The sequence below is a fragment of the Rattus norvegicus genome, chromosome 3 (genome assembly GCF_036323735.1).
Source record: "Rattus norvegicus strain BN/NHsdMcwi chromosome 3, GRCr8, whole genome shotgun sequence".
Taxonomy (NCBI): Eukaryota; Metazoa; Chordata; class Mammalia; order Rodentia; family Muridae; genus Rattus; species Rattus norvegicus.
This window is the reverse complement of record NC_086021.1, coordinates 182,399,996-182,542,225: the sequence shown is the minus strand read 5'-3', so window position 1 is coordinate 182,542,225 and position 142,230 is coordinate 182,399,996. Positions and strand designations below refer to the sequence as shown.

The following is a 142,230-nucleotide window of genomic DNA, read 5'->3' as shown; positions in this document are numbered from 1 at the left end:
TCTCCTCCTTTTCTGTCCCCTCCCCCAACCCACCCCCAGTCTCTTCTCTCTCCTCCCTTCCTCTCTCTCCTTTTCCCCTCTCTCTCCTCTCTCTACCCTCCCTCCTCTTTCCTCTTTCTCCTCTCTCCTCCCTCTCTCCTCTCTCTCTCCTTTTCTCTCTCTCTTTTTCTCTCTCTCCCTCTCCCTTCCTCCCTCTCTCCCCTTTCTCCCTCTCTCTCCTCTCTCTACCCTCCCTCTCTCCTTTTTCCTCTTTCTCTCTCCTCTCTCCTCTCTCTCTCTCTCTCTCTTCCTCTCTCTCTCTCCCTCTCCCCTTCTCCGTCTCTCCCCCCACTTCCCAGTTCTGTTCAAGTCTGTCTCTTTCCCTGAACTCACAGTTCTAGGGCCATGGGATGCTCCTAGTCACCTTGCCCTAGGCCAGGATACAGAAGGAGATACGACACCTTACCTAGATATGACACTTCTGAACCACACAACCTTAAAGGGTGCCATGGTGGCACGCATATCTTGGTGGTAACCAACATCTTTCTAATTGGACTTAAGTCACTAATCGGACCCATTCAACAAAAAGCAAATCATGCCTGGTTACTGGAAACCTAGTCAACTCTCCAGGGCTGGGGAAGTCTTGGATCCCAGAGAACCTGCAGGCACCGTTTTTACCAGCAGAATCCCCAACTATACTTTATATAACTGCCCTTATACCCACAGATAAGTGATGCCCTCGCCCTCATCAAGAAGGCTTCTCTTTGAAACAGATGGGCACCACTACAGAAAACCATGACTGGTCAAGAGGCAGAGCTGTGGAGCCCAGTCACAGTAAAGACGTCAACTGCACGGCTCCTGTACTCAAGGCTCTGGGAACACTGCAGAAGAGAGTAGAAAGATTTAAGAGCCAAAGGAACAGAAAGTTGGCTGCTTCGAGATTCTGTCTCCTAGAAATGCCAGAGTCTACACCTACAGTCCCACCGCCATGACTGCCTAACCTGAGCTGAAAAAGAACAGTAACAATAAACCTATAACATGGACCAGACCGTGAGGATAAGGAGTCAGGAGACATCAACCCTAGACAAAGAACCTCAGACAGCCAAGGAGTACAGAGAGCAGGGGAAATAGACTTCCCCAGGGAGAAGCACAGCGATTGGTAATTCAATGCCAACGGGTCAACCCTGAACACACACATACAAGGACATTATAGAAACCGGGCGGGTTGTAACTGTGTATTTGTATTCAGGTATGTAATGACATTTAAATAAACTAACGACGGTTAAAGAAAAAGATGCCATGAATTTGAGAGAGAGCTTTGGGGGGGTACATCGGAGGTTTGGAGGGAGTAAAGAAAAAGGAGAAATGATCTAACTATATTATAACCTCAAATCACTTTTAAAAATACATTTAATCTGGGCAGTAGAGCTCGTGCTTGTAGCCCCAGTGCTGGAGGGTGTTCTTGTTGGGTTTTTGTCACCTTGACACAAGCTTAAGTCCTCAGGGACGACGGAGCCTCAATTGAGAAAATGTCTCCATAAGACACAGCTGTAAGGCATTTTCTTAATCATTGATCAATGGGTAGGGCCCAGCCTTTTGTGGATGGTTCCCTCCTGGGCTGGTGTGGTCTTGGGTTCCCAAGCTGAGTAAGCCAGGGGGAGCAAGCCAGTTAGCACCATCCCTCCATGGCATCTGCACCAGCTCCTATCTCCAGCTTCTTTTTCCTGTCCTGACTTCCTTTTATTATGAACAGAAGTGCCAACCGAATAAACCCTTTCCTCCCTAACCTGCTTTCTGGTCATAGCGTTTTGTCCCAGCAACAGAAACCCTAAAACGGGCAGGAAGGCGGGTCCCTGAATTTCACTGACCAGCAAGCTTACTCAAAAAAGACAAGCCCCAGGTCCCAGTGAGAGACTGTTCCTCAAAAAATAAAGCAGGTAGCACCTGATGGGGTTGCCCTGTAGCTCCCTCTACACGGTAAAAGGCGATGGCCTTCTAAAATAATCTGACACTTCTCTAATGCCCCCACCCACCTCAGCAGCCAACCCGAGGCGCAGAGAGGCGAGGAACTGGCTACAGGGCACACAGCTTAAAAACAGTCAGGGATGGGTGAAGCTGCAGTCTCCTTCACTGACCCATAAGTGACAGCCGAACCTTCTCCACTTCCAGTCGAGAGAGAAATAAAACAAGACAGTCGGTGAGATGCCAGCCAGGACCCGTCCCTTGCTCCCTCTCCACTCCCAGCCCGCCGATTCTGAAAGCTAATTAGGAGTTTAATGGTCCCAGTTGCGCAGTCACGCGTTCTGACAGCGGTGCGGCTGGAAGAAGATGAAGCCCCCGTCCCAAGCAACCTTGTTTTTATTGACTTGTAAGCAGCTAAATTGTCTGGGAAAAGGCAGCGCACCAGCCAGTGCCTCTGGGGCTCCCTGCGACGTGGTGATATGCCCACAACTGGGACCTCTGCGGCGTCTGCTCAAGAACGCAAAGTAAATGAATCCCCCGAGCTGGGAGCCGCGCCAGGGGCTGCTGTGCCGGCTGCAGCCTGGAAATCCAGTTCTATCTGAATGCTCGCCCTGTCTAGACAAGGCGCCCGGCGGCCCAACATACTAAACTGCCGCGCTCTGTTCTACCGAGGCTGGTTAGAATTCTGTCTTCTATTCTTCAAGGCTTAGAGTGCAATTGTCCTTGTCAGGGAGGCACTGTGGCTTGTCTCTCATGTCTGCTAAAGTGTCCTGGGCTCTAAGGGTAGAGGGTTACATCGGTAGCTCTCCCCTGACAATTCTATGGGCCTCAGTTTCCCTATCCAGGAAATGGTTATGATATACTGAGCTCACAAGGTCCAAGAAAGAAAGAGAGGGGATAGAGGGGAGTGGTAGAGAAGAAGAGAGGTAGAGATGTAGAGATGTAGAGAGGGAGAGAGGGAGAGAGGGAGAGAGGGAGAGAGGGAAAGAGGAGGGAGAGAGGGAGAGAGGGAGGCAGTGACCAAACAGATACTGTGTCAGACCATATCGTGTCCTCAAACCAAAGCGTTTTAAGTGTTACTTTAGGTGAGGCTGCCTTACAAGGTGGCTGACCTAGGGTCATGCAGTACAGCAGGTGTCCTTAAGGAGGAGCCAGTGCTCAGGGAAGCTGGGGGGAAGAGACATACATCATGGGGATGTCATGTAAAGGCAGAGACAGGAGGCAAGGGCCTTGAGTCTGGACCTGCCCAGTCACCTGCAGGCCCTCAAGGACACTCCTTTAGAACCTCCAGAGGGCAGTGCCCTCCCAACATCTGGCTTCAGACGTCTGGCCTCTGGAGTTAGTTAAGTCATAAATTGTAGAGTCTTATTCCGTGACCCTGGGAGATTCAACAATCCCAGTAAAACAATGAAGTTCCTATGACCCTTTGCACCTAACAAAAACAGTTCTGCAGGATCTGGGAGGCGGCCTGGCCACCTGAGCAGGAGACTCAGCCGGCAGTAGCCCAGGCATTGTGCGGCCATGGTTGAAGAAGCACCGTCCACTCTAGCTGAGACACTCAGTTCTATCACAGCCTGACCTGCCCTTCCTCCCAGAGGCCTGAGTCTGCTCACTTCCACCCGATGTCCTGCTTCAGTCAAGTTCTGTCTTTCTGAGTTTTGTTGTCCGTCACAACCCTTCATCCAGGCCTCTTCCTCACACACTAATGGAGTGCCTACTGCGTGCCTAGTCCTACAAGCCAGGAGTGGACAAGACACCAGAGACGCCTTCTGGAAGCAGCAGCCTGTGATGAGGGAAGATGTAGAAGGGCCTGGGAACTGAGGTCTGGATGACTCGGCTAGGACCAAAAGACTGGGACTGAATTGGAAGCTAGCTCTGCAGAAGAACCAGAGGCATTTGCAAAGGCTGGGGGAGGGGCAAAAGAGCACCTCCTGGGGTGACAGCACACCCTCCTCCCTCCTCCCCAACATCCAGGAAGTCAGGTGGAAGAATGCATTGGCTTCACTGGGAGGTGGGTGGATGGCAGCCACTTCCTGGGCCCTCTGATCACACCCTGCCCAGCGCAGCGCGTAGCAGGAGGCTTGTCTGCATTCAAGTGTTCTTGCAGACTATGTGAGAGCCTGGGTAGGTCTGTCTCCTTTGTCCGCTGTCCCAACAGAGCCCTGACCCTGTCTGGCAGTGTCACTGCCCCAGTAGTCATGACACAGCGCGGCAATGAACCATAATAAGTTACACACATTTTGAGATTTTTGCTCTGAGACAGATCTCACTGTGTAAGCCTGGTTACCCTGGAATTTCCTGTGTGAATCAAGCTGGGCCTCAGAACCACAGAGAACCGTCTGTTTCTGCCTCCCGAGATTAAAAGCTGGACACCCCACCCAGCCTGCGTTACACGTGTTTTAATAGATAGGTATGTGTTTCTCATGTAGATCTGGGACATGTTAAGAACCAGACAGCAGAGACGCTCATGGCTTCCCAGAACCCTGAAGCTCCCTGGGGACCCTGATTTCAGTCTGCCGACACCAGCCATAATAGCTGACCATGACAGCACCCTCTTGGGGAGTGAGCCTAACCAATGCCAGGCACCCCGATGGGCCCAGCCCCCGCGACTGATTCCACAGGGGTTCAGCCCAGAGCCAAGGCAGGCCCATGGGAGCCAGCAAGTTTCCATCCCAGCCGAGGTCTCAAGGACCTGTAAGAGCACACTTTCCTCCTGCTGATTTGAGCTGTGGTGGTAACAAGCAGTTAGAGGTGTCACTCTGTGACAGGGCACCTGCTGAAGTAGAGGTCAACACTGGATGTGGATGGGAGGGGGAAGATCCCACCCAACCCTGCCACAGGTCTTGAATTTCCCAGGTACAGCAGGTCTCCATGAAGTCTTACTAACAAAGCCTCTTGGAGGAGTTGCAGGAGTGAGTCAGCTGAAGCTAACAAACAGAAGCCCAGAACCGCAGCACAACCTTCCTGATAAAATGGATAAGGAAGATTTCTACCTCCAAGTATCCCACAGGCCTCTCTCCATCAATCAGACATCTACCCCAAAGGTCTGAGGATCTGAGCTGTCTTAATGGGGCTGAGTGAATCCTGGGGTCAGTCTGCACTTGGGAAGCCTGGATGTGCACTTGAGAGACCCCTGAAGTCCACTCTGGCTTCCTTGTCCGTTACAATGCTGTTTCTCCCAGGCAAGCGCTCAACCTCACCTGCCTATCAGCCACAGCCCAGGCCGCAGCGGTGGCTGGGCAGGAGGAAACAGTCCAGAGGTCTGAGCCTGAGGTGGGGCGCAATTCCAGGGTGTCAGGAATTCCTGGGGAGTTCAACCACAGGGCAGAGAGCATAATGGCCTCCCTGGCCCCAGCTACAAGTTGGCTAGAGGGGAGGCTTGTCTTCCAGTGATGTGTTCATAAATCCAACCACAGCAACAGCCTTCCAGGCTTCTCTGGGGTCGTTTGCCTCTCTGATGTCACGCTTTTGGCTGGGTCTCAGGTCTGAACTGGCTTCCAGGCACAAAGGAGAAAAACAACTCTTTCTGAGCATCCTGACAGAGCCTGCTGCATGAATAAAAAGCCATTCCTGGGGTAGGAAACACCGCTGAGGATACCTCAGGAAAACTTGATACTTAGAGCTGTGACAGAGTCCTGTGCTTTTGATGTGATATCTCTGGGCCCTCTCCTGGCTCCTAAGGGCCAACACACAGAGAACTCTGTCTGGGCCGCTTACTCTCCTACTTTAACATTGTCCAAGTAAATCACTCAAACCGAGTGGTGCTGCACACCCGTAATCCCAGCATTAGGGAGGCAGAGGGGGCAGGGGCATGAGTTCAAGGTCATCCTCAGCTATATAGCAAGTTTGAAGCCAGCCTGGGCTACATGAAACCTTGTCCCAAAACAACAACAGTGGAATTCTGTCTCTCTGTCTCTCTGTCCCTCTGTCTCTGTCTCTCTCTGTGTCTCTGTCTCTCTGTGTCTCTGTCTCTCTATGGTTCTGTCTCTCTGTGATTCTGTCTCTCTGTGATTCTGTCTCTCTCTGTCTCTCTGTCTCTGTCTCTCTCTGTCTCTCTGTCTCTCTCTGTGTCTCTGTCTCTGTCTCTCTCTGTCTCTCTGTCTCTGTCTCTGTCTGTCTTGCATTTAGTTATGTGAGCTCTCAGATGCCTTTGCTTCACCACCACGGACCCTGACCCTCTGAAACCACAAGCCCAGCTAAAGTCATGTTTTAAATTGAAATCACTGTGCTTAAGAGATCTAGAAAACAAAAATAGCTCTGGCCTCTAAGCCCCATTGCCCAAAGCCAAGTGACTTCCTGAAATTCTGGAATGCTCTTGCTCACGTAAAACGCGTGTTTTCACTTCTGTAAACGAGGGTGGCTGCCCCAACAGCCCAGGAGATACTTGATCACCCAGAAGTGGGAGGTATGTAGGCAGGAAGTGCACCAGGATGTATGCTTGCCACAGATTGGGCGAAGGTAGGAAATGTGTAGTCTTGAGGGGTTTTGCCTTTAAAAACCCAGAATTCACAGCTATTTTTGGGAATCCTGGGTATGGACCTGGCCCACCATCCTGGGCAGTATGTTCTGAAGGAAAATTCTGAAGTGTGTGGTCTCTGGTTCGTTCAGCTCGTTCAATTGCTCTTTGTCCAAGGTAGGTGTGTAGTTGTCAAACTTCCTAGACTCTGGGCTGAGGGCTTTTGGTTAAGGGACAGTAGATTGGGAACTTTGGAGTGAGAAGTATTCATGCATGGGGTGAGTAGAGAGCCTGTGGTCCCTGCTCAGCCTGAAGCCCTGTTTCAGTCTCATCTGGATGTGTCAACACCACTTCTGTTGTATACCCACACATGCACATACATACAGCCTACACACACAAACATATACACAGAGCCTGCACATACACACCACACACACACACACACACCACACACACACAACCTGCACACACACATACACACACAGAGACACAGGCTCTACACACACACACGGCCTGCACACACACACACACACCACACACACACACAGGTTGTACACAGACGCAGCCTACACACACACACACACACACAGCCTGCACATACACACATATGCACACAGGCTGTACATACACACACAACCTGCACACACACACACATACACACACAGAGACACAGGCTCTACACACACACACGGCCTGCACACACACACACACCACACACACACACAGCCTGCACATACACACATATGCACACAGGCTGTACATACACACACAACCTGCACACACACACACATACACACACAGAGACACAGGCTCTACACACACACACGGCCTGCACACACACACACACCACACACACACACAGCCTGCACATACACACATATGCACACAGGCTGTACATACACACACAACCTGCACACACACACACATACACACACAGAGACACAGGCTCTACACACACACACACACACAGCCTGCACACACACACACACACACACAGCCTGCACCCTGACTGTGATGGAGACTGTCACATCTTTCCAAAGTTAGAAGCACGGAAAGTGTTATTTAGCGATGAATTGAGACTGGAGACCCACTTGTGCAGAGACTGAGGCACTTTCCCAAGCTGCCTGCTGGACAGAACAATAAAAAAATTGTTCCTGAATCTCAGTCCCGACGACTTCACTCAGCCTCCGGTTTCCTTCCTCTGTGGCTCAGCTCCTGCCTCCTTACCGCACCGGAGGCTCTGCAGCCAGACAGCCTGCTTGTCTTCCTGCCAGCTGGCAGAGGTGTCTGGACCAAGGTCACTCCACTCACGGGACTGCTCTCTGGCCGCCAGGAGAAAGAGGCCAGCAGGGCAGCCAGCTCCCTTCTCTTTCCACTTCCCCGCTGCCATGAGCAGGTGGGGTGAGAAGGAAGGCAGAGGCCAGCAAAGCCAGTGTCCTGAGGGCTGGGGAGAGCTGCTGGGATATCCTTTTGTAAGTGATAGCTTGCAGCTGCCCTTCTCATCCTGGTCAGAACGCCTCTAGCCCCTGTGGTGGCCCCATGACATCCACTGTCCCAGCACCCGTGGGTGCGGCCGTGACCTGGCTGTCAGTCAGCCTCCTGAAAAGGCAAATGCTGTGAGGGGAAGCAGGCTAGGGACACATCACCACGCTCCTCCCTGCATCCCTTGACCAGCTGCACAGGGTCCAGGAGGCCTGCCTCTACCATCCCTTTTCCTTCCCCACGGGAATGGGGGTGGGGAGTACAGTCAGGCCCTTTGCAGGAGACACCTACCTCTCCCACCCCACCCCCACTGTTATTATCCGAAGGATTTGAATACAGAGCTCAGAGCATGCTAGATTCCTTTGCATTGCTTCCCAGGGTGAGCTCTGTGTGCTCTCAGGTAGGACAAGCTCCAGGTAAGAAACCCTCCTGGGGTTTCCCAGATAGCAGCTGCAGGGCCTCAGACATGCTCCCATGGAAATGTGGCCTTGAATTCCACATGCATTAAAAGCAGGAGGCTTTTTCTCAGCACCTCGCAACCTACTTCCCACCCATTGCAAAGGGGCATCTCCGGATGTGGGACCATGGAGCCCCAAAGCTAAATAGCACACAGTAGCGTCTGCGCCCGCCTCCGCCTTTATCTCCAGCCTCCGCCTCACTGGACCAGGGTTCTGAGAAGTTCATTGGAACATAAAGGACAGGGCATGCCCTAGAAAGACAGCCGACAGCTGTTCCTATCACCGTGGGGCTGACAGACACACTCTGGAGAACGCGCACCTCCCATATGGCTGTGGAAATCGGAAAGCTTCTTCAGAAATGAAGAGTGCGCTGGGGGGGGGGGAGTGTGTAGAGGCTCCTTCGTGAGGTTCTGGCCCAGAAAAGAACTTTCCCGGAGTAGGGAAGTTGCTGTGTTTGTTGTCCTCCCTCGGGAGAGCATTTCCAGCCGGGTGTGAATCTTCCTGCAGTCGCCCCGAGGTGGCAGACACCCCCTGCGCTGCTCCAGCTGCCTATGCAGCAATTCATTTGTTTACCAAATGTCTGAACCGTCTAGACAGGTTTTGGGGGTCAGACGCTGAAGTCCCCCGGCGGCGGCTTCTGCAGGAACTGAGTAGAAAGCTAGGCGCTGCTGTCTGGAGCTCTTGGCTTACCCTCCCGTTAATTCCCTGCCCTTTTTATCAGCTGACAGCTTCCGGCAGATAAAGCGGATTTCATTTAAGCTTTTGCTCACCGGGCAAGATGAATATCCCAAATTCCAGTCTTCTCCCCAGGGGTAGGAAAAGAAAGGGATGTTTTGGAAACGTTGTGGATTCTCAGAAGACATCAGAGCCTTGGGTGCCAAATGAGGCAGGCACCCCTGAAGGAAATGGAGGGTGTAGGAGAAAGTGGTCCTGTCCAGGTGAGGGTCAAATGTGTGTGCAACAGCCGAGGCTTTGAAGGGGAGGCCTGGCTGGCGTCTGAAGTCAAAACCAGAGGGAATGGGCTAGCGACAGACCCTGTCTGTGGATTAATCATGAAATTGCCACCTTTTAACCGAGCGCATGGAAGCAGGTCTCCTCCTTTCTCTGTACCCCAGTGTCATCAACAAGAATCCAAGAGCAGGGGCAAACATCTCTGGGAAGTCCCCTGCTGTTCCTGCTGTCACAGGGGAAGTGTCTGTGTGCTGTCCTTTCTAGGGTCTGGGAGACCAGAAGCAATTGGAAAGACATTGAGCTGAGGCAGGGGAATAAGTCGGGGTTGGAGACACACAGTGGGGCTACAGATCTTCCAGAGCCTCTGTGTAGGGGTAAGAGCTAAGCTCAAATGCGGTGGGACAGAATGGAATCTGTCTGTGAGGCAAATGCTTACCCAATAGCCATGGCCACCAGCACCAGATCAGGGCTCCTCAGGTCACAATCTTGCACCTGGCCACCGGCGTCACACCAGGGCCCTTTAGTGGATTACAGTGCATGGGACCCCTCAGGTCACCCTCTGGCCACAGCTCCAAGCTTGTGTCTTGTTTATTTCTCAGTTAGGGCGTGGGTCTCAGACACGCAGCACAAACCTGTGAGCCTGTGCTGGGCTAGGGGTCTCTGGGGCAGGATTCTGAGCCATCTGTACCCCCACCTACTCTGAATCCCAGTGGCCTGTGCTCCCAACTCTACCCCAGGTCCGGGCAGGCAATGGACAGACATGATGGAGAATGGCCACGCACATGGTCCAGGGGTCAGTGTGCTGCGTAGCACTTCTGTAGCTCAGCACAAGTTAGATTATCTGAGAAGACAGAATCAGTATTAGGGATATGCCTCCATAAGACTGTCCCCTAGGTCAGCCTGTGGTACATTTTCTTAGTCAGAGATTGATGTGGGAGGGCCCAGCCAACTATGGCTAATGCCACCCTGGGTGGGACTGGTGGTCCTGGGTTATATAAGAAAGGGGGCTGAGCATGACATGAGGAGCAAGTCAGTGAGCGTCATTCCTCAAAGATTTCTGCTCCCAGCTCCTCCCTTGAGCTCCTGCCTGACTTCCCTCAGTAGTGACCTGAGAGCTGGAAGCTGAACTAAACCTTTCCTCCCCTATCTGCTTTTGGCCATGTGTTTACCACAGCGATAGAAATCCAGCTAAGGTAATCCACCTGACTGGTAGGAGCCGCTGTGTGGCTTTACCACCTGTAGAGGACTTGGCTCCCGGGGGGGGGGGGGGGGGTCCCAGCTCCTCAGTGTCTCAGCTGGGGTGGTAGGGAAAGAAGCCTGCACAGATGGTCATGTGACTAGAAGCCACACCCACAATTAGTCCAAGGCCTCCTAAGGAAGCCAAGGAATATATGAAGGTGCTGTTGATACCCTGTCTTAACTGTCACACCAAAGTGCAGCTGTGTGGAAAGTTTCCACTGGAGACACGAGGCTCGGGACTCACAGTTCACACCATTCTTGTTTATTGTTTTTGGTATAGAGATTTAACACAGGCAGGGTTTGCCTGTGCTAAAACACACACATGCACAATGAAACTATAGAAAATAGAAGTTTTCATCTTTTGCCGTTTATTAACGTATTCTAAAATTACAATCGAGCAAGCGTCTTCATTCACGAGCACTGCTGGGAGAACCGAGGCAACCAGGTGCAGACTAGTCTGTGTCTCTGTCTCTCTGTCTGTCTCTCTATCTCTGTCACTGTGTCTCTGTGTCTGTCTCTATCTCTCTGTGTGTGCCTCTCTCTCTCTCTCTCTCTCTCTCTCTCTCTCTTTCTGTGGTGTTACTTTGTGGGCGGGGATGGGAGGCAGGGAGACCACAGGAGGGTCACCTGGGGGCAGACTCATATGCTTTCACAGGACACCTGGCCCATGCTGAGAGATGCTTTGAAACAAGATACACACACACACACACACACACACACACTCACACACATACACACATATACATACATACACACAGATGCACATAGACACACATATACACATACACATGCACATACACACATATACACACACATGCACACACACATACATATGCACATACACACATATACACACATGCACATACACACATACATACATATGCACATACACACACATATACACACACATACACACATGCACATACACACATATACACATACACATGCACATACATATACACACACATGCACATACACACATACATACATATGCACATACACACACATATACACACACATGCACATACACACACATATACACACACATACACACACATGCACATACACATATACATATGCACATACACACACACACACACACACACACACACACACACGGGACTACTCTGCATACTAGCCAATGTCATGGCTCCAAGTCACAGGGAGCCACCAATTCATAAGACCTCGGGCTGCATGTTCTAGACCCCAAAATTTAACGACAGGAGTAAGTTCAGACATAGCCAGGAATAGTTCACCCCCAGGAGCAAGCATAATAAGGATGTGGGGCAGGGCCATAGTCTGGGGCGGGGGACTCTGAAGACCCTGTCCTGGGTCCCATGACAAGTCCAAAGCATCTTAGTTAGGCAGCAACATGGTGTGGCGAGGGCACCTCTGGCTCCATGCCTCTTCCAGATCTGAGGCTGACATTCTAACGGGCTTTTCTGAAGTGCCTGGGGTTGGACACTATCAGACCCACTCACACCAAGATGCAGCAACAGGAAACAGGAATGTTCTGGCAGCTACCGGCCTACCACCAGGAGAGAGAGCCGCAGCTGACAGAGAGCCGCAGGGGCCCTGAGGGAAGCTGAGCCGCAGCCATGCCTCCTGCCGACCTCAGTGGAGCCATGCCTGTTTACAAATTACCCGAGCCACTTGCTTGTCCCTGAGAGGAGCTGCAGGAAAATCTAATGGTTTTCTTGTTGTGGAGATGATGGGGAGGGTTCCAAAAACTTTTCAGGAGACAGCTTTTGAAGATTTTCCACCTCCCAGAGCAGAACACACGGTGTGTGTGGTAGGTCACCCAGTATGGATGGTGGTGTTATCTGGGCCCTCAAGGGGTGTTTCCTAGATAGGAGCTGACCCAGGCATCAAAGCAGAGGACAAGACAGCCCCCCTGCACGGTCTGTGACAGCACAACTGCTTTTGGTTGCTTCAAAAAGTCAGCCTCCTGTATAATGGCCCAGGTCTGTGGTCCCAGCACCTGAGAGGCTGAGGTAGGAGGTTGTCAAGTTTGAGGACAGACTGGCTCTCATGTAAGATCCTGTCTCACCATTATCCAAAGTCAATGTCCTGGGTAGGAAGGGACATCACAGATTTCAAGAAGCTCAGCGGCCTGAGGGTAAGTGCAGTGTAAAGAGGCTGTTAGATTCTAGGCTCAAAAACAAAATAAACAGGTCAGGGGCGTGGCTCGGCTGGTGAACTGCTCGCCTCGATTGCATGACACCCTTGGTTGTGCCCAGTGCTGCCTAAACCAGGCATGAGGGTGCAGAGCTATGATCCGAGTACTAGGGATGTGGGGGCAGGAAGATCAGAAGTTCAAAGTCATCCTCAGTCACACAGTGAATTCAGGGTAGCCAAGATGATAGATAGATAGATAGATACATACATACATGCATACATACATACATACATACATACATAATAGATAAATATAGAAGGATGGAAAGATAGATAGATAGATAGATAGATAGATAGATAGATAGATAGATACATAGATACATCATACATAGATACATAGATACATAGATACATACATACATACATACATACATACATACATACATACATACATAATAGATAAATATAGAAGGATGGAAAGATAGATAGATACATAGATACTTAGATACATAGATACATAGATACATAGATGGATGATAGATAAATATAGAAAGATGGATAAATAGATGAATAGATAGATAGATGATAGATAGATAGATAGATAGATACATACATACATACATACATACATACATACATAATAGATAAATATAGAAGGATGGAAAGATAGATAGATACATAGATACTTAGATACATAGATACATAGATGGATGATAGATAAATATAGAAAGATGGATAGATAGATGAATAGATAGATAGATGATAGATAGATAGATAGATACATAGATACATAGATACATACATACATACATACATACATACATACATACATAATAGATAAATATAGAAGGATGGAAAGATAGATAGATACATAGATACTTAGATACATAGATACATAGATACATAGATGGATGATAGATAAATATAGAAAGATGGATAGATAGATGAATAGATAGATAGATGATAGATAGATAGATAGATACATAGATACATAGATACATACATACATACATACATACATACATACATACATACATACATAATAGATAAATATAGAAGGATGGAAAGATAGATAGATACATAGATACTTAGATACATAGATACATAGATACATAGATGGATGATAGATAAATATAGAAAGATGGATAGATAGATGAATAGATAGATAGATGATAGATAGATAGATAGATAGATAGATAGATAGATAGATAGATAGATAGATAGATACATAGATAGATAGATACATAGATAGATACATAGATAGATACATAGATAGATAGATAGATAGGCAGGCGGGCAGGCAGGCAGACAGAAAATTTCTTAAAGGAGCACAGGCTGGTCTCGAACTCACAGAGTAGGCCTCTGCCTACTGAGTGGTGGGATTAATAAGTCATGTGCCACAATGGCCAACATAATTAAATTTTTTAAGTGGGGTCAACATCCTAGCCTGTCCTTAACCCAGGAGTGGCCTGGAGAAAAATGATTGGCTGGTTTAGCCTGCTACTTCCTCGAGCACTGAAGGGGGAAGGGAAGCTGAGCTCTCAGAGCTCAGGGGCTCTCCCTTGGGAGTCCGGCCTGCAGCTCAGCTTCAGGGTTTGGGCTGAGGGGAAATACCATCAGAAGACAAGAGCTGCAGTGTCCCCACTCCTCCGTCATGGCGGAGTGAAGCACTCATGAGCCCAGAAACACAGAGCCTGTTACCTACATACATCGAATGGAATGGGTGAGGTAAGTGTGGTAACACGTAACCTCATACCACAATCAAAGATTAGATTTTTAAAGTGGGTCTTCAATTCATACGAGCACTGGTGTAGCCTTTTATTTGCTTGTCTTTGAAGTCTCAGGGTCCCCTCAGCATTTATCATATTTGGTGGGGGAGGGGGGCGGGTTGAAAACCTGAAATTCCTTCACTCACGGTTTCAGAATATTCAATTAATGATTGTTACCCGTTGGACTAGTTATTTTTAGGGTCTCACTGTGTAGCTCTGGCTGTCCTGGAACTCACTATGTAGACCAGGCTAGCCTCCAACTCACAGGGATCCCCCTGCTTCTGCCTCTTGAGAACTGGGTTAGTTCATTTTTTTAACCTCATCCAGTACCCTGTGACAAAAAAATCAACCTGCGGGAGTAAGGGCTTATTTTGAAGAAACTACAACCCTGACATGACACCAAAAGGAAAAGCTCCTGGACGGTAGGTGTGCTGGTGGAGTGATTCCACACAGATCTAACTGGATAAGCCAAGAGAGAAACAGCTAAGCTGCACCCACAGAGTTTCTCACCACGCACCCTCTGAAGCAAACCTAGTGGCTGCCACTGTCCCACTAGGCCTGTGCAAACCCCTGGAGCTGCTCTGAGGGAACTCATTGAAAGTGACCCTGCAGATGAGCAGCTCCCAACTGACTTTGAAGTCACTTTGGCCTTTGCTTTCCTTCAGAGCCACTGACCTGAATGCTAATGTCTGTGGTGGTGGGGGGGGGGGGTTCATTTGTATTCAAATGGGAGGAGGAGGAGGCACTCTAAGGATTGTTTAATTAGGTCTAGCAGTCTTGTAACACAGGGGAAAATAGAAGGTTTCCTTATGCCAAATCTCCAGGAACTCCAACTCCAGAGGATATGTTGACTTGGCTTCTCCACAGAACCAATAGCTGTTGGCTCCTGATGCAGCCAGAACCAGGAAGGAGAAAACAAAGACAGGTACAGGATCGTCATGGTGGTGCAGACCTGTAATCACAGCAGTTGGGAGGCTGACGCAGGAGGACTGCAAGTTGGAGTCATCCTGGGCTACTCGGCCTAGGGTGTGTGTTTTCTTCTAGTAGTTTCTTTATGTTGGGTCTCTGAGCCATTCTGAGTTGGTAACTTTCACTCTTCTGCACGTAGACATCCATTATTCCCAATATCATTGACTGGAGAAACTGTCCTTTCCTCTCGGCCTCAGCCTGGAAGGTGACAGGCATGGGTCCACTTCTGGGTCCAAGGAGAGGCAAGCCTGGTCAACAACCAGGGTAGAATGCTCACAGCACCTCCAGTTCCCAGGGAAATACAGGTTAGAGCCAACATGATAGCCAGCCTCCTACCTGTCAAGATGGCTGTCTTAGTTAGGGATTTACAGCTGTGAACAGACACCATGACCAAGGCAACTCTTATAAGGACAACAGTTAATGGGGCTGGCTTACAGGTTCAGAGGTTCAGTCCATTATCATCAAGGCAGGAGCAGGGCAGCATCCAGGCAGGCATGGTGCCGGAGGAGCTCAGAGTTCCACATCTTCATCTGAAGCCAGTAGAAGACTGGCTCCCATGTGGTAAGGAGGAGAGTCTCATTGCCAACTCCCACTGTTGGCATTCAGTCTAGGCTCTGCCCCACAGTTTCTTGGGGCAACAGCCAGGTGGTCCTAACTCAATTTAAAAGGGGCTGCTTGTCCCCCTCCTCTCTCTCTCTCTCTTTTTCTTCTCTTCTTATTTCCCTTCCCCCTCTCTCCACAAACTCATGGCCAGCCTATACTCCTCTCCTCTTCTCTCTCTCTCTCTCTCTCTCTCTCTCTCTCTCTCTCTCTCTCTCTCTCCCCTCCCCTACCCCCTCAACTTCCCTCCCCATGCCCTAAATAGACGATTCTATACTGCATGGCTGGTACCTCAAGGGGAAGGGATGCCTCAGCATGGGCCCATGGAGGCACCCCCTTCCCCCACATCATACCATGTCTCCACCAAACATATCCCTGGCTTCTTCTTCTTTTTTATAAAACTCGACACCCACAGTGGCACACCTACGGCAGCAAGCCCACACCTCCTAATAGCGCCACTCCTTGGGCCAAGCATATTCAAACCACCACAATGGCCTTTATCCAAAGGAGAAATGATAAATGTATTGATAGGGAGGGATGGGAAGCCAGGAAGGCCCTCGCATGTTCTCGGGAAACATGAATGTGTGCAGACATGTGGGGAGTATGGCGGCCTCTGGGGGAAATTCCAAGTGCACTACCTCATAACCCATCCATTCTCCCGTGCCCAGCCAGGCCCAGGGGCCCTCTCTGAGAAGAGAGGAGCCAGTCTTCCAGGAAGACCAAACAGGAAGTGTAAAGGCCCTGGGGTGGGAGCATGCTGAGTATACATGAAAGAAGAAAAGAGGACACGTGTCAGAAGGTTGTCTATGGTGGGGAATAACCCAAGATGGGGTCATAGACCAGGAAAGACAACGGTGCGGCCTGACAGTGTCCCCAGGCACCTGGAAGTTGTCCCTCTTCTCCACAAAAGCTAGAACCAAAGAGAACAAGGAGTCTCCTGCACCCCTGATCATTTAACTCTGTACACACACACACACACACACACACACACACACACACATACACACACATTACACACACACGTACACACTCTCTCACACACACACTCTCTCACACACACACATACACTACACACATACTACACACACACACGCACACACACACTACACACACATGCACATACACACTCTCACACACACAATCTCTCTCTCTCACACACACACACACACACTCTCACACACACACACTCTCACACACACATACACTACACACATACTACACACACACACGCACACACACACTACACACACATGCACATACACACTCTCACACACACAATCTCTCTCTCTCACACACACACACACACACTCTCACACACACACACACTCTCTCACACACACACTCTCACACACACACATACATACACACACGTACACGCAGGCGCACGCACATGCACATACACGCACACATACACGCCCTACTCTGCCACATTTCGATTCATCTCCCAAAGGTCCTAAGCTATCCCGTACGTTCCTGGTAAGATCAGCTGGATGCCTGAGGACAGGGTTCAGAGTCAGGGTCCCACTTGTGTGACATCTACTACATTGAAGACATGAAGAGCACTCCAGCAGTCAAGGTCTGGATCCTCATCTCCCCTCTTACGTAGATACAGACCCAGCAAAGGCAACTGGGCAAATGTTCAGTCCTCTCTGGGAATCAGAGGAAGGAAGGCAGTCCAAGCTCCCAGGCCCTGGGTGGAGCCGTCAAGGCCAGGCAAGACGGGGCAGGAGTTTATGCAAGAATGGGCCAGCATGGCAGCAAGCAGCAAGGAAGCATCTTCACTGAAAGCTAGTGGGAATGAACCACAACTTCAAGCTGAACTACCTGCCACCCGCCTGACACATGCCTGCCATCCGTCTTTGTCCAGCCCATGTGCCTAGACTGGAGTCCACATTTCTGAATGGTTGGGAGCAACTCTAGTGACCCCTGACGTCCAGCTGTGTGGAAATCACTTGGAGCTCGGATTTCACAGTCTAGACATCAAGTTTTGTGGCTCACTGCCATACCCAATTGGTACCACACACTAATGTCTGCTCTCAGGCTCTGTCCTAGTAGAACTGTGACTGGAGCCCAGGCTCTCCCCACACAGAGCCCATACACAAACCACTCTGAGATCCTGCAGGGTGTGTGTGGGTTCATCCTGTTCTCCCTGCCTTTTGAGTCTTCTGGAGACCGGGAAGGAGGGAAGGAGCAGGTGACACTGATTAACCCCTGCTACCTTCCAGGGCATTGTAAAGTCTCCATTAGTTCTCAGGCACACCGCACTCCCCCTCAACCCCAACACACAGCCCCCTCCAGACGTGCTGGCTGCAGTCCCATTTTACTGACAAGGAAATTGTGCCCTAAAGGTAAAATGGTTTCCCCTAAGGAGCCAGGCGGGATTCTCACACAGAGCCCTCTGGTCCCAGAGCCTTTTTGCAGACAGTTGACCTTAAACCCTGGAGCCTGAGGAGCCACCACTCCCATCCAGAAACTCTCGGCCCAGAGATGACTCACTTTTGAACCACAAGAACAAACCCAGGGTCAGAAGCCTGTCTAGCCCGGCAGCTCTCACATGAGGGTAGGGAGAGGCGTGTCCAAGGGACCCGAATCAAAGCGCCTAGTCACTGACATCTGTGGCCCTGGGGGGGGGGGGGACAGCAGGTGCTCCTGACCCACCCTAACCCAGCCTCAGCACCTTGACTGCCTGGAGCTGGCTGCCTCCTGGGAACAGCTACACAACCTCAGGGCCTGCCGGGCTGTCTCCACTGCATCTTTAGCCAGGTGAGTGAGGTCTCACACATTTTACCAGCTCCAATCCAGCCGCCTGGGGAAATTGGAATCTCAATAAACAAGCAGTCATCTTTCAGTTACCCATGAGCTCAGTGCATCCCAGGCAAAACTGACATGTGACTTCAAAGCAGTGTCTGGTGCTTACCCAAAAGTCAGACCCCACAGGAAGCCTGGATTTGGCTTCAGATCCCACCAGCCACCTTCTACTTCAATCTTCTCAGCTATCCCTCCCAACTGTGTTCCGGCCCCCATGACTTTTCCTTACCTTCTAGAACGTACCATCCTTCTTCCACTGCAGAGCTGTGCACCGGCTCCATAGATCTCCTCTAGTCCCTTCATGACCACCCCAGCAGGTCTCACCATCATCCCTCACCTCCCAGGAACATTACTCTCCTGTTCTAACACACATACGCACACACAAATGTGCACACATATACATGCACACACGCATATACACACACAAACATGTACACACATACACACATATGCATATACACAAGCATGCACACATGTAAACACACACACATATATACATACACACAAACATACACACACATATATATACACACTCAAACATACATACACACAAACATAGATACACAAACACACACACACATATATATACACACAAACATACACACACATACATATATACACACAAACATACACACATATACATATACATACATACAAACATACACACACATACATATACATACAGACAAACATACATACACAAACACACATACATAGGCACATGTATTCACAGACATATACAAACCTACATACACACATGTATACATACATACACACAAGTATACACACAGACATATTCACATGTATACACACAGACATACACACAAGTATACACACAGACATATACACATGTATACACACAGACATAAACACATGTATACACACATGTATACACACAGACATACACACATACACACATACACACACACACACACACACACACATATACACACATGCACACACCCCTCCACTTCTACCCTCAGGTGTGAAGTGATCAGGAGCTCAAGTCCAGCTCACAGACCACAGTTCTACTTTTTTTTTGGTTTTTTAAGACAAGATCTCATGCAGCCTAGAGTAATCTAGGGTTCCTGATCCACCAGCCTCCACCTCCTTAAATTGAAAACTATTGGTCAAATAGGAATGGTTACAGCCAATTACTAGAGGGATTTGAGGTTTGGGGTGGGGAGGGTTGAGTTACCTGGTTGGGGTTGCAGAGGAGGGGGAGAGAAAAAAGGACACAGAGAGAGGAGGAAGCTGCCATGAGGGGAGATGGACCATGAGCACGTGGTCAGAAGAGACAGCCAGCGTTTGGGGTACACCACTGGGGAAGTAGCCAGGCCAGCAGTTAGAAAAATAGATTAGGGGTGACCCCCGGTAATTGTCAAAACCAAATACAATAACCATAGTCTGAGTCTTATTTATTTGTAAGCTAATGGGGATAAGCTTAAATTGGATCAACTACAATGTCCCAAGTGTTGGGGGTCACAGGGGCACACCAGCACCCACACCCAGTATCTCCTATCTGCTGTGATGGAGTCTGAATATCCCCAAGTTGGCCTTGAACTCTCTACAGCTGTAGCGGAGGCTGATCTTGAACGTCTGGTTCCCCTGTGCCTGCTACCGGTGTGCCGGAATAACAGATATGAGCCCCTGTTTCTCATGTCCGCTCACTCTTTAAGAGCAGGACCCAGTCTGTCCTGCTTGCCGTTGTGTTTCCATCCCCTACACACTGTCAACCTCAGCTATAAGTGCCTGCCAAGCAGACCTGCCTCTCCTTCCCTCCCTCCAAGAAAAGATGGGACACCACCCACACCTGGAACCAAGACCTCGGCACCATTCTCAGCTGTCACCTTGATTCTCCTTGCGATATTGGAGCTGAGGAAGCAGCTGGACCTGGAGGGAACTCTAGGTGCTACTGAGGAACAGAGAGTCAAAGAGCCAGGTGTCCCTCTTCCTTCTTTCCTGCCTGCCTCTTTTTCTTTCTTTCTCTCACTCATTCTGTAGGGGAGTGGGGTGTGCCAGTGACACACAAAGAAGTCAGAGGACAGTGTACTGGTTCCTCCCTTCTACAGGGATTGAACTCGGGTCATTGGGCTTGGCTGCAAGCACACGGACCTCCTCGGTGACTTCCTCCGCCACAGAACTACCAGCCTCCTTTTATTTGAAGTTTTTTTTTTTTTTTTTTTTTTTGGTTCTTTTTTTCGGAGCTGGGGACCGAACCCAGGGCCTTGCGCTTCCTAGGTAAGCGCTCTACCACTGAGCTAAATCCCCAGCCCCTGAAGTTTTTATTCCGAGTCTGAGTCTTACTAAGTCACCAGGCTGGCCTTGAACTCACTCTGTGAATCCTCCTGCTTTTGAGGTTTGGTCTGCTGCTGTGTATTGTACTAGGTCTAGACTTCTCAGGTTTACAAGGTTTTGTTGTGTACCGTGAGGATGCCAAGCACCAAGGACGATGTGGAGGGGCTGGGGTATGTCTCACGGTGGAGGTGAGATTTGCGCTAGTGCTGGGGAAATGGCTAAGCAGAATGTGCCTTCTGTGGCTCCTGCCTCCACACACGGGACTTCTGGAGACACCATAGGCTATGACGAGGACGGCAAACTGCAGGTGGCAAAGAACAACAGCAAACAAAACAAAACCACCACCACCACCACCACCACCACCATCACCACCATCACCACCACCACCAACATCACCACCACCACCATCACCACCACCACCACCATCACCACCACCACCAACATCACCACCACCACCATCACCACCACCACCACCACCACCACCACCACCACCATCACACCACCACCATCACCACCACCACCACCACCACCACCACCACCACCACCACCACCATCACCACCACCATCACCACCACCACCATCACCACCACCACTACCACCATCACCACCACCACCATCACCACCACCACCACCACCACCACCATCACCACCACCACCACCACCACCACCACCATCACCACCACCACCACCACCACCACCACCACCACCACCACCACCATCACCAAAGCAGCTCTTCACGCAGCTCTGCTGGTGTAGATGGGCATCTTGGAAGGGCATCCTGGTCGTGGAGGATGGCCAGCGCCCTGCTCTGAAGCTGTAGCCAGAACACCGCCATAGTCACAGAAGAGAAGCTGTCTCAGGGCCAGAATCACCCCAGGGGAGAGCCAGGGCTGTGAGTCAATAAGAGAAAGAGAGGAGGAAGAAGAGAAAGATGAGGCAAGAAGAAAGATGAGAGGGCAGGAGGGAGAGAGGGAGAGAGAGGGAGAAAAGGAGAGAGGGAGGAAGGAAGAGAAAGAGGACGGAATCTCACATCAGTACTCTAAGCTGTAGGGGCTAAGAACCTAGATGTACTGCCAGCAGGAGACTCTGGAGCAGAAGCCTCCCTGGCCACGATGTCAGTGGAACTGTGCTTCTCCTGGGTGGGCATTGCACTACCTGGAAGGGTACACACCAAGTCTGCAAGATGGTTACCCAGGTATGCATGAACACACACATGCATGCATGTGCACACACATGCATGCACGTGTGAACACCACACACACACACACACACAGGACCACACCAACACAGTTGTTGGTTTTGCTCTAGCTCTGTAAGATCTACATCAGAGCATGCCAGAGAGAAGATACCGCTGCCCACACACCTGAGGCTCCTCTACTCCCAAGGAGCCTCTGGTAAAGGTGAGTCGTGTCAGTCACTGACAGCTGCCTTCCCCCAAACCCCTCTTCTCCCTCCACGGCCGAGACAGCCACATACTGCCTCTAGCTTAGTCCTGTTCTGTGCTCGTCACCGAAGGAAGGCCTGATCAACCTCCGTTCTCCCCTCAGCTGAGCCACATAATTTGGAGGTAGCTCTACCGTGAGGAGAGTGGGATTGCTGGAAGCTTCTGTGCAGGCCTCCTCAGGAGAGTCTGCAGGTTAACCCAGCCCAGGAGCCAGACACCAGTGAAGAGCCTTCCAGAAGACGGAGGGCTGGGTGAACCATATCAGACCCTGCAGGAACCCCAGGTTCTACTAGGGTCTCTATCTGGGATGCCCCCAAATGCTAATTGGTGGCCAGCTGTCAGGACTTGAGGATACGATTAGACCAGAAGGGTTCTAGTTTATCCATGGCTAGATTTGCTGGTGGATCTGTAATCTGACAGCATTGTTGGGCAATGCTGAAGCCTTGTTACAGGGAAGGAGGCCTGGGGCTGGATCTTTGTTGGTATCAACAGCCTCTTCCTGGTGAGTGCTTTCTCTCTGTGTTTCTTTGTATCTCTCTCTGTCTCTGTTTCTGTTTCTCTATCTCTGTGTCTCTCTATGTCTCTGTCTCTGCTGTCTCTGTCTCTTGGTCTCTCTGTCTCTGTGTCTCTCTGTGACCCTGTCTCTGTGTGTCTCTGTGTGTCTCTCCCTCTCTCTCTCTCTCTCTCTCTCTCTCTCTCTCTCTCTCTCTCTCTCTGATGTGAACAGGCTGGCTTTATAGCATCCTCCAATCAAGACATTTAGCCCCAGTCCAGAGCAGGTTACAGGAGGACACTCCTGAACCCTGAGACAAAATAAACAAAGTAAGTCCCTTTCCCTCAAGCTGTTTCTCTTTCTGTCGTGGTTGTATCTGGTCTCAGTAACTTTTCTGTCACCCTGACGAAACACCTACAAAATGCAGCTCAAGTGGAACGATGTTTGTGGGGTGGGGAAGACGCTGGAGACGCTCCACCTGAGGGTCTGGGACCCTGTGGGGCAGTCACGGTGATGCATCTGAACACCAGAGAACTGGAATGTGAACCAGCAAGCAGCATTGCCTTTAAGGCCTGCCTGTGGTGAGCTGCTCTAGCTAGGCTGCGGACCCAGAGGTTCCTCAACCTTCCACCAGCCACTAGCTAGAGACCAAGTGTTCAAAGGCAGGAGCCTTTGGGGGCACACACACACACACACACACACACACACATACACACACACACACACACACACACACACACACACACACACACACACACCAGGGTCAGTATAGACAGACAGCAAGCCTGAGAGAAGACCCTCGGTCATGAGATCAGAAGAGAAACTCTAAACAGAACCCTCAGGCAAGCCAGAAGTAAGTGTGTGTGTGTGTGTGTGTGTGTGTGTGTGTGTCCGTGTCCGTGTCCGTGTCCGTGTCCGTGTCTGTGTCTGTGTCTGTGTCTGTGTCTGTGTCTGTGTCGGGGCGGAGGAAAACCTCAGGCATTGTTCACCTTGGATGGCCTTTTAAAATATAATTTTTGAGGTTATAACAGAATTAATTATTTCACTTCTCCTGTCCCTTTTCTCCCTCCAATTCCTCCTACAGGTCCTCCCCCTTCATCCTTGCTCTCTCTCAAATTCAAAGCGTTTTTATCTCTAATTGTTGCTACGTGTGTGTATGTGTGTATGTATGAGTGTGCATTGTATGTTTGAGCGTGTGTATGTATGTATGTTAATGTGTACGTGTGTACATTTGAGTATGTGTGTGAACATGTGTCTATATGTGTGTTTGTGTATATGTGTAGGAATGTGTATGTATGTATGTTAGTATTGTGTATATATATATGCATGTGTATCATAGTATGTCTTAGTGTGTGTGTACCCATTTGAGTATGTATGTGTGTATGCATGTGTGGGTGATAGTGTGAGTGTGTGTGTACGTGTGTGTGTGTTTTCTAAATGCATACATACAACCTGCTCAGTCCATATACTGTTACCTGTATGCATGTTTTCAGAGCTGACTATTTGGTAATTGGGAGCCCGTTGGTGTGCCCCTCCGTGGGGGAAGCCTGTTTCTCCCCTCGAATCATTCCTTAGTCGTCTGTTGTCCTTTGTGAGTAGCTGAGGGCCCCTGGGCTTTCCCCAACTCACATGAACATGTCTAGTGGTGCTGTCCTTATTCAGGTCATGCTAAGACAGTCGTGTTGGTGAAACCTCAAGGATTTAGCATCCAGCACTCCCAGGAGACAGGCTCTCATGCTGGTGCTAACAAACTCCCTGTTACTCGGGCTCTTGCGATCTTCCCACCCTCTTTACTGCAGTTCTCCCTGACGCTTCCATGAGGGAATTCTGTTGTAGATGTATCAGTTGGGACTGCGCTCCACAGCTCTGCATTTTGATTGGCTGTCGGCTTCTGGAATGGTGTCTGTATGTTGCAAAGAGAAGTGTCCTTGCTGAGGGGCGAGAGCTAAGCTTATAGAGTAGAATAAAGGTCACCTTGTCTCTCGCTGGCCTGGAGCTTGCCAGGAAGGGTGGGCTAGCTACCTTGCAAGACCTCAGGATCCTCTCGCCCCTGGCTCCTGAGTGCTGGGCTTACAGGCGTGCGCCAGAAGACCCAGCCTAGAGTTCTTTTGAAAATAAATGGTAAAGACTGGTGAGCATGAAGACGTTGGTTCACTGTTCCACACAGGCAAGCGTCTAAAGCAGACCAGCCATTTTAGAAGCAGCTGGAGAGTCCTGGAAATGTAATGTCCTGGAATGCGATGGTTTCTCGGAATGTAACCATGGATGTAACCAAGTGGAGCCGCTGAATGCTATTGAACCGTGAACTTGAAATTCTTCCTTTACTATGCTAGTTGCACTCTAAGACTGAATGGCTATCCTGAGAAATGAAAGGGAGGTTATCAACTCTGTGAGGATACAGACCTGCCTAGGCTCATCTCTATAGCCTGTGGGGCGGCTGGGACGGGCACGCTGGGCCCTATCGTTAGGTGGGACTTAACAGGAAGTGACGTCACTCAGGGGCCTAGCTTTTGGGACTTTGGCTGCTCACACTCCTACTTCTGAGGTGCGCCGTGACATCCCAGAGACAAACCAATGAAACCGAGCACCCAAGACTGGGTTCTCTGAAACTACAGACCGCACAAACCTTTCCTGCTTTTAAAGTGCTTATCTCAAGTGTTTCGTCACAGCAACGTAGCGCTGACCATCACACCTGTTTCCTCCACGATTTATTGCTGGGTACTAATATCCAACAGCGATTTCATTCCGTAACAGTTCTACGGGTCAGAAACCCGACACCGGGCAAGAATCTTCCGGAAAGTTATTCAATCGCATACCTGGCTCCTGGGCCGGGTCACATGGACAGGACCCAGCTGGGTCTGGGTGCCCAAATGCCTGCCCAGATACAACTCCAGCTCCTGTTTCTTTTGGCATGGTGACCCCAGAGTGTCCAAGTGTCCAGGCAGAAGCTCTATGGCCACAAAAGCCCACAATGCAGCTGGCTGGCCTCACTCTGCCAGGCCCATCCTTCCACACACTAAGTCCTTGCCTCTCGGTTTCCTCTTTTCTCCGTAGTGGGCATCCGTGACTTTTATTATCACAATGAATTTAGATTAATTAATATTTCCTGTCTTGTGCACTTTGTATGAACTTAAAGATGGAAGGTATTACTTTATACATAAGAAAGAAAGGAGCTCAGAGACGTCATGCCCCTTGCCTAAGGTCACACAGCTGGAATGAATGGAGCTAGGATTTTTAACCTACTGGTCTGGTTCCTCTGTCAGGTCCTGGTCCTCTTACTAGCTGCCTTTCTTTCCAGATAACCACTCACTCTGGGACCCCCAGGCTCTCAACCCCCCCCCCCACCTTCTTCCTCTTGCTCCCTGCCCCCTCCTTCCTTCTCTCCTCTCCCGTCCTCTCCTCCCGACAGCTCCTATTCTGGCCTTGAGGAAGGTCAGCTTCCTTTGAGCAGACACAAGGTTTATTTCACTGGCTCTGGTTTCTGGAGGAAGCCCTGCTCCCAGAGCCTTTAAAATTTATTTATCTAATTAAAAAAAAAATCTTTCAGCAGCCAACATGCTTAGAGAGTTCATATTTAACCAATAACCCATCAGGCGGGCTGCGGAGTCCAGGAGCATCCCGCGTGGGCCTTGAGGAGTGGGGCGACCAGAGCCTGCGTCCACCCGCTGAGCTGGCTCTCGGAGTGGGCACCCCGGGCAGCGGCAGCCTCCGCAGCCAGCTGCGTTTCCGGCCAATGAACCTGCCGCTCAACGTCTCTTTTTTAATTAAGTCTATCTCAGGCGGCCGGAGCACGTGGGCAAACTTCTGTCTACTTCACTGCAAAGCCCCATTCCCTTTCTAAGAATAGAATCAGGAGATGGAGGGGAGGGAGGAGGCTGGAATCTAAAAATGAATTTGAAGCCCAGAGCAAAACAACCAGCCCCGAGAAGGGAGAATAAGCTGCATGCAAAAATGTACACACACACACACACACACACACACACACACACGCACGCACACACACACGCACACACACACACACACGGGGGCGGGGGGCTGTCTGCTGCCATCCGGGCGGGACTGGCAGTCAGGTCTGGCAGCCTGCCCAAGTGTCTGGCAGGGATGGGGTGGCGGGTGGCACTGTTCATGCCAGGGGCAGCAGCTGGGGATCCCGGGGGTGTCGGGACTGTCTCCTGGGCTGATTGGTTTCCCCAGACAAAAGAGGTGAGTCATGGGGTTGTGGGCGGGGCTCAGGGGTGCCTGACAGCCCCAGATGTAGCTCAAAGTTCCCAGAACTCAGAAGCCTAAAGGCTTCTAAAAATGGGTTGGAGCTCGGACACCAGGAGATCCCACCCCACTAGGGTGCAGAGGGAAAAGAAAGAGCGAGCACGGTTCAGGGACGCTAGGAGTAATTGAAAGTACTCTTCCCTGCTGATAACATTACAGAACTGGGGGTATGAAGTGCTTGTCCAGTCTCAGGAAGCCCTGTTTTTCTTTTTTGGTTTTATTTATTTATTTATTTATTTATTTATTTATTTATTTATTTTCCCCTCAGCACCACACTGTGCAGGCGCAGTAGGCAAGCCTGTAACGCGGGAGGCGGAGGGAAGAGATTAGAGGCCCAAGGTTAGAGGCTCAGCTACATAGCTAAGTTCGAGGCCAGCCTGGGTTACTTATGGCCAGCTTTGAGGCCAGCTTTTAGACTGTATGAGACCCTGTCTCCAGAACCAAAATTGGGTCAAATATCAGTCTCGTGGAGAGTTGGGAGAGGTGACACATGCCTGTAACCCCAGCACTCTGGAGGTTGAGGGAGGAGGATCAGAATTTTAAGGTAATCCTCTGCTACACATCAAGTTTGAGGCCAGTCTGGGTTACAAGAAGCCCTCTTCAAACGTGCACACATATGTGTACACACGCATGCAGCACTTCGAAAGCAATACTAATCTTGAGGCTACGTTTTTCCACAAGTTCACCCTGCCAAGCACTGTGTGTGGTACTTTCCTGTGAATATTTTGTCTCAGTCTCAAAGTGTGCCCTGTGTTCTTACTCTACTGTGAAGAAACTGAGGCTCAAGTTCCTACTCGGGCTGAGGTACAGCCGCTTCTGGACCACCAATAGGCTGGCCTCTAAGCCTGTGATGGGTAATCTTGGTTGTCAACTTGACCACATCTGGAATGTGGTGTCGTCGTCCGCCCCAAGATGTTAAGCATCCCTGTGGTGGGGGGATTTTTTTTTTTTTTTTTTTTTTTTTTTTTTTTTTTTTGGAGCTGGGGACCGAACCCAGGGCCTTGCGCTTGCTAGGCAAGCACTCTACCACTGAGCTAAATCTCCAACCCCTGGTGGGGGGATTTTAAAAATCAGATCATTTGAAGCAGGAAGACAAATCCCAATCTGGATTACACCTTCCTGTGGCAGCCCACAGAAGAGGACACAGAAGACAGAAACTTCGCTTTTTGGCCCACGACTCTTTGCTAGCAAGTCCATCGATCCTGTCGCCGCAGCCAATACTAAATTCAGTTTCTTCGGGATTCCGACTGAAGTCAAGCAGCTCTTCAAGAATCCTCCTGACTCCTCAACCAGGCTGGAATGGCTGAGACGCCGAACCTCGTGGGCCAGACGGTTACAGGAGCCTCAGTGTTTCTATCGTGAGATAGCCGTGTTGAACGCACACACGGCCCGGATCTCAATCAAAATATCCTCTGTTATCCATTCTATACAAAGCCCCACTCCTCAGCTCCTTTGCCCACACATTGGCAGGCTGGCGTGAGCCCGTGGGACACACTAAACCATTGCACACCCCACAGACAAAAAGTTCCTCCTCTTGCTCTCCCCTACTGCCCAGAGAGCAGCTCTGGGTGTCAGCTTTCTTATCACTCCCAGAATCCTCCCGGAGTCCTGAGTCTGAGCCTGGCCAGCACCGCCCCACGCCGTTCTCTGTGTCTCATTTTCCCGTGGGCAGCTTCACGTAGTGATGCAGAGTTCGAATTTTGCATCACAGAAATACCTGTGGATAGAGCCATGCTACGTCCGGGATTTGCTTTGGAATGATCACGAGCGGGTTGGGGGAGATGGGCAAGGTGCAGAGGAAGTGATGTCAACCACAGAAAGGAAACCTTGAAGAGTTAATATATTCGAGAAATAAGCAGAGATCTCCCTTCCACACGACATATCTGCATCATTACATTCCTCACGTGTGTCGCTTTCGAGCATGTTTTGTAATGACTCTGGGGTTTTGTGGGTGGAACCCAGGCCCTTGTGTGTGTCTCCTAGGCAAGCACTCTATAACTGGCTCGAAGCCCAGCACTCCTAAAACGTCTTCTAGTGCTACACAAAAATGTTTTAGAACTGTCGTAAAGCAAAGATTTGTGAGGAATACGTCAGAGGACAGTGGCTGTGACAGTGTGCGTTAAATGCAGCTGACAGGTTGGGGTATGACCTAGGTGGGCAGAGGAATCAGGTCGGGACCCTACCTGGTCCCACCCAGCATGCCGTGTGACCCTGGTCTGTCTGCTGCGATCCCTGTGGGGCTTCAAGAGCAGGGTGGGAAGGGAAGCACACGCCCTTCTGTCTTCTTTTGGTGAGTTCATCAAAGAGCGGTCCGGCCCACATGCTTCCCACCTCACATTCCAAACACATGAGGAAAAGCAGGCCTCGAGCCCACATCCTTCACAGACCAGCCTGCTGGTGGGGGGAACTCGGGCCTCCTTGTCCACCCAGAGCCTAGCCCCCAGGAGGATGACCTCACTCGGAGAACCTCACTGAGCGAATTGACTGGATCGGCTGGTCTTCCAGCAGCGCTGGAGTCATGGGCACCCTCAGCCACACCCAGCTTCTTACATAAGTGCCGCATGTTCGAACTCTTAGCCGCTGAACCGTCTCCCAGGCCCTGTAAAATATTGACTGCATGTTGAAACATAGACTAAGTTAAATATAACCCTTGGGTTTGTTTTTTAATTTCGTTTTGTTTGTATTGCTTTGTTTTAATAGAGACAACATCCCAGTAAATAAATCAGGCTGGCCTCGAAATTGCTAACTTCCTGCCTCTGCTTCCCTAGTGCTGGGATTGTAGAATTGTAGATGTGTGCTACCTCACCCAGTTCCGAAGCATAACTTTATTTATTTTTTTTTTATTTACTGCTTGTAGAGATTCTCTTCTGTGAGACACAGTCTCACAGCAGACTTCCCGGTTCTCTGACTCTTGCAATATCTCTTTCCCTGAGCCTTAAGTACGGGCGCTGTGCTGCAGTCGGATCCATTGGGGCCAGTTCTATAACAATCAACTGAGCTATGCATTTCGACCAGACATGGCCCTCTGGAATGGTCTCTGTTGCAGAGGAGTTTCTTTGATCAGGGTTGAGAGTTACGCATATGTGTAAGCTTTAGAATGTGGTTAGGGAAGTATGCTGGTTTAGTAGCATGTCGGTGGCAGGCTCTCTAAGATCCACGCCCTCACTAACCCACAGGCAGCTGCCTTAGGCTCCAGTACCGTGCGTGAGCCCCCCCCCCCCCCCCGTCCGATGAGTTTTTAGTAAGATACGAATGCCATCGCTCCATCTTTCTTCTTTTCCTGGGCGTTACTGTGTAGGCCTGGTTGTCATAGCTGGTTAGGACTATTAGCGGCTTCCTCTCTTGGAAGCTTGCATAGCACCTCTGGTACTATACAAGCTAATCCTCAGGGAGGGGTCTTTCGGGTCACATCAGCTTGTATCTTCCTCTGAGTGCTGGATCTGAAATGCATGGTGTCTTCAACAACAGGGGCTTACCTTCTACCACAGGGAGGCTGCCAGGGGCAACAAAGGTAGCCTATACGATTGGGGGGCGGGGGTTCTTGGGCTACTCTGACCTACAACTCAGAAGTAAGTTCCTTAAGCCTAGTACTACTTTTGTCTGTTGTTTATTTTGCTTTTATCTATTAAAGCATAATTTAAAAAGAAAACATTATTTTTAATCAGTTCCACCCGCGTTACTTTTTTAAACACGGCCACTGAAAATGTTTGAATGCAAATGTGTCTCGGGCCATTTTATAAACAAGGACACTGAGGGCACAGAGCGTGGATCAGGACAGGAGGCAGCTCCAGGGGGTACCACAGTGATACTTTGCACCGTTTCTAGGCCTGTGCAGAGAGATAGTTGGTCATCAGCATCCCGGGAGGAGTCTGCAGGGCTGGAGTTCAGACCCCGCCCACTTCCCACAGCCCCTCCCCTTCCTCACAGCTCCTCCCCTCCCCACTGCAGCCTTCTACCTAGGGTTCTATCTCTGAGAAGGGGACTCTGCAGGGAGCATGCGCACTTTTCCTGGCCTCGCAATCGGCCCAAACTGCTCTTTGTATGTTCTAGAACACTCCATCCACCTTCTAATCGATTCTGCTTTCTTTTCTTGGACAAAGCAGTCCAATTAGGAAGAGTCTGCGATGGGTGGGAATGTTAAGGCACTTAGAGGTTCTTAACACCTTCCATGAGCACGCTGTTGTCTGTCGCGCCTAATCACCTTACCGCCATTAGAGTTGCGCTAGCAGCCAGCCCGAGATTTTGCACTGTGAAATATCAGTATGTTGAGAAAACTCATTAGAATACAGAACTGAGAGTCTCAGCAAACAGGGGCAGTTCTACTCCTCCTCCTCCTGCAGACAGATTCTAGTGTCCACCATTACCTCATACTGGCATTTAACATCCCTACAACCTGGTGGTGGACCTTCAAGTTGTTTTCTGAGTCTGAGTTCCAGAACACTGACCCTGGTGTCTGGACTTGTGCCAGGTAGATGTGGTCCTCCCACTTGCATGCTGGGTAATGGTAGGGCAGCAATGTCGCCGTGGGTTGTGGATGGTGGTGTGAAGGTAGATGTCCCAGCACAGAAGATGAGGGGTCAGGAAGAAATCCCATCTGCTTGGACAAGAGCAGAGGCCATTCCAGAAATGTGGTCTTCTCAAGGTCCCCTCAAGATGTGGTATGTAGTAAGGAAACAAGCCATAGAGTTAGTGTTAACTGTCAGCTTCTCAGAACCTAGAATCCCTTGGGAGACATCTGCACCTGCTGGAGATTATTGTGTTTAATTGAACTGGGAAGACCTGCCCACTGTGGGCGGTGCCATTCCCTAACTGGGATCCTGAACTGTTAATTAAAGAAAGGGAATTGGGCATCAGCATGTGTCCATTGCTCTCTGCTTCATGACTCTGGATGTGTTGTCGCTTCAGGCTCCAACTGCCTCAACTTCCCCACCATGATGGGCTGTACCCTGGAACTGTGAGCTGGATTAAACCTGCATTTCCTTGGGATGTTCTTGTCAGTGTCTTTTGTCACAGCAATAGCAAAGTAACCAACTCAGAGCCCATGCTTCATGGTAGAATAAGGAGGGATCCAAGTTGTCTCCAGTACCCTGCCTTAATTAATTACAACCATCTGGCTGCATTCCCACAGGGGTGGAGGAACAGAGAGGCCCCACTGAACTCCCAAAATCATAGACTAGGGCTGCATCTGGCCCACAGAACTGGCTCTCCACACTTGATATTTTAACTTACTTTAAACTGGTTGCCAAAATTGAAATATCAGGACATTTCACATATAAATCAGGATTCTGTCTCCTTTTACATATCCAGAAAACTGAGAAGTGTGGCTCACATCCCCGTGAAGGACGCAGACAACCACAAAGGCCTACACTGGAAGCCCTGCTCCGTGCTACCCAGGCCCATGAACCTGGACAGAGCACTGTGCCTCAGCTCCTCCTGAGGTGACATGAGGATGCCAAGATGGTGTATTTCCTCCATCTGTGGCTGCTTCACCAAGGTCTCACCCCCTGCATGGCCTTTGTCCATGACAGAGTATATGCCTCCCTCTAGTCAACTCCGTAAAAGACGCCTTCTGTAGGAGGCTTTGGTCTCAGCTGAGAGCCTTGGCCTCAGGGAGATCCTCCCAGACAGGCCAACAAAAAGCGAGGCCCCTCCCCTCTGCTCTGCAAGACTGTCCCGACAAGACCATGATCCATGGCCGCATCGCTTTCTCCTTGTTTATTTATTGTTTGTTCCATCTCCCTGAACGCTCACTTGACTCCTTCACCACAGCCTTTGAAGAAGAGGAGTCAGGATTTGACCCTACATCACTCTGGCTCCACAGGTCTTTTCTCCCACTGTGGTGGAGACCAAACTGAACAGCCTCGATGCTGGGCGTAGCTCACAGTTCCCTCGACGCCAGAGGTAACTCTGGGTTACCTGCCCCTCATCTGAACACAGGCCTTGAGGCCTAGGCTCATGCAAGAAGCGTATGAATACCAGCTCCGAAAAAAAGAACCAAAAAAAAAAAAAGAAGAAGAAGAAGAAGCGTATGAATAAGAATCAAGTAGCCATACCAAGTCCCAAACAAGTCCCTGATGAGTGTTGACACGTTGGCCCCCATTACGCTTCTGTGACGATCCATCTCTTGGCAGGTACCAAAGTCTCCGAAACACCTTCCGAGCAGGAAAGCCTGTTGGGACTCCGATTCTTCGAGAGGTTGACCGGCTTCAGCCTGCGGAATCCTAAAATCATTCCCATTTGTGGACTCATCGGTGCAACTCAATCAACCCACCCATTTAGTTTAGTTTCCCATTTTCATGTGTGTACATGGGATGATGATGATGATGATGATGATGTGTGTGTGTGTGTGTGTGTGTGTGTGTACTCATGTTTGCACGGGACTAGGTAGGTGCATGTGGGGGTGTGGGGCGTGGCATGGTGCGAGCATGTGTGGAAGCCCGAGTTTGATGTTGGGAGCTTTACTTAATCGATCTCCAGCCTTATTCACTGACGCAGTCTCTCCCCAAAGCTTGCTGACGTGGCTAATCTTACTGGCCAGCCTGCTCGGAGGATCCCCTATCTTCACCTTCCAAGGCTGGAATTACACCACACTCACCCTGTATTTACGTAGGTTTTGAGAATCTGAGCTCCGTTCCGTTCCCCCAACCCAACCCAAGCACTGGACAAACTAGAACTGAAGCTCGGAGACCACAGGAGCAACCTGCCTTAGACAAGACGGTTGTTAAGACCCGAGCAGACCCACTCCATGACCTGGGCGCTAGAACCTCAATTAGAATCCTTAGCTTCCCGGTTCACGTGATCTGAGCATGTCCTTCAAAGCAGCAATCCCACCTAGAGGGAGTTGGGCCCTGACTCAGGCAGCCAAGTACCCCAAGGACCCCTGCTGCCAAATGCGCATACCCCAGCCCTGAAAGATGACTATCTACCTGTGTTCGCTGGCGTGGAAAGCTGTGATAGTTAAGTGGGGGAAAAAGCAATCCGCTAACCAGCATTCGTAGTATGGTTCTATTTTCGCTTCAATATATATTTAAACACACAGAGAGAGATACCCGTGTGTGCAAAGCTGCAGAGAAATGAGCCTGGGTTTAAAAAAAAAAAAAATACAGCAAAATGTTAAAAGTAGCATCGCTGGGCAGTGAGATTCTGGATTCTTTCCACTCTCTTTCTCCTTATAATTTTCTGTTTTGTCTATTTTTTGCCATGTGCATGTACTGCTTTTATATTTGGGGGCGGGTGGGGATTTAAAAAAACCCACCAACTTAGATATTTTCATTTTCAGAAATGTGCAATTCACTTTCCGTACTTAGGACAAATCATGGCTCTCTAGAGCCACGGGGTGCGGGCAAGGCCCCTGACCTCTGCTGTTCTGCGCTTAAGCAACTGATGGCCAGAGTTGTGGGGGCAGTGGAGGAGCTGTGAGATGCTCCCCCATCTAAAGAGGGTGACTGGGGGCGAAGAGTGGGCAGAGAGGGAGCAGATGGGCAGGTGGGAGGCGTAGGCCTGACTGTGGGGCCGAATGTGCCAAGCAAGGCCCGAGGAGGAGGCTCAGGCTGGTGGTTCTTGCCCATCCACAGAAGCGCACATTCTCTGTAAGTCCAGCAGGCCATTCTTAGACTGCCGGGACAGGACAGCCACTGTCTTCCGTTAAAGCCATTCTCTTCAAGGATGAACTCTAGGACACAGGTATTACCTCCTCAAACAGCCAGTTCAACCAGCAGTCATTGTTCACATGGCTTCTGTGGTCTGGGTACTCAGGGTGGTGTAGCTAGACGGTGCGAGCTCAGGGCTTCTTCTGGCTTTGGTGGTAGATGGGCTGCAGCTACACGCACACTACACCAAAGTTCAAAGTGCCTTAAAAGACCCGAGGTGTCCTCTTAACTGAGCCCTTGTAAAACGCAAAAGTAGGTTACCTCCTTCTAGTACACGGCGAAATAGAATGAGCATTTCCATGCGCCAGAGAGGAATGGGGGCAGAGCAAGGAGAAAGCAGAACAAAACAAAACCCAGCAGAGCAAGCGCCAAACCCTGCCGCTCTGTGCCAGTGTCCTGAGGATTGCAGAGGCAGCGTCTGGGCACCAGCAAGCTTGCCCAGGACTCTCCCTACCTCGGTGCAGTCACCAGTAGCATACCTAGTCTCCCTCGAGAGCCACCTCTCCTCCATGCTTGCAGCTTTTTCTCCATGGATAGCGCGTGATCCTGGCATCTCTGACATCTAAGGGTCTCCACTGTCACCTGAACTTCACCTTTACCATCTCGCACAGTGACCTCTTAGGACCCCCTGTGGGGACTCCAGCCTTACATATGTGTCCTGCTCCCAGACACTTTCCAGAACCGTGGTGCAGGTTTCCATGACCCTTGGATTTTTGTGCGCCTGTGAAACCAATGCCTGTGAGAGGTGCAAGACTCTGCTTTCTGTCTGAGATGTAGCTTTGTCCCCTTGGATCATAGCTGTGACTATGATACTCTCCGAATATCTTTGCCACCAGAACAAGGAAAACACTTCCCTACATGCCATTCTGGAGCAGAGAGTCTCTATGGTATTATTCTCATTTCTGGCTCTCTCTGTTCAAGGGGAGACCCTCTATGGGGAGAAGTACAATGCCTATCTTCATGTAGAGTACAAAGTTTCCCTTAATGGTATCTGCTTTATTTTTTTTTTTAAACAATTGTCACTACCTCATCTGCACCCTGTTGGTCTGCCCTGTCAAAGATTTTAATATTATTCATACCTACCTCCTTACAAACTGCACATTCTTCGAATGTCTCTGCTTTAAACTGTCACCATAAGCCTTGATAAACACAGTGACCTGCAGCCACGCCTCAGCCCGAATGCAATGCTGTCCTTATGTTCCCTCGGTCATACAATCTAGGTCACTACTTCTGACCTTAGCCTCAACCAGATCTTCAGGATGTATTGGAAGGCAACTGTGCTCTTCACCAGGACAGAAGTGAGTAGCCCTCATCCCGGATTCTGCGTTCATGTCGTCTGCCCTGCCCCAAAACCTCCCAAGTACCTTCTCCTCTGCCCACATTTCTCTTGGCATTCCCATCTTCCAGACTCCCACCAGAACATCCATGATGATATTTAATGGCATCTCTGTCTGACTCTCCAAACTTTTCCACATTCCTCCTATAAGCCAGTCCCAAAGACCCGTAAATCAGTTGATCAGGTTAATTGCCGAAACAGCCCCACTCCTGGTAGCAAGTTTCTGTATTGGTTACTTTTCTCATCAGAGTGTCGGAATATCTGACAGAAACCTGCTTAAGGGAAGGGTTTTATTTTGGTTAATGGGTTTGAGCACACAGTCCTCCACAGTGAGAAAGGTGTGGCAGAATTCACAGCCTCAGAAAGATGAAGCTTGGTGCTCCTCTATCTGAACAGACTGGGAGGCAGAGTGCAGGAAACGCTGGTGTTCCACTCATTTTGACATCTCACTTTGTATTCAGCCCAGAACCCCAGACCCCTGTACAGTGCTACCCACATGCAGGGTGAGAGTCAACCCTCATCAGTGAAGCATCTCTGGAAGCTTCCTTGCAGACACCCCCAGAGCTATGTCTCCTAGGTAGCTCCAAACACAGTCAGGTTAACAATAAACACAGATGTCAAAGGGTCTAAAGCAGAGTGGCCTCCTGAAGCCTAGCATTCCACTGGCAAGACCCTGTGACTCAGAAGTTCCTGACAGTGAAATGGTGGCAGAGAAAGGGTGGAGGAGGAGGCAGGACAGACAGGGCCTGAGTTAGAGAGGGAGCACAGCTAGAAGCCCAAGCTCTGTCAGCAGCTGTACAGGGTGTGCAACTGCTTCAGACTCTGCTTAGAGGAAAAGGAGAACAATGCTTCTGTCCCAAGTGACAAAACTGAGGAGACGGGGCACAGCTCTGGGCAGGACAGACACCAAGGCCCTGTCTCCTTCTGGTCAGACTCCCCTCCACTGTGGTCAAGTGACCTGGGCTTGCTACTCAGCAGCCGAATACGGCAATGTTAGAAATGAGTCTACACTGCATGTCTGTGAGGTCGTCTGACGCACACGTTCCCAGCACATCCGTTCTCTCGGTGGCCTCGGATGAACCAACAGCCACAGAGACAACATCTTACCAAGAACCCAGGAAAGCTGGAGACTGATTCTTTCCTATCCTACAGTTCGGTGTCAGGGAATCCCACAGTCCCGGAACCATCTTGCTCTACCTGGTAGATAGAAGGACCTTCATCATCTTGGCCCCTGACCCTGACCCTGCATTTCAAGAGCTCTAAGACCAGGAGAGCATGTTCTATAAGTTGCAACGTTCATGGTAATTTGTTACACAGCAGGAGATAGCTTATACAAAATTATACTTAAAGATTTGTCTGATTTGGGTAGGGCTAAATCAGAGCCCAGCCAATCAGAACAGGCAATGTCTGGTTAGTTATTGGTTTCAGTGAACAAAGAGCTGTTCTCAATGTAAACATTTCCTATATGATATTTGGCACATAGTTATGCAAGTGCATTACTCATTTCCTAAACTGAAAGTCAAATGTAACTTGGTGTCTGGTATTTAATAACCCCACCACTAGTCCTCTTGATAAAGATGCCCAAGAGATTCGAAAGCTGAATATATGATATCTCTACCCACACGGTCTCGTGAGTACTTCCAGGGACCCTAAAGATAATTGTGTAGGCCACTTTGGGAAAGTGTGCCATGTCTGTACCTTTGTGTGGATGATTCCCTGCACGTTGGATCTTCGTTTCCCAGCAGAGGGCTGAAGCCACTTCCCACCCAACCCTCTTCTGTCCTCTGGGAATAAGCCAGCCACACACAGCCACATAGCTGCTGGAGGCCTGCAGCTCCAGTTCTGGGTGAGTAAGATACAGTTACACATCGCAGGCGTAGAACCCCGCAGAGGACAGGGAGGGAGAGAAGGAAAGAACAGAACAGAAGGCAGGAAGGACAGAAAAAGAAAGGGAAGGAGAAGGAGACTGGCGCATCCTTCCGCTTCTCTCGGGGCATCATGGGAACTGCACACGTCCAGGCTGGGAGATGAGCAAATGCTTCCTGGAGATACTGATGGTTAAACGGATGCCTTCTTATTCAGGGGAAGCGCAGCAATGTACCAGACGGTTCCATTCGTGTGGTTCTTAGAACTTGCTGGATCCCAAGGTTTAGTAGAATGGGTACTACTGGACGATGTCCACTTAAAGAAGACACGGAACATCACCGTTGACTGGCCAGTGATCCAGTGACCATAGATCCCTATGGGCAAGAGCCTTTCAGCAAGACCCCAAAGCCACACAAACACTGAGGACTCAAACCCACAGGCTATGCCTGGACACTTGCTGGGTGGGGTGGTACCAAGGGAATGATAGGTCTCTGCTTCACCTATGCTACAAGGCTTCAGAACCAGAAAATATGCAGAGCGTGGTGGTGCGTGCCTTCAATCCCAACACTCCAGAAGCTCGCAGATCTCTGCAAGTTTCCAGGTCAGCCAGGACACCGTGAGGCCACACGACATGGTGATTCCCTACGCGGAGAGGACAGGAACAGTGCTGGTTGGGAGACACTGTGGAACTTCCAAACAGATTCTGCCAGGCAGAGCTGGGATGGTGGGTCTGAGGTGCAAATGCGGATTTGGGGTGCAGAGCAGTTTAGGGAGTCATCCGTCTACAGACAAAGGCACAGGCACCAGGTCTGCTGTGCCCGTTTTTCTCGGGGACTCCGGCCACCGCCAGTGTGCTCAGTCCTTGAGGTGGGGTGTGTGACTTATGCTCGGCCAATCAGAACACTCCCTCCTCACAGCTAGTGACTGTGTCAGGAGTGGGTGTGTGAGTCAACTCGGGCCAGTGCGTACTGGCCCTGACTCTGGACCATAAAATGGACAGGGTGTTTTCAGAGTCCCTCAGCCCACAAGTGATACAGGCAGACCAGACCCCATGCGCCCTGGGTTTCATTCCTGAGCTGTGTGTGTTTCCGTGGATACTGGGCTACCCTTGTTCCTGACACCCGTCTGGGGTGAGAAGTTGGTTCTCCTTACAGGTGTTTGTTCTGCGTCACCACAGTCTGTGTGTTCACATCTCGCAGCCCAAGTATCATGACTTCTCAGAGCCACATCTTCCTCAGTCTGTCACAGCTCACCCAGCTGACATTTGGTGAGGATGTGAGCGAGTGGGGAGGCTGGACTCTGACATCAGAGGGTGGCAGCTGGGCTCTGCTCCTCCCTGGGTTGAGTGGCCTGGGGTGACCAAGCTGATGAGGTTGGTTCACATCTGGACTGCAGAGCAATTCTAAAACCGTGTGATGTGTGCAGGTGAAGTGACAGGTGCTTTGGAACAGGAGGTGGGGACTGGAAGGGACAGAGGTATGGCAGGGTGCTGTGCCCGTTGGTTCTGTCTTTTAAAATATCTGTATTGCGTGCCTGCGTGCGTTCGTACGTGCGTGCGTGGGTGCATGCGTACGAGCGTGGGTACGTGTGTATGTGGGTGCATGTGTGAGCGCTTACGTGCGTGCGTGGGTGCATGGGTGCATGCGTACGAGCGTGGGTACGTGTGTGCGTGCGTGGGTGCGTGCGTACAAGCGTGGGTACGTATGTGCGTGGGTGCGTGCGTGCGTGTTCTTATGTAAATATACCACACTGTATGACAGTCAAGTCAGAGGATTTCCATCATGAGACCTAACTCAACTCTGCAAACTTAGCAGCCAATACCTTTACCCACTTGTCCCGTCTTGCTGGTCCAATTCTTTTTTTGTAATTGTGTGCGTGTGTTTGTGTGTGTACATGTGTATACACATGGGGAACGCACACCAATGCATGTGCATGCAGAGGTGGAGGACATCAATTATCCTCTTTCCCCGCTCCCCACCTTCTCCCTTGAGACGGGGTCTTCCACGAAAGCTGGCGCTAGGCTGGTGACCAGTGAGCACCAGGGACTGTGTTTCCACCTTCCACCCAACACCGGTGTTACAGGCTCCCGTGGATGGTCCCAGTTCCTAATGTGGGTGCTGCAGATCCTTATCCAGGTCCTTGTGCTTGCACCCAAAGCGCTGTTACCTGTTGAGCCATCTTCCAGTCTCTCGTGATGTCCCTTTCTCTGGGCATTAGCTACCTCAGGTGTTCACGTGAAGGGAACCCACTCACCTGCTTGCGTGTGTGCTGCACACTGTCCCGTAGGAATGTGAGACTCAGATAACTGCATGGCAGCTGGCTGTGGTATAACCTCGCAACCGGAGGCTATTTTGAAATAAAAGCAACTATGTGCACGCCAGCATGAGCAAAGCTTAGAACAATCATGGAGAAGAGAGAAACCCCAAGCCGTGCGTACTGAACAAACCCACTTTGCTGAACTCTAGGGAATAAAGTCAGTTATAGCTACAGTGTCACAAGAGCAAACCAGTGCTTGCTGGGAGAGTCAGGTAACGGGAGAGCAGGGCTGTCAGGACGTGAGGAACCTTCCGGAGGTTACATCTGTGTGTGGGGCATTTTGCGATGTTGAGTCCATGTGGTGTGCCTAGACCAGAACTTACCAAACTACAGCGTAGAGGTGAACAGGGCCCCGGGAATGCTGCTTAAGACAGACGTGGAACCCAGGGTATATAGACGGGCGGCAGAGTGGGAGCAAGGGGAAAAGAAGGAGGTGTCGAGGAGACCCCAGATCTGTGGGCCTAGGGGTAGGGAAAGAGGGGGTGACTTAGTCACTGTCATGATGTTGTGAAGAGACACATAACTATGGCAACTCTCATAAAAGAGAGCACTTAATTGGGGCTGGCTAGGGTCAGAGGTTTAGTCCATTGTCTATCATGGTGGTGAGTGGCACACAGGAAGACATGGTGCTGGAGGAGTAGCTGAGAGTTCCACATCTGCATCCACAGGCAGCAGGAAGGGAGAGACACTGGGCCTGACTTGAGCACTTGAAACTTCATATGCTGCCCCCAAGCAAAGACACTCCCTCCAACCAGGCCACACCTACTCCAACAAGGCCACACCCTCAACAAGGCCACACCTACTCCAACAAGGCCACACCCACTCCAACCAGGCCACACCTACTCCAACAAGGCCACACCCACTCCAACAAGGCCACACCTACTCCCACAGGGCCACATCCACTCCAACAGGGCCACACCCACTCCAACAGGGCCACACCTCCTAATCCTTCCCAAGTGGTGCCACTCCATGATTACTAAGCAGTCACATACATGAACCTCTGGGGGCCATTCTTATTTAAACCACCACAGGGGATGTCTTTAAACACAGCTCTTGTTTACTGCTCTCCTTTCTCTGTTTGGCTGGAGACCTGTCCCCTCACAGAGTCAAGGCCTGGGTGTGTTTTTGAATCACTATTGACCCCCAGGGCCCAGGACCAGGAACTAAGACTGTGCAGGAAATGCAAGTTCTCCACTTGTGTTTCTTTTTCTTTTTCTTTTTTTTTAGATATTCCTCCACCTTTATTGTGACACAATTTTCTGAAGCCTGTGCTTTAGATGTTTTTATCAGATTTTAAGACATAATGATGTTATCATTTTTTTTTCTTTTTTTCGGAGCTGGGGACTGAACTCAGGGTCTTGCGCTTGCTAGGCAAGCGCTCTACCACAGATCTAAATCCCCAACCTGATGTTATCATTTTTTAAAGATTTGCTTATTTTATACATGTGAATACACTGTCAGGAGAGAGCATCAGATCCCCATCACGGATGGTTGTGAGCCGCTATGTGGTTGCTGGGAACTGAACTCAGGACCTCTGGAAGGGCAGTTAGCGCTTTTTTTTTTTTCATCTTTATTAACTTGAGTATTTCTTATTTACATTTCGATTGTTATTCCCTTTCCCGGATTCCAGGCCAACATCCCCGTAACCCCCCTCCCGTTCTATATGATTGTTCCCCTCCCCATCCTCCCCGGATTACCGCCCTCCCCCCAACAATCACGTTCACTGGGGGTTCAGTCTTGGCAGGACCAAGGGCTTCCCCTTCCACTGGTGCCCTTACTAGGCTATTCATTGCTTCCTATGAGGTTGGAGCCCAGGGTCAGTCCATGTATAGTCTTTGGGTAGTGGCTTAGTCCCTGGAAGCTCTGGTTGGTTGGCATTGTTGTTCATATGGGGTCTCAAGCCCCTTCAAGCTCTTCCAGTCCTTTCTCTGATTCCTTCAACAGGGGTCCCGTTCTCAGGTCAGTGGTTTAATGATGGCATTGGCCTCTGTATTTGCTGTATTCTGGCTGTGTCTCTCAGGAGAGATCTATATCCGGTTCCTGTTGGCCTGCACTTCTTTGCTTCATCCATCTTGTCTAATTGGGTGGCTGTATATGTATGGGCCACAAGTGGGGCAGGCTCTGAATGGGTGTTCCTTCTGCCTCTGTTCTAAACTTTGCCTCCCTATTCCCTCCCAAGGGTATTCATGTTCCCCTTTTAAAGAAGGGGTGAAGCATTTGCATTTTGGTCATCCTTCTTGAGTTTCATGTGTTCTGTGCATCTAGGGTAATTCTAGCATTTGGGCTAATATCCACTTATCAATGAGTGCATACCATGTGTGTTTTTCTCTGATGGGTTACCTCACTCAGGATGATATTTTCCAGTTCCATCCATTTGCCTATGAATTTCATAAAGTCATTGTTTTTGATAGCTGAGTAGTATTCCATTGTGTAGATGTACCACATTTTCTGTATCCATTCCTCTGTTGAAGGGCATCTGGGTTCTTTCCAGCTTCTGGCTATTATAAATAAGGCTGCTATGAACATAGTGGAGCACGTGTCTTTGTTATATGATGGGGCATCTTTTGGGTATATGCCCAAGAGAGGTATAGCTGGGTCCTGAGGTAGTTCAATGTCCAATTTCTGAGGAACCTCCAGACCGATTTCCAGAATGGTTGTACCAGTCTGCAATCCCACCAACAATGGAGGAGTGTTCCTCTTTCTCCACATCCTTGCCAGCATTTGCTGTCACCTGAGTTTTTGATCTTAGCCATTCTCACTGGTGTGAGGTGAAATCTCAGGGTTGTTTTGATTTGCATTTCCCTTATGACTAAAGATGTTGAACATTTCTTTAGGTGTTTCTCAGCCATTCAGCATTCCTCAGCTGTGAATTCTTTGTTTAGCTCTGAATCCCATTTTTTAATAGGGTTATTCGTCTCCCTGCAGTCTAACTTCTTGAGTTCTTTGTATATTTTGGATATAAGCCCTCTATCAGTTGTAGGATTGGTAAAGATCTTTTCCCAATCTGTTGGTTGCCGTTTTGTCCTAACCACAGAGTCCTTTGCCTTACAGAAGCTTTGCAGTTTTATGAGATCCCATTTGTTGATTCTTGATCTTAGAGCATAAGTCATTGGTGTTTTGTTCAGGAAGTTTACTCCAGTGCCCATGTGTTCAAGATTCTTCCCCACTTTTTCTTCTATTAGTTTGAGAGTATCTGGTTTGATGTGGAGGTCCTTGATCCATTTGGACTTAAGCTTTGTACAGGGTGATAAGCATGGATCGATCTGCATTCTTCTACATGCTGACCTCCAGTTGAACCAGCACCATTTGCTGAAAATGCTATCTCTTTTCCATTGGATGGTTTTGGCTCCTTTGTCAAAAACCAAGTGACCATAGGTGTGTGGGTTCATTTCTGGGTCTTCAATTCTATTCCATTGGTCTATCTGCCTGTCTCTGTACCAATACCATACAGTTTTTATCACTATTGCTCTGTAATATTTGCTTGAGTTCAGGGATAGTGATTCCCTCGGAAGTCCTTTTATTGTTGAGGATAGTTTTAGGTGTCCTGGGTTTTTTGTTATTCCAGATGAATTTGCAAATTGTTCTGTCTAACTCTCTGAAGAATTGGATTGGTACTTTGATGGGGATTGCATTGAATCTGTAGATGGCTTTTGGTAAAATGGCCATTTTTACTATGTTAATCCTGCCAATCCATGATCATGGGAGATCTTTCCATCTTCTGAGGTCTTCTTCAATTTCTTTCTTCAGTTAGCACTCTTAACCACTGAGCCATCTCTCCAGCCCTCTACTTGTGTTTCTATGGGGCATTGGCCATACTGCCCATTCTGTTGGCTTGTTTGTGTGTGTGTGTGTATGTGTGTGTGTGTGTGTGTGTGTGTGTGTGTGTTTGTGAGTTCAGGTCACCCGAGGCAATCCAGGACATTGGACAGAAGAAAGTGGGAGAGAAAAATGAGGGGGGTACAAAATGCCGCAGCCTGCATCGTGGAGGCCCCTGGAATGTGCATCAGAGAACAGCAGTTGTCATCACTGAGCTCTCTGAATGACATCGTACCACCCGCACTGCCCAGGATTGTACAACACAGGCCCTGAGTGTGCATGCGTTGGACAGGAATGGAAACGGAGGCCTTGTGGTTAAGAATTCAGGCTCCAACCTATCCAGCAGCCACATGCAGCCCTTTGCGCCCAGTTTATACTAGCAAATAAAAATACAGGGTACTCAGTTAAACCTGAACTCCAGACAAACAATTCCTTGCCTTTGTAAGACGGGTGTAGGACATCCTGGCGCTGTTCTAATGACTACTAAAAAGCACCTGAAATGCAGATGTAACGAGGGCTCTTGTGTTTTATCGCACAGCTCTAATCCCAGAGGACCAGGGGTGCAGTAGGAAGACACTTTGGTTGTCAAACTGAGAAGGGATACGAGACACCAGACTTTGACAGTCAGGAGAGTGCTCACCCGAGAGGAGGCTTGTCCCCAGTATCAAGAGCACAAGGTTCACTGTCATCTCACAGGCTGCGGCAGTGAACGTGAATATTCCTAGTCTTGGGAGGTGGAGGCAGGAGGATCAGGAATTCAAGGTCATCTTTGCTTACACAGCAAGTTCCAGGCCATAACACAGTGTCTCAGAAAAATAAAATAAATAAAAAAGAAAGAGAAAAGAGTTGAAGAAGGGAAAGGAGATGAGGCAAGGAGGAAAAACCAGAGGAAGAGATGGAGACCAACGGTCAGGCAACTGGGAGTTGTGGTGTCTCACTTGTTAGTCACAACAGGAGCTCCCAGAGGGGTAAAGTGTATGAAATGTTCAGTGATGTCATGCAGAATACACACGACAGACATATGCCATACACACACACCACACTGATATACCACACATACAAACACCATGAGATAATATACAACACCCAAGCTGTGAAGGAACAGACACCTGGACAACATAGAGATCCCATGCAGGCATACAGTAACACACACAGACCCCAGCAATACACACAACATACGAAGAGCTCACACACAGATAGCTCAGACGGTCAAGGCACGTGCCTCCAAGCCTGACACCCAGAGTTGGATCCCCAGACCCTTCATGATGGAAAGAGAAATGACTCCCATAGGTTGCCCTTTGACCTGTACTCATATGTCATGACAAGCACACATACACAACACATAAACATAATAAAAGTCTAAAAGCTCACACATGCCCAATGCAGAAACATACAAATACAGGCACAACATACCCAGTGCAAAACATATCACACATAAAACATGGAAACAGGGAGACACATTCAGAGGCACAACATACACAGCACATAAATGTAACAGACATGTAACACACATGTACAAAAAGAGCACACAATATAGCCCACACAATCTACTCCACACAACAGGTAGCACACATGGAACAACACACAATACAAAACCACACAAGATAGCATGCACATACATGCACAGTGCCAACAATACACAACACATACATATAACAAATACCTGTATACCACACATATGACATACTACTCAGAGTATGCAAAACTCACATACATACCATACATATACAATGTCAACAATGCGTACACATGCAACACATATACATACAAAAACATATACCTACAAAAATCATGCTAATATATACAGACACACAGTATACAACATGAAAACACACAGCACATTACATAACCACATATAAGCACACAGAGATAAGCACAACATATGCACCGCATATAGTCAGGGACATAACTTATATGTCTGTATCCAAAAGCGCATGCATATAACACTCACATGCATATAAATCACGCATAGCTCACACCACATATGCAGAAACAGGCACACGATTTCAGGTCTGCACATGTGTGTCTGGCGGTAACATTTGTCACAAAAGTGTGTGAAATGACACTCGGGGTCTAAAAACAATGAAATAAATACCAGCAAGGCCAGAATTAGCTGTGGGATGGATGGTTTTAGCATGGAGATTGGGTACAGCTTGCTCTGAGCGTCCAGGTTTCCTTGGAGATATTGGCCACACGTTAGCTGTCTTGGGCCAAAAATAAAAGATTTGTGTGAAGGAAGCCACGGGACGTTGCTGTGGCCACTGCTAAAGCATTTGTCATCTGCAAAGCAAACCAGTCTCTTCTCTGGGCACCAAGTGCAGGTGCAAGGAGCCCTGGGTCATGAATGCATGATCCGGCCTGGGGCTGTCAAAATCCAGGTCGAGGATCCCTGTCTGAGGTGGCCGGTGGCAGGGAGCAGATTACTTAGCCACCTTGAGTCTCAGAAGGTGGCCTTCTGTGCTTAGCAAAAGGGGAAAGTCACCCAGAAAGGACCCTGGAGGTGAGCACAGAGCAAGCCTCCAGGACTGGACACAGGAGCCACTTTAACCATGGTCAGCAAGCAGGCCCATGATCACTGCAGAGTAGCTGCAGGCCTGGGTGGTCAGCACATAGCAGCTGCAGCCCACATGGAGGCAAAGTGTTCATGCTGGCTGTGTGCGTGCTGAGGAGATGTGAGGCCTGAGACACCTGTGCCTGCCCACCTGTGTGCCTGCCCACCTGTGTGTGTCTGTCCACCTGTGAACTTGCCCACCTGTGCACCTGCTCACCTGTGAGTCTGCCCACCTGTGAGCCTGCCCACCTGTGTACCTGCCCATCTGTGAGCCTGCCCACCTGTGAGCCTGCCCACCTGTGAGCCTGCTCACCTGTGCACCTGCCCACCTGCCCACTACACCTGTGTCTGTTCCTCCAGCAACCCCACAGCCCAGGCATCAGTCAGGGTTCAATGTGACACCAGTGCCCTACATGCACTCTTACAGCACCCACGGCAAAGAGCCGTAGCTTCCAGCAGCTTCCGAAGCAGTGTCTAACTCCCCGGATGCCCACTACAGTCTTCTGGAAGCCCTTGACATCATAGGGGCAGGCTGCACCCTTAATCAACCAAGTAAGACTTTCTGCTACCAGCCCCTGGACACCATGTGTGGCGACTCCTGTGAGTAACCACATGTGACTTATGGGTCGAGCCTAAGAACCGGCAAGCTTTCTTTAAAGGGCCAGAGAATAAAACCGTTTTAAGTTCTGTGTGCTGAAGTGTCTTTATCACAGTGTTCCTCTCCACCACCTAGAAGCTAATGTTGGGGTGGGGATGACATGGTCTCCCCACAGACATGGGGCTCCCTAAAGACAGGGACTCCCACAGATACGGGCTCTCCACAGACACGGGGCTCCCCATAGACACGGGCTCTACACAAACATGACACAGGCTCTCCACAGGCCAGTCTCATGGGAGTGTTTTCTTGAGTGAGATTGCCCCTTCTCAAACGACTCTAGTTTGTGTCAAGTTGACATAAAAACTAGCCAGCACACCAGAGACAAAAATCGGGACATGTCTATGAGAGAATTTCCAGATGGGTTAGCTGAGGTGGGAGAATCCCATCCTAAACGGAGACACCAGAACCTCATTGGCTGGGTCAGGGACAATAGAAAAAAAGAAAATGTGAGCTGAGCCCCACATTCTCTCCCCTGACTGTGGGTGCCCCAAGCTCCTGCAACCAGGACTGAGCACCCCCTCCAACCACCAGCCAAGCACAGCCTTCCTCAGGTGAGTTGCTTTTGTTACATATTTGTAACCATCAATCGCTTTGAGGGAGAGACTGTTCAGTGGCTAAGAGTGCTACGGCAAGCTGGCTGTGGGAGCCACATCTTTGATCCCAGCACTTGGGAGGCAGAGGCAGGTGGATCTCTGTGTGTTCCGGGACAGCCAGTGCTACGTGATAATAAGACTCCATCTTGAAAAGAAAAAAAAAAAGGTTCCCAGCACCCATGAACCCATGACAGGGGTTCACAACTCACACACACACACACACACACACACACACACACACACACACACTCAGGCACACCCCTGCGCACACACATGAATATCTTTTTAAAGAGAAGCAGTTCTGGGACAATTGACCACCCTACCCACGTCTGCACCTCATTCTCTACCTGAGTTTCTGTTGCAGGCATTGGCTTTCTGTTGGCATACTGCCTTGGGTAACTTTGAGTAACAGGGGTGGGGATGGGGTGCTGCTGCTGCGACCAGGAAGGACAGGGGCAGCTGACAGGGCAGCTCGTGGGACCGGAAAAGGAGCTGAGAGTTCTACATCTTGAACCTCAGGCAACCAGAGGAGACTGAGTCACACAGGGCGGAGTTTGAGCATATTAGGAGATCTTGAAGCCCGCCCCTACAGTGACTCACTTCCCCCAACAAGGCCACACCTCCCAAGAGTGCCACTCCCTACGGCCAAGCATTGAAACTCAGGAGTCTACAGGGACCCGTGCCCAATCGAATCACCACAGCCACCATCACTGCATGCTGCTGTGCCCTGGTTCCAAATCTACATTCTCTACTAACGGATCGGGGCGTCCACATCCACTGTGTGTACATATTCGTGTATGTATCCCTTTTCCTGGTGCTTATTCCGTGACTCCGCCACTGGAACGTCTCCCCAGCTCCCTCCGTGTTTTCAATCAGCTGCTTGAGTTCAAATCCTGAGTTTACTCCCCAAGGACAGTCATCAGAGCCACTTCACAGGGACCTGGGGAGGTCTAGATGGACGTGCCGGGGAAGGTATTAGGACAGCACACGGTACACAGTAGGTACAGAGGCTGGGTCTCCGATGCCTTTGTATTGCTGCTGACACAGGCAGATGCGTGGTGCACCCGGGTGTCAGTCTACGTGGGAGCCACTGTCTCCTTCCCAAGCTTGTGAACTGAATGGCGTCAGGAGCCTTAGATGTCCTTGGCCATGAACATGGAGAGGTTGCATGGCTGTGTGTGCTGACACAATGTCGCTGCTACACATAGAACTTTCTAGAAAGAGCTCTGCATGCCTCATGCTGCGAAGGGAGGTCTGTCTGCCTGTCCCTGCAATGCTGGGGAAACACTGTCCAGAGTGGACCACGAAAGCCTTGCTGTTGGCTGCCCGGTGACACTGGTGCCTTCCTTTTATAACTTTTGTGGGACCAAGGGAGGAACAGGGCAATGAGTATCCCAGGCAAGTGCTCAGACACCCAGCTACCCACCTCCCCTACCCCACCCCCCGGCCTACCTTTTATTTATTTATTTTTCTTTAAATTTTATTTGAGACAGGATCTCATTAAATGGCCCACATGGGCCTTGAACTTTTGATCCTCCTGCCTCACTGCCATTGCAGCTGCAACCACAGGCCCGTGCTACCAGCCCAGACTTGAGTCCTCTAAAGACAGAGGGTGTTTCCTACCACAGACACACTTGCAGCCATGCCGACCTGGGTCAGACAGCTGTCTCTCATCTCCCCACACAGGCTGCCCTGGTCACTTTTTGAACCTGGGACCTCACCAAAAGGAGCTGAGGCAAATGGTGTTGTAAATGTGGGGTGTGAAGGTCTCCTCTCTGGGAGACGACCGCACATGGAAATGCCCTCTGGGGCGGCTGGCTGCTCTCATTGGAGCGAGCCCCACAGAACCTCCACTGGGCTTTCTCTGCCCTGGGCTGGAGGTTGGGGTTACAAGTGAGCCATACAGGTTCTTGTCTCCATAAGGGGCAAGTCGGGTGAAGGAAAACCCTGAACAAGGGGGAAGAACAACCCTCTTCTTGTACCCTCATGGAAAAAGGAAAACGAGGGGATTCCAAGCTGGTGACCCTAGAAAGGCTACTTGAATGAGAACGCTCCAGGCACTTACTCCAGAACGGAGTGCAGGTCTTGGAGAGGAAGCAGGCCACACCCAAGGCCATGCAGAATTCTCATTACTTAAGAGGGAAGACAAGAGGAGATCAGGTTGTCCAGGTAATGACCGGGTGCTGGCACCTTGAGCCCCAAGCATGGGAAGGGGACATCATTTTAACCTTAAGGGCTCTCTCTGGGTCACCTGGAGGTGTTTTGTTGAAAGAAGGCCCGTCCGCCTCCCAGATGTCAGTAACGCCTGATTTGTTGCTCATCAGGGGAAAGGTGACCTCCTCATTTATGGCCAAGAGGTATGGAATGCTAGCTGCTTGGTCATGTTTAGGGTAAGGAGAAAGAAAGGCAGGGTTTCTGCTGAGTCAGGAGCAGGCAGTTTTAGCTTTGTTTTCTGTTCTGCTCTCAGAAGGATGAAGGTCGTATCTGTGGTTGTGTGTGTACATGAGTGTCTGTGTGTTTGTGTATATGGGTGTTAGTGTGTGTCCACGCACACTGAGAAGTCCCTTCTGATCTGAGGACATAAGCCTCACTATTAGTTCATGGCTGTTCCTCTCCCAAATCAGGGACCCGGAGCCTGGATATTGTAAAACCAAAAATATTCACTGAAGCCCAGCAGAGGCAGCCAGCCGAGGGTGTGAGCAGGAGACGGGAGGATGTTAGGAGAGTCCATCCAAGTAATACCCCTGACAGTGAAGAGGCCACACATACCAGTGCAGCAACAGGACCCTCACTGATGGCGGGTGAACCCAAGAGAACGCACAGGGAACTGAAGTGGGAACTTCAAGTCTCTTAGGAAAGTCAGTGCCAAATGAGGTCTTGCTGGGGACAGGCACATGAAAGAACATTTTCCTGAAGCACACACAGGTGAGAGGATGTTTGGAGATAGCAGACACGTGAGAGGACGCTTGATGGAGGAGTCTAAACATGAGCCCACAGACAGTGGGAGACAAGCGCTGAGCCTTGGTTTGGTTTGCTCCACCTCCCTATTCTTCACTAAAGACACAGGCCGGTTCTCCTTACATAGCGTTGTTGAGCTCAACTTGTGGTGACGCTGCCACTGAGAGACACTTGCCTAAGGACTGCTCGTGAGGCCCCTGAGGCAGCTTGATGCTTCCTTGGCATCACTTCAGGTCAGTTGGCGGGTCTGGTGGTTTCTTCGGGATTGAACTACAGCTGCTGGTTCTTGCCTGATGTCTGTCTGCCTAGAGGACTGGACTGCAGCTGCTGGTTCACATTTGGCGTTTGCTATGGAACTGAACTGCTGCCCAAGAGGATTAAGCTCATCCCCAAAGAACTATCACTGAACAGGTCCACTTCTCCCACATCCTAGTAACTTTTCTCTTCCACAACCTCTGCTCGGGGATGGGCTAGAGGAGCGGTTAAACCCTTATTAAAAGTAGGTTGGGGAAAAAAAATTATGCCTTCAGGAACTCACCCACAGGGAAGAACTCGGAATCCCAACCACTACGGATTCCGGATTCTCAACATCAGGAGTCACCAGAACTTTCTAGAAATCTCAAGAGGACATGTCCTGGATTCAGGTGGCACTGCACCACACACTCTAAAGTCACTGTGTTTGTGGGGAACAACTACAGACATAGATGGCACTAGGGGGTGCTCCTGTGAACCAGGGTTCCTGCCTAACCTACAGTCACAGGAATCAAACATGGTGCTCGGGGGGTCTCTCTGAGCCCAGAGAGACAGCCCTCACCCTAGCCCCATGCAGTCTATTGTTCTTAAAGATGTTGCCCAAGCTTGGGGCAGTGCGGACTCTGCCACACAGGGCTCTGCCCTCAGCAGGACTCTGGTCATTGCTGTCACCGGCTTGAAGTCCTTCCTTGCTTCCTTCCTTTCTAGACAGGGTCTCCTGTCCTCCAGACTGACATCACACTCACTGTGTACTGGGGAACGGCCTTGTACTCCTGATTCTCCTGGGATAAGTGGTGTGAGCCACCATGTCCGGTTTATATTGTTCTGAGGAGGAACCCAGGGCCTTGTGTATGCCAGGTGAGTGCTCTTCCCGTGATGTCTAGAGAGAGCCCAGATTGTTTTTAGTCGACAGAGAGCTCCACACCTGTAATGTCGAGCTAAGCCCTCGGTTTTTAGACTGCTCTGTGGAAGAATGACCCATTCGTGCCTCTGGGAGTTCAAAGTTTGCAGAAGCTATGAAGCAGGCCAAGTTCACTCCACGTTAGGAAAACATTGGTCTTGAGCATCTGCTTCCCTGTTCAAAACCGGCTGCCTCCAGAAGAAAGGCAAGAAGCCGTGGTGGAGTGTCTGCTGTGTGCCTGGCACTGGGACACACACACACACACACACACACACACACACACACACACACACACACACTGTCTCCTCCCAATAAACCAGGAGGACAAAACCGAAAATGCTTACTTAGCAGAGGAGAAATCAAGGTTCAGCAGAGTGTCACCCCAATGCACGGACGCAGGCTTTCTGTAGCCTGTTACGGCTCCTACATGTTCAAGCTGCCTCCCATGTGACAGCAGGGCCAGCAGACATTCTGGGATTGCAGGTCCAGACAGGACAAGGCGACAAAATGAAGGCAGTCCCAGTGTGCCCCTGCAGAGGTGTCTGTACCTCCTGCAGGCTTTTTTCCCCTAGGTATAAGAAGGGACAGACACACACTAAAGCACAGAGGCACTCGAGATGGAGGCGTGGAGATGGGTAGACATAATAGGAAAAGTCGAGCAGTGCCAGCTTATTGGAAAAAGTAGCCCTGGTTAGCCTGGAAATTCAGTATGTAGACCAGGCTGGCCTCAAACTCACAGACATCCATCTGCCCCTGCCTCCTAAACTCTGGGATTAAAGTTGTGCAACCACCATACCCAGCATGGGGGAAAAGTTTTTTTTAAGTCATGCAGGCAACATGCAAAGTACATGTGCAGATTGTCCCCAGCCACCAGCTGGTGACTGCCAACTAACACTCCCCTGGTGAGGACAGATTATGTGTCGGTCATGTGTCCAGCATAGCGTAGCCCAGCACAGTCTGTGGAAGGTCTGAATCTGAGGGAAGCTGCCCAGCGGCAGCTAGTCCGCTCGCATTCCCCTGACCATCACGGCCCAGCAGAAGCTGGCAGTTTCAAGCAGCTGCTTTCTCGTGTGTCGTAGTAGCTCAGGCTGCCTCATTAGGACTTTTCCTGATGCCCTAAAAATGTAGAGCAATGTCGCGGCACAAGCTCGTCATATTGGCACTCAGGAGGGTCACAAGTTTAAGGCTCCTGGAACTACACACAAGAAGGGGCTTGGTGAAGGTCAAAAGCCGTTCCTGGGTCCTTGCTGATAGAAACAGTCTCAGCCAGGCTGAGTCGCCTGGCTGGGATCCTAAGTCTTGCTGGGGGAGATGGCACCCACAGGAAGGAACAAAGCCCCGAACTGCCTTGGGCTGCCTCCGCCATCACTCCTGGCTCTCTTCCTCCATTGGTCCAGACTACCGGCAATTGTGTCCAATCGAACTGGCCTCTCTCAGAATCCGAACTTGGGATTGGTCCGGGCTGCCTGTGATGTCATCAGTGTCTAGCACCCTAGCTTTTTAAAAGCATCTTCACCTTTGTTAAAGGAGCCATGGGAAGAAGAGGCTTGCTTTAGCATAGTTAAGTTTTTGTTTGTGGTGTCCTGGAATTGTCGGTCACCTCCTTCTGCCCTCCCAGGATTAGAATTACAGTTATATACCATGTGCCGATTGTATGCATTACTGAGGGTTGAATCCAGGGCTTTGAGCTGCAAACTCTCTACCACATTTGTTTACTTACTAATATTTATAAAGACAGTTGGTGGTGGTGGGGGGTGGCGGTGGCGATGGCAATGATGATGATGACGATGTTGACAATGATGATGATGATGATGGTGGTGGTGGTGGTGGTGATGACCCTCCTTCTCCACCCCTGCCCCGCCTGGAGCTTGCTATGTAGCCCAGGCTGGAACCCAGGCCTTTGTACATGGTTGGCCAACACTCTCCCACGTATTTATTTGACAGGACGTTACTGTGTAACCCAGGCTTGTTTTTCAGACTAGGCTGGTCCTAACTCACAGAGCTCCTCCTGCCTCTGCCTCTAGCGGACGGACGGAGATTAGCGATGGGGCCTACCCTTAACCACCTTTTACGTTAACGTTCGTTGGAGAAAGCAGAACACAGGCAACATTTGAGAGGCTTAATCCTCAGTCAATTTTTTTTTCTTTCAAAATTTGTTTTGTTTTGCTTGAGACAGGGTCTTGGATAGCCCAGGCTGGCCTGTAACTTGCCGTGTAGTGAAGGCTGACCCTGAACTGTTGAGCCCCCTGCTCCCTCCAGCCATGGAGCACTGGGTGACGGGTGTGCGCCACCAAACCCAGCCAGGACTTTATCTCTGGATTTCCTTACTCAGCTATTCAACTACTGCCAGCCCCACACCCTTCATCTTGACTTTTCTCTTCTACGAGTGAATAGAACCAACATTCTTGTCTTTTGAGGTAGATAGAAAGCTTTTGTCAGGGCCTTGTCTACGTCGCTTTTCTGGAGGAGAGGGGTGGTTCAAAACAGGAATTCACGTGGCGTCCCCCATTGGCCTAGAACTCTCTACCCAAGCTTACGTCAGACCTGTGAAAATTCTCCTGCCTCCTTCTGTGGGGAACTCGGATTGCCGGCGTGTTGGGGCAGGCCTGTCCACAGAGCTTCCTTCTGTTGCTTCACTGAGCCCTGCCTTGTGCTAGGCCCTCCAAGGAGCAGCGTGGGCAGCAGAGGACAGGGCAGAAGCCTCCTGCCTCTATTTCTTTGTGACAGGAGAGCCCGATACTCTTCCCCAAACCCTGCGATGACTGAGGGCAGTGTCCCTTCACAGGAAGCTCCTGCTGCAGCTGCAGTGGCTGGCGTGTTGACCTGGGGAGGAAGGAGTTGTTGGGGTTCTGTGGTGCCAGATTCCTCTGGAATTTGGGAGGCACTGGGAACATCTAAGCTGCTATTCCTGGGACAGACACTAAGGACAGGCAGGGACAGCCAGCTGGGGCTAAAGACACAGAACAAAGCTCATAGCACATACAGGAAGGATGCTTTGAAAGGGAGAGGGAACCTGGGGCTTAGTGTGTCTGGTAGGGAAGGGGCTATGAGCCTCGGAGAGACTTTCCTCCAAAGCGTCTCCTAGGCAGGCCTGGCCGTCCTATGTCAGTCCCCACTGGGTCCTAACGGTGGCCCTGTCAGTAAGTGACACATTTCAGAGCTCATGTTGAAAGAGGAAACTGAGGCCCGAGATCTCCAAATAAGGCCACACTGTTAGTCGTAGTAACAGATCCTTACGTAACCTCACAATTCTGGAAAGTCAGAATCTACGTCTGGGAAAGGAGCCCATGAAAGTGTGAACCTCTCAAAGGGCGAGCTCTGCAGAGGCAGAGACTGAGAGATAACTCCAGTCACTGTACTGTGCCCTGACCCCTAAGCCTGATGCAGAGCCTCACCTCATGACTTGTAGCTGGATGCCTTTGCATACTTGAGCACTTACTGCCAACTTTCTTCAACACCCATCCACGGATGCCCGGCCCCAGCAAGGCCCTGGCGCCCTGCATGCATAGGTGAGACTGAGGCAGGATTAAAACTTTGAAATCAATCTGGGGACCCTGCCTCAAACAAAATAAGGGTGGGAGGCAGCAAGGGGGAGGGAGAGAGGTAAGGGGGAACAAGGAAGGGAGGGAGGTCATTCACATAGGTGAGAACCGCTTTATGATATTAATCAGTAACATGTATTATTCTTGGCAACAGACACCGTAGTTTTTGCAAGTACTTCTGCCCCATGAAGTCAACTTGAAGGTAGTTCTTTGGGGAGAGTTTTAGACGCGGGTTGAACATCTGGACTTTTTGTTAGGTGGTCTGAGGCTCAACCTGAGGTATAACGGTGCAGACACTAGGCTACTGAAAACCAACAGGGAGCCTGAGGGTTTGGGTCTAGAGACAGGAGGGAGCCTGGGCTCAGCTCTGGTTTTCTTTTTTTTTTTTTTTTTTTTTTTTTTGGTTCTTTTTTTCGGAGCTGGGGACCGAACCCAGGGCCTTGCGCTTCCTAGGTAAGCGCTCTACCACTGTGCTAAATCCCCAGCCCCCAGCTCTGGTTTTCAGAAACACCTTGACTAAGCTATGGTGTCCTTCCTGGGCCAAGGTTTACTCACGAGAAGACAGGACTGTCTGAAAGGCTTCCTTCTCCTCCTCTCTCCTTTCTGTCTCCTGCTGCTGCTCCTAAGCCCATCTTCTCATGGAATCATCTCTCCTCTGGAGTGGGGAAGCTGGGAAGGACGGGGACAGACAGATGGCATTGTCTTGGGCATGGCCATCATGGCCGTTGGGTCCAGCCTCTTTGGCTTACTGTTGGGACCTTCAGCCATGGTGACATTCGTCCTACAGCTAAGTCCCCGTGTGTAATACGCAAGCAAGAAAACTCCACACTCTAGACACACAGGGAACACACTGCATGAATCTGCAGATGCACACCTAGAGCGACATGTATTCACAAGCTCACCACACATGCACACATACACACATGAAAGCAACATGTATGCACAAGCTCACCACACATACACAGGTACACACCTGAGAGCAACATGTATTCACAAGCTCACCACACATGCACATACCTGCACATGAGAGCAACATGTATTCATAAGCTTACTACACATGAACATGTACACACATGAGAGCAACATGTATGCACAAACTCTCCACACATGCACAGGTACACACACATGCACATGAGAGCAACATGTGTCCACAATCTCACCACACATGCGCATGTATACTCATGAGAGCAACACATGTCTACAAGCTCACTATACATGCACATACCTGCACATGAGAGTAACATGTGTCTACAAGCTTACCACACATGCACATACCTGCACGTGAGAGCAACATGCATTCACAAGCTTACTATACATGCACACGTACACACATGAGAGCAACATGTATGCACAAGCTTACTATACATGCACACGTACACACACATGCACATAGACACTCTATAGCTCTATCTAATAACCAGGCAAGTACTTGAACAGGCTTCTAGGTAGTGGGTACACAGTAACTAGAACATGGAGATGAGTAAACGAGGGCAAAAAAGAATCATTAGCAAGGACTGAAGTTGTCTCCAGTGTGGTCCACATGCTTGTGTGACCAGCTGTCCTCAGACTCCTCCTCAGAGTACCACAGAGCCTCTACTGGTCCACAGAGCTCCGTCAAGGCCAAGGGGACCCAGAGGGAGGAAGCTAGATGAGCCTGTCTTCCTGGGATGGCCAGCAGTCAGGACCTCACAAGCACGCATAGGCTGCTTCTGCAGGGTTACTCTTCTTCACCCTCCTTGTGAAATTCTGTCCCACCACCACCCAGGTTGGGCTAGGTGCGGTCACTGGGCCAGGTCACTCACAGGGCATCCAGAAGTGTCTGTCTCTCCCCTTACCAGATGCTCTGGCCTTTCTGTAGACACAGCCACTACAGCTCCTAGATAAGCTTGTGTAAAAGGGGAACCATGAAGAAAACCAAATGGAGACCTTGGGGTCCAAGGGAGTGGCTGGCCTGAGATGTCCAACACCACCGAGGTTGAAGGGTCGGGTCAGGGCGGGGATGCAGAAGAGGCCATCATTACTGAGTCCACCCTGCCCCACTGTGGTTTCAGACCCACGCGTCCTGCCTTTACATCTCTTCCTAAACTCACTCATACATACCTCAAACCCCAGTATCCCTCCGCTGTCAAAGCAGAACAAGAATAGTGTAGAGTCCAGGTTTTGTGGGGCACAGTGCCGTAAGAACTAGCTCCTGGTGGGACCCCAGGCATATTCATGGGATTACGAGGAAAAATGTGAGGGGGGAGGCAGGCAAGCCCCAATAAACCTTAAGTAAAACAGCCCTGGATTAAGTCCAGAGAGACTAAGCAGGGCTTAAGGCATGCTGGGAATGACCTGGGGGAAATGCCTCAGTTGGAAGGACTTTCAAAGGTTATAAGCCAGAAGAACTGGGATGGTGAGTCACCCAACTACCTAGGGCTGCCTGGGACTGCTTCTCCAAAGGCAGCTTGGTCCCCATGAAGGGGGTGGGCCAGAGGTGAAGGGGGAGGACTGGCCCCAGTGAGTCCTCTCACAGCAAGCCTTTTGTTGACCAACGCATGACTTTACAGAGAGCCCAGCCTCTGGCAGCCAGTGGGCACCGTGAAGACATTGCCAGCTTCCATCAGCCCCAGCCAAAACCCATGCTGACTCCTGCTCACCCTCATCTGGCAGCCAGTGTGGGCCTGGCATCTGCACAAGGCTGGCCGCAGGATTTCTGAGGGCCCTTGCTCAAAAATTATTAACGACCACAAGAGTTTGAGACAACATGGCGGGAGGAGCAGGGAGCTGATCCCAGACCTTTGGGGTGAACCTGGGGTCCTGTGAGTGTGTAGAGCTCAGAGCTCGGAGAAGGAGCCTCCCCTGAAGCTGGTTTCACGCTGGCTGAGAAGAAAGCAAAGCCCCTCATGGCCGGCTGGGACAAGCCCTTTTCTCTCTGCATGTTCCTCTGGAGCAGATCCAGCTCAGGGGTAGGGCACAGGGCCATGCTGTCTGGAGTCCCTGAAAGGCCTGTCCCGGCAGTTGCCTGGGGACACAAAACCATTTCATAATCCCGTGACCGTAGCTGGATTGGGAAATAGATCCCCAACTCCAGACTTCCTGAGACCAAGAGTGCCCTTAGCTCCAATACCACCCACAGCTCTTTAACCCTGGCATTCCCTGCCTCTGTGTCACTTGCACCTGGCTCGCCTTCCCAGAAAGGCTGTCTGCCCCAACTTCCTGGCCACAGTCCTTCTGCTGTCTGAGCTCCCATTTGCATCTGTCTCTGAGTTACCAGCAGATACGTATGTGTTCATACACGCACAGTCTGGTCTGCCTCACCTCCAAGAATATATACCCCACAAGATGGCTCCCACCTGGCCTCTGGAGCAAGAGGACCTCTCCACGTCTGTACCCCTTGGGCTCCAGCCCAGCTGCCACATCTGTGATCCCAGTGGGCCACACAGAGCCCAGCATAGCCTGGGAGGGCACTTTGTTGTCGAACAAATGAACTAGCCAGGCCTGATGGCATAGTTACTTGGGAGGCTGAGGCAGAAGGATTGCATGTTCCAGGCCATCCAGGGCAACACAGACCCATTTTTTAAAAAAAGGAAAAAGGGAAAAGAAAGGCTACGAATGTGGTTCGGGTACTGCACAGAGAGGTGTCAACTCCGGGTACCTGACAAAGAGAAGGAGGGAGGCAGCGCTTTCTCCGATTTGTGTCCCCTAGCCTGGTGGTGAGGAGCACACCACCCCTGGCAGAGGGCCTCTCCCACCCTCACTTAACACCATCTTGACACTGCCCCACTCCCTCTGGACAGAATGCGCCCATCCCGGCAGTGGCTCTGACCTCACAGCCAAGTTCTCAGCACATGCAGAGGTACCAGGGCGGGCAAATACCAGCCACGTAGGTAATTTTAAACTTTAACTAAGACATACACGTTAGTATAGGTGTGCCCCAAATACCGGGAGTGAGATACTGGTACTGCACAAGGGATACCTGAAATTCAGATTTAAAATGTGTCCTCGATTCTCTCGGCAGCCCCGTCACCCGAAAGCCACCGTGAGTGCTAATGGCGCAGCCCATGTTCCTTCCAGAGCTCTTCCCTCTCCTACCTGCCTTACCCAAGAAGGGCCTGTCCACAGGCAAGCCATCAGTCTGTTGGGCTGCAAAATGGACGTTAATGATAACAGACTCCTCCCTCCCTCCCTCTCTCCCTCCAAGAATCCAATAAGCAAGATTCCCCTTCCTTCCCCCCACATACACACGCTCAACTGCTCTGCACTCCTTGAGGCCCTGTTATGACCTTGCCCTCAGCGGTCCCATTTTGCAGAGGAACCACACTGAGGCGAAGACTTCGATTGAGACCACACAGCCTCGTGCACTAAACCGTATGCCTTGCAGGTAGGCCCAGACACCAGGAAGGAAACCCATCTCATTTTTTTTTTACTATGATGGGTCAACACAGTAAGGTCACACTCTAGCACCCAGTAGACGGTGGTCGTTGTTGTCACCCCAGACAGGTCAACGGGAGGTCAGGGAGGAGGGAAGGATGATTGTTTTCCAACTCACTGAATTTATTGCTACCGTTTAACCTCCTCCGCTGTGTAAAAGCTACCTCATGGGCTGGAGAGATGGCTCCGTGGTTAAGGGCAGGAACTGCTCTTCCAGGGGACCTGAGCTTGGTTTCCAGCACCCACGTGAAACATCTTACCACCACCGACAACTCCAACTGCGGAAGATCTGACGCCCCCTGCTGGCCTCCCCCGGAACCCCACTCATACTTAGCATTAAACATCAATGGCCTGTGGGACGGCTCCGTCCTAAGGAACTGGCTGTCAATCAGGCCTGAGGACCTCAGTTTAATGCTGGGACCCATATGGAAGGAGAATCAACTCTTGCAAGTCATTTTCTGACCTACCCTCACGCGCATGTGACCTGAATGAAAAATAAGCCAACAAAAAGGAAAAGAAAGAACAAGATGTTCCTAGGTAGGAAACCGTTTATATAGATGCGTGGGAGAAAAATAGCCGGAGGCAGACATATCAGGGAGAATCCAGAATGGTCATGACCTTGAACTATTGGGGAGAAGGGAGGGGCAACCAAAAGGAGCAGCCAAGAGGACCAAGGTACAAAAGGAGGGCAGAGCAGGTAACTAAAATGTATGTGCATTGTATACGGAAGAGCCTCTGGGGGAGGGGTTGGAGAGTTCAGGGTAGAAGGCAGGGGTATGCCCACCATACCCAGTAGGGACTGAGGGATGCTAGGAGAATTTTGCAATGTTAAGCAGGCACCTCAGCCTCTTGTCCTGAGTCTGAAACACACGTACATACATGTGTACACACACACACACACACACACACACACACACACACGTAAAAACTAAATTAAAAGCTGCCTTATTTCCAAGAAAATCAATGGTCGAGACATTTCCCATGGGTGGACAAGCCAGATCTCCTGCAAGACCTCTGCAAGACAAGATCTACACCATTGGATTCCTTTGCCAAAGTCCCCGGCTCTCACAGAGTTTGATGGAATGAATTGCTGGAAGGAGGGCGTAGCCATAGCGATCTCCATTGGCCCCATGGAAAAAAAAAATGCTCTTTTAATATTTTTCTATAAAAGGTAGCCTGCTAGGGGCCAATATTCCACAACCTGCCACCTTCCAACCAAAACCACACGCACCTTGTAGAAACTTTTATGCAAAGGAATTCAAATCTTTAAATCCCTCCAACTTGTAAAGTATTTTTGTAAATCTCCCCCACCTTTTGTTTTCGCAAAGCATCCCTCCAACCCCCTTCCCAGAACCGTACAGCCCGGGTGCAGCTGAACCCACTTCCTTTCCTTTGCCAAGATTCTTTTAAAACTAGCCAGTCTTGAAAGACTGTGAGGTTGGACCCGGGCCCATGGGGAAAAGACACAGTTAGCACCTGGGTTAGAATAAGAACAGATGAATTCCCTGCTCTAGTTTGGGTCAAGGCCCAACCTTTTTGGGGAAAAAAAAAATTGCCTTGGGGGTTTCTTTCAGTTTGTTTCTTTGTGCAACATGGAGGTTACTCATTGTTCCAGCATCTGAGGTGAGTGGGCCTGGGCTGACCACCCACGTGCAGTCCACCTCCTTAGCACCCTTCCCAGCAAGATTAGTTAGAGTTTCTCCTTTGGTTTTACAGGCGTCAAAGCTCAGCCAGACCTTCCCAGGCCAAAGATTCGCTGAGGAAAATGCTGGTACTGGAACAGGGGCAGCCTCTCATGGTGAAGACATAGCCGTGTCCTGTCGTGGCTTTAAGACTGAGCTTATACCATGTGCAATGGCTCAGCCTATAAGGGTACTTTACTTTCTTCCCGAGGACCTGTGTTCAGTTTCTAGAACCCTCAGGGTGGCTCACAACCATCTGTAACCATCAACGGCTTTCTGCCCACAGTGCACAGACATAGATCAAGGCAAAGCATTCATACATATACCAAAAATAAATATCAGAGACAAAAAGCAAGATTGAGCTGCTATTTCAAACGAATGAACCAGAGCATCTTGGAATCTCCCTCTGGGAGGACCCTGGGCTCCAGGACGACTCCTCCAGGGAAGTCCTGGAAGGTTGGGCAGAGGGACCTACTTCCTGGACTCCTCTGCAAACTATTCTCTCAGCTTCACTTTCTCCTTCCAGTCTATTAAAAACAAAGTAACAATAACTCGTAAAAGCTTCCCCCCTCTCTAAAGACAAGGGATAGGCCTGAAGAGACTTAAAGCAGGATCATGTGTGGGCAGGGATAGGTACTCCCCGAGGCTGGGTAGAACTTAGGTTCTACCTTCCTGAGCCCTCAGCCTGCGCTTAGGGAACGCTTTCCCTGACTGTGAAATGAAGCCAAATAATATTTTGTCTCCCCAACTTGCTATGAAAGACATTACTATCTGGTGTGTTTCTAGCACACAGTAGGCACACCACAGGACTAGAAGTTTACGAATGGGTCAAAGAGACACACTTGACATTTGAGGCTGGGATTAGGGATGTGAGGCCTCTTATGTAACAGTTTAATATCTTTGAAGCCAGAGCACGGGTTCCCATAGCTCTCCAGTAATTAATTAAAACTTAATGAACAAAAAGCACACTCCCATGACCCCCTTTTACACTCTGAGCCACACAGCCCAGTCGGTGGCCTTTGGGGCGGCAGTTAGGGGGTGAGGGTAACTGCTTGGATGTCCCATAATAGTGGCAACACACACACACACACACACACACACACACACACACACACACACTCCCAGTCCTGGGTACTAATTTACAAGGCAAGGACCAGGGGGCGCTTCTCGGGGCTTGACTACTGTTAAAGAGACGCACGGGGGAGCGGGGGAGCAGGGTGTGTGTGTGTGTGTGTGTGTGTGTGTGTGTGTGTCTGTCTGTCTGTCTGTCTGTCTGTCTGTCTGTCTGTCTCAGACTATTTCTCAGTCTTCTGAGAAATACGGCCATGGGTGGGTCTTTACTCCCGGCTCTCCATGCTCTGATTTCCATGCATGGAACTCTTCCAAGGCGACCCCAAAGCCTCACAGTCTTCGGGAGCCCCCAAAAGCCTAGGCGGAGGGCCCCAGGGGCGGGAGTTGGAGAGAACACTTTTAACTTTTCGGCTTGATTATTGTCCTGGGTTGTGGCCGCCTCAGGCACCGGGGCCCCTCGGACTTGGTCTGCGGACTCCCGAGGGCGCCGAGTTTACGCAGCCCCGGAGACCGTTCTACGCGGACGCGAGGCTCGGGCCCTTTAAGAGCCCGCCCCGCGCGCGACGGGCCCGCCCCCCGGGCCGAGGAGGGTGCGGGGGCCGTCGGCGGGGATTGGCGCAGCGCGCGCCCCCTCCGCGGCCCCCGCGCGGTGGGAACCGGCAGCCCCGTCTAGCGCTGACGTCAGACCGTCTGCCTGCCTCCGACCGCGGGCGCGCGGCGCAACCCGATCTCCTTGGACTTGAATGAGGAGCAGGCGGCGGCGCTCAGCTGCGGATCGGCCGGCGCGCAGGCTGAGCCCGGCGGCCCCGCGCCCCGGCCGCCCGCCCGTGCCCCGCACGCCGCCCGCGGCCACGGCCCGCCGCCCCGGGGCTCCCGCTCGGCGGCCGGGGGACCCAGCTCGCCCCGGGGACCTCGGCGGCGCCCCGAGCCCGCGCCGCGCTGCTCGCTGTATGCGGGGCCCGAGCCCCGCGCGCCGGCCGGAGCCGCCCCCGCGCCCCGCGCCTCGCGCCCCGCGCCGCCCGTGACCGCTTGATGGGGGTCAACGGCACCGCCGCCGCAGCCGCCGCCGGGCAGCCCAATGTCTCCTGCGCGTGCAACTGCCAGCGCTCTTTGTTCCCCAGCATGGAGATCAGTGAGTGAGCCCTGTTCCCCTCGGGACAGCCCCGTGGGATACCCGGCCCGGGACATGGTGATCGCGTGGGGACTCGGGGGCCGCGCGCCTGCCTCGCCCAGGCTCCCCGGCTGCGCTCGCCGCGCCCCGGGCGCGCCCTCCCGGAGGCTCGCGGCAGCTGGCGGCCGGCCCGGCTTTGTCCCGCGGCGCTGCGAGCCTGGCACGGTCCCCGCCGCGCGCGCCCCGCCCGGACCGACTCGGACCCGGGGCTCGGCGGAGACATCGCGCCTCTCGGGAGGGCCAGGCGGGCCGGGTCGGGGAAGTTTCCATTCCGTTTTCCCTAGGGACCGGGGCGATGGAGCAATTAGGCTCTTTATCAACTTTGGGCGGGGGAGCGGGCGGAGGAGACACTGTCTGGCCCCGGAGGTGTCTGGGGCTCCTGGCGTGTGTCTGGAGTGGCCATGGCGATGCGTCCCAGGTTTCCGTGCGTATACAGAGTGCGCTGGTCCGTCTGTCTGAGTCTCGGCGCGTCTCTAGGTGTCTGGTTCAGAGTCGCGGTCTGTGCCGGCCGAGTGTGTGTCCGAGTGTCCCTGCATCGCAGTGTGTCTGATGTAGTGTGTGCGCGTGGCGGGGGTTGAGGCTGTGAACTGAATCCAGCCAGATTTAAGGACCGTTTGTGTTCAGGTGTCTGAATCCCGGGCTCAGCGCTGGCGCGACTAGCCCACCGCGGATCCCCAGTGTGTGTCATTGTGAATGTCTGTCCCGGACTCCTATAAATAGCCTCTGTCTGGACTGCTTGGCTCACTCTGCCTGGGACGGTGGTTACAAATGAGTCAAAGTTTTGGAACTGTTTGTGTTGCGACCTCCTTGGAGGTGGTAGACCCAGGGTGGTGAGTGCCCAGCTTGAAGCTCAGGCTGTGGCCAGCGTCCTGCACCTCCAGAAGTTGAGCTCAGGGAGCATCTACTTCCTTCTGTGGCCCACCCAGGTGGCTGTTGGGCTGGGTGGAGAATTGAAACCTCATTCCCTGCCATCTGCCTCCAATCTGCACCCTCCCCCTAACCCACTTTTTTGGGAGGAGGGGGCACCTTTTGCCTTTCTGTTTAGTTTCTTCATTTTACCCTAAAGCACTTCAGGCAAAAAGGCACACGGCCTCCCCCGAACCCAGACAACGTTCCTCTAGCGGAGCCCAGGGGCAACTGCCACAGAACTGGGCATTCGCTAGGTGACTCATAGGCTGGTTTCCGCAGGCAGCTGCCACAGTTTGCACCCCCACCCCAAAACCCTGGTATGTACAGTAGAGCATAAGGGGTTAAAAATAACCCATGGCCGGCCCCACCTGAGCAGGAGAAGTAGGTTTCGGTGGTGGGGTCCTCATGCCGGCTTTGACTCACTGTCTCCCAGTCTGGAATTGAAAGCCTTGGTCTCACTGAGTCATTCACACTTCTCCCTAGCTGCCTTGCTGCCCCAAGCCAGGAGATGCCAAGAAAACCTGCCAGGAGCCAGTGTTTGTGGTCTTTCTTTGGAACCAAATCCTATGGCTTCCCCTTTGTGATCAAGAGGGGTTCGTGGAATCTATCAGGATGTTAGTTGTCTTCAGGTGTCTAGGAAGAGGCTGACCCAGCTCTGTGAGTTCCTCTTGTCTCCTCCTCGAATTGCTTTAGGGAACATCCCATGGAAGTGAGAGAACCACTCCAGATGACGAAGACTAGGCACATTCTGGTCTTGTCTTTCCTCTGCTTTCTCGACTTTGAAAAACAACAAAAGACTTCATTCTTAATTTTGCCTCTTCATTGAATCAACTCTAGTGACAGCCAGACGCAGCCGAGCCCGACAACCTGAGTTCCGTCCCTGGAACCCACAGGGTGAAGGAGAGAACAGACTGGTAATTGGCCCTAATGATGTCTTGGTTGAGACCAAAATGGCTTGAAGCTCTTGGAATCGGGTGTTCTTTCCCATCAACATTGGAATAAGAGGCTTGCTTAGGGTTACTGCCTGGAAATACTTGTGTGCTCACGTGTACACACACACACACACACACACACACACACACACACACACACGTGTGTATGCACAGTCTACTTACTAAAAGAGAGAGTGAAACAGGGAGGGGCTCTCTGCTTTAATAATGTAACAGTTTATTGCTAGTGTTCCCTGAAAGTCTGGGTGGACGACGCCTTAGGTTGGTGTTTCCTGGAATTTCTTTGTTTCAAAATTTTGGAAAGGGGTGGGAAGAAAGACCCGAGGCTGTTTTACCTAATGGAAGGCAAGTTAGTATCTGCAAGGGCACACTCTCCCTGGGGCTTCTCTTCAAGACACTCTTCTAGAAGGGACTTTAAAGCTTTCTTGGCTAAGTACGGTCTTTCTGATTCCATCTCTAGCATCTGCTGCAGTGCTGGCGGTTTCCCTGTGGCCCACTGCTCCACCCCACCCCACCCCACCCCCGTGTACTCCTCAGATGTCCCATGTTTCAGATCCTGGAGGAGCTGAGCGAACTTGGAGCTCTTGTGCTTCAGGTAGACACAAGGGAAAAGGAGGTTGGAAGCTTAGTGGAGTTGTTTCTCTTGGACCACATGTGCTGTTCCTTGATTTGGAACTTGGGTGTCAGAGCTGGCCCTGCTTAAGCTTAACACCTAAGAGAGTTCCATGGGAATCAACCTGAGTCCACTGCCCATGGCTCACACAGCTGTTCTGAGGAACCCACCACTTGCCTCACAAACACATTTTTCTTGGTATCTTCCCCTCCTCTTTCCCAATCTATTATAATCTCAGAGTTGAATCCTGGCTCCCCCTCTCTCCTCCTGTTTTACCTGTGGCTTACACAGCAGGCAGATGCATGCTGAGGGTACTTTCCAAAGGGACTGTTTGGGGCCAGTGGGTTTTCGTTTAACCAGGGCCCTAGAGGGTGGCTCTTGGTGGTAGGAGTTACAGAAGCAACTCGGTTTGTTAACACCACTGTCTGCCAGGGTCCTAGAGCCACCAACTCCTTCTCCAGACCCACCTCAAACCATGCCAGGGCTCAGTGTTTCCAGAACGCACCTGTATGTCTACGCACTTTGAATCCCAGCGCTTCGGAGGTGGGGACTGAGGATTTGCTGACCAGCCATTCTAGCCTGATAGCCCAGGCCACTGAGACAGGCTGTCTCAAAAACAATAAAGTAGGGGTCTGCAAAATGGCTCAGCAGGTAAAGGCGATTGGTGCCAAGACTGACGATCCGAGTTCAAGTCTCAGGACCCACAAGATGGAAGGAGAACCAACTCCCCGAAGTTATATGTACACACACACACACACGTGCACACAGACACACTCACGCTCTAAATAAATAAAAACATTTTAAAGTCAGGTAGACAGCACCTGGGACTAACACTCAAGGTTGTCCTATGGGCCTCCACAGGCATACGCCTCTGTACCCACAGGCACTCACCCCCACCCACACACAGTTCTGGACCCTTAGCCACTCACAGGACATCCAGTTTTCCCTCCCTTGGTTCGTCTGACACACACACCGTTTGTGTTTAATACTGCTTGAATCCAGGGTGGCTTGGTCTCCAGACTGGGTCAGAGAGCTCTCTTTTTGGGAGGGAGAAGCTCTCTTGTTGGCCATGCAGGTGGCCTCTACCCACCAGAGGTCATTACCTTTCTCCTAGTTGTGACACACAGACTGTCTCAGGCCTTCTGCAAGTGCCCTACTGGGAAGCACTGATTGCTTCAGCGGAGACGCCTGCTAGAGAGGGACCTTCAGAATCAGCCGCGCTCTGCTTTTACCGAGCACCCACTCTGTACCACAGGGGGAGGAAAGACGTGCCTTCTGGAGATGGTCTCAGCCTGGGTGAAGACTCTGGCTTCAGGGCAGATGGGTGTTTCTTTTTTTTAAAGTTTTATTTATTTATTATATGTAAATACATTGTAGCTGCCTTCAGACACACCAGAAGAGGACATCAGATCTCATTACAGATGGTTGTGAGCCACCATGTGGTTGCTGGGATTTGAACCCAGGACCTTCAGAAGAGCAGTCAGTGCTCTTAACCACTGAGCCATCTCTCCAGCCCCAGGTGGGTGTTTCTAGGTCCGGAGTGAATGGTGTATGTTAGATAGCTTTCTTCTGCACTGGGGCTTTTAACTCACAGGTTTCCTGCTGTCTGGGTTTTTAGGTCATTAGGCAGTAAGAGAGCCGTGTGTTGTGACTGTGGTCTTGGGCCAGACTGGCCGTTTTAATGTTTGTCAAGGTGCAAAATAACTGTTTGTTTGAACACTTGGGGATGATCTCACACTCGTGGGAGGGCATGAGATCTCGTCCCTTGCTGCCTTCCCTCTGGATGGGGAGATTGTGGAGGGTGGGTCCCAGCCTCCTGGAAGCTGGAGGGTTTTTTTTTCCTTCTGTCTTTGTAAAGAGGAGAGCAAGGTGGTGTCAACTGGTGTGACAAGCCCCAAAATCAGGGGCTTCAGGGGAGGGAGGGGCTGAGGTTGGCAAACCCAGAGCCTTGGCTTAGGTGGGTGGCCAGGCAACCAGTTGTTTAAAAGGAAGGAAGTGTCCTGGAGGCAGCTGCTGGTGGGAAAGTCAAAGCAGAGCGCTGTGTGGTGTGGCCGTCTCTTTTCTGGGGTGTCATCATCCGTCCACAGGCAGGCCTAGGAGTCTTACAGTAGAATTTGAGAGTCTGAACCCCTCTCCCACCCCACCCCACCCCCAGCACCCCCTTCTTTGAAGGTGCCCAAGCTGAGGGCAGGAGTTTGTCAGAGCCAGACCCCCAGCTGTCTGTCCGAAGTCCTAGCATTACACAGGTGCCGCCCCCACACGCGTAGAGCTGTGAGTCTGCTCTCTGTGTGTCCTAGGGAACCCTGAAGGAGGTACCATGCTGCCCCCCGGGGGGACGGGCTATCAGAGAGCAGGGTAGCACGGTTGACGGCCATCACGGTCACCCTGTGTTGCCCTCGGGGAGTCAGGGAGCTGGGAGGCATGTCCCTCAGGCCACCATGGATTGGAAGTATAGCTCAGTGGTCAAGCACTGGGCCGCTATGGGAGAGCATGGGTTCCGTCTCCGGCAGTACAAAATAAGTGCATAATTAATCCATAGGAAGCCTACCTGCGTCCACTCAAGCCCACCTTGGGGAGCACATGTGCATGTCCGTGTGGGCCAGACCTTTCAATCACCTGGGTGGTGAAGTGGCGTGAAAACTCATAGATTGGTTAATAGGTTGGATTTTTCTGGGCTGAGGGACCACAAGCGAGGCAGGGACCCCCACCACTGAACCACAGGGCCACCTGGGATGCTGACCTTGAGTGCGGGTAATTGAACATTGGTGTCATAATCCTTCTCTTTGCCGATCCACCGCAGACAGAAATCCCGGCATGCCTGCCCTGGCACAGGAGGCCCAGTGTCTTAGGGCTCGCCAGCAGGGTCTTTTAATACCAGAAGCTTTGGGGTATAGATGCTGGGGCACAGGCAGGAGGCACTAAGTTGAGTCAGGAAGTAAACATCTCCCAGTGATGTCCAGATACCCCACTGGGTGCAGTTCTGGGACTGGCATCCCAGGGGGAGATAAGAGATTTCCTACTTAGCTTCCAGTACAAAGGCCCAGTCTTCAGTGCCCCACTGGTGCTCTGGACAGGAAGGCTAGCGCCTCTGTTCTGGTTCTGCCCGGCCTACTTCCCAAAGTGGGCTGTGACCCATCTTGAAGCCTCATGCTCTCATCCTGTGACACTACAAAGCCAAACCTTGACACCGTGGGTGGGGGTGGGATGGTCTCACCAGGGCCTTGTCACTGTGGCTCTCCGGTCACTGGCAGAAGCCGCTGTCACCAGGCTGGGGACGATGCCCAGGAGGGTGACTTTTGCTCATACCATGGCTTCCAGCACGATGGAACCTGCAAAAGTTTGGGGCGTCAGCTTTCTAGGAGCTGCAGAAATGGCTTCCCTGCCCTGTTCCCTGAGAGACTGGTAGATGGTTCCTTCTTTTCCTTTTGCCGGTTGGATCCGGAAGAGGTTTTTGTGCACCAGGTACTACTGATGCGTTCCCCCCCCCCCGCCCCCTTGGTCTTAAAAACAACCCAGTGAGAGAAGCAACTGTTACTGCCAATATGCAGATAGGAAAATGGGATCTGAGAGGGGAAGACGCTTGTCTGAGGTCACACAGCCGGGATCCCATGCTCACTCACCCTTAGGTGCCTCCCTCCCACATCGTACCCAGTGTCCTTTGCAGGATTTACCATTTCAGGGCCTCGCTAGCCCTCAGATAGCAAACTCCTATGTAGGATTTGTTGGTAAGTGTGCTTAGCCCATGAGCTGCTAACAGTAAGCTGCCAGGGCCGGGCCATTCCACTTAGCCAGGCCCGGACATTCCCTGGAAATGTGTTTGCCCCTTAGACTGTGTGGGGAGTCGTCTCTCTGGGACACCAGCACAGCACGTGTTACGGCTGGATTTGACACAGGACTGACAGATGTCCCCAGAGGGACCAAATCCAGACATTATTGGGGACATCACAGGACGCAGGATGCCTTCTAGCACTTGATAGCATTTGTCCCACTCTCCTGCCTTGCTCTCGTGGCTGTCATTCAGGTGATGTGACAGCTGGGAGCGCTCCAAGAGCCGCTGAATGTTCCTCTGAAGAGCCCAGCGAGAGCCCATTCCTGGGGCTGAGATTGGAAGGGCCCCAACTGGGCTTCTGGTCCTGTGCCTTCACACCTGCCCTGGAAGTCAGGTGTTTGTGCAGTCACTTGGTAACTGGTTTTTTTTTTTTTTTTTTTTTTTTTTTTTTTTTTTTTTTTTGCCTTTAGTCACCAGTGTCAAAGAGGCTGAGTCTGGAGTCTGTGTCTGTTCCTTGTAATATCCTCCCCGGGCCTGGTGGGGCACCTCCTAGGCATTGGCTAACCAGGGACGCAGGCAGGGTGGGAGGGAGTTCAGAGTGGCAGGGGCTGGGGTCCACACCACTGCTCTCACCCAGTAGTCTGTCACCGAATCCTACTGATGAGAGAGTCCGTGTTGACTCGCAGAGTGTCTAGGAGCTGAGGCATTCATTCTTGCTTGTTTGAATACTCCAGGCAGGTCAGGACGTGGCTTTGAAGACCTTCTGTTTTGAGGCCAGCAGTGATCCTTCCTGCATCTCCGCTTACCCCTCCACGAAGGTGGAGGGAGACAAGACACCCACCTTGTGGGGTTGTGAAGGCAGCCGATTAAGCTCTCCTGGTACAAGTTATGTCTAATGCTCTGAAGTTCCCAGTCTTTGGGGCAGGAAGCTGTGCCCCTGTCCTCCTACCCACCTGCCTCAAGAGATTTCAAAGCTGAGTCAAGGTGTAGGAGCTGAAATCTGCGCCCATGCCTTCCTTCCGCAACCCAGATGACTCCCAACCTGGGGTTAACCAGCTGTTGTCGCGGTCCTACTAAAGGTGTCAGAACGGCAAAAATACAGTACTGTCTCTCCTGCATGGAGACCCTGAGGAAAGGACTGGGAGAGCAAGCCGCTGACCTCCTGAGGTAATATGGGAGGAGTCCGGCCTGGCAGCTCACACCTTTCATCCCAGCACTCTGGAGGCAAAGGCAGGCAGAGCCCTGTGAGTTTGAAGAAAGTTTGATACTCTGTGAGTTACTCAAGGAGTTAAGCGGTGATCATGGGCACTACCACTGAGCTACATCCTCGAGCCCAACAGGGTCTCACTGATCTGTCTAGAGTGGCCTTGTAGCCTAGACCTGCTTGGAACTTGTAGTCTTTGTGCCTTAGTCTTTGAGTAGCTGAGATGGTAGCCCTGTCGGGTTCAGCTTGCCCCCCCATACTCCCCCACCCCCCAGCTGAGGACTGAACCCAGGGCCTTGCGCTTGCTAGGCAAGTGCTTTACCACTGAGCTAAATCCCCAAGCCCAGGGTTCAGCTTTCTCATAGGAACTTGTTTCTCACAGAGGCAAGAACAAGAGAATCCTAGTTCTTCTGTCCAATGTCTACCTCCCTTCTCCCTTTTTGATAGCACCGAGCTCCCTCCGGGATGGACTGGCACAGCCCAAATCCAGAGAGTCACGTGGCTGGGGTTTGGAGAAACCACCATATATTTTGCCTGTCCCTAACACACATCTTCAGGGCGACAGTAGGATGTGTGACCCTGCTGAACCCGCAGGACCCACGATCGATCGGCGCTATGACAGATGTGGGTAACAGACAGCCGGTGGGAGAGTGGGTTTGTGCTGGTCACCAGGTTTCCCATGGCTGCCAGGGGACAGTGTTCTCAGAGGGACCGTCTAGGGTCTGTGTGCCTGTGGCATCTGTCACCTATGCTGCTACCAACAGTGTTTCATTAGCCAGGGCCGCAAGAGCTCTGTCGGTCCCTGAGGGATCTGGCTCTGAGAGCGTGCAGGCAAAGTGATGAGAACCAGAGATGTGTGTGTGTGTGTGTGTGTGTGTGTGTGTGTGTGTGTGTGTGTGTGTCCAGGTTCGACTCTGTACACATCTTAAAGCAGTGATATCTTTGGTATGCATGAATGCGACCGTCAGGGTGCCTGTGTGGGAATCCGAGGACAACCTGAGGAAGTCTGTTAGCCTTATCCACTGTGGCCGGAGGGGATGGAACTCAAGACGTCCAGGCTTGGTGGCAAATAACACCTTTACCTGCTGAGCCATGCGACTGGCCCTCGTAACGACTTAGCTCCATGTCTGTAAATAATCATGAAAAAAGAATGTCTGTATACAAACACGTGCGTGTGTCGTCTGTTTAAACGTGTATGTGTGTGTGTGGGTTCCCCCAAGAGGTGGTGTTTCCCACCAGGCTCTAGCCTTCCATCCGCCCCAGTTGCCATAAGCGTGGGCAGGTGAAGTCAGCTTCCAGGCTGTCCTAGGCAGAAGAAGGGCAGTCGGAAGCCAAGTCCATTTTTAAGAAAATAAAGGTAAAACCGTCTGTCCTTCCCCTGAGAGATCTTCCAGTCGCAGTGGTCGTGGCTACCTGATCACCCAGTACCCATCAAGACTAGATTCCAAGAAAGGCACTGTGTGCCTCAGGTCCCTCAAAGCACCACCATATAAGTGGTGTCCCACCAAGCAAACAGTGTCCCACCGAACAGTGAGTGTCCCACCAAACAGCGTCCCACCAAGCAAACAGTGTCCCACCGAACAGTGAGTGTCCCACCAAACAGTGTCCCACCGAACAGTGAGTGTCCCACCGAACAGTGTCCCACCGAACAGTGAGTGTCCCACCAAACAGTGTCCCACCGAACAGTGAGTGTCCCACGGAACAGAGTGGTCCCTAAGGGATCTGGCTCCCGACAGTCTCAAACAAGAGGATCTTTGATAAGCTCAACCCGCCTTGCTGTAGGTCCCGCTGTCCTGAGAGCCTCCGAGCTCCTGTGCTGCAGTGACTGGAGAAGTTATCCGAGAAGCTCTCCAGGGGAGAGAGCGTGCAGGGAACGGTGTGGGGGTGTAGGCACCGATGCCAAGTGGGGCTCTGCCTGGGAGCACACAGGTGGAAGATACAACGAATTCTCCTGAATGCGGCTCCCCCTTACCGGAGACTGTGAATAAACAGACGGCAGAAGCCTCCTGATGAGATTCCAGCCCCAGCCCATGGGGTGACTTGTTGGAGAGCCCCCCTTTCCAATGAACGGGGTCCACTTCAGTTACAAGACTGCTCTAAACCATCTTCTGTGGGTTTGGTCGCTGTGTCTTCCAACCAAAGGGCTGAGTTCTGCCTCTGTGTCTGGACTTGATAAGACTCTGTATGGAACTTCTGACTTCCTCTACATGCCCGGTACCTGCTCACCCACAGAATTTAAGGCAGTCAGTGACAGAGGAAGAGGCTCCTCAGACCTGGAACCCTCCTTCCTCCAGGAACGTGCACATACCCCTACCCCCAGCCCCTCTCCCATTTTTCAAGTCCCCAGTTCCCTGGCTGGTGAGCTTCGTCTGGTCATGGCTCTAAATTGCCTCTCCACAAACAATTTAGCCGGTAATAATTCTGCGAACCCATGAATCAACTTTGCGCAAACAGCCAGAGTGATTTCTTTGTTCTTTTCCTTTCTACTTTGTAAGTGGTTTCTGCAAAAGCCAAAGGTTTGGTCTTGCGGAAGGCGTGATTCATTTATTGGTGTCTGTGCCGCCTCCTTATCGTTCAGTCACTCGGGAACGCAGCTGTGGTGAGCCACCAGTGATTCAGGGGGGTGGGGGAGGATGGGGGATGGGAGGGGTGAGCTCAGCGGGCCCCGGGGTCACAGCCATCGGAAGGAGCTATTTCTCTAATCTATTTATGGGGTGGAAGTAGGAGAAGAAGGGTGTGTACCACAACCCGGACTTGGATGTGGCAGTTGCCTTAGCTAGGATGATGGAGACCCACAGACTATGTCAGAGTGTGGGTCTGGAGCTCTGTGTGGCTTCTATGAAAGAAGTCTACTGTGCCTGCCCCGTCTCTCTGGTGATAAGTACTAGGCGTCCCTGTGCTGGGGTCTTTGCACTGCTGTCGGGCCTATGAATGTTGCATGCTGTGTTATTGTTACCTAATTTTACTAGTTGCTTTGGGCCTCTAGATTAAAATGGTCGCTTTGGTGCCATCTTGGAGGCAATTAGAGCTGCTTGCCACGTGGCCCGGAGGTGTAATTACAGAGCTGGCTTCCTGGCCTTGAATCGAGGCCCCACATGTAAGTTCAGATCTGAGGGCTGATAATAACCTGAGTTTTTCTCTTCCTGTGTGATTTTTCCTCCTGGCTGACCTCCTCTTATGATCCCTCGCCAGCATGGCTTCCTGCCGGGTTGCCCACTCTGCAGTATATACTCCTGGCTTGAGTATTATCAGGTCTCCAGCTCCTTGGCCGGGCATGGAACATGTTAAGCAGTATCTGTCCAGTCACTGGCCTGGAGCACAAGAAAGTTCACTTGAAGACTTGCTGGTAAACTTTATTGACCTACCTTGTGACTTTCAAAAGTATAGATTGGGGCTGTCTGATGCCTGCCATTCGATCAAGTACTCCACTTGCTGCTCGTGGCAGACATTGCTAATCAATTGCAGCACCCTCTTGCTGGGCTCAGATCCTTACTCAAGTGGTGTTCCTGGTGTCCTCGGAGTGGATTGGAGCACTGAGACGTAGTGCTCCAGGGTGGTGCAGAGTCCTGGCGGGGAGGGGGATTACTCCCACTAGAAGTCACCAGGCCCTCTGACTGGCTTCTCCTTGTCAATGTAGGGTCTCCTGGGCTGCTTAACAAGACACAGGCTGTCCTTTGCTGAGTCCCTGAACTGCGCTACCCTCAGCTCTGGGGTCTTCCTGACCCCCAGTATGTTGTAGAGACCCGTTCCAAGGTGACATGGACTAAAGCATGGGGTTAGGGTTAAACCAGCACCCCGAACCCCAGGTCAACTGATAGAAGCTTCTGTTTTTATCTTGCCCCTTGTTTTTCTCTAGAGTCAGAGATGCTTCAGAAATGAGAGCAAGAAAGGGGGGACCCTGGGAGACGTTGTCAGGATTCAAGGAACAAACCTGACATGTCACACGGGCTCTGTCTGCTGGGAGGTTGTTCTAGGCAACTCCCCCACAGCGAGTGGTGGCTTTTTAAACCCTTGCAGTGGCAGCCGCTCACAGCGTTTGGCATGCCCTACCTCGTTAATCCTCCTGGCAACCTCTGTGCACACGAGGAGGCGGGGCCAAGTCACTTGCCAAAGATCCACTCAGCACACAGTTGCAAGGCAGATTTGAACCTGGGCTGAGGGTTCCCGAAGCATGGGTTTTGCTTGCTGAGGCAGAGCCAAGCGTCAGAGCCACCTGTCATGGTGTCAGGGGTGTGCCTGATTGGAGGCCTCACTCTTTCCCTTTACCCTCTCAGACTTTTGGGTCTATGCGTGTCCCTTTTGGCTGGCTGAGAAGCCTGCCCTTCTGCCACACCCTTCCCTTCTTGGAAGGGTCACCCACCGGGCCAGCGGGCAGTGATCCCCATGGCTCGGAGCAGGAGAGAACAGGAACCGTCCAGTATTGGGTTGCAACCAAAGGAAAAGGGGTCACTGTGACCCACGGGTGCTAGGACAAAGCCAAGAGGGAACCAGGGAGCAGCAGGCAGGGTGCTGGCAGGCAGGTCCTAAAAGCTCTGGAGCAATGGCAGAAACAGGATCTGAATCCAGGCTTTAACCCCCTCCCCCCAATATCCTCTCCCTTTTGCTTAGTTTCTTTCTGTCAGAGGATTTGAAAGGCTCTCTCTGCACACTAAACTCCTTCACAGTGGGGAGGGGGTGGGGGGGACAGCAACAAGGATTGCAGCCTGAGCCTCTGCTGTGACATTCACCCCAAGTCACCCAGTTCTCGGATTTTGTGTCTGTCAAGCCCCCCACAGCCCCCCCCCCAACACACACACGTGTCCCCAGAGGCTGTTGTGCTGTGAGTTCCTGTGGGTTCCGTGGTCCTACGCACTGCCCTTGGCTTGTCAGCTCTTAGACCCGGCCTCATGACTTTGAGACCCCTGTATTGGAATGTGGGTGACCCAAGGAGCAGCCACTTCTGAAGAAGGGCTGGGCCAGGCTGGGCCGCAAGGGAATGGACTACATAGAATTCCAGGTGAGAGACATTTTGCAACCTGCTTCTGAGCCCCATGGTGTCTCAGGCCAAGGCCTCAGGCTCGGTCTCAGCCCAGAGGATTCACAGGACAGGGCCTGTAGTCATGGTAGGTTTGGCAGTTCTGGGACTCCGTGGTTCCAAAAGCCGCTGTGGGCAGGCCGGAGTGCCTCTGCCTGTACCCGCCTCACCTGGGCCTGCGTGCCTCCGCGGGGAATGAGGGTGTGGGTGACCCCAGACAGATGTGAGTCATGTCTTGAGGAAGCGGTTACTCAGAGGTGGTGAACTCAGAGGCTGCTGTGCTCCCAGACAGCCTAGACCGCAGGATGGAGCTGCCTGTCTTGTGGGGGTTGGGCTGTTGCATGGCTGTCCAAGTGGATAGTCCAAAGAACTCAGGAGTGCCTGGGGCTGACAGACAGAGGTTTCCTCCTCTCTACTCCATTGTTCTCTGAGGAGGAAATGACAGTAGCAGTGGCCTCAGAGTCCACGTGGCTTCAGACGCGTGCCTCTCAGACTTCAACCCATCATCTGTGAAATGGACATGTGACATGTTAGTCCTTTGTCTCTCCCCTTCCACCTCCCGGCCCCCATCCATCGGGCTGTGTAGACAGCATGCCGCTTGCTTCCTTGATGTGCTCAGTGCCCGCTGTATACAAGGCATGATGTTACATGCTACTCTGGCAGTGCCCCCTGAGCCCATTTTACAGATGGGGAGACTGAGGCTCAGGGAGACAGCTCAGGGGTAAGTGCTTGCCTGGCACAGTTCGTGAAGCCCTGACTTTTGTCCCCAGCCCTGCATAATCTGGGTGTGGTGCAGTGGTGTGCACCTCATACCCTAATGATCAGGAGTTCAAGGTCATCCTCTACTACAGGGGGAGTTTGAGGCTGGCTTGGGCTATATGAGACCCGGTCTCAAAACAAAAACAACAACAGTAAAAAAACAACCAAGTACACTTGAATTGGTTTTTTTTTTCCAGTTGGGAAATGTTAAGCAATTTTAATCCCTTTCATAGCGTAGTTGGAAATGGCAAAAGCGGGGAAGGCCGTAAGTAACTTCTGGAAGCCATGTCCTGGATGCCAAGCCCCACATTAAGCCCAGCATGTGGGAAGCAGAGGCAGGCAGACCTCTGTGGTTCAAGGCCAGCCAGAGCTACATAGATAAATCCTGTCTTAAAACATTGCACTTGAACAATGAGGGCTCCCTGTAAGATCACCCCTTAAAAAGGAAACATTGCTATTCTGCCTTCTAATGTCACCCAGCCGTTAGAGTCACGCACACCAGGTCAGATCCCAGGGGATGGTTGTGATTTGTGTCTGAGTGCAATAGAGGAGGGAAATGGCCAAGGCCCTACCTAAGACAAGGGCCTGGAGACCCGGGCAGACACGGATGGTGCATGGCTTCCCGCAGAGGGGCAGCGAAGGCTCCTCCTATAGGTGCTGGGGTCACTTTAATCTCAGGGTGCCACAGAAGAACTCAAACCTCACCCTAACATGTAGGCTCGCCATAACAGCCCCCAGAATCGGGTTGTGTTAGGTCCCAAACATTCCTCTCCAGAGTAGGGTAAAAAAAAAATGTTCTTGTTCATTGTGCTAGGGTCTGAATGACTTTGTGGCCCACAAGTGTGACTTGCTGGCTGGCCTCCTGGAGCGGGAGGCCCGTTAGGAAGAAGTGGACAGAGGTCTGTATGGCCTTGAACTCCTGACCTTACTTTGAACCTGGCTCCTCCAACCTCATCTCCACCTCCCTTCTCTGGGAGGGCAACATGACAGCTTCAAGCAGCCTAGAGTCACGCTGTGTAGACTCTTCCCCAGCCCCTGAACTCCAGTCCAGAACCAGCTGAGCATCCAGGCAGGCAACAGACACCCCAGCCCCTGTGGGTCCAGAAGGGAGTTCCGGCCCTTCCCACCTTCCTGCTCATCCTGCTCTGGCCTCCGACCTGACTACCTGTCTAGGAATTTTTATTGCAGCCCACAGGGGCACTGGGTCTGGCTGACTGGAATGCCAGCAAGCCTGGATCCGGCCGGCGGAGCCGACTCTGGGTAGGCAGATCCTGGCCCTGGGCCGGAGTAGATGCTAAGAGCCTCTGGCCTACTCCCAAGCCCTGTCTGGGCATCCTGGGTGTGTGGCTCAGGGCTTGTCTGGGAATTGCGGCCCTGCTTTGTGCTTTGACTTTTGTCTGGTGAGGCGATCTTGGGAGACTGTGATGAACACTAGAAGCTTTGAAGTCCAGTGGCAGCAGCGTTCGGCCCCTCGGTTTCCTGAGACACAGCAGATCACCAAGTATTCAGGAGTGACGATTCCAGAGATTTCTAATAGTTCTCCGCATTGGGGGGATTCCCTCCTACCACTGTGGACAGTGACCCTTGTGGGGTGCTCACGTCCCCGCGGTTAGCCCCAGCCCCCTCTCATCTTTGCAGAAGTAGCTATGTGAATAGTCAATAGACGGTCCCAGGTTGAATTGACCTTAGCAGCCAGTATTGGTCTGGATAGAGATGGTGGCTCAGGAAACCTTGGAGAGGGCACAGGGTTTTCGACTTCTCTCTGGACAGGAGAACTTCAACAGGGCTGGATGGAGGGACTCAGGCTCCAGACCAACTCCCTTCTAGAACTTTCCATCTTTACTTCTTAGGAGGGAACTTCCTCCAAGAGTCCATCCCGCTGCCTCTGGCCTTGTGCTCCGGCACCGGTGAGCTCTGCAGCTCCACCATTCATTCCATCAGGGTACCTGCTGTTCTAGACAGCCAGGCAACACCTGCTGAAGTCTGCCAGCCAAAGGCGTCCTTGCTGAGCCCCTGGGGAGCAGTTCAGACCCAGGACAGAGGTACCATTGGCCTGTTGTTGGAGCTAGAGGATTTGAGTCTGTCCCCACCCAAGGAGAATGTCCACAGGTCAATCTCCCTTCAGGGCCTGCTTCAGAATGGGGCGATTCTTCTCAGAGCCTTGTGAGAACAAGAACGAGTGGGTTGGCATGGGCACCTTATCGCTCGAGAGACGGGTCTGTTTTATTAAGCTGTGGGTGAGACTGAAGGAGAAGTGGAGAATGTTTGAGGGGCCTCTGACTCCAGGGGGGAAAGTTAGGCTCCTAAAGAAGATGCTAAAGTGGGGCTCAAAAGAGTTGTCTTCCTAGGGAGAAGCAGGCTCTGTAAGTTTGCAGGCATGCACCGCTCCTGGTCATGTCGGGATTCCTTTGTCTCCGTTTGTTCAAGACTGTGTGGTGGGGAGGTAATGCTGGCACCCAAGCGGTGGGCTGCCTCCATGTGTCTCTGCGCCTCCATGGCATTAAGCTTCAAGAGGACCAAATGCAAAGTGGGAGGTGATGTGGCTGGCCCTGCCTGCACCGTGGTGGGCAGGTCTTGTTCTCCACCCTGGGGGGTTGAAGTGAGAGTAGCAGGAGATACCTGTTCAGTCTCTCACAAAGGGTAAAGACCACCTTGGAGTAAAAGCTTTGATCCCACCCTGCCCCAGGAGGAGGCTCCTGTTTCAGCAGGGGGAGGAGCTTGAGTCCGCAGTGGGAGGAGCTTGTATCAGCACTGGGAGGAGCTTATATCAGCACGGGAAGGACGGCCAGGAGGCTGCAGGCAGCTAGCCCATCAGAGCTTGGCCCTGGCCTTGCCGTGGGAGCCCACCTTAGCCCCTGCTGTGTAAAGGGCTCTCTGGACTTGCAGAGAAAGGCCTGAAGAGATGGAGACTTTCCTCCCTTGCCGAGGAGGGGGTCCTGTGACTTTATTTATGGCCTCCCCTCTTTTCCTGTACCACTTCGTGCTTGAATTATGTTTTACACTTATTTGAACACCTACTGTGTGCCAGACCTCAGGTTTCTATAATAAGTGCACACAGTGTGACAGTCAAGCCAACAAAGAGACCAGTGAGTTTGTGCCTCAGCTTCAGAGTCCTCCAGGGAAAGCCAGGGTTCTAGGCGTGCCTCTCTGTAGACGCCCCACTGCCCGAGAGTGTCGTAAGCTGGAGTCTAGACGTTGGGGATGTGCCACTGTTGGGGGAGCACAGTGGTTCTTAGCTCAGATGTGGCCGTGAGATGGGCGGGAAGGACTCTGATGTCTTCACCTCTAACAGCTCTTAGGTCATAGGTTTCTAGGAGGAGCCGCAGGGCTTCACTCCACAGAGTCTGTTGATGTCTCACCAGCTAAGGAGCCTCAAAGCCAGATCCTCCCCACTCCTCCGAGTCTCCTCGGAGCCAAAGACTCCCCAGCCGTGCATATCATACCTGGTGCTCGGGGGCCCCTGGTGTCCATGCAGATAGGACAGATCTGAAGGTTTCTGTTGGTGACTGCACTCACAGAGTTGGGTCACACAGGGAATAGAATTTGGGTGCCCTGGATCTAAGCGTGTGCTCCCCCCGCTGACCTGCCTCCAACCTCTCCCTCTCTCTCCTGACGTGTGTGTCGTAAAGTCACTTACTCGGGATTGGGAAAAAGAACTAAAAGCTGTGGGCATGGGCAGAGTGCGTCCAAGTGACCGTTCAAAGGACAGGCTCCAGACAGAGCTGGCTAGTGTACCTCTCGGTCCGCAGCAACAATAGGCTGATTCTTACAACTGAACAGGCAACAGAGAGCTCCTTATTTAACTCCAAACCCCAAGAATCTGAACAACGATAAGGACAAAAGGCAAAGTGCCCGTCGCCGGGGCCCGTTCCACACGAGATAGTCTCAGATGTGGCTGCCTAAGGGCTGGAGGAGGGCAGGCTGTGGGGATTGGGGGCCCTGGGAGTGGCTGTGAGAGTGAAGGAAGGACCCACCGTAGGGTGTGCACTGTCCTGGAGTTGTCACGGGGAGTGGATAACCGTGAGAGGACTAGGTGGCCACGGGGAGACAGGCTGTCTGCCACCTGGGTGTCATTGGGAGCCACTGTGGAGTGGTTGGCCACAGGGAAATGAGCTTCCATATGAGCTGCCAGGGAAGTGATTGACCAGTCACATGGGTGGCCATGGGGAAATGGCCTATGCCTTGAATAGCCACTGGGGATGAAGGAGCTGCTTGTGGGGTTTAAGTGACCAGGGAGGGTCAGTAGAAGCCAGAGAGGTTTCACAGCATATGGTCCCTACCCTAACTCAAGTCTTCTAGTCAGGTTCAGGAAGTCCCCTGGCCTGGTCGGTCACCCTAGCCTGGCTGCATTTATCTGACTGGAATAAGAGTGGTCATTTGTGAGAGTGTGGGTACTGTCCTGAGGACTGACCGGTGGCAGGCAGATCCCAGGCTTCCAAGTTCAGAGACCCAGGTCTGAATCCCTGGGCTGGGTTAGGGCTGTCCCCAAGAAGGGACAGACCGACCATGTGTGGTATATCCCAGAAGTGGTCCGATCACCTTCTATAATGTCAAGTTCCCTAACCAACATTTCTCCTTGGGGAGATCAGGCCCCGTCCCCACCACACAAAGCTTAGTCACACATCGAGACTGCCAGTCTAGACATGTCACTCAGGGGAGTAATCCCCTGGGTTCTGAAGGGTCAGAGTTTTGGGGAGAGCCCAAGTAGGCTGACACAGGAAGGAGGTGGGTAGTGAGCCAGGGAGGTAACCCAGCACGGGACTAGACCACCACTGAAACCTAGGCTGCCCCCCCCACAGAGACGCCCCATGTAGTAGCCCAGTCCAGCTGACATCCACTGGGTTTGTGTGCCCAGGCCTGCTTAGCTGACACTGGCTAAATAAAACCCCACAGCCCGTGCCAATAAGTCTGGGGCTGGCTGCCAGTGAAGACAAAGGCCCCGAGGCAGTGTCGAGCCAGGGCTGTGCCAGAGGAACTCCAGGCACTCTGTGCCTGCTCTGCCCAGTCGGGAGGCCAGGACGTCTGAGGTCTTGGCAAGAGAAGAGCAAGTAGGAAAAGTCCCCAGTGAGACGGGAACCTCAGCTGTGCTGAGCCACTGTGCCCATTGGTGACAAGAGGGCCTAGCATGTACCACGTGAGAGCCGCAGCTGCTCAGGGAGAGGCAGCACCCCCCCACCCCCACCCCCCACCCCGCCCAGCTCTAGTCCTTCAGCGGTGGGCCGCGGGCCTCATTGCTTTGAGTTTCAGTCACCTGGCTAGGAACTCGGGCAGCATTTGGTCAATGCCTGCGGACTTCTTTGTCAAAAGTAGGAGCAGTGTTTGAAGGGTGTTAGCTGCCGGCCCTCCGTGGTAGACCCTGGGGCACGACTGAACTCAAACAGGTTCTGAGGCCACAGCCCCATGGCCAGCTTACAGCAGCTCCCAAAGTGAATGGGGCCACCTGGACAGGAGGGCCATGAGAGGCTGATGGTGCTCAGCTGATCTGTGGCTACCTGCTGTGTGATGTCCCCAGTCACCTGTCTTCTCGGGTCACCTGTCCTTTTGAAGATCTCTGTGCTCAGAAGTCCCCAAGGACTGGACAGTCACAGGGGCTTGTCACCAACTAAGCCAGTGTCCCAGGAGCCAATTATCTTGACAAGGTGGGATTTGCCTGGCCTTCTGGGACTCCCAAGACCTGGCCCTGCAGCCTCTCAGGAGGCCTTGGGGTGCCTTAGTTACTGGGGAATTTTATGGAGTTCAGAGCAGAGGTGGGTAGCAGGCCAGTTGGCACAGTCTTCAACAGCTGCTGTTGGGATAGCAGAAGGCAGAGGGGGGTCAGTCATCCAGCCAGCTCCAAGACTGGTGATAGATGGCTGGGCTGGTTGAAAGGAAAGTCTGAGGTTATGGCAAAGGTAGAGGCAGACAGACCTGGCCACCCAGGGTAACATGCCTAGTGTTCATGGATGAGACCCAGGGCCTGGGTAGGTATGAGGTAAGAGGTTAGTCTCCAGACAGAGTGCAAAGTGGAGGGAGAGCGCAGACAAGGCCCTTCTTGCTGGGCTTGTGGGTGGCTCCTGGAACTCACTGCTTCACTTGCCTCCAAAGTGATTCCTAAGCCTATCTCCCCTGAATAATTACTCACACCCCCCACCCAGGGCCAGAGACCCTGTGTTGGAGGACAACCCTGTCAGACAGGTTTTATTTGCCTGATTGGCCAAGAGCTTTCCAGGGCATTGGGAAGGGAAGCTTCTGAAGCCAGGGCTGGGCTGTTTGAGAAAGGTGTGGTAATCGATTAGTTTTGTCTCCTCTGGTAGCTAGACAAGGAGGGGGTTTCGGGGGGGGGGGACTTGGGGTGTATGTATTGGGGACCCCCAGGTGCAAAATGTAAGTGAGTTCTTTCTTATCCTGCCTGGGGCACCCTAGATAATGTCCCTTTTGCTCTGGCTTTGGGGACCAATTGCTAAGCGACAGGCTGCAGTAGCTGGTTTCTCCATCTCTGGAGGGCCTGGGGCAAGTCCAGTCTGGATAAGAAGGAAGTTGCTCCCGCCCAGTCCCTGAACAAAAAGAACATGGTGTCCCAGGCAGAGCCCGGTCTGTGCCCTTCCCTGGCGGATGCACTGGGGACCCGAGGATCTGTCTAAATAACCACGAGTCCGTTCCCAGACGGAAGAGCTGTGGCTGTCATTGCAGAAGAAACGTGCAGAGGAAAAGCCATTAAAAACGAGAGTGTGGGAACCTTAACAGAACCTAGAAAAGCACTCGAGGCTCAGTTCTAAAACACCCAGGCCATGGCTCTCCAGAAGCGAGTACGGATTCCCTGAGGGTCCCTAGGACTAGCATGGCCTCCCTCACTGGTGGCTTAGTGTAATCAACTTCTCCTGAGGAATCCTGTACCTGAGGCTGGGAAGTTCTAGAAGCACTCACTGTGCCCAGCACCTTGGCCACCATCACACTGAGTTGCCCTCCCCCGGTACTTTATGTCACCTACCTTACATATGATCCCAGCCAGGTACAGAGGGCTGTGCACTTAGTTACAGAAGGAGGTCAACGGGTTGCTTCCTGTGGGACTGCCCATATGAAGGCAATAGTTGTGACTACGGTCTAGCAATGGTTAAAACTGAGCCTTACAGTTGGGGAAACTGAGTCTTGGGGGTGACTGAGCTTAGACAGCAGCCTGCAAGTAGCAGAATGGGGCTTTGATCTGTGTATCTGCCCCCATGTCTTCATGCCAATATCCAGGAGTGAGGGAGGAGAAAAGGGAAGACAGACAAGACCCCTAGGCCACTTCCTGTAGACTATCATGTGTCTGGCACGTGGCAATGGAGGTAGAAGAGGCAGCAGGGGAGGGAATGACCTCCTTCAGTCACCTTCCAGGCACTAGTCTTCCTCAGATACCATAACCCCAAGGGGAAGAGATTAGAGGACCCCATTTGGGGACCCTGCCCCTGGCGGATACTAGGTTGATAACACAGCAGGTGGTGGCACACAGCCCTGTGTTGGAGCCCAGTTCCTCCAGGGTGTGGTTTCAGCTCCTTTTGAACCTAGTATGAGAGTGCAGGAACATAGGGTCCCCCTGAGTCTGCCCTGGGGGCACACAGAAGCCACCACTTTCTTGGGAACTGAGGACCACCCTTGTTCTGGTGATTCTGTAGACAGTAGAACAAGGACCCCATCTACAAAGTGGAAGGTGTAAAGTTCCTTCTCACTCCCCCTCCCCCAAGTCAGATATGCGCCCTACTGTGCGTTCTAATGGAACCCCTTGCCTAGTAGCCATTTCTAGGTGAACACCACCACCTCCAACATTAACACAGATGGATTAGTCAGAGCCTTGCCGGGACTCCAGAAACAGCCCAGTAAGGTGATTTTTTTCCCTCTCTATCTCTCCAGCACCCTCCCCCTCCCTGCCCACCAGCAGACCCAAACCAGACCCATAACTTAGCATTTTCTTTTAAGTCCATCTGACAAATTGTAGCCAGAGAAAGCAACCGGGGTCTGTAAATGGCTACTTTGTCAGCGCGTCTCTGCAAGCTGTAAAAAGTCTTTTGTTGTGTGTCTAGACTGCACGCCAGCGGAATATTTGGTCTATGTGAGGGGAGAGAGACCTGGTTGGGTTCACTTACCGGCTTATTTCAAGTAGGATTTCAAAACACTGGCTCATAAAGCACCGTGGGCCCTGCCTCCACCAGCCCACACCAGCCTTTCTTGTTTCTTTTTTTCCGCCTGCTTGGGCAGTTAGCAACGAGTGCAACGGCCCTGGCAAAGGCCAAGGGACCGAGCTGTACAGCGTCTTTCTTGTGTAAGTGTCCTCTTTATGACTGTCTAGACGTCCCGCAGATGCGTGTTCTCGGGGGAAACGGCTTTTCCCTCCGCCTGTGCTAAGTGGGAAGGTTGCAGACACCACACTTCCCGGTGGACTGCCTGCCCCTCCCCGGAATGTTCTCTCCTTACCCCCTTAAATTAAAGCACTTTGCCTCCTGGCAGGGTCTTTGTGTTTATAACACATTTACTTGACTGTGCTAATTTTATACCAGGGGCAAGTGGGGGTGCACGCTAGGTCATTCTCAGCGTTCTCCTTTCCGAATGTGAGCGAGGCACACACTCCCTTCTGTAACTTGTTTTGCCAAATATTTTTTGCCTTCTGTTCTCCCTCCCTCCTTTTCTTCCTTGCACAGATACCAGAAAATGGCTCCTTAAGGAAGTAAATATTGGGACCACTAACTTGGGTCTGGGGCTTTGTTTCGCCAAATAAAGTCATTAATTAGCCTTGTTGCCGTAGCTACTGGATCATTGTTGCCAGGGATAAAAAGGAGGTGAGTGCTTTGGTGGAGAGGCCTGGGTCCCCCAGCCACCCATTCCCACAGGAACTGAGGTACCAGTCAAGTCCCTCGATGCCAAGACAGCCAGAGTCTGTCTCCTCTACTGACCTCTCCCCAACTCTGTGAAGAGGAAGGCTGCTAGCCCTTCCCCTCCCTCCGAGGCAGCCACAGTCCCTGGACTTGGAAAAACAGCGGAGCTGAGGCCCAGCCGTCTGTCTAGTCCCAGAGCTGGGGTTGTAACAGACCCTGCAGGCCTCTTCCAGAGTGGTGGCTGAGAATAGACGCCTACCCTGTCCTGGCCAGCTCCAGCCAGACTCTCACTCACATAGTGAGACATAAACTCCACCCTCCTTGCAGCAGGAGTCTCCAGCTGTGACTGTGACTTGGGGTGAACCGGCTCCAGCCTTCTTGCCACACCAGTGTGCTCCCAGGCCGAGGCCCTTCCCTCTCCCTCCTCATCCTCTCTCCTCCCTCACTCCCCTAGCTGAAAGGTCAGCAGACTCCTGGGCAGCAGAGGATGGGTTTGCTGTAATTAAGCTGAGATGTCTCTGAGAGCTTTTCCTTAAATCGAAAACTCTGAAAGGTGGTTGGTGTTTGAGGGTAAGAGACTTTTAAGGAGCAACGCAGGGTGGACAGACAGCACCTGTGTGTCTAGAAGGCAGGTGTGCCCTAACTTCTGTGCCTGCTCCCCAAAACCCCCATGGGCACATGCCTTAAGATCTGAGCCACTCTCAAGTGCTGGGTCCGCCACTGACAGCCACAACTGGGCCATAATTAGGTCTGTCCTGCAGTCATTAGTGGAGCGGATGACAGGGACCCGTCACCGAGCCAACGTTGGGTGGTGCGCCTGTTCTCTTCCTGAATTGGCCTTGCTCACCTAGTCAGAAATGCACCCTCAGGCAAAGACACCTACCACTAAGCTTGAGTCTCAGGAAACAGGTGGTGAAAGGATAGAACTGATTTTCAGTTGTCCTTTGACCACCATCTATATGCCTGTCCTGGCAAATCTCCCCCACTCCCCGCCCCCGCCCCAACCCCTGATAAAATGTTTAAAAGAGTGTGCCCTCGGCTGCAGCTGGGAGGGACCCATCAGGATGGTGGTGGTGATGTACTTTTTAATAACAGTCATGTCTAGTGACCCCTTTTTAAGTGGCAAGGGACCCCTTCCCGCCTTAACTTCAGTCTCACGTTGCTCAAGGAGAACTGAAGGCCACTCACAGCACAGACTCCCAAGAGAGGAGTTGAGCAAAGTCTGGGATGACTGGGCTTCCCCCCTCTTCCCTCCCTGTTTTCTTCTCTGTAGTTGAGGAGCCGAGCTGGCTCTGGGCACTGCCGTATTTAGGAGGCGAATTGCTGCCCATGTGTCAGGCAAAACAGATGTGGCGGGGAGACAACATCTATTTTCATAATTCGGAACAAATCTGGCGAGCCGCCTCCCTTTCCAGCGGGGCCTGCTCATGCAGAAAGCCCAACTCCCTGGCAGCTTTGGAAGTATTTATAGCTCCATTGAACTTGCCTTCCTCCAAGATGGGTTGCTTTCTGCCGATGTGGGGACCTGGACTCTGGATGTGGGGAGGGGTGTGGTGGAGGCTGCTTCAGAAAATCATGGGACACAGCTATCAATCAATCCTTTAGTTTTCTGGGTTGCGTGGTGTCAATTGGAAGTGCATCTTGGGGCAAACAACACAGCAAACACCATGCCCCAGCCCTAACATCTAGAAGGGTGCAGGTCTGATCGGCCCCAGTTCACAGAGACATTGTGATGAAGTTGGGAAAGGGACTTCCTGTGAGAACGGCCTGGGTAGCCTGACTGAGGTCCCAAGGTCGTCTGATGACTGAGCTGGCCTCCTGCCTCTGACCATTCGGACTCCATGCCAAGAATCACTTTGTAATGCAGGAGCCCCTGCCTCAGCTTGATCATACCTGGCCATGCGTGTCTGAGTGCCAGGGAAAGGAAAGAGGGTGGCATTGGGAGACTGGGCCGTTGTACGTTTGCTTGTCAAATAAATGAGCTGCTGTATGCTGCTGAAGGGGCTGGAGATGGGCCAGCGGTGAAGGAGCCTTGTCCCTAAGCAGCTCAGACCTGGAGGCAGAAAGAAAGCAAAGGCTCAAAGGCCCTAACGTCTGAGGTCATGTGATCAGCCACATGAGGTCGTTGCACAGTGTGGGGGTAGCAGCTGGAGTGAGCTTCCCAAGATCAAGAAGCCAAAAGGAAGTCTCTTGATATTCTTGCTTTGTGTCCAAGACTCAGCCAGTGTCGGCCTAGAGAGGACCTTCCCTTATAAAACGCTCAGGGAGTGTCTTAAAAGCACAAGAGCTCTGCGTTCGTCTGAGGCAGTCCCCGTGTGCAGGTGTTTAACGCCTGCCCATCTGGTCCCTGCCTGTCCAGCACGGGTCATAAAGAGGAGCTGCCTACAGTCTCTCTGGTGGATGCAGTGTCTTGTACTGATGCGTGGAACCCCTCCTGGGTTCCCTGGTATGAGCAAGGTTCTGGTGTGAGAACCAGTGAGACCGTTTCTTATCCAGGCACTGGCGCTGCTCACTAAGCTCTTGACTTCCTCGCTCTGGCCTCTCTTGATTCCTCTGGCCTCCAGGCATAGAGGAGATGTGTTTCTACCTTTGGTCAATGAAGGACTTCGGAGCTGCCTAAAGTCTGCTTTAGGAGGGGAACCTGGTGGGGCCCATCCAGGCCACAGCAGTCACTTGAGCAGAGTGAGTTTGGCTTTGGACGTGGGACTTCTGGCCATGCTGATCTATCTGTAAGCTAGATTCAAGCTCACCACCTTGCAGAGTCCTACCTGAAATCATTCCCAGCGCCACTGTCGGTCCTGCCTGTACCTTGACTGCACACTGGACCACCACTGCCTTCCAGGAAGCACTAAATGCCAACTGCCCGGCCCCTAAGTAGCTGTCTCCTTGTCCCGTGTGCAGGAGAACTGCTCACTTTCCTGTGAATGAGGCCAGTGCTCCTACCTCAGGACATTTGCACTTCCAGTCTCGAGTTTGTTCTCTAACCCATGTGCCCTCACCTTTCACCAGCTCAGAGAGCTGATCACCCCTGGTGCAGGCGCCTTTCTCCCCAGTGCTCACTCTTGGAGCCTGTGCTGAGAGTTACCTTGGAAGCTGGTGGGAGACCTGTCCCTGGGGGGGCTGCAAGGGCTGTCCCAGTCACTTTCACTTCCGGAGATTTGCTGGTGCAGGGGTTACACTGATAGTTTATAGAGCCACATTGCACATGTTGCTACAAGTGTTGTAACTGTTGCAGCTTACGGGGAGCTCGGACACTGGCACATCACGAAGTACTTTGCATGGCTGGTACTTTGGTGCTGAGCTTTGACACGCTGAGGGCTTGGGTGCATCCAGGATACCGTGGCTTAGGGAATCCCACCCTCTTCTCCGCCCTCAGGCTCTTGTTCACCTTTAGGAATGAGGATGAAGGTTCTTAGCTCATGGTGGAGACCACGGGAGCCACCACCCTCAGGTGGCTTGGAATTCCCTCTTCGTTTCTGAATTTTAAATGTTGTGTTTAGAATTAAATCTTCAAACCCTGGAGCCAGACTTCAAGTTAAAGGGTGGCAGCCAAGGGCTGGTTCCGTGTGGTTGCCGGCAGCAGCCAGATGGCAGGGGCTGGGAGGGAGCTGGGGGAGGCGGGGATGGAAAGAGAGGGGGAGGATGGGGAGAAGAAAGGAGGCAGCTGGGGTTCAGAGGAGGAAGAGGCTGGAGATGGGGGAGGTAATGGGAGAGGGAGAGGCTGGGACTGAGAGGAGAGGCTGGGGTGGAAAGAAGGGGCCTCTGTTGGCCATTTGTTCTCCTATAGCACACTGCCATCCTGGGGGTTGGCTGGGTTGTGCCCCAGGGATAGTTGCCGGGGTTACCCTCTGCAGGGTGGTCCTAGTGACATAAAGGGATGGTGCCTTCCTGGACCATTCACTTAGTGGGGAAAACCCTAAAATCTTCGTTTGAGATGGCAGTTTGGGGGCCATAGCACCCACCTCCCAGCATCCTCTGTGGCTATAACACTAAGGCCAGAGGGCCACCATTCCAGCTCTCCGCTGAGCAGCTGTCCTTCGCAGTGTGCGCGCGCCCGCCCGTCCCGTGCCCTTTCATCTCGTGTAGGTTTGCGTAACCGCCACAATTGAGCCCCACAATGGTCCCATCCCAGAGACTCTGCGTCCTTCCCTTTATAGCCACATACGCCGCCTCCTCTCCTGACAACGTCTAATCTGCTCTCTGTCCCTATAATTCTGTCATTTCAAGGATGTTATATAAATGGGATCATGCGGTGTGTAGCTCTCCGAGATTGTTTCTTTTCTTCACTCCGAGTAATTCCCTGAGGATGGATCCAGGTTGCCAGGCACAGCTGCAGCCAATCCCTTTTAATTGCTGAGTAATATTCCAGAGTGTGATGTAGGGTGCTCAGCGGACCCTTTCCTGTTGAAGGGTACTTAGCCTGTGCCCGGGTTTTGGCTGTCGATGAAGCTTCTGTGAATACTGGGCCCAAGTTTTGGGGTGAATGGAGTCACTGTTTTGGGGGATCAGTGCCCAAGAGAGTGAGTTTCAGCTTTTGCAAGACCCTTAGCTTCTCATGAACTCCCCTGCTGCACCCTCACCCATCCGTGCCCTTCTGGGTCTTGGAAGTGGAACCCTTCAGATGTCAAGAGGTGCTCTGTGGGACCTCAGAGCCACAGGCACTGTGTACTGAGACAGACAGGGCCCCTCCCATGTAACCCCCAGCAGGTGATAAGCAAACACCAGTAACCAGGCTGGAGAATCTCCTGGTGAGCTCCCACAGCAGTGGCTACTCTCTGGCTATTTGGCCGTCCTCCAGCAAGCTGAGAGAGTCAGCTGCCATTTCTACCAGGAAGCAGGAAGGTCAGGTACAGAGAAACTCCAGAACAGACATTGTGAAGTCCTTCCTAAGCAAAACAGACCTCCCACTGACTCAGAGGGGTGTAGCTGGGATGAGAGAGCCCGCCAGGGTGCTCTTAGCAGACAGAACCACCTTCAAAGGTCCTGGGGTGGGGGTAACAGCCAGACCAGCAGAGCTGGAAGGTGTGAGCAGGTGTGAGCCGTCAAGGGTCTGTGAAGTGCAGTGACGAGGAGGGGGCCGGAGGTCTTGCAGAGTCTGATGTGTAACGAGGAATCAACAATCCCTTGGTTATTAAAAATCCTTGCAGTGCTGGGGTCAGAACAGTGAGGGAGGGGGAGGAGGCACAACAGAGAAAGGAAGTGACAAAGGGGAGTAGATAAATCTTTTGCTCTTGAGGTCTCCACCTCCTCTCCCTTCGACTGGGGCATAGGGTGCAGTCTCCTTGTGACTGGACCACAGCACTGCTGGGTCCCCAGTTCGTGAAGGACCACCTCAGCCTCTGTATGTAGCCATGGCTGAGCCCCAGTGGGTCTATCCTGAGACGAAAGGTTCCAGTTCTTGCTTTCTGTCACTGTTTCCTTCCTTGCTCTCCATGCCAGCCATGGTCCTATAAACTGAATTCTCCCGTCCTGTGCCCGCCACTGCAGGTCATTAATAAACACGTGGTGGACATCACCAGCACACATGTCCCCTCTGGGTCAGTCAAGCTGCTGGCTTTGTTGTCTAATGCTGGCCTCCGCTTATTGTGCACCTACTGTTTATCAGCTGGTGTTAGGATGGTTGGCTGTGACACAGCAGGAATCCTAGCAACCACAGGAGGTCAATACAATGGCTCTGTGTGAGCCTCCTAGGATAGGGGCCGAATGGCTGCCCCAATCCCTGGAGTGGGAGGTACCTGTGCTTTCCAACCTAGAGCCGGGCCACCTGCCGGCACTGCTCACCACACACACACACACACACACACACACACACACACACCATCTCAGAACTTAGAACAAAAGCTTCTCTGTAGCTTCCCCACTTTCCTGGGAGACCCTAATCAGCCTTGCCCTACCTGGAATGGAGACTTTTTACTTAGGGAGTTCCCTGGAAAGGAAGCAACCCCTGGGGCCAGAAGAGACCACTGTAGGAGGCTGGGTTGCTGGCAGCTGGGAGGCTGCACTTTCTTTCTGGGGTTGGCTCTGCAAGAAGAGTTAAAGGAACAGGAAGAGACATAGACAGTTGGAGAGGGGGGAGAGACCCATGGGTTTACACTCCAGATGGACCTAACTGGACAGACCTGAGTAGCCTCTGGGAGGGAGGGACCCACAGGCTCCGGAAACCCTCCCATGTTCTCTCTGGCTCTGGCTCTGGCTCTGGCTCTGGCTCTTAAGTCGCTGAGGCCACCAGCCTAGCCACACCTCTTCCTGTAGGTGGCACCAGGCCCCCTAGATGGCTAGCAATATATAGCCAACACTTTCCCCAGGGGACCCTCCTTAGCAAAGTGTCAGCCAGAAAGAGCTATCCTGTGCCCAGGTTCTTCCTCAGGTTCTGAGTCCCATAAGGGGATGGGAGAGGTGCAGCCTGGGTCAGCAGGTCATCCTGAGGACATGTGTCACCAGGACCTGGCCTTTTCATGCAGTAAGACAGGGGCTGCTGCCCTCTTGCTGCTGCTGCATTTAGAGACCAAGGATGGGAAAGACGGGGGAGAGGCTGTCCTGGGAGTGACCATGGTGCCCGCTGCCTGCAGTCGCCAGTATGCCTTGCCTCACCCACCGATAGAGTGTAGGGCTGCGTCCTTAGGCCCCTGTGGCCCCTGCAGAAGGAATATTCATCCCTATCCATTAAACTGTGTGACCCAGGACAAATCACGATGCCCCTCTAAGTCTCGAAGACAAAGGCCTGTCCTGGAGAGACACGGAGACAATCCTGAAGTGACAGTGACCCTTGCTCCTGTCTGTTAGACTCGGTGTTGTCAATAGCTGTAGGAAGATTCTAGATCACTGATTGTATATCCACATGAGGCCAGCTGAGATGCTGGGGGGCGGGGCTGGGTGGGGCTGAAACTGGGAGTCACTGTGCTCTAGGGTCTAGATAGGTCAGTGGTACTCAGGTGAGAGTGGCACAGCCAGGGTCCTGAGGACGGACCTGTCAACAGGCGTAAGTCATCCAAGTGAGAGAGTTCTCTGCATCCCTGCATGCAGATTGAAGCAGGTCGTTGCCGTCTCCTGTCCCCAAGAGGTGCCACTGGCTTGTGTCACTCTGTTTTCCAGTGCAGAGGCTCCTACACCCCCTGCTCAGCCAATGCCAGCTTTTTTGTCTGCACTAGTCACCTCGGGCCACTAGAACAATCCCCCAGGGACTTGTGACTCAGGCAACAGACAAGTATCTTCCCGAGGTATTGGGAATAGAGCTGCTTAAAACTGGGGCACTGGCTTGTCGTGTCTAGACGGGAACTGCTTTCCGGCTTGTCCTGTGGTCACATCCTCACCGTTCTGTGGTGTGCACAGGTGAGGAGAGGTATCACTGTGAAGACAATAAGCCTATTGAATCAAGGCCCCCACCCTTAGGAACACGAGTAGCTCCATCTCCAAATACAGTCGCTCGCTGCAGGGTGGGGGGTGGGCACCAGTGCACACTGGGTTGCGTGATACATAGTCTCCTTTTCCAGCAATAAGCGGTATCTTGTAGGTTTCTTGTGAGCCAGGCAGCATGCAGTCCGTTTTGCCGGGGGTTTTTGTGTGTGGGGTTCTCACGCCTACTGAAGGAGGGTAGCACCATTTGGTCGTGGGGTTCGGAGGTGGGGAAGCCCCAGCTTTGTAAACTGTGGGTCGTCACCCCATATGGTGCGGCATAACTGGATTTGGGGGTTGCGAAAAATCTGGCAACAGGAACAGGTTTCTGAATGCACCAAAACCAGAAACTTAACTGGGAACAGTCGAGTTGTTATGGATCTCGGGATGCCGTGCACCGCCTTCCTCAGCCTCACTGCTGCCTTGACTCAGAACACAGAGCATGCGCATTTACGCACTGGGCGCGATGTCACGCATGCGTCAACCAGTGGACGGTCGCGGCCTGAAAAAAACGCCTTGGCTCAGATCTGAGACTACGGTGTGTCATGGGTTGCAGTGTTTTACGGAACACGCTGTCTCCTGCTCTGATTGGAGCAGGGAAGTTTGATTATGGACTTGTAGTATTTTCTTACTCTTCATTCCTCAACACATATCAAATTAGTGTGTCTTTGGGTCAGACTGCGTTACACTGTAAAATGCTTACCTTTCTTTTGTGTGTGAGCATTTGGTCTGTGAGTATACATTGTTCTGTTTGCATGCACTGTGTATAGAGACCAGAAGAGCGCGTCTGGACTTGTAGACAGTCTTGAGTCACCTGATACCGATGCTGGGGACTGAACCCAAGTCCTCTGAGATCAGCAATGCCCTCTCTCAGCCATGAACCCACTCTCCTGCCTCCAGCTTGTTCCAGAGAGGAAAAAGAAAAAAAATCTCTAAATAATTCTGGCTTGGGATTAAAAGAGAATTTTCAATAATTTCAGAAATGGACTGCCTACCATTTTGTATTAAGTACTTATGCAAATATGCCTCGTACTGTTGGCTATTACAACATCAAAGTATCAGCCTACCCTAGAAAACACGGAGGAGGTTGTTCCTCTTCCGGGACCAGATATTCATCCAGGGTTTAATTCCTTACATGAAATAAATAGGCACGCCCATCTGATTAGTATGCAGATTGCCTTCAGACTTGATAAACACTTATGCCAAAGAATTGCTTTCAAATAAATTTTCTTTGTGACTTGCTATCAATACATATATCTGTGTACTGTTTTATGTACCTGTATGCCCGGAGTTCCTTAAGCAACATTTTCTCATGAATAAAGGGAGTCGCCAGGTTTGGGGAGTTGGCTCAGCAGGTGAAAGGCACTGTCTACCCAGCCCGACTCGAACCGAATTCAATCCCTGTGCACCGTGCCACACCCACTAAATAAATAAAATTTAGTAAAGTTTTCTCTTCAGAAGGGGTCAAGGGTGCAAAGTGTTTATACCTCGAAAAACAAGCTCTTGAAGCTGAGGCAGTCCCTCGGCCACACAGCATGGAGGTTGGAGCCAGGCGTAGCCTGTGAGCACCTGCAGTGCTCTGAAGGGGCAGGTTCTTGCTGCTTAACTGACCATGTGAGGATAGACTCCTGCTATGCTTGCTGTTTGAGCCCCATCACAGCCCCCAACACTGGGGAGAGACTGCCCGGGTCGGGGGACCCTGAGAGTCTCTTCTCAGTGGTCTGCTTTTGTACCACAGTGGTGAGAAGTCCTGTTAGGTAGCCTGTTTCTGGCTTGCCAGGTTCATGCCAATTGAGGGTGCCTGCTGGACCAGATTACATGCTGACAGACTGGCACCACTACCAGAGGCCACCAGACCGGCCAAGTGGCTGTCACTCCCGACTGAACCGTTTCCTTAGAAGTCCTGGCAGATGGAACAGGTGGTGTTCGCAAAAGTAAGCCCTTCACGGAGGAGTTTAAAGTTGCCAGGAGTGCCAGGAGAGCAAAACACGGAGGTAGCAGCTACAGAAAGGTCATCAGGAAGAGGGTAGCCTAGGCTGCAGGACTGGTAGGAAGCCATCAGGAGGCCACAGGTGAAAATGGGGGTGGGGGGGATGCCCGGCAGGTGTGTCAGGCCTGCCTTCCCAGTGGCCCTCATTGAGAGCAGCTGACATCATCACCACAGCAACATGTAGGGCTCCATTCCTTGCACTGAAAAAGGTTTATTTCTCTGTGTGTGTGTGTGTGTGCATGTGTGTGTGCGCATGTGTGTGTAAGTACCCTAGGAGGTCAAAAAAGGGTGTCAGGTTCCCCTGTAGCTGGAATTATAGTTAATTGTGAGCCGTCTAAAGCAGGAGCCGGGAGCTGAACTTGGGTCCCTGCAAGAGCAGCAGCATTTGTAACGATGGCGCTGTCAGATTGCGCTTTCCACAGTGGCTGACTCTGTCAGCACTGCAGCCCCATGGAGAAGGTGCACGGAGATCTCTGCTTTTCCCAAGTGGAAACCGAGGCACGGCGAAGGAGCCCGCGCCCTGCAATATCAGGCGTGCACTTGCACGTGGCCCACTGGGAGAGATTTGGAGTTGGGGTACAGCCCCTCACCGTCCTCTCTAACCACAACCCTCTGTCCCAGGCAAGACTAAGAACAGCCACCCCTCCCTCCTTGGTTCTGAAAGGCAGGGCCACCCTCCCCCGATCCCCCACCCCATACCCCCACCCTCACCCCACCCCCGCAAGCACTGAGACTCCTCCTCCCTGCTGACCCTTGGCTCCTCAGCACGCGGCAGGTCTCCGTGAGGCCCCTAGGACTGAATGAGGAGCCATTAAGAAGGGGCTCAATGCCCACTGCATTGTGCTCCAGCTTTAGAGCTGAGCCTCTCATCCCAAAGCCTTGGAAACAGAGCTCTGGTTCACTTCCCTTCTCCTGGGCGCCGAAGCCCCCCACCCCCCGACTCCTGCCGGGAAATGCCAGGCCCTTGAAGATCAGCAACTGAGGAAAATACATGCTGGTTTCCAGAGGACACAGGCAGGGGTCTCCCGAGACGGAGCGGGGAGGGCATCATGAGCCACGTTGTTAGCCAACACATAAACAGACAGGTACGAGGGACCTTTAGAGCATGTCCTTAGGATTTCTTAAGTTACAATGGTGAGCATAGTCGACATGGTGGCACGGGCCTCAAATCCCAGCCCTGGGGAGGCAGGCGGATCTCTGTAAGTTTGAGGCCAGCCTGATCCCATATATCAAGACCCTGTCTCCAAAAGGTAAAATAAATTACAAATGCTTTCTCGTAAAAGGGCCAACGATGGGCTTTAAGGGATGGTTCAGCGGGCAAAGTAAAGTAGGAGAGCCTGAATTCAGTTGCCAGAGCCCACCTTTAGCATGATATGTGACGCTTGAAAATGGTTTAGTGGTTAACATAGTGTTCCGGTCTTTGAGAGGACCCAAGATCGATTCCCAGCGCCTGTGTCAGGTCACTCTCTCAGTAACTCTAGCGCCAGGGGGACCCAGCACTTTTAGATTCCAAGCTTCCCCCGAACTCCTGTAGGTGTGAACATTCATGCACGCAAGCGTGCACGTACTGACACACACCTGTCTGTGTATACACATGCATACACTAATGCAAACAACAGAGTAACACAAAAATAAAAATACAGTCCCGTTATTTCAAAAGCCAACGTTCTTAATTCCACTTTTTCCCCCTGTAAAATGGGTGTCTGTTGTGTGACCCTTTTCCCCTGTCCGACCACGACTGACTGCCTCCTTCCCTTAACAGACCTGTGAGCCATCAGCTCCCAGCTGGAGTGACTTCACGCCCAGGGCACGTCTGCACACATCTAGAACCACATGTAGATGTCACCAGGGAGGTGGTGAGAACAAATCCAGGAGTGTCACTGAGCACCCCTAACTGTGCAGAACAACCCCCCCCCCACAGTGGGGACCGTGAGCCCAGACACCTCTCACCCCTGAGGCTGAGAGGTCCTCAGACAGGGATCATCTTTTGACTACTGCATGGGATCCTGTAATAATGTATGCCGGGTTTATTGGGTGACATTAGGTGACATCTAGAAATACCCCATGCAGTGTGGCCCCCCCTCAAACCCATGGATACTATCAGCAGCGGGTGCTAATGTTAATTCTGTCACCTCCCACTCTGGAGGAGACTTGCAGGGCTGAAAGTTTCCCAGAATGCTCGATTTTAGCAGTCCCTGCCAGAGCACCCTTCCGCAGCAGTGGCCATCCATCCACACTGCCACCCTCAGACAGGCTCCCTTCCTGGGCCACCCCACCGCCTCTGCTCAATAAACCAGGTCCGTCTGACTTATTTTAGACATCTTTTGGGTACAGCCCCAGTCACGTGGGTGGAAGCACGCTCTCTCACCGTGAATTCTCTGCCCTGCCAATAACTCACGAACAGGATTGACACTGTGCTGACAGCGGGTGTTTAAAGACGTTCGATGCCGGTGACAATAGAAAAAAAGCCCATTAGCTCTTTCCATTTGGTAATAGCGAGAAAGATAAAAGGTGCGGCTTTGCCCTCCCTTATTGAAGCAGCGTTTAATCACGAAGCTCTCAAGTGATTAGACAGGTCTGTCACCTTCCCGGGGCCTCCTCATTTCACAGTCCTGCCTGCTCAGCATGTACATGAGGTAGGCTCAATGCTGGCCTCCTGTGTGGTCACCTCCTACAACATAGCCCCGGCAGCTTAGCACGGAGGTGGGGATCCGGGTCTGTGTTCCTCAGTGGGGACCTGGACTGCACCCTCCGCTGCTGAGGGAGAAGCCAGCCCACCTCTACCTGACCGCCCTTTGCATGCCAACACAAGGTCTGAAGCCGGGAGAGAAGCATGCAAAACCAGGCCTCCATTCTGTGACTCCTAAGTGGCTGGCTCTCCCTCCTTCAGTGGGCAGGCCCCTGTGGAGCCTGGGCTGTCCACTCCCTCTGGACAGGCCCTGGCTGAAGAGACCCTGTGTTAAGATTCCCGCCCAGGGAAAGGTTAGCCCAGAGCTTCCCCAGTCATTTCAGGAGCTTGAGGAGAGAACTGGGTCTGGTTTGCTCCATCCAGGACCACAGGAGGTGCGAGGATGTGTAGGTGTCATGATCTGAGTATAGAGCTTCTGAGGGCCCCAAGTGTCAGTCGTTATTCTAGCGAGGGAAAGGAAGATGGAGGATGGATGAGAAACTGGATAGGTGGATGGTCGGATAAAAGATGTAAACATGGATGAATGCGTAAGTAGGTGGGGAAGGGTGGATGGATGGATGGGTAGGTGGGTGGGGAAGGGTGGGTGGGTGAATGAATGGATGGATGAGTGGGTGGGTGGATGGATGGATGGGTGGGTGGGTGGGTGGATAGACAGACAGGTGGAACAGTACTGAGATATGGGGAGGCCAGATAGGTCCCGACCACCCATGTGAAACATGACGGCGAAGGAATGGTCTCGGAGCCTCGTCACCCTCATTGTTCCACAGAATGTGGAGGCCCAGAGAGGACACCTTGTCTCTGGAATCCTTTCTGAGGTGCTGATGTTGAGGCAAAGACCAGAAATTTCCAGATGGGAACAAGCATGTATGTGACTGTCAAAAGAACATTCCTAGAACCAGAATCTGTCTGGTGGGGACAGAAATAGGCATCGGAGGCGAGAGCCCAAGAGTTCGTGTTGGGAGTAATGGAGAGGAGAGGTGGATATCAAAGAGCAGCTTGCATATCATTCACTGAGGGTCTGTTTACCCCTACATAGTGACAGGCTCGGGTTAGAACCCAGGACCTTGGGGTATATGCCTAGCTTGGTGTCTGTAATCTCCGTGGGAGGTAGAGGCAAGCTGTCGGACATTCAGAACAGTCCTTGGCTATATATCAAAGTTCTAGACTAGCCTTGGCTGCGTAAAAACCTGTCGCAAAGCAAAACCAGCTTGGTGTTGAGATATCTGGCCTTTAGCCCCAGCACTTGGGAAGCAGAGGCAGGTGGACTTCTGAGTTTGGAGGCCTGCCTTGTCTATATAGTTAGTGAGTTCCAGGACAGCCTTAGCTACATAATGATACTGTCTTAGAAGGAAAAAACAAACAAACAAGGCTACCCAGGACCTTCCTAACCCTCAGGAGACACGTCTCTTATTTGCTCTCAAGGTAGCAGTGACTGGAGGTACAAGGGAGTGGTCATTCAAGGTCACCTGGCCAGAGCTAGGTACCTGGCAGAACCTGGCAGCTTTCTGAAAGCCTGGTAGTCTGTCCTGAAAACCAGAACCTGCTCGCCAATCCTTCCGGGGGTGGGGGAGGAGCAATAAAACAAGACGAAAGTTCTTAGGTTAAGAAACAAACGCGCCTTCAGGGATGTTTGAAACGGCACCAGCAAAGTGACAAAGTTATTCCTTTGACGTCTAGTCTAATTCTACTTCAAGGGCATGGGGAGCCAGTTCATATTCAAATCCAAGAGGCAGTGGGGGAGGGTTGTTGATGGAGTGGCCGGAACCCCCTCGACTGGGGCTCCTCGGAATGACAATGAGGCCGCCTGCCGGGTCTCCACCAGGCAAGCCTAACGAGATTAGATTTTCATAAATTTCAGACACCGCCAATTCCTAATTCCTCCGTGTGGGGCCCATGGGCCAGACAGGGCCTGGTGCAGGCTGCTCGTTAACGGGAAGGAGGCCGCTGCCTTCCCCAGAGGCAGCCCCAGGGGCAGACTTAGGGGAGATCATCTGGTCTAGGAAAACCCCCACCAAGGCCAGCGGGAGCCGGGTAGATCTTCCCAACTCTCCGGACCCCACTGTGCTGCACTCTGAACTGGAAGTCTGGGGCAGAGCAGCACATCCAACCCCGTTCCTTCTCCAGAGCAGGTGCCAAAGACACAGGCGGAAGGAGGTCACCTTCTCCTTAACGGCTGGAACTGAAAGTGTCTGTGGCCTCCTTGTCACAGAGCCAGGTTCTGGCCTCTGCTGGGATTTAAGGTGTGTGCCACTATGCCTGCCTCATTTTGCTTTTGAGACAGGTTCTCACGTAGACAAGGCCATCATCTCTCAGGACCCAGCCGTGGAGGTGTCCCACATTGCCACAGCATGGCTCCCTTCTCACCACTCCTGGCTAATCGTTTGATAACTGCATTAGGATGTCATCGGCTTCCTTTTCTTACAGGCCTCACTCTATGGAGCTGACTGGCCTGGAACTCACTGTGTAGATCAGGCTGCTCTTGGTCTAGCCTCAGCCCTCCTGCCTCACCCTCCCAAGTACTGGGCCGGCAGACAGGAGCTATGAGTGAGGCTGGTTTTCACTTCGCTTTTAGCCTGTATTTTCTCCCTAATCCAGAGTGTGCCTTCTCAGCTCTGCTGCAGGCAACATGGTGTGGGCACCTTAGCATGGCTTCGCTTGTCTGCCCGGCTGTACCTGGCCTGTGTGAAATCCTGAGGAAGCTGTCCTCACTCTGGTGTGTCTGTGTGTCTGCCTCAGAGGTACAGGAATTGTCTGGGTCTGTGTCTCCCAAAAATTGATAAGCCGTGGAACCCAGTGGCTAAATTTGTGCGTGAGGAGTCCTCCCTCACTTTGGGGAGCAATTCTATTTTCTGGACACAGGAACCCAGACTTGTCAACCACACACCCTTGCAGGGCCCATTGTCCCCAAGTCCTGTCGCCTTCTGCCAGCCTTGCTGCCTCAGCTCCTGTCTCCCCAGTCTTCCCATGGCCCCAGACCACCCTAGGAGGAGTGTGGCAGCCCATCCAGTCCCTCGGGCCACCAGAGGACAGGAACAAAAGGCCGCCTGCATCTCCCCATTGCTTTCAGGCCTGATGTGGGCCGAAGCCCCAGAGAAAGCCAGAGGGGTGTCTCAGGCCAGGGTGAGGAGCTCACAGAGTTGGGGAGGAGGAGTTGCTGGCCCTTTGGAGAAGTAGGGGCGTTGCACAAAGCAGTCCCTGTGTCCCTTGAATGCACGGCTTTATTGGGTCCCGACAGCCAGACCGGAGTGCCCAGCACATTCAGGTCAAACCATCCAGCCTTGGACCGGCCTCTCCTGGGGAGACAGGAGCATAGCTGCAGTGACCCAGTCTTGGACTTCACCATGGCCCCATGGGCTCTGTGCAGAAGGGTGCCTGAGTCTCCACAAGAAGGGGCCCCTCTTTGAGTCGTGTGTGAGTCTCAACAGAGTCCTCGCAGTTCAACACCCCCACTTGGCTCCTCCAGGGTGAAGGAGGTGAGCCTGACTCAGAAGCACCAAGTATAAACCCGGGCTTGGGTTGGAGCCCTAGTCGTGGGCACTTGGACTTTGTGATACTTCCTTTGTGGTTCTGTTTCTCTTGAGGGGCTTGAGAAAACACTTACGTCAGGAGAAGGGTCAATCTAAGCTTTACCGGACTCACAGGGGTCATTCTGTTGTGGGAGAAGCGTCCTGGGTGCTAAGGTGTCCAGTAGCATAATGGGCCCTGCCTAAGTGTAGTCAGTCATAGCACATGCAGTGGTCCAGTGGTGGGATAGACCTGTGGGGTTCCAGAGACTGGCTGGGGCTGAGGAGTAGCCTGAGACAGAGATGGCAGGGAAAACTCTATGAGCTGCTACCCATCCACACACAGTAAAGTGCCCATCTTGGATGTGTTACCCTGCCCAGAGCAACAAGGAAACCATAGTGGTGGCAGGAGAGAGCTAATCCTGCTTGGGTTTGAGGTTTGGGCCTGTGTTGGCTTCCAACCTCTCCTCAGTTCCTCTCTCTGGTAAACACAGAGCTGAGTCAGCCACTTTGCAACTGAACTTGGTGGCCTCGGGGTCCCTTCCCTCTTGTACAGCAGGGAGTGCTCCCCCAAGGTCTTCCCTCCATGACTGGGGAGGCTCATCCCTGGGCCTCCGCCTCAGGCAGGGCCTTCAGGTTGCCTGCTGTCTCTCTGCTGAATCCAGTGCCCTGCAAGACTCCTGGCACCCTGCCTGTTGCTGGGGGGCTCTACTGGCACCAGCTGCAGCCAGCTGCTAAGCCTCGGCCCATCGGAGTCAGCAAAAGCACCCGCTTAAGCAGTATCAAAATAGCCTTTTCCCTTCCCAGCACCGGAGGGCTTTTCCTCCTTCTAGAGGGGAAATAAAATAAGTCGGAAAACGGGGAGGGGTGTGGAAGGGGCCCAGGGATGGGGCCTCTGAAATAAACGAGAATCCCAACCAGAGCAGCACCAGGAACGTGTCTAAGGCCTTCACTAGAAGGAGCCCATTTGTGTGCTTGTGTGGTGTGTGTTCTTAAATGTTATCTGTGTGGCTAATGGTGTATGTGTGTGTATGTGTGTGAGTGTGTGTATGTGTGTGTGTGTGTGTGTGTGTGTGTGTGTGTGTGAGAGAGAGAGAGAGAGAGAGAGAGAGAGAGAGAGAGAGGAGAGAGAGAGAGAGAGAGACCTTGTGTTTCCTGGGGTGTCTGAGGTGTGTGTGTGTAGCAAGTTTGGCCCATTTTCTGCTATCTTTTTGGGTGTCAGAGTATTGAGGTATTTTGGGGGGCTGCATGTGGGGGTGCTGAGGTGTGTAGGGGTGGTGAGCTGTTTTGAGGAGTGTCAAGACTGTGGAGCATCTGAGATTTAAGAGTGTTGACCCCATCGTGGCCATGTTGGGGCATACAGGATTATAGACCTTACGCTGTTGTTTTAGAGCCCGTAAGAGCGTTGGAAAGTTGATGTAAAGAAGAATATTGGGATACAGGACTATTATTTTGGGGTGTTGGACTGTTGCTTCAGGGTGTTCAGGAGGTTTTCGGCATTAGTGTGTGAGAGTGATGACATAGGAACTTGGCTATTTGGTAGATGAAGAAGGGTTGAGAGCTGAAATATTGGGCTGTTTTTGGGGTGTGTGGAAGGGTTGGGGTGCTGGTGGGGAGTTGGACTATGTAGGAGTATTGAGATAGTCTTTTGGGGAATATACAGGCAGGGTAGGATATTGGTGGCAGGGGATGGGTATGGCTGGTGTGTGTGGGAGAGTTGGGTATGACTGGTGTGTGTGGGAGGGTTGGGTATGGCTGGTGTGTGGGAGGGTTGGGAATGGCTGGTATAGGGGGGAGGGTTGGGAATGGCTGGTATAGGGGGGAGGGTTGGGAATGGCTGGTGTGTGTGGGAGGGGAGGGTTGGGAATGGCTGGTGTAGCGGGGAGGGTTGGGTATGGCTGGTGTGTGGAGGAGGATTCTGTATGGTTGGTGTTGGAGAGGTTGGGGTATGTGGGAGCAGTGGGCTGTTGTTTCGCGGGTGGGAAGGTTGACATATTGCTTGCTGGGATGTGCGAGTATCAGGGCATTGGAGAGCCCTGAACTGGGCTGTAGTATTACATATGCGCACTCATGTGTTGCCTCTGCAGTATGTCCACATCCCACTCCAGCCCCACAGGAGCCCCTCTTCTTCCCACTGTCCCTCTCCAGGCCCCAGAAGTAAAAGGACCCTAGGCACAGGGATTCAAAAACAAGTCCCTTTCTGAGAGCCAGGCCAGGCCTAGCATCTCTGAGGGTCAGACCGAGTCTTCATGAACGTCCATGGTTGGGACCGTGCCGTGTTCCGGACAGAGTCTCTGAGCTGTGTTCTCCCCTGTGCCCGAGTCCTCAGCCTTATGTAGATGGGAGCCTTTGGCTGCTGACCCGAAAGTCTCACGCACGCGCCCCTCTGCCCCACAGCGGAGCTGGAGTTCGTGCAGATCGTGGTCATCGTGGTCGTGATGATGGTGATGGTGGTGATGATCACGTGCCTGCTGAGCCACTACAAGCTGTCAGCCCGCTCCTTCATCAGCCGACACAGCCAGGCCCGGAGGAGAGACGACGGAGGACTGTCCTCGGTAAGCGGGTCCTTGGCCTAGGATTCCGGCTGCTGCGCAGACATGTGCGCAGAACACTCTGACAGACCGCTCACGTCACCACCCCCCATCTGGGCGCTCATGGGAATGGGGATGAGGAAGGGCCCAGAAGCCTGCCGCTTCCTCTAGTCAGAGGAGCAGGAACTGGAGGCGGATAAGGCTCCGTGTGCTCGGAGGTGCAGGAGGCCCAGGAACGCGAAGGTTTGGAGGGAAGCTATGGGTTTGCCCCTCTGAGGGAGAAGTGAGGGTGTGCCTGAGCCTGTGCGCCCAGCACTGCTCCCCAGAAATGGTTCCCAGTGCCTTCCCAGAGGGATCAGGAAGTGTCAGGTATGATTCTGCGGGCTCCCCAGAGGAGCCCCACTGTGTGAGGCGGGGCTGGGTGGGACCTGGCGTGGTCTCCATAGCTGTGGGCAGAGTAGGCACAGCTTTAGGGTGGCAGGTCAGGTCTCCTGAGGCCGTTGAGAAGCCAGATGAGACAGAGTGAAGAGAAGGCAGCTGCTGCTTGACTGGGTGCCCACCAGGACAGAGGTGTGGGAAAGATGCCCCCAGGTCTTAGGGCTGTGACCTAGATGGAAGGAGGTGGCGGTCCCAACCTCTCACCAACACACCACTTGGGCCCGTGTAGTCCAAGTGTCCTGGGAGGCCAGGGAAGCAACCAGACACCGAAGCCTCTCCCACAGCCTGGGCCTCATCTGGTTCCTCAGGTGTGGTGAACCAGCACTGGGCGCCTCCTGGGCAATCCAGGCTTGACATAGTGAGCCAGCCATCTTTGACTGGAAGGCAACCTCATCCATGTGACGCCTCACCCGCTAGCTCTCTGCTGAGCACTCTCTCTGTGCCCAAGCTCCCCTGGCACAAGAGACTGTAGGCAGGACCATCCTAGGACCATCCTAGGACTGGGTGGCAGAAAGTCATACTCAGGCGGGGGCCCCCACGCAGGGGGCTCCCAGCTTTGGGGGAAGCTGTGCATGAGAAGTGCAGGCGAACATTTCTGAGCCTTAGAACTGGAGACCTGACACTCTTAGGAGGGAGGGAGGACCGAAACATAGCCAGCCTTGGGATCAGGGTTCAGTGTCCTGGGGCGGCAAGCATTCCCATGTGTGCCGGTTCCCTTGGTTTTTTTTTTTTTTTTTGTTTGTTTGTTTGGTTTGTTTGTTTGTTTGTTTGTTTGTTTTGGTTCTTTTTTTCGGAGCTGGGGACCGAACCCAGGGCCTTGCGCTTCCTAGGTAAGCGCTCTACCACTGAGCTAAATCCCCAGCCCGCCGGTTCCCTTGTTAACCTGAGTGAGACTGTGTAACTAGTCCTAGCTCATTTATATCCTACCAAGGGCAGTCACCTAGAGTAACTTAATGTACCCAGAGGACTGCTTGATCTCTATGCAAGCAAGCAAGCAAGAGTTACGTGCGCGCGCGCACGCGCGCGCACACACACACACACACACACACACACACACACACACACACACACACACCGAGCAAAGCTGGGAATCCTAAAACTGCCCTCTGTTACTGAGGGACACTCACTGTACCAGAGAGGATTCCTAGCTGACATTATAAGCATGAGTTTTGATGCCTTAGCGCTGTGAGCATCAGGGGCTACCTGGGATCCAATAGCGTCCTCTCTGGACTCCAGAGCCAGTGCCTGGGTAGTCATCTCCTGCAGGTGGGACTTGCCCCTCCTGACTGTGACCTCAGGCTCCTTTGGGAAGCTCTGACCAGCCCTCAGGCATTCACATGGGGTGAAGGGAGGCTCACAGTGCCTGATAGGAAACCTAAGACAGGAGGAAGCTAGCATATACGCAGCCCTGTCTCCAGGATGGCCCAGCAGGTGCAGGGAGGACGGTGTGAGCTGAGCCATGCTGGGCACGGTGCCCCCGTTTGGGGAGGGGGAGTGCCCCAGGCTGGCAGAGGCACCTAGAGTCTGAGGGCTAAGCCAAGACAGGACTGGCCGTCGCCCGAGAAGCAGGGCTGTTCCTGGCAGGTTTGGGCATCTCTGTTTGCGTCAAGAGCAGTTTCAGTGCGTCACCAGTTCATCAGGGCAAGAGCTGTGACAGAGAAGCAGGACTCCTGACTGAGGCTCAGGACACAGCCCCAGGGCAAAGCCGCCACCTGCTGTATAGGAATCCTGCCTGCCGGGCCCTGGCTCACCTGGCTCCTTTGTTGTGTCTGTTACCTAGCGATAGACACTGCCAGCTGCCTGGTCAGTGTTCTTCACTCAGCAGCAGCACGAGGGGCTCACACCCTCTCAGAGGAGAAAGGAGGACTCAGAGAGGTGGGTGGGGTGCTTGCCTAAGGCCAAACAGGCTTTCACGGAGGTGCCCTGTGAAGATCCCCCAGCCCATTGTGGGGCGTGGTTAGCCTAGAGTGCGGGGTTGCGAAAAGGGAGGCCCTGGGTACAGATGGCAGAGAGAGCAGCCCAGGCTGCGTGGACACCCTAGCTCAGCTGCTGTAGTTCAGACAAGCACCTGGCCCTCCTCCCCAGACGCTGGGCCTCAAAGAGAGCGTCTCCTTCACTGTCTTCCCAGGGCCACCTGGCTGGATAAACAGGGGACCCAGGGGAGGCCTGGAACAGGTGACAGTTCCCCTGGGACTCCCTGTCTTTCCGACATAGTGCATCTGAGGTGTCTCCAGGCCTTGTGACCTCCCATCCCAGAGAGACCTAGATACAGCTGTTGTCTGCTTGGGCTCCGTGTGTCCCACTAGGCTCGCCTGCCTACCCAGCGCCTTGCCCCTTGGATATCACTGGCAACTGGGGTGGAGGCTCCCCTCCTACTTGTGTGAGTAGGGCCACAGATCCATCCCCTCACAGCCCCCTTACGGGAAGATCACCTCTCCCCAGGCCTGGAACAGAAGGAGCAGGTGGGCCTGCCTGGTTAAACCCAGGTCTCAGCTTCACCCTCCCCTTACTGTGTCATAGAGGCCAAGTCCTCCCCACCCCCCCATCCCCGCTGCCCCATCTCTCGATCTCTCCGTGAGATGCTTTTTCCACATGGCAAACAGTACGAAGGGTGATCAGCATGAGGGTCAGGTGCAAGGATGACCCACAAACCCGCATAGTCCAGCAACTTCAAGTGTTCATTGAGACAATTGGTTCCTACCTCCACACACCCTGTATCGCCCCCGGGATGTGTGGTTCTTCAATGAGGTCACCTCAGGAGCTCAGCTAGGGTCTGAGATAGATCCATGCTTTAAACTCTGGTCAACCCTTGGCCTAGGTCTCCTGCTCCCCGTGGGAGGGCTGCCTGCCACGAATCCTTGTTCTGGGGCCAAAGACAAAACTGTAGTAAAACCAGATGCAGGGGTCAGCCAGGGCAGACGCCCTGGTGTGGATCTGTACGCAGCTTCAGAGGGAGTCAGTCAGACCTTTCTCAGCCTGGGGCAGGGTGGGTCTCAGGTCTCCACCTGCCAGAGGTTTGCTTTGTAGAAATCGATGGTGACCACCTGTCCACAGGAAGGGAACAATTGTCACTGTGGAGTTGAGGGGACAGTCAAAGCCACATCTGGAAGCAGACCAAAGGGACTTTCCAGGCAGGCAGCAGCTCTCCGTCTGGAGTTGCAGCCAGGAGGGCATGTCAGGCCTCAACAAGCTGGCCTAGCCCAAGGGCTATATGCCTAGGTTTGTAAATAAAGTTTTATTGGCACACAGCCACGCCTGTTAGTGTTTGTGAGCCATTAGGATTTAACAAAGCAGAGACCATTTGGGATTGGTTTCTTTCCCCTCCGGTATAAATGTCTTTAGTTATTCTTTGAGAGTTCATGCATACAGAGACTTTCATTCGGACCCTTTGTAGAAATGGCCGGCAGATTCCTGCTTTGGGGAGGTGCAGAGGGAGAGACTGTGAAGAAGTCTCGGTGAACTCAGGTATCCTAACTGAGAAATGATCGCATAACAGGAGCCAGCACCACCACCCCTCCCCCAGACAGTGTGGAGGGACCGAGGAGCCCCAAAGCCATCGTAGAGCAAGTAACACACTTCTAGAAGAAGGGAGGGAGGGGCTGTCCTCACTGCTGACTGGGGCTGGCACCATTGACTACAGGATCGAACCCTGCCTTTCACCTCCCCTCGGCGGCTGCCCGAAGCCCCAGGGTTAGGGAATGCTAAGAGACGGTTAACCGATTGCTGTAACTTAAGCATGTGCTAGATCGTAGGCACTGGGGATATGGTAGTCCCTCCTGGCACAACCGCAGCTTTGCAGGGAAAGAGAGCGGTGCAGACAGGGGATTGCGAGCAGAGACGAGGCTGGGTGTAGGAAGGAAAAGGGCTGGTGTTTTAAGTTGCTTGTCTGTAACTGTGATAAAACCTCATGACCTAAGGCAGCTTGGGTGAAGAAGGGGTTATTTCAGTTTACACTTCCAGGTCACAGCTCATCACTGAGGGAAGATTGAGGGCTCTGAGGTTTGCTGAGCTGGCAGTGGGTAGATGGGGCTGGCGTTGAAAGAAGCAGATACAGGAGAGAATGTGGGTAGGAAGGAGCGGGCCCTGTGGGAACGGGCAAGCCAGAGCAGAGGGAGGACCCTGGGGGTGGGTGTAGCATATGAGACCTGTTGGAGCCTCCTTATGGGACCCCACTGACTCCTCCAGCAGAAGTCACATCTGTCTAGGTGTGTAAACCTGGTACGTCTGCAAGGCAGGGCTGGAGGGCAGCTCTGTCGTCTTCATCCAGCAGACAGAGGTGCTCAAGCAAGGTAGACTGGGTGGTTGCATATTAGGGGAGACCTGAGAGAGGGAGGCTCCAGTCGGTGGGACCCCAGGAGACACCTGTGCGTCTGGCTTCTATGATTTCAGGGCAGCCAGGGTTATTCACTGTTAGAGAAAGATACTCTTCTGCGCGTGCAAGCCCTAGAACCGCCTAGTGGCCACTGGGTGAACTGCGGCCCTCTGCAGCTCTGGGAGGAACTTCTCAGAACTCAGCAGAAATGGCAGCCCAGTATAGTTTAGAGTGGCGGGAAGATGTTTCTTCACCTGGATTGTGGTGATAGGATGTTGATGCTTGACCACGTTGTAGGCTCTGAATGTTTGAGAGTTACTCCTGTAGGTACATCTCAATAAAGCCAAAATTAAAGCCTGCGGCTTTTCCGCAGGCCAGGAGTTACACTAGAACCATTCAGGACTGCTCAGAGAACTGGCCCTAGCAAGGACACCCTCTTTCCTGGGAGGGTTTGCTCCCTTCCTGGGACACCCCCCCCCCACTGCTGAGGACCCACTCACGAGTGACCGCCATCCCGCAAGTGATTCCATATCTGTTTATTAATAATAAAAATGTGAGAGGCTCTAAATTATAGAGTCTGTAGGGACCCGTGCACTGAATGTCAACAGAGACCTGGCCCCACCGTGGAGTAGCCAGTCCAAAGGCCTGTGGCATAGGCTTAGCATATTGAGGCATGTCAGAACCGGTTTCTGTACGGGGAGGTGTGTAGCGCCTGTCACTTTCTGATTACCCCCTGAGGGTCAGCTGGATTGTGACATTCAACATCCAATTCACTAACTTCTCTAGCCAAGTGTATGCGTCTACATGTTCAGATGCTGAACCTGTGAGGTCAGAGTTAAGCACCGTGGGCACAGTCAACACCCACGTTGTGGGCAAGCAGTCCTGGTAGAGACAGGAGGCAGGCAGTCAGACAAGCCACACTGGGCTTCCTATAAGCCAAGTAGAGATCTGCTTAATGCCCAGGTAAGCTGCCTGCAGGCTTTGAGAGGGTGTGCCCCACAGATCAGATTCGTGCCTTAGAAAGGAGCTGTGGGAGGAGGCAACAGCGCCAGTGTGGCCTTGCCTTGGACCACACAGATGGGGTTAGATTAGAGGATGAGAAGTGTATGCGCCCAAGACGTCACTCCTGTCTGTTGCTGACCCTGTATCCCTTTCCCTCCTGTAGGAAGGATGCCTCTGGCCGTCGGAGAGCACGGTGTCAGGCGGAATGCCGGAGGTAAGACTAAGACCAAGCCTTGCCCTTCCTCTGTTCTCAATGGACTGGCCTTGTCCAGGCATTCCCTGACTCCAGGAGCTCCCTCACTGCCCCCTACCCCCCACACTCGCAGTGGCATCTTCAGCCAGACCTGTTTCTAAGGGCTTCCGGGGATTCACCTGGGGCAACCCCTCCCAAGCCCACACAACTCTGAACCCGGGGCATCAAATCTCAATCTGTCTCTCTCCCTACTCTACCCGCTCCAGCCACAGGTCTATGCCCCACCTCGGCCCACTGACCGCCTCGCTGTGCCCCCCTTCGTCCAGCGGAGCCGTTTCCAGCCCACCTACCCCTACCTGCAGCACGAAATTGCCCTGCCACCCACCATCTCGCTGTCTGATGGGGAGGAGCCCCCACCCTACCAGGGCCCCTGCACCCTCCAGTTACGGGACCCGGAGCAACAGCTGGAGCTGAACCGAGAGTCTGTGCGCGCGCCCCCCAACCGGACCATCTTCGACAGTGACCTCATAGACAGCAGCATGCTGGGGGGCCCCTGTCCCCCCAGCAGTAACTCCGGCATCAGCGCTACCTGCTATAGCAGCGGCGGGCGCATGGAGGGGCCTCCTCCCACCTACAGTGAGGTCATTGGTCACTACCCGGGCTCCTCCTTCCAGCAGCACCAGCAAAGTAACGGGCAGTCCTCCCTGCTAGAAGGGACCCGGCTCCATCACCCTCACATTGCCCCACTGGAGAACAAGGAGAAGGAGAAACAGAAAGGTCACCCTCTCTAGGAGCGGGGGCCTGGGGCACCTCTAGGCAAAACCGCAAAAAAGAAAAAAAAACACTCCGCACTTCTTAAGAGAGAAGAGAGAGGAAGGCAGGGGACACACAGGCTGTAAGGCGTGTGCTAGTTCTCCGGTCTGTGTATAAATATTTACATGTTCTGTGTGGTCTGAATGCAGAAGCTCAGAAAGCTTGCAAAAAAAGAAAGAAAAGAAAGAAAGAAAGAAAGATAGAAAGAAAGAAAGAAAGAAAGAAAGAAAGAAAGAAAGAAAGAAAGAAAGAAAGAAAGAAAAAATGAAAAAGATACCATGTTTCTTTGTTGAGCCCTGTCTTGGAGGCAAAAGAGAAAATGCTCCACCAGTCTTTTCTTCATTGTTCTTAGTTGAGCTCTGTGCGTGAATGCTTAACTCCTTTTGTTTATGAAGGTTTTACTTAACTTTAAAGACATATTTGCACAAAACCTTTGTTTAAGATCTGCAATATTATATATATATATAAATATATATAAAATAAGAGACTCTGTATGTGGGAGAGCAGGAGTATTTTTGTATTAGAAGAGGCCTATTCAAAAAAAAAGTTGTTTTCTGAACTAGAAGAGAAAAAAAATGGCAATTTTTTGAGTGCCAACTCTGAAAGTGTGTATTACCTTGTAAAGAAAAAAAGACCCTACAAAGCAGGGGTTTAGAGCTATTTATATAAATGTTGATATTTTGCACTATTTTTTAATATAATATATCAGTGCTTGTTTGATGGAAACGTCTAGAGAGTGTGTTGAGACTTGGAGAAATGTTGAGTTTCAGTCTGAACAGAGCAGCAGGGGGGGTGTCCCCCCACTCCCCCACCCCCACCCCGGGGCTCAGAGGACCCCCCCACTGTGCAGGAAAGCCAGGCTCCCCAGGGCCATGCTCCTGCAAGCCAATGGATGCTTCTGTCCAGACAGGCTGTGAACAGTTACACATTCCCTGCCGAAGGGGACCCATGTCGTCGTCCCTCTGGGTTACAGCTGAGACAGGACCGCCGGCCCCCGCCCCCTCCCCACGGAGGCACCCAGTTCCTTTCCCAATATGAAAATAAACTGTTACTGAAGGAATTTTAGTTTTTTTTCTCTTCCTTCCTCTTTTAAAACACAGAAACTCTATAAAGGTTCAGTGTTGGGGGCAAGGTGTGTCCCTAAAGCCAAAGCAACTCCCCAAAATTGGTGCAGGGCGGGGCGGGTACAGAGGCTCACATCCTGCAGAAGCAGGTTGGACCCCAGCGTCCTTGGATGTACGCAGTTCCACACTGGCACGTAGGAAAGGCCGGGGGGCAATGGCTGCTTGACCTCAGACCATATATTTCTTCTCAATATTGATTTTTCAGTTCAAGAAGCCAATTAACAGTCAACCCAAGATTGAAAGGGACAAGGCCAGCTGTTCCCCCCAGGAAGCCCAAAAGGGTAGAACAGACTGCCACCAACACACCAGCCCATCATCCCTCAGTCTCTGGCATAACTTCTCTTCCTGGACCCATCCCCTTTGACTGCCTCATCACGTTTTCGGGGTTGGGGTCTCATTGGCCAGGATTTAATTAGTATGTGGGCTATGCTGGGTCCCCTAGAGGGCCTGCCATTGTGTCTTCTGTGAATGAGAAAAAAAGAGGTGTGCGTGTGTAGTGAGATCTCCTAGGGTTCATCCCTCCCTCGGTGAATCTGCTGGAATTCCTGGAGTGACCCTGCCACCTCTCCCCATCTGCAGGGTGTTCCCATTTTCTGCAGAAAGCTAACGGGAGAAGAGGTGATAACCTGTATACAGCACTTTTTTTTATTACTTGAAAATCTTTTAGAGTTCAGGCCACCATGCCTGTGTATGCACATACGGTTTTTAAAGTATAGGTTACCCTGGTGCCCTGCTGGACCCTGAGCCCTGCAGATCTGTCCTGACAGAACATTCCCAGGACACCCACTTCTCAAGGAGTCGTTGGCCCGACACTGGATCCTCTCTCAGAGGAATCTTGGGAAATATCACGTTGGGATATCAGTTTGTTGTCACCGAGATGTCCCCTGTTTTCCCCTGTACACATAATTGCCTTACTGAGGAAGAGATCTCCCTCTGGGCTCAGGGTGGGGGCACTCCATCCAGTGTCACACTCATGGGGCCAGTCCGTCAAGAGCTACTGCTGGAGTTTAACTGTGCACACCATTTCCCTTCCCCACCGTGCATGTGTCCTGCTTGCAGAGGCCCCCAGCTGTCCCTGCAGCCTTCGTATGGAGGACCGCATGCGGCTGCAATCCAGGTGGGGAATCTAGACAAGAAACCTCATGTGTGTAATGCGGCTTCAGCCGAAAGCCAGGCTGAATGTGCCCACTGTCCTCTGGGGCTGAACTGGCTGTCCTTGCTTCTGCGTATGGGTTGATGCAGGAGTTTGCTGGATTCATTTGACTTAGGGGCACACCTACCCTCTTGGGTAACAACCCTGGACTGAAAAGTGGGATCCCTTGGATGTGGGCTATAGGACCTCGAAGGGAGGGGCTTGTCAAAGGCATGGTGTCCTGAGCAAACCAACAGTGCCCCTGCAGGCTGCTGGCTGTGGGACCCTCAACTCTGGCCAAACTCCAGATGCTGGACCACACTTTATCTCTTCCCATGGCCAGTTAGGCCAGTCCTTGAAAGTGGCTGCTGGAGAGGGACTAGGACAGACCCCCTGGTAGGCGTGGAGGGAGGGGGAGGGTGGTCTGCTGCTCCATGAGGTTCTGAGAAAGTGACAATTCTTGGCTCCCTTGGCCCACACTGCCATCTCCAGTGCTTGCTCCAGAGAGGTCACGGCCCCTTCAGAGCTCCAGGCTGTGTAAAAGCAGAAAGGCTTTGCAGAGTCTGGGGCTATGAGACTAGCTTTGTAGAGCTAGGGTCTGCATGACTGACTGCTGCAAAAGAACCTTCTTTATAGAAGTCTGTTGTGTTAGCAAAGAGTTAAGACGTGACCCCCATACCCACATTGGATAGGGTCAGGCAGATTCCAGGCCTTCTCTGTTCAATTTTTCTCTGTTCTTGGTCATCGTTGTGACCTGCGTGGCTGACTCCCATGTCCCTCAGCCTCCAGAACCACAGAATATTGTAATGATGTGAAAAATGCTCTCATCTGTGCTCTGGACTTGAGAGCCAGAAATGCTACCACACCACAGTCTAGTGGGCCACACCTCCTATGTCACCAGCCACCCTTCCCCCAGCACACCGTCCGTCTGTCTGTCTGACTGCACTGCTGCTTGGCTCTGGGATGCCCTTCTTTGCAGCTGTGTCCCCGCCCCACACCTTCTCTTCCTGGCTGACAAGCGGGAGACTGAAGCTGGTCTCTGTGTATCTGTTATCCTCAGTGCCAATGTTGACGTTCTGAAAAGCCACAATACACAATAAATTTTACAGCTCTTTGGAGAGTGGATCTTCTTCCCTTGTTTTTGGCTGTGTAGCTCTTCTTTCCTGCCCACTCCCAGCCTCTGCGACGGAGTAACAGACAGACGCTTCAGTAGCTGCTGGGGACCCTTAGACAGTTTGTTCGGCCCCTATTTGAGGTCACTTGGTGCTGGGGGATGGGGGTGTCAGAAGGAACCCTTGCTTCCTCAAGTGGCTGTAATAAAGGAAGGGTGGGGTTAAAGGAGTTGCCCAAACAATAACGACTTCCCCCACTTCCTGAGGAAAGCTCAGGTGAGCTAAGGTCAGACACGTTCAGACAGCCTTCAGTCAACACACAGGCTGTGTGCAGGAGGTTTGATGTTGCCCCCTGACCCCAGAGGAGGGGAGAGCAAGCTGTTTGAAGGTGAAGACCAACCTCAGTTGACACCAGTGAGGCCCGTAGGGTAAGTTACACCCAGGAGTACCTTGTACCAAGCCCTCTTGGTCCTCAGTGCCCAAAAGTCCTAGCAGTACATGGGTGCCCTACTCCTAGGTGCTAGGCTTCAACATGAGGCTCTCGGAAGCTGGGGGTGGGGCACGTAGGTGGTTTTAATCACCCACCACCCACACACAGTACCCAGTACAGACACCATTTACTTCACACAGAGTCATCTTAAAGGTTTTTAAAACTTCCAGTCAATACGGGGTAGATGGCCCAGGGGTGGCTGCCACTTGGCCTCAGGTTGGGGTTACCTAACGGTATGGGATGTCTCGGTTCTTTGGGGACTGCTGCCAGCTTGACCAGGGGCACTTGGCTGCCCGCCTTCAATACAAGATTCCTGGTGGTGGAACCCCAGCATTTCAGAGAACTCAGGAGGAGCCTAAAGAGCTTGCTCCCCCACCACTTGTGAGGAGTACCAGAGGGCCACCTGCATACATGCACACATCTGGTTCCTGGGCCATCTCTTCTCCAGGGTCACTCCCACAATTCATCTGTGTCCCCACACATGTCAGCCGCTCTTATTACCACACTGGCTCTGAGGTTCCTCAGAACCAGGTGCTCCTTGAGCCTCTGGGTCATTCACAGAGAGAGGCACAAGCACTAAGGAAGAAGCTAGCCCACACAGCTAGCCCAGCCGTGGGCTGACTGTGTGCTGGCCATGTGCCTCCTAGAGGCCCAACTTCAGACTGAGTGGCCACAGCACAGGCAGGTGAGGGTCTGAAGGTGCGAAGGAAAAGGAAGTGTTTGAGCCTCCAGCTATGCAGAAGAGGAAAAACAGAAAAACAAAACACCACAGTAGATGTTTAATTAACCATCCGGGAACCCAAGCGTCCTGTCAAATTCATTAATCACTCCATTCAGCTGTCATGAAAATTTCATGAGCCTCTGCTGTAGTTGGGGAGAGTTCCTAGTGAGGGATTGATTCTCTCTCACCCACGAAGCATTCCCGAGTGTGGCCATGGTCAACTTTGAGTGTATTTCTTGTCTTTTTAAAGTCTATCTGGGCCTAGGGAGGTGATTCGGTGGTAAAGCGTCTGTCACACAAACATAAGGACTCACGTTCATATCCCTAACACCCACAGAAAAGCTAGGTATGGCTTCTCTTATCTGCAGCTCCAGATCTCCTGAGCTGGGGTTGACAGAGCCTGGGGATCCTGAGGCTCGCTGGGGCCAAATCTATGAACCCAGTGGTCCATGACTCAAAAATAAGGTGGAGAATTATAAAGGAAGACACCAGACATTCCATTCACACACACACACACACACACACACACACACACACACACACACACACACACACACACACACACAGTGAAGTCCAGCTGTGCATGCCTGTAATCCCAGAATGCTGGGATTCGATGCAAATCTGAGGCCATCCTAGGAAACAGCTCAAAACAAAAATATAAATTAAGAAAAACTCGGAGAGTTGCAATTATAAAATTCACATGAGGCGTGAATTGATCCCCCAGGGCAGTTGTGTGGATGTGGGAAAGGCAGAAGAGTAATTCTGAAACAGTTTGGGGGGGAGGGGGAAGAAAGGGAAAACCTCTCCTGGACATTGACTGACCAATGGTAGCCTTCCCTGTCCCCTGGCCCACTTCCTGCTGATAGCTACCCCTGTGGTCAAGATAGGCCACCTTTCCCAACTCAAAAGGAAGCCTTCTCTAGCCCGTGTATGACTTTCTGAGAAATTGTTTCTCGGAGGGCCTGGGTGGGTACCTAGGCTTCCTGCCCTGGACTGGTCTCACAACACCACTGGCAAACCAGGTGTCTAAATTCTTCGGTGGGTGACCAGGTAGATAAATAAGATGGCTTCGTTACACAGAGGGACAGCTAGGGACAGAGGCAAAGAGACAGGAGGCCTGTGCCACATGCTCAGCTCTCTGAAGGGACCTCTGATGCAGCCAGCGTCAACAGGAAGCCGTAAAGAGTAGGGCCTTGTTCAAGGCCCAGGGCCAACAAGGGGAGACGTCCAAACGTGCTCAGTGGACAAAGGAGAACGTCGAGGCCCACTGACCGCTCTGCCTCACAGGACCCACACCTCCATAGGACTTCAGAAAAGCTTGTCCCCCAACACACCTGCCATAAACGATCTTTTCTCTTTGCTCTAGGTGGGGACCACGGACACCCTCACTGTCGCCAACCACCTCTGACCAAAGCTAGCTCGTAGCCTCCCTCCTCGCCCCAAGTCTTCCATCACAGTCCTGGCTATGGGAAGGGAAGGGAAGGGGATGGGGTTTTGCCAACACAATGTGTGGTAAAAATATATCTCTTTTTAAAGAGAGATCACGAAACCTGAAGACTGGAGATGGGTAACTTGTAATTATCCCCTGCTTTGGGCGGAGAATTCTAATAGTTTTCAGAAAAACACGGAGTGTGTTCTCCAGGATAAAAAGGGACCGGCTTGGCATGCCATCATACATATCCAGGCCCTCCCTACCCTAGAAGAGAAAGCTCCTTCCTTCCTTCCTTCCCCACCCCCTGCCCCCATTAGCCTTGAACACTGTCAGAGGCTCTCAGGATGCAAGGCTGTGGAAACGGCTTCATCAGACCCCACCCAGGATCTGCTAGAGAAAGGGCCAGGAGGCGCTGGGTGGGCAGGAGATGGTCTCAAACCCAGACACAAAGAGTCATGTCCTTGCTCTCTCTTTGAGGGAGAGCTTTGAATTGGTAAGGGCACCTTGGTCTCTGCCAGTATCCTTTTTAAAAAAAAGTTATTTGTTGTATATAAGTACACTGTAGCTGTCTTCAGACACACCAGAAAAGAGCATCAGATCTCATTACAGATGGTTGTGAGCCCCCATGTGGTTGCTGGGATTTGAACTCAGGACCTCTGGAAGAGCAGTCAGTGCTCTTAACCGCAGAGCCATCTCTCCAGCCCCTCTACTGTGGTAGATATCACTGAACTGAAGTGATGCAACCCCAATTTTATCTGGGTACACAGTGATCAGGTATACAGACCTCCTTCCCCAGCATTCCATGGGGGACAGAACCCTAAGACTAAGCTCTGTCTGATAGGATACTAGTGGAAAGTATGGGCCGCCTGCGAGATGTGTTCTTCAAAGGGGGATATCTACTGTGTTCACTTAGTTCTGGTGCTGTAATACAGGGAAAACCACACACACACACACACACACACACACACACACACACACGAGTTATTCAGCTTATACTTCACAGCCCCATCCCAGAGAGAAGTGACCTTAGAAGCTGAATCAGAGACCTTGTAGAATGCCATTTACCCTCCCATGCTCACCCAGCTTCTTGATATATGGGGCCCAGGACAATGAGCCTAGGAATGGTGCTGCCCACAGTGGTCCGTGTTCTCTCGAATCAGTCAGCAATCACGATATTCTCTCATGGTGTGTTCACAACCGATCCACTCTGGGCAATCCTCAGTTGACAGATGAAGCTACCCACCCCTTCCCTCATCCCCATCCCCATCCCCAACCTTTACTCCTCCTTCCTTTGAGGAGTGCACTCGTGATAGGTAGAATTCCAGCAACCTTTCTAAAACTCAAGGCAAACCCACAAACAGGCTATAAATGGCAGAGCGACAGGATAAAAAGAACCTGGGTGACTGACAGCACCAAGTCTGGGGTACCTGCCAACCATTTGCAAGCAAGAGCAACAACAAAAACAATAACAAAAAGGCACATCTGCACCGTCTAGTCTACGGCCACAGGTGCTGACGGTAGGCCCAATGTTGAAAATTAGCTTGGAATCTTTTCTTTTCTTTTTTCTTTTTTTAAGAAAAAATTTTTTGAAAAACAAATTATGATTTATTTATTGGGGCTGGAGAGATAGTTCAGAGGTTAAGAGCACTGAATCCTCTTCCAGAGGCCCTGAGTTCAATTCCCAGCAACCACATGGTGGCTCACAACCATCTGTAATGGGATCTGATGCCCTCTTCTGGCCTGCAGGGTATATGCAGATAGAGCCCTCACATACCTAAAATCAATCAATAAATAAATCTTTCATAGTCTTAAGATTTATATATTATGTATAGAGTACTCTGCGGGTTGAGGGACATTTTTAGAGGGGTCGCCTAAGACCCTTGGAAAGCACAGATCTTTACATTACGTTACAGTTACATAACAGTAGCCAAATCCCAGTCAGGAAGTGTTGACGAAGGTAATTCCTATGGCTGGGGAATCACCACAGCGTGAGGAACTGTATTAAAAGGTTGCAGAGTTAGGACAGTTGAGAACCGCTGACCTAGGAGGCCCTGACTCCTTCCAGGTCTGCTAATGTAAGGAACAGAAGGGAAGACCTGTAAAGGATGCTCAAGAAAGAAGCGAGGAAAGCGGGCATGTCCTGAAGCCCGGTTAAGTCTGAAGCCACCTTGGCCAGGGATCAAGCAAGACCCCCTGGGCAACAGGCGGTTGGTGAGCAGGCACCACCTAGTGGTCAGTCTCCAAAATGACATCTCTAGGGAACTGGGGCAATGTCCCCCAACAGGCCAGGTTGAGAGCTTGTTTAAAAGCCACCTTATTTATTTTGGGTGCCACAGGCAGTGCAGTTTCTGTTTTCCTTGGCTGGTTCTGCAGGCACTGTTTTTCCTCCCTGGAAGTCATAAAAAGCACTTGGAAATGTTAAAGTTTTCCCAAGCTGTGCGGATCTGGCCTGATGGTGGCCTGCCTGGTGACCTTTTCAGGCTCCGAGAGGTAAAGCTGACTGGGGACCTGCTGCCAGCTGCTTGCTTTGCAGACATCACCTCCTTCTGGTCTCCATTGACTGTTCCTGTCCCGCCCTGTGCACCAGGGACCTGCACACCAGACAGGTCCCCCCACCCTGTAGCTGGGACCCAGATTCAGGGATTATTATGGGCTGAGTGGTGAACACAAGGCCATCTCTGTGAGTCTCCATCCCCCTCTCCCGTAATATGGACAGAGAGGTGTCTGAACTGTTCTCGGGCCGCTGAGAATTTATGAAAGTGAAAGGAGTCTGTCTCTTCTTCTAAAACATATGTGGGTAGACAGTACTAGACCAGGCAGGAGAGGCACCGTGGGTGCCTTTTCCTAGATCACCATCTTCCTCCTCACAGGGCTTTCAGAGTCCTCTTCAGGTCTCACTCTTCCCGTGGGCAGTCCCACCCCAGAGGCCAAGACCCCGCTCTTTTCTGTCACATGGTCTGTCCAACTCCAGCTTCCTCATCCACCCTGATTTTGACAATTCTTTCATTCGAGAATCACACCAAAGTTTCATTTTCTGTTTCTTCAGAAAGCCAGAGGGCGGGGAAGGGGTGCAGCCAGATGGGTATTAGTTTCCGGGGTGGTAACAGCTGGTGTCTGCAGGTCCAAACAAGCATTCTTTCTTGTGGACTCAGAGCCCCAGGCCTGGCCACAGTGCTGGGACCTGCCACCCCCACCCCTAAAAGTGCCCCACGGCTGCTGGGAGCATGGCGGAGGCTTCTGTGGACCTGGGCACGGGAGGTAAGTTAAACTCTTCCTTCACCACCTTTGGGTCCTGGGTGAAGTTTCTACGGCTCCTGGCTGTTTCCTTAGCCCAGACGGCAGCAGGACTCTGAGGTCACCACAGAGAAGTCAGCTTGCTTCAGGGATCCTGTGCCCCAGATCCTTCATGTCCTCTTACCTCATAGATGAGGTCACCAAGGCCTGTGACAGGCCTGGGGCTCTGAACTGTCATCTCGAGAGAGGACTTTGCTTTGATAGGAAGATGTGACTTTGATTTTGTAGTCAAGCTTTTCTCCTGCCCTAGTCAAATCCTTGCTGCAATCATGTAGTCCATCTAGGGGCTTCTGGGCTATGGGAGGCTACGGGGTGCAGGGCTGTGTGAGGCTGCGATGCTGTGGACAGGATTTAATTTACTGCTTGTCTAGGTCCTTCTGGGTTATCCTTTCTTATTTCAGACCTGGAAACATACTAGAAGTTGCTGCTCATAAGCTATCAGGGAGGGGCCAGGCCAGGTGCCAGTTTCTTTCCTGGGCAAAGAAGACCAGGAACTAAAACTCGCCTGACTCCTGTAGTTTCCTAACACTACTAACCTGTCCAGCCTTACCAACTCCAGTCTTCTGCTTCCTAACGTCCCGCTTTCAGACCCTGCAACCAGTCCTTCAAGCCCACCCTTTGGGGAAGGCTTTGCCTCTCTTGTGTGTCTTTAGGGGTCAGTGGGGGAGGGGAGGGGAGGGGAGCCTGCTACACGACACACTCCCCAGCAAAGGTTTCTCAAGGCAAGGCAAAGCCAACCCAGGAATAGAGATGCTAAGTCCTCTAATTCCAGCACTGCAGTGGGGGTGGATCTGGGGCTGAAGCAGGAGGATTGCTGTGAATTTCAAGCTAGCCTGAGCTATATGGTAAGACTTTGTCAGGAGAGGAAAGAAAGAAAGTTAAAGGCAGACACACGGACAAGCAGACGAACCTGCTGAAAGGAGCATGAGGTGGGACTTGGGGGACCCTCGGGGTTAGGCACAGAGGAGGCTGGTTGGCTAGCAGAGGCCCATCGAAGCTCCCGGTGGAGGGATCTGGGGGCAAGCTTTCTGGAGTTGGTGGCCATCTGGAAGATGGCTTCAAGGCCCAGGTAAAAGAACTGAGCTGGGTTTTCCGGGGCTCCTGCTCTATCAGGCATGGGAGGAGAGACCCATTTCTCTTATCTGCTGGACTCCTGACCTGGGAACACCCACACCATAGATGTGGGTGCTGAGCTGGAGAGAAAGGGAGTCCCTGGCCGGGCTGGGAGAGACATCAAGACACCACGGAGGGACTTCAGGGCCAGACTTGGTTTCACACCTCTCCCTCTTGCTCCATCGTCTGAGGGCTGAGGGTTCCTACCTGCTTGACTTCCACATAGTACACAGGGCAGGCTGCATATGACTTTACCACTCCAGACATCTATCTGTGGAGCCAGCGTTCACCTGACTGACACCCTCGCCTCCGACTGGTATCCTCGCTTACTGTCTGCTTGGCCCAGGTCACGGGTGCCTTCTCTGCTCTAGGGTCTCTCCGGAGATCCCTCCTGTGCCCGGAAGCTTGGATGCAGGGTGTCCCCGGGGACTAGGCTTGACTCAGTTCTTCTCTGTGTTCCTCCCCGAGACAACCTGGAGCAGAAGATCCTGCAGGTGTTGAGTGATGCTGGTAGTCCTGTGCAGATCGACCAGCTGTTGAAGAAGTTACAAGTGCCCAAGAAAATCCTCAACCAAGTCCTTTACCGCCTGAAGAAAGAGGGCCGAGTGTCCTCGCCGGCGCCAGCGACGTGGTCCTTAGGTGGAGATGGGGCTTCCGGAGATGGGGCTCCCGAGATCCCTGAGGACTCCGCTGCCCAGCCTAGCCTTGGTAATCTGTCACGTCGGCAGAGCAGAAGCCCCTCCCCCCACCACCACATACACCCCTTAAGAGCCATCTTGTCATAGGCAAGCCCAGATTCAGGCTTGGCTTCAAATCTGAGCTCGGCCATCCCCTCTCTGTCTCTGGATTTCTCCCGGCCAATGGAGCTAATGTTGAGCCTAGGGCTTAGCCATAGAAGGCTTGCAGTAGACAACAGCAGGGTCAAAGACACAACCCAGGCAATAGTCACAGCGAGAGTGAGGGCTGACGGTAAGTAAGGATTCACTCAGAGCCTTCGGGTGACTTTGAGAGCCACGGAGAAGAAAGGACCCACAGTTCCAAGTGCTGACACTGCCCCCGCCCCCCCCCCCCCCACACCAGAGCCATCTTGCCTTCATTCAACCCTCAGACAGAGACAGGAAAGGAAGCAGCCTCAACCTTCAACAGACAGCATCCATGACCCAAGCAGATCGGAAGCCCTGGGACCCAGCCTAATGTGCTGTCCCCCAGCTCTCCGGAGAAACTATTCTGTTTTTAATGGAGCAGGGCATCTCCTGTCTTCAACTGACACATCCTTCTTCCAGTCCCAAGACCCTAATGAGATGTGGGTGCAGCTCCAGAGAGTCCTGGCCTGCATCTCGGTGCATGCTGGAGGCCTCCCCAGACCCCTGAAGCTCCATGGGAGTGTCAGAGGCCAGACTCACTGTTAGAAGAGAGAGGTTCTAAATGGTGAGATGTGGGCTCTGACACCCCTGCGTCAGTCTGCGCCAGTCTCTAGGGTGAGAGCCTCATCCGCTTGGTCTCCAGAGGACCACTGTCCCCAAGATGACCCAATATGTGCTTCTGACAGACCCTCGCCATGTCCCTGGGCTTCACGAGTATCCCAGGCCACAGGCAGTAGGTGGTGGGTAGATGCAAGCCCAGGGCTCTCTTCCCACGAAGCACCTGCCTCCTGCTTTGCAGAAGAAAGGATATTAAGATTCCTGGAGACTAAAGGGCCCCAGAGGGCCCTGCATATCGCCAAGGCTCTGGGAATGACGACGGCCAAAGAAGTGAACCCCATCCTGTATTCCATGAGGAATAAGCACCTTCTGACCGTGTCTGACACACAGATGTGGACCATCTACCGCTCAAGCCAGGAAGGCCAAGAGCGAGGTATGAGAGGTCAAAGTCGGTTTGGGGAGGTCGGGGGTCAAGGGTCAGGTTGGGAAGGTCAAGTTTCAGGTCAGGAAGGTCAAGGGTCAGGATTAGGTCACTGAGGGTCAGGTTGAAGAAAAAAATCAAGGATAAGGATTGGATGGTCTAGGGACAGATTTTTTTGTTGCTGTTGTTGTTGCAGATTTTCTTTTATATTTGTGCATCTTATTTTATCTGTACGAGTGCATTGCCTGCGTGTACACGCACCACATGCGTGCACTGCCTGCAGAGGTTAGAAGAGGGAATCGACCTGGCTGGAATCTGAGTTACAGATATAGCTGTGAGCCACCACGTAGGTACTGAGGCCTGGATCCTCTAGAAGAGCAGCTGATGCTCTAACCACTGGGCAAGGCCTCCAGCCTTCGGGTCCGATTTTACTGATACTCTTTAGGGAGGTGTTCTGGGAGGGAGGGTTGCTGCCAGGATTAAGCAGGGAGGGTCATCCAGCGGCTGGTCTTGACTGGTATGAGCCTGCCCGCCTCATTCATAGTGCCCGTAAGGTCTCCAGCCTTTGGCAGAAGAGTGAGCCATCCAAATCTTTAATGAAGTCAGTGGAACCTAAGGACCACGTATGCGAAGAGGGATTTTAATCCAGAAACATGGCTGTCCTGACAGGGGACAGGGGTTGAGTCTGTTGGAAGTCAGTGTGGCGAGCTCAGTACAGTAGAGCTGACTTCATTCCTGAGTTCACGCAGTTCAGGGGAGGTCAGCAGAGGCGGCTGAAGCCAGAGAATGAAAAAGAACCCGAAGATTAGAACAAATTGCCGTTGTTTGAGGCAAAGCAGTGAATTCAGTGAGAGAAGCCAGACTGAATAAGTCAGCTTGGAGAGGAGTTTTGAGTTGAACCAGCCAGCCAGAGTTCAAGAAGAACTAGTATGGATGAGCTTATTCCGCAGTAAGCCTCCGAGACAATTATATCTGGCAAATAAAATTTACATTTCTGCATAAGAGGTTTCTTCTAGCCATCGGTGAGGAGAGAGGAGCCTGGGTGGGGGGGTGGTTCAACTGAGAGGATTCTGGAAGTCTTCTGAGGGCTGAGATGCAGAAAGTCTGGAGGGAGGGACACACTGGAATTGCTCAGCCTGGACACAGGGGTCAGCCTGAATTAGTAATGACTCTTTGCGAACACTTTGTCCAACATGGGGGTTTTCGTCACTCAAAGAAGGCAGACATTATCCCAGCATTTAGGAAGCAGAAGGAGAAGAACTTCAAGTTCAAATCTATCATCCTAAACTACCAAACTCCCCACAAAACCCAAATTGAAAACCAACCATAGGGGGCATTTTCTAGCCATTGCTGAAGTGAAAGGAGCCTGGGGCTCAGGACTACGGGCCCTGCAGGGCTCTGGCAGCAGGGACAGGGTAGGAAGAGAGCGGGAGTCTCCACCATTCTCCCGGTGAGTCACTGAGGCAGGGACACACAGGTAAATCGCCTGCTGCAGGGATGTCAGGAGAGGCTCCTGTCAATCTACCACTGTGTCCATCAAGCAGGAGGAAGGATGCTGTGGCCAGGCAGCTCCTGGATCTTACCTTACACCCTCTTTCTCAGGCCCCCAGGAGGGGGTCTGGGCTCCTGTAGCAGCAGACACCCATGGAAGTTCAGTGCTGTTGATAAGAGACCTCCTCTGTCGCTGAGACAAAGAACTCAATGGGATATTTTTCCATAGCTTGTTCCGGAGTCGGACAAGAGTCCCCTGCGGTTATTTACCAGCAAAATCCGATCAACATGATCTGCCAACAAGGACCCAACAGCCTCATCTCTATTTCCAACTCAAAAGCCATCCAGATTGGCCATGGGAATGTTATGTCAAGACAGACAATCTGTGGTGACCCAGGTAAGAGCAGGGTCCTGAGGGGTTGGGGATTTAGCTCAGTGGTAGACCGCTTGCCTAGCAAGTGTAAGGCCCTGGGTCAGTCCTCAGCTGGGGGGTGGGGTGTCGGGGGGTGTGGTGGGAAGAGGAGGGTCCTGGATAAGGGGGGTACTGAAAGGGGACTTGGTCCTCCAAGGAGAAGGCAACTGCTCCATCTCCTTAGGCACTCCTTAGACTCAGCCTTCCTCAGAGAGACCCGTGGGCCACACCTCACCTGTACTCCCTGTAATTTTGCTCCTTCTCAAGGATATCAAACTTTTTTGCAAGAAAATAATTCACCTCCCCCACCCCTCTCTCAGCAGGACATGGTGAGAGGGTTACTGCAATTCTCTGCTCTGAGCACATTTCTGTCTCTCAAATTATGCCACAAAAAATTGGGGTCATCTTATATTCAGTGGCTTCCTATTTACCTATTTCTGTCTGTCTGTCTACCTATCTACCTAAGTGTGTGTGTGTGTGTGTGTGTGTGTGTGTGTGTGTTTACTGAAGCCCATTCAGAACCAGAGGATGACGTCAGGTGTCCTGTTCTGTCATACCTCATTCATCCAGGGTCTCTCACTGAACCTGGAGCAAGAATTGCAGACAGTAAGTCCCAGAGATCCTGTCTCAGTGTCCCCCCAGCCCTTGGGGTGCAAGTGCCTGCAGTCTGGCCTGGCCTTTTACATGGGTGCTAGGATCCAAGCCCAGGTCCTACACTTGCTGGGCAGTGCTCTTAGCATTCCCAGCCAACCCCCAGCCTCAGCATTTGGTTTTGACGCATGTTGGTACTGTCCAGAGAGTGTTTCCTCAGAATAAGCATATGGCTCAGAGGGTGTGGGGCCACCTCACACTCTGGCCCTGCCACCCACGCACTAGGGTATCAGCCCCAACCCAGATTCCCCCATGCTATCAGGAGAGATCTGCCTCACAGGAGGCTCGTTTCCCCAGCGTGACTCCCCTGGCTCTGATGGCCCTCCTGTCTGCCTATTTTACTTAGGGATGTTAAATGCATCGCCATTTCTCAGACTCAGGTGTATTCGCAAAGTTTCTGCGTTTCCTTTAATTTGAAAAATCATAAAAGCGAGGCTAAAAACACTTGAGAAATAAACACAGCCAGGACCCTTCTCAAGGCTGTGGAGGACTTGTCCGGCCTCGGCGGCCTTCCTTTCCATGGGAGACAAAGGTTGAGGAGACCCAGCAGGCAGGTGCTGTAATAGTACCCTGAGCCCCCGCTGAGAATACAGACTGCCTGACTCCAGCTGCCTCTGGTGCTCGAGCCTGAGAACAGAGCGATCTGGAGTTTCTAGAGAATCCTTGATTCTCTGCCCCGCCCAGGTCCCGGGACTCCTCACCACGCCCCTCTACCCGTGCTAGAGGATGCTGCTGCTCAGGACACGCCCCCTGGTACCCACGGAGCTCAACTCATCCACCTGAACAAGTCCATGCTCCGACGTGTGCAGCTCGGCCACGGCAACGAGATGAACCTCGAGAGGGATCCAGTGGAACACCCCATTTTCAGCTTTAGTAGTAGCCCCCCAGGTAAGGTGGCCTCTGTCGCCCCACATATCTAGAAAGGACCGGAAGCCAGAGTCTTTGCCAGAAGAGAACAATGATGGAAAACTCATTTCTACCCTGACCCGTTGGAGGGGTATCACTGAATAGTACCGAGCTTTTAGATCTGGCACTCGGGGTCCCCAGGCTCCCAGCACCCACGTGCAGCAAACCCCAGTCAGCGCCTACATATGGAGGCTGAGTGGGAGGAAGCCAGATCACAGGGGCGAGCAGAGGCCTGGATGGTGGTCTAGGGAAACAGAGAAGGAAGCAGGTAGTCGATGGTAATAACAGTGTCCTGGTGGTACAGTGACTCGAGGACCCTGCCAGGAACTGTGGATTCTTAGATGATGAGGTCTCGGGGGACAAACAGAGCCAGGGAGAAGTGCCTTCAGAAAGAAATTGGTCAGGGAGACAGGGCACAGCAGTGGGACCAGCAAACAGGACTCTGTGCTGGCCTTCTGTGACTGTTTCTTAGAGTGAAGGGAACCTACATGTAGGGGGAGGGAGGGAAGCCAGGCAAGGACATTCCTGACTTTTTGAGTGTGAAAGTGAAGAGGAGACATCAGGGTTCAGGGGGATGCTGAGGTGAAGCTGGGGCTGGGAGAGAAAAGGTATGAACCACAGTAGGACAGCATGAAATGGTATGGACCACAGTAGGACAGCATGAAATGGTACAGAACACAGTAGGACAGTATGAAATGGTACAGAACACAGTAGGACAGCATGAAATGGTACAGAACACAGTAGGAGAACATGAAATGGTATGGATCATAGTAGGAGAACATGAAATGGTACGGAACATAGTAGGACAGCATGAAATATTACGGACCATAGTAGGACAGCATGCCCTTCATCTGCCACCTGGGAACTGGCCACAGAGAAGATGGAAGCCTCCTGAGGTTCAGAAGATGATGCTGAGTCCTGAGTGGTTTTGCTGGGCTCAGGGTGGAGGGTAGGGGTGGGGGTGGGGGTGGCTTCCAGTCCAGTGGGGACCTGTGCCAGGACATGGAGGTAGAGTGGCTAAGCAGAGGCTATGGGCCAGATCTGCAAGGTCACTGGTGAGACTGAGCCGTGAGGATGGGTGTACACGCCAAGTCCCTCTGCAAATTGCTCGCTTCTCCTGGCTTCTCTCTTTGGTTTACTTGAAGAGTCAACCACCACTGCAGACCCAGAAACTGCATTCAACATGCAAACACCTGAGCCAGGCCCTCACCCTGAGGGAGGCACAACCCAGATAGTCCACATCAAATCCTGCTTGCTAGAGGACACGACCGTCGGCAACAACAACAAGATGACCATCCACCGTAGGTCAAAGGGTGGAGCCAAGGAGTCTGCAGACAGCCAAGAACTGAAAGAAGACACAGGTGAGCCTGGGCACAGGTGGCTGTGTGTGGCCCGCCCTCATTTCTTCATCTGCCCTCAAGGGTCAAGGCAACGGCCTGGTGGGAGGACACAGGGTCTGGAGCTCAGCGAGTGGACCAAAAGCCAGCGTGTAGCTCAGGCTATGGGAGGATGTAGGTGCAGGCGCTGAGGTAATAAAGGGCCACAGAGCGTTTCGAGCAGGACTGAAGCAGAGACCTTTTGGATCTGGAGTAAGAGAATCCTACACAGTCCTACCCGTGGATGGTTAGATTAACAAGGAGGGCCAGGATGTCTGGAAGTCCTGGTATCCGGTGAAGTGCTGTATGACTCACACAGTGAGAACAGGCCATGGGTGGGGTGTCGAGGGTCACAGTCACCAGGCCCAGGTAAGGAACCCTTTAGGGAGCCATCATGGTTGCTCCCAGAGAGGAAGTTGTGAGCCTTGCCATCAAGGAAGCTCTGTGGGAGATAAGGAGCCAACAAGTCCTGCAGAAGGGTTACGAGTGACAAAAAGGCAGGCGCCAAGACCCTGAGGGGAGAGGTGGAGCAGCACGGGGCGGGAGTCTGGGAAATGGGAGGGACCCAGGAGCCTAAAACCCGTAGTGGATGCCTGCCCAGTCTTTCAGAGCCTGAAGGCATGTGTGCAGTGTAGTATTTAAGTCTTCCTGGGCCAGCAAGATGGCTCCGTGGGTGCACGCACTTGCTGCCAAGTCTGAGGACCTGAGTTGCACTCCCCACGGCCCACACGGTGGAAGGAGAGAGCCCACCCATTGTCCTCTGACTTCAGAGACACACAGACAGGCAGAGAGACACACACAGACTCGTGAATGAATGAATGAATGAATGAATGAATGAATGAATCCATGTGTGTGGGGCGGGGGATTTTGGCAGTTTGGGAACAAACTGTCAAATTTGTGCTCCAAACTGTCCTATGGGAACACACGGGCAAGCAGAAACCCATCACAGTGGTTGCCAGATAAATACTTCTCAAGAGTCTGAAGGATGCCTTCCTCTTCTCCCTGTCCCCTAGGTGCAAGTTCTGAAGCCACGCCACCCAGAAGCTGCTTGCACACACCCAGCGACTCCACCCTGCTCACCTCTGAGCTGACAGCTATGGCTCTGGGAGATGGCAGCCCCCAGATCACAGAATCTATGCTTAGAGAGGATGAAGTGCAGGCCGCAGAAACCTGTCAGACGCAGGACTGAGGTGAGAGGAGGGAGGTGGCGAGGGCACAGGCACAGGTGGAGAGGCCTGTGGGGCTGTTTGTGGCTGCACACAGGGCCTGGACTAGATGTGTGTGTGTGTGTGTGTGTGTGTGTGTGTGTGTGTGTGTGTGTGTGTGTGTGACCCAGATGTGATATTCTCACACTGTATTGACAACTTGGTCCTGTCCTGGCTGCAAAGTCATCCACACACAGTCTCTAGATGGATTCGCTCGCTGCCTCATGAGGTTATTGGGCTGGGGTAGAGACTTTGGGAGGGCAAAGAAAATGAGTCAATGAAGACAATCAGTGCATTCAGTCCAGACCGGCTTTGATCCACCATGTCACCAAGGGTGACCTTGAATTTCTGATCTCCTGGCCTCCAATTCCTGAGTGCTGGGATCATAGGCATGGACCACCAAGTCCAGTTTATGAGATGCTAAGGAGGAAACTCCGTGTATACAGGACTTCATGCATACCTCACAAGCTCTACCTATGCAGGCTTCATGCATGCCTCACAGGCTCTACCCATGCAGGCTTCATGCATACCTTACAGGCTCTACCAATGTAGGGCTTCATGCATGCATGCCTCACAAGGCTCTACCCATGAAGTGCTTCATGTATGCATGCCTCACAAGGCTCTACCCATGAAGTGCTTCATGTATGCATGCCTCACAAAGCTCTACCCATGAAGTGCTTCATGTATGCCTCACAAGGCTCTACCCATGAAGTGCTTCATGCATGCCTCACAGGCTCTACCCATGCAGCCCCAGTTCCAGCCTGGGTCATGCCCCTTCAAGTCTCTCAGTCATCTCTTCCTGTCATGCCCTTCTGCCCTACCATAGGCCAGAAAGCAATGGAGCCACAAGACCATAGACCTCTCTGCCACCATGAGCCAAACCAACCTTTCCTGCCTCAAGATCAATGAATCAATCAATACATCGATCAGTCAACCATATGAGCCAGTTGTACCACTCCTGGGTGTTCACCGGAAGGGAAAAGTCAACACAGAGAGACGTCTGCATATCCATGCAGACGGTGGTCCTGTTCCCAGCAGATAAGAGATGGAACCAACCTTGCTGTCCCGCAGTAAAAGATGGGCGAATGTGGAGTAGCACACAGCCATGAAAAATACTGAGGTTGTCATTGGCTGGAAGAAGATGACACCAGAGACCACCACGTTAAGTGAATGAAAGCCATCTTAGAATGACAACGGTCACGTCTTCCTCTCTTTTGTGGCTCCTGGACTTTATGATAGATTCCTGGAATCATACACAGATGTGACATTAAAGTACACGTGACACCAGCCAGGGAATGAAGGGACCAACAGGAGGATGGGGGGAGAGAGAGGCAGGGTCATAGCCCAAGGGGGTAAAGTCCAAAGGAGGGGTGTCACAGCTGAGGGGGGTCATGGCCAAGGGGAGATCACAGCCAATTGGGGTCACAGGTAAGGGGGGGGTCACAGTTGAGGGGGGCAAGGCCGAGGAGGGGTCATGGGTGAGAAGGGATCACAGCCATGGGGTTCACGGTGGAAGGGAGATCATGGCCAAAGTGGTTCATGGCTGTGGGGGTATCACAGTCGTGGGGGTTCACGGCCGAATGAATGCGATGCACTTTCGTACAAAGGTGTGCCTCTGAAACTAAAGAGCGTCAGGCCACTCAGATAACGGATTTAAAGAATTAAACCAGGGGCGGGCGAGACGGCTCAGAAGTAAAGGCTCTTGCCTCCCAAGCCCCATGACCAGGGCAGCCTACTGCACCCAGTTGATGCCATACACAAAGCTGAGGGCCTCGTTAGTCTCCTCGGCCTTCCACTAGGAGGCTATGAGGCATCGCTTTAAGGAGAGTGCCTCACTAGACCCTGAACCTGCCATGGTGACCTTAGTTCTCCAGGATCCACATGCCGCGAACAACTTTCTTACCATCATAACCCACCCAGCTCAGGGTGCTTGATCATAGCAGCCTAAACAGGCAAGGCTCGCCTCAATCCTTGGCCCTGTAGCAGTGATTCGCTGGCCCATGTGTCAATCAACCAGCCTTGGCCAGTCAACAGACAGGAATCATTTACCGTATGCCAGATAGCTAACGTTTTCCAAAACCTTGGGGTTCTGAGTGCTGGGGGAAGGGTAATGGAGCTTTGAAATGAACGGGAAAAAAAAAAAAAGGAAGAATCAGCTAGCCAGGAAGGCAGCTCCCGAGTGGAACCAAGTGACTCTTAGTGTGTGCAGGTCATGTGCAGCCTCCCAGTGCCGCGTGCTTTCTCCCCCTTTGCTCTACCTCTCGTGTGAGGTGTAGGCTGTTGTACCTAGAAGCTATGTCCCCGGGTCCGTCTGTCTTGGTGTGTGTGTTGGTGCAGCTCACTCAGCACAGGGTCTCAGAGGGACTCTTGGTGTCCTCAGCCCAGCCATCCTAAGGCTCCCCAGCCTTAGCCATACCTAAGAAGGATCTTAGGCATCCATACAGCACTCCAGTGGGATAGCCTGTTCCTGCAGGGAGTGCTGGGATGTGGTGTCTGGTGATTCCAGCTACCCCTGAACCAGAGATTAGTCCTGCACTTGTCAAAAAACCCAGTGGTTCCCTTAGCGCTGGAGCTGGGACAGCCGGTGCAGCTCCTCTCTTCTCTCCCACACACCCAGAACCTTCTGTTCACCAAAAGCTTCTGAGCTCAGAAAGGCCTTTGAAACCTCTGGCCACCTTCATCCATTCCGTGCACTATTCTGTTTCCACCAACACTGCTCTCTTCCAGCACCACCTACCCATCATACTCTCTCTAGCCCCACCCACCCTGCACGCTCTCTTCCGGCCCCACCCACCCAGTACGTTCACTTTCTGGCCCCACCCATCCTGCGTACTCTCTCTGGCCCCACCCACCCTGCAGGCTCTCTCTCCATCCTTGTCTACTCTCCTCCAGCCAGGCCTACCACTCACCTCTACAGATGAGCAGACTGGCTTGCTTGTTGATGACAGAAAGCTGGATTGTGTGTGCCTGCACAAGGGATGAGCTGTAGATTGTTCCAGGCTTAAGTCCTGCTTCAGGAATATTTGCATCCAGGGGCTCTGGCTGACCCAACCCCCGCCTCCTTTCATTCTGCTTCTCCCGTACTAGTGAAGATGGCCCTTGGCCCCAGTATGACTGTCAGTGCATATGACAGCTCTGATTTCCTTCTCCACCCAGCTGAAAGCCACCCCCTAACTAGTCGTGGGCCAGAGCAATAAGACACTTCCTTGATTGGCCTCTAGTGTTAAAAGGCTACCCCCAGAGCCAGAGAGAAGCTGTCACAGAAACTGTCAGAGAAGTCAAGGCTGTGGGAAGGTGGAGGGCAGGGATGGGCCAAGGGTGTATGGGCAGATCTCTGAAGCATTCAGGAAAGAGTTGCTACGCAGACAAGAGGCTCAGGAGACACTTGGGTGGAGAAACCATGGCCCGTAGCCTGGTTTTCTCACTCTCAATCCCCTGGGGCCTCTGGGGACTTTGCAGGCTGCATTGGGCCCTGAGGCTAGAGAGGGAACCGTGGCAACCAAGAGCTGGATGTCAATGGCACACCTCAGAGGGGATGGTTGCAATGAATAATTGGCCCGCAGCCTCTGAGCCTCAGAGCAGCGCTGGGGAGCTGAGGACTCTAAGTTCTGGTCTCTGAGGTCAGGTGAGGAAGTCTGAGACCTGATCGGACTCTAAGGAAGGCAACAGAGATAAGGGGGCACTTGGGGATGAAAGAAAGTCAAGAGCAAAGGAAACCGAGATAGAAAGTCGGTGGACAAAGGAGTCAAGGCCAGAGGTTGTTTGTACAAGTCTTAGCCATAAGCCAGCTTACCCGCAAATGTGTTCCCTGGAAGCTGGGCCGTGGGGCTCGCTGTGGACAGGGATCCTGTACCACGGCACAGTCTTCTTGGTCACTGTGGTCACAGACAGTCTGGAAAGCATGTTGCCTTGGGGCATCCCATTGTCAACGAAAGCTAAGTGCAGGTGGCTGGTCTCATCTTCCTTCTCCACCCAGCTGAAAGCCAGAGGCAGATCTCAGAGCCAGCCTGAGGTCCACAGTGAAGCCAGCCCAGTGTCTATGGGGAACAAACTGAGCTCCTGAGCTTGCCCAAGCAGAGGCCTTGCTGCCCAGCGCCGGTTCCCCCTCTGCAATTAATTTCTCATAAATGCGCTGATAAAGTGCTGCGCGGCTAATGGAGGCTGGAGGTGAAGGGCGAAGCCATCTCTCAGGAGAGGAAATTAACGAGGCGCCATTAAAAGCAAGAAGTGATTGAGTCAGCGATCCTCAGCCCACCTGCCCCTCCCTCAGGGTGAGGAGAGAATTTGGCCTTTGGTTGGGGGTGTGCCATCCACTCAGCCTGGGCACTGAAGGGGCCTTTCACCTGTGCTTTGGGTGGAAACAGCTAACACGGGAAGCTGAGCGTAGGGAAGGGAACGGGGAGTTCATCCGGGATCCTGTTGCTTTGGGGAAATGGGTAAAATTAGGTATCCCAGAGGTCGTAGGATGCAGGATTTCAAGAATGGCTGTATCCAGGCACCCAGGCCTTCTTTATCAACAGCTCGCCTTCCGTGTGACTGCCAGCCACCTACGGCAGAGTCCCGCCTGTTAGCAGAGACTTCAAATAGAAAAATACCAGGAAAATGTCCCACGGCGAATTCTGATTGGTTGAGAACAGGTCACATGCTGATTCTTGAACCAATCATGATTCCTGTGACGCCAAATTCACTCCCTAATGGTAGTGAGAGGTGAGATTTCCTTGTGGAGTGTGTCCCAGGAAAGAGGAAAGCAATTTTAGACTGACAGAAACCAGGACCCATTCTCCGTACAGCTGTGGATGTTTCTAGAAGCCCACAGAATAAGGAAAACGTTTCTTCCTTCCTTCCTTCCTTCCTTTCTTTCTTTTTAGCTTTATTTTTTCTTTTATTGGATATTTTCTTTATTTACATTTCAAATGTTATCCCCTTTCCCGGTTCCCCCCCCCGGAAGTCCCCTATCCTATGCCCCCCTCCCCCTGCTTCTATGAGGATACTCCCCCACTCACCCAATATCTCCCTCCCACCTCCCTGCCCTAGCATTCCCCTACACTGGGGCATCGAGCCTTCACAGGATCAAGGGCCTCTCCTCCCATTAATGCCTGACAATGCCATCCTCTGCTACATACGCAACTGGAGCCATCAGTCCCTCCATGTGTATTCTTTGGTTGATGGTTTAGTCCTGGGAGCTCTGAGGTGTCTGGTTGGTTGATACTGTGGTTCTTCCTAAAGCAAGGGGAAACATCTTTACTTGAAAGCAGTGGGGATGTGAGGCGCTCTGAGCAGGCTTGAAAGCAGATTCAGAGTCAGCTGAGGCCTCCCTGCTGGCCCAGGCTTCAGGATAGCTGCTCTGAGGGGAGGGTCATCAGCCTTCCATTGAGACAACAGGTGCCAGAGACAGTAGCTCAGAGAACAGCTTCCTGTGACAGGGCCCTCCCTCAGTCTCTCGCACTTCTTGTCCCACACCAGAGCTTCATCTTATGTATCTTCTGCAGAACTCTGGGGGTTGTGATGACAGACCGGACATTTGGGGGAGGGTTTGCTTTCCACATTGGCACTTGTGCATGCTAGGGGTGTAACTCTGATGTTTAACTGAAGTTTTGCACTGGGCTGTGTGCACAGTGGGAGTTGGGGTAAGTGGCCCAAAAATTGCAGAAAACCCTACTCCCCTTAGAGTATCTCTCTAAAAAGGAGTTTTTAGAAAAACTCGAAATATGAAGGGCAGAGGCAAAGTTAAGATTTTGGAAAGAGGAATGAGGGAGGTGCAGTGGCTTCTGAGCTCTTGTGTCAGCACCCTTTGGGGAGGTTAACCCCCTGAAACAGGCAGTCAGGCTGGCACAGAATGCCCAGAGGGGAAGGATGGAAGCCTGCCTGTCACAGTGCAGAAGAGGAAACATTTTCAGTGTGACATAAGGGCTGGAAGCAATGGCTCACAAAAGGTTTGTCAGACAGTACCCTGGATACTTGAACTGTCATCTCCATAAAGCCTAGATTCACCAGGGAAGAGAGTCTCAGTGAGATTTGCCTAGGTCAGGTTGACCTGGGAGCATGTCTCTAGGGGATTGTCTTGATTGAGTTAATAGAAATCCCAGCCCACTGTGAGCAGCACCATTCCCTAAGCACGGCAAGTTGAACTGTGTGAGAGTAGAGAAATCTAACTGAGCACAAGCAAGCAGGCCAACATGCTTTCACTTCTCTCTGCTTGTGGCTTTGGATGTGACATCACCAATTGCTTCCAGTCCCTGACTTGACTTTCCCACAATGATGGATTATAATCTGGAATGGTGAGGTGAATAAATTCTTGTTGCTGTAAAATTATATATATATCTTTTACCCCACTAGGTCCAGCACCTCCATGCCCCAAGATATCTGATAGCTATCTTCATCTCAGTCAGCAAAGCGTCTCACCTGCTCTGCTCCATCCCATATCACACTGCTGATGGCTACTCTCTGAGCCTGGCAGCCATCTCTCTACCTATCTAGTTCCCAAGGCAGGTTGCCATCATGCCAGACATACACATCCCAATTCCGTGGCAGCCTAGTGTCTCCAGCCGCCACACACTCTCTTGAACTTAAATCACCACACGAAAGAACACACAACACAATAACCTCTGACCCAATTGATAAGATATAATTGCCCACATAGACATTCAAAGCTCTGTACACATCCATCCCTTGAGAATATTCATAACAACCTGTAAATGTGCAGAGAGGAATCTTAACATCTGCCTCCACGCTCTCTCAGCTGCCTCTCCCTCTCGCTCCAGTCTCCTCCTCTCTCTAAAACTTTTCTCCCGCCCATCCTTCCTTCTCATCCAATGACAGGCCTCGTTCTATCTTGTACCTGCCTTCACCTGTATGACATCCTATAAATCCTCTTTCCCCCTAAATTGTTTTTAGGGTACTTTGTCATGGTAGAGAAATAGATCAGATGGTAAAGTTTTACTTGCAAGATGGATACAAATGGGTGAGGGTGGAGATGGGTGAGTGAATGTGTGTGTGTGTGTGTGTGTGTGTGTGTGTGTGTGTGTGCGCGCGTGTGTGTGCACGTGTGTGTATGTGTGTGTGTGAAGTTTCTAAGAACTTAGGTTTCTAGGTCTCTTAAACACAATGTGGAAAGTTGGAAACTTGTGAATTATACTTTAAAAGATATTTTATTTCTCCAATTGGGATGCTCATATTTCTAGAGGGAAAAACTCTACCCTCTGATTGTTTCAAAGATCAGCATGTGACCCATGCTTGACCAATCAGAACCTTTGGAGGGACATTTTCCAACAGTGTTCTACTTAGCAAGTCTCTCTGCTCTTCAGCTCTTCGGGGCAACGTAGCCCCGGGTTGGGTGAACCACAAAACCAGAGATGAGGAAGAGTTAGGCTGGAGAGGTGGCTTGGTGATTAAGAGCACTTGTTGCTCCTATGAAGAACTAGAATCTACTACACAGCACCCACAGGTCTCCTAAGAACCACCCATAAACCCAGTTCCAGGGGATCCTATGCCTTCTTCTGACCTCTACAGGCACCCGGCATGCACACGACACACAGACATACATGCAAGCAAACCCATACACATAAACTAAAATAAATCGTCATTTAGAAAAGACTTCAGGCACACAAAAATGGTCATGCGCAAGAAAGTTCTGGAATTCAAATGGCATAGTATGGCTCTGCAGACACATGGTGCCACGGGCTTCCCTGCAGAGGGCTGGAGACAGGACTGGAAGTGAGATCCAGATGCTTTATGAGGGCTGTTCCGCTCTGTTCCTGTCCTGGAGAGAGTCTGGAGCAGAAGGAAGGCGCCACGTGGGAAGGCAGGTGCTGTGTGGAGAATCAGAAAGGTGGTTGCTGAGGTGACGGGGAATGTGGGGCGACAGGCGTGCTGCTCTGTTTGTCAGCTTGTTATAAACTAGAGCCACCTGGGAAGAGGGAGCCTCAAGTAAGGAACTGCCTCCCTCAGACTGGACTGTAGGAAAGCCAGTGGGGCATTCTCTTACCTGGTGACTGACGTGGGAGGGCCCAGCCTGGGCCAGTCAGCCTTGGGATGTATAGGAAAGCAGGCTGAACAAGCCATGGGGAGCAAGAGCGTTCATCTGTGACCTCTGCTTCACTTCCTGCCTCCAGGTTCTTGTCTTAAGTTCTTACCCAACTTCGCTGGATGACGGACAGTAACCTGTGAACCAGCCCTCCCTCCTCTCCTTAGGTTGTTTTAGGTCGTGGCCCTTATCACAGCCACGGGAAGCAAGCTAGGACAGAAGCTTTCTCCATTTTTCAAGCAGGAAAATGGAAGCCAATAGTTTAAGCTTTGTGGGTTGCTTTGTTTTGGTGGGTTTTTTTTTTAATGGTATTTTTGTTTTTGTTTTTGTACATGTTTGTCTTAGCCAAGGTTTCTATCCCTGCACAAAACATCGTGACCAAGAAACAAGTTGGGGAGGAAAGGGTTTATTCAGCTTACACTTCCACATTGCTGTTCATCACCAAAGGAAGTCAGGACTGGGACTCAAGCAGGTCAGGAAGCAGGAGCTGATGCAGAGGCCATGGAGAGTGCTGCTTACTGTTGCTCAGCTTGCTCTCCCAGGACCACCAGCCTAGGGGATGGCACCACCCACAATGGGCTGGCCCCTCCCACCTTGATCACTAGTTGAGAAAATGCCTTACAGCTGGATCTCATGGAGGCACTTCCTCAAGGGAGGCTCCTTTCTCTGTAATAACTCCAGCTTGTGTCAAGTGGATACACAAAACCAGCCAGTACAATGTGTTTGTTTATTTTTTTATAATAAAATAAAATAAGATGAAACAAAACCATCGCAGCAAAGTTGATCAAGGCAAAAAACAAAACAAAACAAAAACAAAACCAAACAAACAAACAGAAGAAACATTGGCCCCAAAGAGAAGGCACAAAAATCAGAGACCCACTCGTTTACACACAAAGGAGTCCCATGAAGATACTAACCTGAAAGCCATGATATAAATGCAGAGGCCCTGGTGAAGACACCTGCCTGCCCTGGGCTTGCACGTCAGTCTCTGTCAGCTCACATGAGGCTTGCTCCATTGACTCAGAGGGCCTTGCTCTCCTGGTGCCCCCTGTCCCCTCTGGCCCTTACACATCCAACCTCCTCTTTCACAAGGTTCCCTGAGCTCTGAGAGGAGGGATTTGATGGAGGCATCCCATTAAGCTCTGTGTGTCCCAAGGTCTCTCACTCTCTCCAGATTTCCTAACTGTATTTGTTCCCTTCTCTGCAGGAGGAAGCTTCTCTGGTGATGGCTGAGTAAGACATCTGATCTATGAGTATCATTAGGAGTCCTTTTATTATTACTATTTTTATACCACTAGTATTTGGTTTTACCCCAGGTCTTTGAACTGTCTAGGCTCTAACTCCTGGTCACCCAAGCAGAGTAGAAAGTTGAATCAGACATTGGTCACTCCCACGAGCTTTGTACTACCATTGCGCTAGCATAACACACGGGCAGCTTAGATTGTAGAGCAGAGGGTTGGTGACTGGGTTGGTGTTTATGGCTCTCTTTCGGTAACCTGCAGAGTACTTTCCCATACCAAAGACGCTAGAGCATGGGGGTAAAAACGTATGTAGACACCAACTTGACCCCTCCGTGTTCAATGTGTGGGTGTTGTCTTCAGTCACGGGGCCTTGTCAGTTTGTGAAGAGTAATCTATTGGCCAACAACTCTATTGGATGTAACCCAGTTCTGGTGCTGGAAGTTTTGTTTAATGACAAGAGATGGCCATTTGGGACTCTCTCTCCCCCTCATTATTTGACGACTGTATTAGGATTCCCTCACATACTTTAGAAAGTTTCCACTGCACTAGTTTTCCATACCACCCCTCAAATACCCCTCAACTCTAGCTGTCCCTCCTCACATCCCCTCCCTCAACCCATCTCCCCTCCCCATCCCCACTTGATCCTCCACTTCCTGCCCCAGTCCACCCATAAAATCTATTCTATTTCTCCCTCCCAGGTAGATCCATGTGTCTCTCACAGTTCCTTCCTCTACAGTAACCTCTATGAGTTTATAAACTGGAGATTGGTGTCTTAGGATTTCTCTTGCTGTGAATTTCTCGACACTATGACCACACAACTCTGATAAAGGAAAATGTCTAACTGGGCAATCGGCTTACAGTTCAGGGGTTTAGTCCACTATCATCATGGCAGGAAGCACGGCAGAGTGCAGGCAGACATGGTGCTGGAGAGGTAGTTAAGAGTTCTACGTCATCAACAGGCAGCAGGAAAAGAGTGAGCCACTTCTGAAACCTCAAAGTCAATCCCCGGTGACACACTTCCTCCAACAAGGGCACACCTACTCCAATGAGAACGTACCTCCTAATAGTGCCGCCTCTTATGGAGGCCATTTTCATTCAAACCACCACACTTGCTTATCATTTATTTAGTGGTGAATACCCACATACCAGCAAATACCTCACTCAGGGTGATTTTTTTCTAGCTCCATCCATTTGGCTGCAAATTTCATGGTGTCATTTTTTTTTTCAAAACAGATGAGTACTACTCCATAGTGTGAATGAACCACATTTTCTTTTTCCAGTCTTCTCTTGAGAGACATCTGGGTTGCTTCCAACGCCTGGTTATTACGAATAGAGCAACACTGAACAAAGCTGAACGAGGGCTCTTTGGTAGAATGGAGTCCTCTTTGGGTATAATGTCCGAGAGTAGTATAGATGGGTCTTGAGGAAGGTCGATTCCCATCTTTCTGAGAAGTGCCATAATGATTTCCACAGTGGTTGTACAAGATTGCACTCCCACCAGGCATGGAGGAGTGGTCCCCTTGCTCCACATCCTCCCCAGCACGAGCTGTCACAAGTGGTTTTGATCTGGTACAAGATAGAGTCTGACCTGTTTTGATTTGTGTTTCCCTGATAGGCAAAGGGTGCTGAGCATTTCTTTAAGTGTTTCTCAGCCATTTGAGTTTCCGCTACTGAGCAGCCTGTTTCTATCCATGCTCCATTTTTAATTGGATTTGTTGCTTCTGTTGTTGTTTTTGTTTTTGTTGTTGTTGTTGTTGTTGTTGTTTGATATTTAATTTCTTGAGGTCTTTATATAGTCCAGATATTAACCCCCTATCATATATGGAGTTGTTTAGAAATCTTTTCCCATTCTGTAAGCCGCCGCTTTGTCCAAATGATGGTGCCCCTTGCAATACAGAGGCTTTATAGTTTCATGATTAATTTATTAATTGTTGATTTTTGTGCCTAATACTTCAGTGTTCTGTGCAGAAAGTCTCCTGTGCCAATGTGTTCAAGGCGATCCTCCGCTTTCTCTTCCACCAGGCTCTGTGCATCTGGTTTTGCATTGAGTCTTTGATCCATTTAGAGTTGAGTTTTCTATGCGGGGCGATGAATACGGATCTCTTTGTGTTCTGCTACACGCAGCCATCCACCTCACCCACATTGTTTGTTTGACAAGCTGTCCTTTTTCCAGTATGCATTTTTCGCTCCTTTGTCAAAAGTCAGATGTCCATAGGTGTGTGGACTTCTGTCTGTCTGGGTCTTCGGTTCAGTTTGGTTGATCAGCGGGTCTGTGTTTTTATGCCAATGCCATGTAGGTTTTATTACTATAGCTCTGTAGTCTAATCTGAGGTCGGAGGTGGTAACACTTCTATCACCTCTTTGGTTATTCAGGATTGCTTTAGCTATGCTGGATTTTCTGTGTTTCCATATGAAAGCTGACTGTTGGTTGTCCTTTCCAGTTCTGAGAAGCACGTGGGATTTTGATGAGGATTACATTGAATCTTTAGAGTGCTTTTGGTAGGATGGCCACTTGTCAATGTTAATCCTACTGATCCATGAGCATGGGAGATCTTTCCATCTTCTGATGTCTTCTTCAATTTCTTTCTTCAATGTCTTGAAGTTTTCATTACACAAGCCTTTCACTTCCTTGGTTAGAGTTATCCTAAGATTTTTCCTTTTTTTGAGGCAATTGTGAAAGGCATTGTTTCCCTGATTTCTTTCTCAGTCCATTTGTCGTTTGTATGGAGGAAGGCTACTCATTTTGGTGGGTTCACCTTGCATTCTGCTATTTTGCTGAGAGCGTTTTCAGATGTAGAAGTTTCCTAGTAGGGTTCTCCTAGTCATTCATGTATAAAGTCATATCATCTGCAAATGAAGATACTTTGACTTCTCCCTTTCCTAACTGATATCCTTCAGTTTTCTTACTGCTATAGCTAAGAATCAAGGACGATATTGAATAGATATTGGGAGAGTGGGCAACTTTGACTTGTTTCTGATTTTAGTGGAACTGCTTGAAGTTTCTCTCCATTTAAGATGATGTTGGCTATAAGCTTGCTTTAAATCACCTTTATTATATTGAGGTATGCTCCTTGTATCTCTAAACTCTCCGGTACTTATTATCAGAAAAGGGTGTTGGATTTTGTCAAAAGTTTGTTCTGCATCTAATGAGATGATCATGTAGCTTTTGTCTTTCAGTGTGTTTATGTGGTAGATTACATTTGTTGCTTAATGCATATTGAACCATGCTTGCATTTTTGGGATGAAGCCTACTTGATCATGGAGGATAATCTTTTTTATGAGTTCTTGGACTCCAAGTATTTTGTTGTAAACTTTTGCATCCATTGTTGAAAGGAAAATTAATCTGTGATTCTCTTTCTTTGGTGGGTCTTTGTGTGATTTAGGAATCAGGGTAACTATGTCTCTTGAAACAAACTGGGCAATATCCTTTCTGTTTATATTTTGCAAAATAATTTGAAGAGTATTGGCAATAATTCTTTCTTGCATACTGTGCTGAAATCTATTTGGCTCTGGGCTTTATTTTTGGGGGGGGGTTGGTTGGTTGGTTGGTTGGTACACTTTTAATTACTGTTTCTATTTCACTTGGGTTATGGGCCTGTTTAAGGGATTTATCTGACCTTGATTTAACTTTGTTAAGTTAGTGTGTGTATGTGTATGTGTATGTATGTATGTGTATATATATATATATATAT

At 51.7% G+C, this 142,230-nt stretch overlaps 2 protein-coding genes and 1 long non-coding RNA gene across 9 annotated transcripts; all 3 read left to right on the top strand.

The window, feature by feature from the left end:
- Positions 1-51,634: 51,634 nt before the first annotated feature.
- LOC134486502 (uncharacterized) lies at positions 51,635-62,176 on the top strand. The gene is made up of 2 exons (XR_010065544.1): positions 51,635-52,145; positions 61,860-62,176. It is a non-coding gene; the product is annotated as an uncharacterized LOC134486502 (long non-coding RNA).
- A 1,400-nt stretch (positions 62,177-63,576) lies between these two features.
- On the top strand, positions 63,577-112,033 carry Pmepa1 (prostate transmembrane protein, androgen induced 1). 2 transcript variants are annotated; one of them, NM_001413584.1, is made up of 4 exons: positions 63,577-64,028; positions 104,082-104,239; positions 110,131-110,181; positions 110,427-112,033. In NM_001413584.1, exons 1-4 carry the CDS (start codon positions 63,929-63,931, stop codon positions 110,949-110,951), a joined length of 834 nt encoding a protein of 277 aa, NP_001400513.1. In that variant the 5' UTR covers positions 63,577-63,928; the 3' UTR covers positions 110,952-112,033. The 2 variants fall into 2 exon arrangements, with proteins under 2 accessions (NP_001400513.1, NP_001101277.1); NM_001107807.3 differs by lacking the exon at positions 63,577-64,028 and having other exon boundaries at positions 104,095-104,239.
- A 2,588-nt stretch (positions 112,034-114,621) lies between these two features.
- Zbp1 (Z-DNA binding protein 1) lies at positions 114,622-130,561 on the top strand. Of its 6 annotated transcripts, XM_039104191.2 has the most exons (11): positions 114,622-114,769; positions 116,919-117,501; positions 119,358-119,474; positions 120,137-120,242; positions 121,860-122,099; positions 123,054-123,245; positions 124,954-125,121; positions 126,472-126,675; positions 127,839-128,054; positions 129,083-129,259; positions 130,101-130,468. In XM_039104191.2, the coding sequence occupies exons 4-10, from the start codon at positions 120,209-120,211 to the stop codon at positions 129,256-129,258; spliced, it is 1,230 nt and encodes a 409-aa protein (XP_038960119.1). In that variant the 5' UTR covers positions 114,622-114,769; positions 116,919-117,501; positions 119,358-119,474; positions 120,137-120,208; the 3' UTR covers position 129,259; positions 130,101-130,468. The 6 variants fall into 6 exon arrangements, with proteins under 6 accessions (XP_038960119.1, XP_038960120.1, XP_038960117.1 ...); XM_039104192.2 differs by lacking the exon at positions 116,919-117,501; XM_039104189.2 differs by having other exon boundaries at positions 119,358-120,242.
- The last annotated feature ends 11,669 nt before the right edge of the window (positions 130,562-142,230 follow it).

What these genes read in the sequence shown, in the direction of transcription:
- Zbp1 (NM_133564.1), top strand. Translation starts at nt 120,209, where the DNA reads ATGGCGGAGGCTTCTGTGGACCTGGGCACGGGAG. An exon ending in TGTGGACCTGGGCACGGGAG is followed by an intron (nt 120,243 to 121,859) that starts GTAAGTTAAACT and finishes TTCCTCCCCGAG; the next exon opens with ACAACCTGGAGCAGAAGATC. An exon ending in CTTTAGTAGTAGCCCCCCAG is followed by an intron (nt 126,676 to 127,838) that starts GTAAGGTGGCCT and finishes GTTTACTTGAAG; the next exon opens with AGTCAACCACCACTGCAGAC.
- Pmepa1 (NM_001413584.1), top strand. Translation starts at nt 63,929, where the DNA reads ATGGGGGTCAACGGCACCGCCGCCGCAGCCGCCGCCGGGCAGCCCAAT. An exon ending in GTTCCCCAGCATGGAGATCA is followed by an intron (nt 64,029 to 104,081) that starts GTGAGTGAGCCC and finishes TCTGCCCCACAG; the next exon opens with CGGAGCTGGAGTTCGTGCAG. An exon ending in TGTCAGGCGGAATGCCGGAG is followed by an intron (nt 110,182 to 110,426) that starts GTAAGACTAAGA and finishes TACCCGCTCCAG; the next exon opens with CCACAGGTCTATGCCCCACC.